Source organism: Eurosta solidaginis, chromosome 1 (assembly GCF_040869045.1).
Source record: "Eurosta solidaginis isolate ZX-2024a chromosome 1, ASM4086904v1, whole genome shotgun sequence".
NCBI lineage: Eukaryota > Metazoa > Arthropoda > Insecta > Diptera > Tephritidae > Eurosta > Eurosta solidaginis.
This window is the reverse complement of record NC_090319.1, coordinates 368,947,738-369,091,916: the sequence shown is the minus strand read 5'-3', so window position 1 is coordinate 369,091,916 and position 144,179 is coordinate 368,947,738. Positions and strand designations below refer to the sequence as shown.

Here is a 144,179-nt window from a genome sequence, read left to right as displayed (position 1 = left end):
TGAAGCGCGGGGCTGTAAAGTGTTGAAGATTATTTGTAGGTCTTACAACCTCAGACTAACAAAGTTGATTCTATCATTAAAAAGAGAGGACTGTAGACTCATGACGGGTATTCTGACTGGACACTGCCTTCTGGCGTCACATGCCTTTAAATTAGGCTTGGTCAGTGATAGCAGATATAGGAAGTACGGGTTGGAGGAGAAAATGATCGAGCACGTTCAGTTCTTGTGCCCTGCACTAGCCAGGCTAAGTCTCCAGCTATTAGGAGTGATACAGCTGTCAGATCTAGAAGCAGCAAGTGGCTTAAGTCCTAGGAAGCTTCTAGTATTTGCCAAGAGGACGGAGTTATTTTGTAACATAGCGCCTGGTTTTTTTTTTTGATAGGGTTTTTCAGTTTGGTCGTTAAAACAAACTTCTGGTAACACTACGGATTCATTCAGTCTATGTGTGGTCCTCATGGACCGGCCAGTTCAACCCAACCTAACCTAACAGGTGGTCGAGAATAGTTAACCGTATTCTATTTAGTAACACCCGTATACCATAGTAGTTACCTTTATTGCCCTTCGATCACAGTTTGTCTCACTACGAAATCTGCGGTTTTTAAATCTTTTAACGAAAAAGGCCTTTATGTTAATGTTTTATTTTTACCTGAAGAAAATGTTTTTGTTTAAAAATTGATTTCAGGTCTGTTTCTTTCTGTCATACAGAACTTTTTCTTCCTCATCCGCTCCTTTCCCTTCCCCTCACTGCTTCTGCGTTTAGATTCACCTACGGTGCGACCACTAGGCTCGTTGACTTTCCGGTATTGTCGCTCCTAAGTCCGATGGTATTTTATAGCGCTTTTGTCTTCTCTTGCATACGACTCTATTCTCCGTCTCTCCTCCTTCTCAATAAAATATTATAATTATTTTATATTAGTCGTACGAAAAGGCAGTGTAAGATGCTGACCACAGCACCCAGCTGTTAAAAAATTTGAATTTTGGTCAATCTTTATTTGTTGCGCTCTATATAATGAAACAAGTTTAAAAATTTTTGACAATAAAATATCTATAGTGATACAATGTCATCAGTTGTTGTTGTTGTTTTACTCGTATTTTATGCTTTTGGTTGGTTAAATTCTAAATATGTGGTATTGCAAAAATGAACTTTTATGCTGGCTAATAAAAGCAATATGGCCAAAGTTGTGACTAATGAAAAGAAGTTTCAAAGTGACTGGATTGAAGTTGAATTAGGAGGGGTCATTTTTTAATGTGTACTTACAGAACAAAGAATAGGAGGGGGAACTTGTTGTTTTTGCAGTAATAAGCAATTGAATGAGAAATGGTTAATAAAAAATATCACTTTGCAAGAATGACAAAACTTGTGTAGTAAATTTGGGTATATCAAGAGGCAAATTATGTATAACGCGTGGGGTGATTTTTTCTCCTGTGGAGAATTTATGGGGCGTTTTCACACTAGCCGACACGACACCGACACGACACTGACAACGACAACAGTGGGAACACGCTTTCATACTTGCCGACACGGCAGCTTTATGCCGTTGTTGGCAACGGCGTGTCGGCGGGAAGCAAGAATTCTATTCGTGTCGTCGTCGACAAGCTGTTTTTATTTGTTACGTTGTTTGTTATTTTATGAGCAGTGTTGTTAATCGTGTCGTGTCGTTTATAATGTGTAAGTACTTTGAAAACGTCGTGTCGGTGTCGGTGTCGTGCCAGTGTTGGGTCGGTATCGGTGTCGGTCAATGTGAAAACGCCCATTCACTTTAGTGAGTGACAGTAAATCTGAGTACCTTTGTGAAATTTTTGGCACTATAAAGTAGGGAATGTGAATGTAGCTGACTGCGACGCAATGAGTCACGGCGCCATAATTAATCTGGCCATAAAGAAGTTGATTAATTTTTTGCACATTAAAGTTGGTTTTGGTAACAGCACATTAGGCAAACATTCAGTTCCAAAAAAGATTTATTTACTAAAAGTTTTGAGAAAACCTCAGCGAAACCACTAAAAAAGTATGATGAGGACGACAAAGAATGTATATCTCTTCCTGTTCACTAGTGTTCGTTTCTTTAAAGTCCTTTTTCATGACGTCATAGATATTTTATTTTAAAAATAATTATGGGATATTTTAGGTTTAAGGGAGTACAATTTCGAGCGAATTGTTCCGATTCTTCTACTTTTGATTTGAGAGTATGTATATCAAAAAAATGCATTCCCCTCTGTATCTCCTTTGAATAAAATTCGCGGTTAACATCAACATTAATATAATATAAGTACCCTGAATTGATTGGTTTAAAATATTGAAGCAATCACAAGCCAATTCTTTATTTTATTAAAAATTAATAAGTAAATAAATACAAGGTGCAATAACCTCCGAAGAGATTTTGGGTCCAGGTTTTATTTAAGTTCTCCTTTAAACTTTTCCCACAAATTGGCGCGACGGAATCTACATGTTTTACGCCGAAACCGAACGGCATATGCAAGGCAGATTATTTTTCACTGAGAACCTTTTCAAGTCAGAAGTACACTCGAAGTGTTTGCCAAATCATTGCGGAGGGCGACCCCGCTTGGAAAGTTTTTGTTCTAGTTGAGAAATCTTTTTTTTTTTAATTTTATTGTGGTTTAGCCGCGACTTGAACTCAAGATCTTCGGTGTGGCAGCCGAAGCATGCTACCACCTCACTACGGCGGCCGATAAACTACTAATTTATTTGTAGTAACACCCTTTCGTTCATGTGTAGAGCACAGAAAGCCCGATTAGAACAAATTTCGCAGTGAAAACTCATCTGCCTTGCAGATGCCTTTCGAATACGGCGTAAAACGTGTAGGTCCTACCCCATCAATTTGTAGGAAAAATTTAAAAGGAGCACGGCACGATTTTTTGAAGAAAAGCTCGGCCTAAAATCTCTTGTTGTTGTTATTGTTGTAGAGATAAGGTTGCTCCCCGAAGGCTTTCGGGAGTCTTATCGATGTAATGGTCCTTTGCCGGATACAGATCCGGCACGCTCCGGTACCACAGCACCATTAAGGTGCTAGCCCGACCATCTCGGGGACGATTTATGTGACCACATTAAACCTTCAGGCCATCCCCATGAGGAGCTTGAGGTCGCCAGAGTCTCGTCTGTTAGTGAAGCAGGATTCGCCACGTATAGGTGAGGTTGACAATTGGGTTTGGAGAAGCTATATATTGCGCTGGCAACCTGAAGGGTTGCGCTACACAGCCCCTTGAATCTGGTATTTTAGTCGCCTTTTACGACAGGCATACCTACCGCGGGTATATTCTGACCCCCTGACCCGATGGGCACCTAAAATCTCTTCGAAGGCGATAGCGTCAAATGTTTTTTTTTTTTATGTTATCATTAATTATGCTAAGATATGTAGTGTTCTGTTATGTCATATTGTGTCATATCTCATTATTATTATTTTCCAAATAAATTAACTAAATTTTTATTTTCTCGCTGTAATTTTTGCAATTATGACAATAAATTTAAAGAAAGAATTAATTACTAATACAACACCGGAGCGCATGTCGCTCCCAAATAACTTAATAAAAAGATATACACATGTAATTGACTTTATTACAACTATAACAAGACAGAATTAATTAATCGCTAATTGAAAACTTTTAATATAACAAGTAAGGAAGGCTAAGTTCGAGTGTAACCGAACATTACATACTCAGTTGAGAGCTGTGGAGACAAAGTAAGGGAAATCACCATGTTGTAAAAGGAACCTAGGGTAACCCTGGAATGTGTTTGCATGACATGTCTATCAAATGAAAGGCAATAAAGAGTATTTTATGAGGGAGTGTGCCATAGATCTATAGATGGACGCCATTTAGGGATATCGCCATAAAAGTAGACCAGGCCTGACTTGAGAATTTGTTTGTACGATATGGGTATCAGATGAAAGGTGTTAATGAGTATTTTAAAAGGGAGTGGGCCTTAGTTCTATAGGTGGATGTCCTTTCGAGATATCGCCATAAAGGTGGGCCAGGGGTGACTCTAGAATTTTTGTGTACGATATGGGTATCAAATGAAAGGTGTTAATGAGTATTTTAAAAGGGAGTGGGTCTTAGTTCTATAGGTGGACGCCTTTTCGAGATATCTCCATAAAGGTAGACCAGGGGTGACTCTAGAATGCATTTGTACAATATGGGTATCAAATGAAAGGTGCTAATGAGTATTTTAAAAGGGTGTGGGCCTTAGTTCTATAGGTGGACGCCTTTTCGAGATATCGCCATAAAGGTGGACCAGGGGTGACTCTAGAATTTGTTTGTACGATATGGGTATCAAATGAAAGGTGTTAATGAGTATTTTAAAAGGGTGTGGGCCTTAGTTCTATAGGTGGACGCCTTTTCGAGATATCTCCATAAAGGTAGACCAGGGGTGACTCTAGAATGCATTTGTACAATATGGGTATCAAATGAAAGGTGCTAATGAGTATTTTAAAAGGGTGTGGGCCTTAGTTCTATTGGTGGACGCCTTTTCGAGATATCGCCATAAAGGTGGACCAGGGGTGACTCTAGAATTTGTTTGTACGATATGGGTATCAAATGAAAGGTGTTAATGAGTATTTTAAAAGGGAGTGGGTCTTAGTTCTATAGGTGGACGCCTTTTCGAGATATCTCCATAAAGGTAGACCAGGGGTGACTCTAGAATGCATTTGTACAATATGGGTATCAAATGAAAGGTGCTAATGAGTATTTTAAAAGGGTGTGGGCCTTAGTTCTATTGGTGGACGCCTTTTCGAGATATCGCCATAAAGGTGGACCAGGGGTGACTCTAGAATTTGTTTGTACGATATGGGTATCAAATGAAAGGTGATAAGGAGTATTTTAAAAGGGCGTGGGCCTTAGTTCTATAGGTGGATGCCTTTTCGAGATAGCGACATAAAGGTAGACCAGGGGTGACTCTAGAATGCATTTGTACAATATGGGTATCAAATGAAAGGTGCTAATGAGTATTTTAAAAGGGTGTGGGCCTTAGTTCTATAGGTGGACGCCTTTTCGAGATATCGCCATAAAGGTGGACCAGGGGTGACTCTAGAATTTGTTTGTACGATATGGGTATCAAATGAAAGGTGTTAATGAGTATTTTAAAAGGGAGTGAGCCTTGGTTCTATAGGTGGATGCCCTTTCGAAATATCGCCATAAAGGTGGGCCAGGGGTGACTCTAGAATTTTTGTGTACGATATGGGTATCAAATGAAAGGTGTTAATGAGTATTTTAAAAGGGAGTGGGTCTTAGTTCTATAGGTGGACGCCTTTTCGAGATATCTCCATAAAGGTAGACCAGGGGTGACTCTAGAATGCATTTGTACAATATGGGTATCAAATGAAAGGTGCTAATGAGTATTTTAAAAGGGTGTGGGCCTTAGTTCTATTGGTGGACGCCTTTTCGAGATATCGCCATAAAGGTGGACCAGGGGTGACTCTAGAATTTGTTTGTACGATATGGGTATCAAATGAAAGGTGATAAGGAGTATTTTAAAAGGGCGTGGGCCTTAGTTCTATAGGTGGATGCCTTTTCGAGATAGCGACATAAAGGTAGACCAGGGGTGACTCTAGAATGCATTTGTACAATATGGGTATCAAATGAAAGGTGCTAATGAGTATTTTAAAAGGGTGTGGGCCTTAGTTCTATAGGTGGACGCCTTTTCGAGATATCGCCATAAAGGTGGACCAGGGGTGACTCTAGAATTTGTTTTTACGATATGGGTATCAAATGAAAGGTGTTAATGAGTATTTTAAAAGGGAGTGAGCCTTAGTTCTATAGGTGGATGCCCTTTCGAAATATCGCCATAAAGGTGGGCCAGGGGTGACTCTAGAATTTTTGTGTACGATATGGGTATCAAATGAAAGGTGTTAATGAGTATTTTAAAAGGGAGTGGGTCTTAGTTCTATAGGTGGACGCCTTTTCGAGATATCTCCATAAAGGTAGACCAGGGGTGACTCTAGAATGCATTTGTACAATATGGGTATCAAATGAAAGGTGCTAATGAGTATTTTAAAAGGGTGTGGGCCTTAGTTCTATAGGTGGACGCCTTTTCGAGATATCGCCATAAAGGTGGACCAGGGGTGACTCTAGAATTTGTTTGTACGATATGGGTATCAAATGAAAGGTGTTAATGAGTATTTTAAAAGGGAGTGAGCCTTAGTTCTATAGGTGGATGCCCTTTCGAGATATCGCCATAAAGGTGGGCCAGGGGTGACTCTAGAATTTTTTTGTACGATATGGATATCAAATGAAAGGTGTTAATGAGTATTTTAAAAAGGCGTGGGCCTCAGTTCTATAGGTGGACGCCTTTTCGAGATATCGACATGAAGGTAGACCAGGGGTGACTCTAGAATTTGTTTTTACGATATGGGTATCAAATGAAAGGTGTTAATGAGTATTTTAAAAAGGAGTGGACCTTAGTTCTATATGTGGACGCCTTTTCGAGATATCGCCATAAACGTGGACCAGGGGTGACTCTAGAATGTGTTTGTAGGATATGGGTATCAAATTAAAGGTATTAATGAGGGTTTTAAAAGGGAGTGGCCCTTAGTTGTATATGTGAAGGCGTTTTCGAGATATCTACCAAAATTTGGACCAGGGTGATCCAGAACATAATCTGTCGGGTACCGCTAATTTATTTATATACGTAATACCACGTACACTATTCCTTCCAAGATTCCAAGGGCTTTTGATTTCGCCCTGCAAAACTTTCTCATTTTCTTCTACTTAATATGGTAGGTGTCACAACCATTTTAACAAGTTTTTTTCTAAAGTTATATTTTGCGTCAATAGACCAATACAATTACCATGTTTCATTCCTTTTTTCGTATTTGGTATATAATTATGGTATTTTTTTTCATTTTTCGTAATTTTCGATAACGAAAAAGTGGGCGTGGTCATAGTCGGATTTCGGCCATTTTTTACACCAATACAAAGTAAGTTCAGATAAGTACGTGAACTGAGTTTAGTAAAGATATATCGATTTTTGCTCAAGTTATCGTGTTAACGGCCGAGCGGAAGGACAGACGGTCGACTGTGTATAAAAACTGGGCGTAGCTTCAACCGATTTCGCCCTTTTTCACAGAAAACAGTTATCATCCTAGGAGCTAAGCCTCTACCAAATTTCACAAGCATTGGTTAGTTTTTGTTCGACTTATGGCATTAAAAGCATCCTAGACAAATTAAATGAAAAAGGGCGGAGCCACACCCATTTTGAAATTTTCTTTTATTTTTGTATTTTGTTGCACCATATCATTACTGGAGTTGAATGTTGGCATAATTTACTTATATGCTGTAAAGATACATATTAACTTTTCTTTTAAAATTTGAATTTTAAAAAAAAATTTTTTAAAAAGTGGGCGTGGTCGTTCTCCGATTTTGCTAATTTTTATTAAGCAGACATAAAGTAATAAGAGTAACGTTCCTGCAAAATTTCATCATGATACCTTCAACGACTGCCAAATTACAGCGTGCAAAACTTCTAAATTACCTTCATTTAAAAGTGGGCGGTGCCACGCCCATTGTCCAAAATTTTACTAGGTTTCTATTCTGCGTCATAAGCTCAACTCACCTACCAAGTTTCATCTCTTAATGAGTATTTGGTAATGAATTATCGCACTTTTTCGATTTTTCGAAATTTTCGATATCGAAAAAGTGGGCGTGGTTATTGTCCGATATCGTTCATTTTAAATAGCGATCTGAAACGACTGCCCAGGAATCTACGTACCAAATTTCATCAAGATACCTCAAAATTTACTCAAGTTATCGTGTTAACGGACAGACGGACGGACGGACGGACATGGCTCAATCGAATTTTTTTTCGATACTGATGATTTTGATATATGGAAGTCTATATCTATCTCAATTCCTTTATACCTGTACAACCAACCGTTATGCAATCAAAGTTAATATACTCTGTGAGCTCTGCTCAACTGAGTATAAAAATTAGAAAGCTGGAGGATACGCCACAACTATGCGCACTTAAATTGCTCATATTGACCATAATTAGCAAGCCACAAACTAGTTGTGCTGAACGGTTAGTAGCAGTTAATTTGTTGAAAATTATTCAAACACACAAACATACACACACAAAGCAATATAAGTCCGTTGTCAGACCTCAAGAACACTCATACGCCATGGCAACCCGATACAACAAATAAAAAAGCAAGCGCTTTTATCACTTCAACTATCTTCTGAGGTTACATTTGCTGGCATTTGCATATATTCTATGTGTATGTGTGTGTTTGTATATGATTATTGCAGGCCTTCGTTGGAATAAAAAAAAATATTGCTGATAAACTAGAGTGAAAACCTTATTTTGTTACCAACGTTAGTTGAAAACGAAATTGAATGTGAAATGCGATGCAATCTTGTCAGATGTGCTGCTGGACAAGTGTCTTTTTACATTGAACCCAGGTGGAAATTTGTTGAATAGTGCAGTAGCTTGAAAAAACTTTGTGTGGAAGGTTTAGAAAATGAATTCATATTTTAATAGAGTTTGTTGGTGCATGGTCTTAGCCGAACTGCACAGGGTTAATAATGCGAATAAGTGGCACAGCTGCTTACACCTTTGCCTTTCCACGGCTTTGAAAGAAGACCAAGAACTGCCGAGCGCTAGAATCAAGTTATTGACTGTACGCATTCGCCAGGAGACTAGTTCGCTGTATTTGAACGGTTAATGCCTGGTAGGCGAAACAATTGATGGAGGTAAAGGGGAGACGGAAGACAATCGCAGGCTATAACCGACAATAGCGTTGAAGACGTAAGTATTCATACAAAAAGTAAGTCTCGTGCAGCTGACAGAACTTTGCTGCCAAAAACTCTTCATACTGCAACTGCATCGAAGAGGATGGCTATATAAAGGAGATCCAATTTCAAGACCGTGAGGAAGGCCAACAACATCGGCAAGAAATCTACCACTCAAGCTAAAACTGAAGGTTCTAATGTCGAGCAACCTAACATCGAAAAACTATAAGGCAGAAAAAGGAGTATAATATTTATAGTACGGAAAGAATAAATCATAGGATGGGATTCACCCAAGTTGGTAAGCCAAAAGGAATATGTTGCCGCTTAATTGGGCGGCTATGATAAAAAGTGAATTTCACTGTTAATGAGGACAAGAGATACAGTAGCCAATAGGTGCTACTTGTAGTGAGTGAATGGAAAAGCAACGTTTCTCGGCGAATTAAAATCACGCTCTATAGGTATTTCATTATACGTGTCCTTATGTAAGTATCGGAATCATGGATGGTGTCTAAGGAGGATGGGTTGCCTCTTAGCGTATTCGTTAGAATTCACTTCACCACAAAGTAATAATTTCGGGCTTTTTTCAAAGAGCTTCTTCGGCCTCTTGGCGGAAGCATCGATGCCAAGAAGTTATTTTTTTACCATTGACTTTTTGTCAATAGCGAATTGAGTTATCGGTTTTAAACTGTCTTGCTATTTCCGAGTCATCGACCTCATTTTGCTTTCTTATCGGCTGGGTATCGAGGGTTTACAGATGTGGAATCGGTTTTATACTAAAGTTTTATCGGCATCTATTTTATAACAAACATACAAGATGGCGATAGCAAATGCATAAAAAGCCGATAAGAAATTGATAGCACTACGAAAAGAATTCGATAGCTTTTTGATAGAAATTGATAAATTTTCGATAACAAATGCAGCACTCAGATAATAAATCGAAATTTTTCGATAACAAATCTATAACTTTTTGAAAATATATCTATAGCTTTTACTTAGCGTTCAATAGTAAATCGATAGTAAGACGATTACTGTTAGATAGCAAATCAATAATTTTTCGATTATAAACCATTAACGTTATTAACACGGCTATTATCACCGCACAAAGCGTTCAAGAAATCCATTGTGGCTCATAAGAGGACTTCTAGAATAGAGCAAGAGGAGTTTAACATTTGTGAAAAGATGGGCAAAAGTGTTTAGTGATCCTTACGTTACAAAAACCCTTTTTACATCATCGGTGAGGCCGATATTAGACTATGTATCTATAATTTGGAATCCGCGTTATCAAGTTCATGTGGATAGATTAGAATCAATTCAAAAACAGTTTTTACTTTTCGCCTTGAGAAATCTACAATGGGACTCTCCGTATAATCTTCCTCCTTACACTAATCTGTTAAAACTAATAAATCTTCCTACCCTTGCAAGTCGTAGAGAAATGCTAGGTGTACTATTTATGGCTAGACTTTTATATGGATCGATTTCAAGCCCATTTCTTTTGAACGAAGTAAACTTGAAACCCTGGCTAGGCCACTCTGACATAATCGGCTTAAGGGCCAGCCCGGGGGAGATCTCATCGGCAGCGTCTGTACACCTCTAGGTGCGGCTGCAAGCGGGCGTCTGTCTTGGAGCAAGCGGCTTGCTATATATACCTGCAAGTAATATTTTCACCCCCGCTGAGCGGGTTGTGCGCTGGACTTGGGACCCGCCACGTAAAACCATACTCCAATGAAATATAACAACAAGCCTCGGATAAATACACCCTCTATTGATGACGACCATGGCAAACGTTTGAAGGACAATGAAATGAGGGCATGCACCTGGAACGTCCGCTCCCTGAATGGGTTTGGTGCAGATGCCCGGCTGGTTGATGTCCTCGTCAAAGCAAAATCTGACATCACCGCCATCCAAGAAATGCGTTGGACGAAGCAAGGAATAAGGAAGATCAAAAATTGTGACATCTATTGGAGTGGCCATACGAATAAGCGCAGTTTCGGCGTCGGGTTCGTGGTAGGAGAGACACTTTGTCGCCAAGTGCTGGCGTTCACGCCTGTGGACGAGCATCTCACCGCTATTCGAATAAAAGCACAATTTTTTAATATATCATTCATCTGCGCCCATGCGCCGACAGAGGAGAAAGACGATGAGGTGAAAGACACTTGTTATGAACAATTAGAACGCACATACGAGCCGCTGCCCCCGTCATGATATAAAAGTCGTGCTTGGCGACTTTAACGCCAGGGTGGGCAAAGAAGGTGTTTTTGGCCCTACAGTCGGAAAGTTCAGCATGCCCCCAGTAGTTCAGATGTGCGCACGATTCGAGGACCTAACAGCGACTCTGACCATTATCTCGTTGCAGCCAAAATACGCACCCGCCTCAACGCGTCTAAAACCAAGGAACAAAAAACACACGGAAAGCTAGGCGTCGAAAAGCTTCAATCACAACTCACGACTCTCACACCTGCTCTCTGAGTGCACAACTCATCCTGAAGGAATACAGGAGCAGTGGGAGCATATCTCCAAAGCACTTCGTACTACCACAGAGGAAAAAATTGGTTACCGGCGGCCACGAAAAACAACTGGTACGATAAAGAATGCCGCGTTGCAACCGAAAGAAAAACGCTGCCTACAGGGCTACGTTAAAAGCGAGCGCGACAAGAGGAGTGTGTGAACGCTATCGTGAGTTGAAAAGGGAAGCGAGACGCCTTTTCAGGAAGAAAAATGCAGAAGCTGAAAGGCGTGAGTGCGATGAGCTTGAGCTGCTAGCCACCAGGAATAACGCCCGAAAATTTTACCAAAAAATACGGCGACAGACGGAAGGTTTTAAGACCGGGGCAAACTCCTGTAGGAACGAAAACGGCAACCTTGTAACTGATGTCCAGAAAGTTCTTAGATTATGGAGGGAATACTTCTCTGCTCTCCTAAATGGAGGCAGCAATTCACCGAGCAGAGATGAAGAACCCGATCCCACAATCGATGATGACGGAATATATGTCCCCCCGCCCGGTTATGACGAAGTTAGAATAGCAATAACCAGATGGAAAAACAACAAAGCCGTGGGCGCTGATGGATTGCCTGCTGAGCTATTCAAGTACGGCGGCGAGGAGTTGGGAAGGCGCATGCAGCAACTTCTTAGCAAAATATGGGCGGACGAGTGCATGCCCGACGGTTGGAATCTAAGTATTCTTTGCCCAGTCCACAAGAAGGGGGATACTGCAAAATGCACCAACTATCGTGGAATCAGCCTTCTTAATATCGCATATAAGGTCCTTTTATGCGGAAGATTCAAGCCCACCATGAACCGGATGATTGGAGATTTTCACAATGCGCCAAACCTTGGAAAAAACCCGTGAAAAGAGAATCGACACACATCACCTCTTCGTCGACTTTAAAGCCGCCTTCGACAGCACGAAAAGGAGCTGCCTATATGCCGCCATGTATGAATTTTGTGTCCCCGCAAAACTTATACGGCTGTGCAAAATGACTTTGAGCAACACCATCAGTTCAGTCAGAATTGGGAAAGACCTCTCCGAGCCGTTCGAAACTAAACGAGGTTTCAGACAGGGTGACCCCCTATCGTGCGACTTGAAGCGGAAAAAGAAGCGGTAAAGATGGGTTTGATGGTGAATGAGGACAAAACGAAGTACCTGCTGTCATCGAGCAAAGAGTCAGCGCATACGCGTCTCGGCAACCACGCTACTGTTGGCAGCCATAATTTCGAAATAGTAAAAGACTTCGTTTATTTGGGAACCAGCATCAACACTAGCAACAACATCAGCACTGAAAACCAGCGACGAATCAATCTTGCCAATAAATGTTACTTTGACTAGGTAGGCAATTGAAAAGTAAAGTCCTCTCTCGGCGAACGAAAATCATACTCTACAAGTCACTTATCGTACCCGTCCCGCTATATGGGGCAGAAGCATGGACCATGAGAACAGCAGATGAAGCGGCTTTGGGAGTGTTCGAGAGAAAAGTTCTTCGAAAGATTTATGGACCTCTACGCGTTGGCCATGGCGAGTACCGAAGAAGATATAATGATGAGCTGTACGAGCTATACGCAGACATCAACATAGTCCAGTGAATTAAAACGCAGCGGCTGCGCTGGCTAGGCCATGTTATGCGAATGAAAGATGATGCTCCGGCCAAGAAAGTGTTTCTATCGGAACCCGCCTATGGAAGCAGAGGTAGAGGGCGGCCCCCATTTCGTTGGAAGGACCAGGTGGAAAACGATTTAAACTCCCTTGGTGCGACCAATTGGCGCCGGTTGGCGGAGCGAAGGAGCGACTGGCGCGCCTTGTTCGACGGCCATAATCGTTTAGATGGTTAAGCTCCAATTAAGTAAGTAAGTAAGTAAACTTTAATATCCAATGCCGAGTTTCAAGGCATTATAAACCTATAATTTTTAAACAATGCAGAAGTAATTTCAAACTAAACGGACCTTTTCTATGTTTGTGTGAAGATTATAACTCCCACTCGAGAATAATTGATGTTTCGGACTCTCTCTTTGCCATAAAAAAGCAGTTCTATCTTCTCTTAATAATTAAAAAATTTTATTTATACTTTTAATTTATTGTATTTTGTGAATCTATGTTTCTCAGCTGATGAGTTTCTCTGTAGCTGAGCGGTTTTAGATCTCGGCGCTTAAGAAGCCACTGCCTCTCAAAGACTCGGTAACAATAAAAATTATAAATTATAAATAAAACATAAATAAGAATTAGGATACAAAAAAACAAAAAAACAACTATGTGTGAATTAAAAAAAAAATAGTAAGAGCTTGGTTTCATCGGGCCACTTGAGGGCAGTGCGCTGCCGCAACGTCCGAGAAAAAAAACAAGTAAGGAAGACTAAGTTCGGGTGTAACCGAACATTACATACTCAGCTGAGAGCTTTGGAGACAAAATAAGGGAAAATAACCATTTAGCAAAATGAACCTAGGGTAACCCTGGAATGTGTTTGTATGGCATTGGTTTCAAATGGAAGGTATTAAAGAGTATCTTAAAAGGGAGTGCGCCGTAGTTCTATAGGTGGACGCAATTTCAGGATATCGCCATAAAGGTGGACCAGGGGTGACTCTAGAATGTGTTTGGACGATATGGGTATAAAATGAAAGGTGTTAATGAGTATTTTAAAAGGGAGTGGGCCTTAATTCTATTGTTGGACGCCTTTTCGAGATATCGCCATAAAGGTGGAACAGGTGTGACTCTAGAATGCGTTTGTACGATATGGTTACCAAATTAAAGGTATTAATAAGGGTTTATAAGGGAGTGGTGGTAGTTGCATATGTGAAGGCTTTTTCGAGATATCGACCAAAATGTGGACCAGGGTGACCCAGAACATCATCTGTCGGGTACCGCTAGTTTATTTATATATGTAATACCGCGAACATTATTCCCGCCAAGATTCCAAGGGCTTTTAATTTCGCCCTGCCGAAATTTTTCATTTTTTTCTACTTAATGTGGTAGGTGTCACACCCATTTTCCAAAGTTTTTTCTAAAGTTATATTTTGCGTCAATAAACCAATCCAATTACCATGTTTCATCTCTTTTTTCATATTTGGTACAGAATTATGGCATTTTTTTCATTTTTCGTAATTTTCGATATCGCAAAAGTGGGCGTGGTCATAGTCGGATTTCGGCATATTTTATAATAAGTACGCGAACGGAGTTTAGTAAAGATATATCGATTTTTGGTCAAGTTGTATATGTGTGTATAAAACTGGGCGTGGCTTCCACCGATTTCGCCCATTTTCACAGAAAACAGTTATCGTCATAGAATCTATGCACACAACAAATTCCACAAGGATTGGTAAATTTTAGCTCGACTTATGGCTTTAAAAGTATTCTAGACCAATCAAATGAAAAAGGGCGGAGCCACGCCCATTTTGAAATTTTGTTTTATTTTTCTATTTGGTTGCACCATATCATTACTGGAGTTGAATGTTGGCATAATTTACTTATATACTGTAAAGATTTTAAGTTTTTTGTTAAAATTTGACTTTAAAAAAAATTTTTTTAAAAGTTGGCGTGTTCGTCATCCGATTTTGCTAATTTGTATTCAGCATACATATAGTAATAGGAGTAACGTTCCTGCCAAATTACAGCTTGCAAAACTTTTTGTCCATTGTCTAAAATTTACTAATTTTCTGTTTTGTGTCATAAGTACAACGCACCTACCAAGTTTCATCGCTTTACCCGTCTTTGGTAATGAATTATCGCACTTTTTCGGTTTTTCGAAATTTTCGATATCGAAAAACTGGGATTGGTTGTAGTCCGATTTCGTTCATTTTAAATGGCGATCTGTGATGAGCGCCCAGGAACATACATACCAAATTTCATCAAGATACCTCAAAATTTACTCAAGTTATCGTGTTTATGGACGGACGAACGGACATGGCTAAATGAATTTCTTTTTTCACCCAGATCATTTTGATATATAGAAGTCTATATCTATCTCGATTAGTTTATGCCGTTACGGATTACCGTAATGCGAATAAAGTTAATATACTCTGTGAGCTCTGCTCAGCTGAGTATAAAAAATAAAGTTGTAAACGAATTAAAAGCTCAAAGTATCCAAAATGACGCATAAAAATATCTCTTAAATCATACAAAAATGTTTCTGCTTAATGTTGGAATTTCCTATTGGAAAACGTCATTGACATTTATTGCTACAAATGCTTATGGCAATAAATAGCTAACTAAGTTTTGAATTCTCTTCGTGCGTAATGTAAATACATAAATTTGATTTAGTTAATTGTTGCAGAAGGTGTGCAACAACAAATTGTAGCACCCAACAAAATATTTCTAACAACAACAGCAATGCATTGATTATAAAACATTCTGGGTTAGCAACTGTTTTCCAATGTACCAATCAAAGCAATTGAACATAAAATTAAAACCTTCTAGCCAAAATAAATAAGTTTATAAAAAAAAAAAAAAACATTTAAGGCGCGATAACCTCCGAAGAGATCTAAGGCCGAGCTTCTCTTCCAATTTGCGTCGTGCTCCTCTTGCTTTTCCCTACAAATTGGCCGGACGGGACCTACATGTTTTATGCCGACTCCGAACGGCATCTGCAAGGCAGATGAGTTTTCACTGAGAGTTTTTCATGGCAGAAATACACCCGGAGTGCTTGCCAAACACTGCCAAGTGGCGACCCCGCTTAGAAAAATTTTATTCTAATTGAAAAACCTTAATTCTAAAATTTTGATGTTGCTTTGCCCTGGGGTTGAACCCAGGGCATACGGTGTGGTAGGCAGAGCACGCTACCATCCAACCACGGTGGCCGTGTTTAGTACACTTTTAATAAAATGAATTTTTAAATGATTTCGATTGCATTATATTTCTTAGATTCGTTATTCATAGCGAGAATGCCAAAGTTAAGTAATTTCATTTTGTTTATGAGGCCATTTTATTCTTTGAATTGACTGCAAATGTTTCGTTTTAACAAATGTATACCGTACATAAACGGAGACAGTATCAGGAGTAAGCGAGAGCGCACAAGCAGCGATTTTATGTCAATTACCATTAGCTCTAAATTAACAGAGCAACCAACTGGCAATATTAAGGCCAATTAATTAATTGAATATTACATTTATTAATAACCGTCATAAAATATTGAGATACAAAAAGGAAGGAAGAAGTAGAAAAATAGAGAAATGAAACTGTCTAACGTAAAAGGAAACTGATCAATATTCGCTCGGATCAATTAGCTCAAACAAGATCTGGTCAAGTTATTATGACAGAACATAGAGACTGCTACTCCCAAATAAAGTCCAACGTGGATGAAAAACTGCTCTCCACAACACAACATGCCTACACCAAAGGCATATCCGCAGTTACTTCACTGCATCGCGTGGTAATAAATATAGGGAAGCCCTTCCCGTCAAACTTGCGGCTTAGTTTAGGTTAGGTTGTGTAGTAGCTTCCCTGATAAGGGAGTGAAGGGAATGAAGGTCTGTTGTGATACCACATATAATAAACTAAATTAACGGTGACGTAGATATAACTACTTAGAGAATCGTTGGGTAGCAACGATAAAGTTCCGAATGATCCCGATATCAACCTTGGATAGCTCCTCGGGAGATCCAAGTGAGTCGCGACCAAAATACTTTCGCCTAGTTCTAGCAAAAGCTGGACAATAAAGCATAAAGTGATTTGGTGATTCCACCTCATCATCCTCCATACAGCTGCAGCAGGATGGAGTTTCCAATATAGTGAAACGTACCGCATGGATACCCATGGGATAGCGCCCTGTCAAAACCCCAATGACCATTGATAGGTGAGCCTTAGTGAACGGAATTATTTCAGCAGACCTCCCGCCATCCACTTTCGGCCAGAAAGATCTTGCTACCCTGCAAGACGTTGTGTCCGCCCAACGTTTACTGAGCTGACTCGAGGCCCAGCTATGGAGGAGCAATCCACATGAGGCTAGCGGAATCCCGATATCCCTACAGCCATCTTCATCCGGTTCAGTTGTACCGGTTCGGGCTAAGAGATCCGCTTCACAGTTACCCGTAATATCACTATGGCCCGGGACCCAGATAATCTTAATTGTAAAATAATTCGATGCAATCGCAAGTGAGGTCAGGCACTCCCAGACCACCCTCGATCGCACTGTAGTTGAGCTCAAGGCCTTTATAGCCGCTTGGCTATCAGAGTAGATGTTAAATTCCCTAACCGTAGTAGCACTGGATAGCATTCCATCCACCGCATCCTTAATCGCAGCAACTTCCGCTTGGAATACACTGCAGTGATCAGCCAACTTAAACTTGCAGCTTACATTTAGCTGTTGACAAAAGACTCCCCCCCCCCCCCCCCCCTCCAACCTTTCCGTCCAACTTCGAACCATCCGTGAACAAGTAACCGGTCCCATGCCCCAGATAATTGCTCTTCCCCACTCCTCCCTCGGGGGAATGACTGGGGTTACGGCTTAGGCAGATGACTTTGCTATAGTAAAAAGTCGCAAGCGCCTTCCAACTTTTAGCTTTTTCATGAATTGGACTTCGGGATATATGTACATACCTAGGCATCTAGTGTCGAGTTGACAGCCAATGCAAAGAAGGCGGATAGGTACAAGGTCCCAAATTGCAACAGGCCTAAGCTAAGAGGGATAACCCTACAGGAAAAATCCTGCACAAATATCTAGAAATCATTTAAAACTGTAATTTTTCGTAGAAGCTCAACGTGGAGGAGAGAGGGAAGGAGGCCTCGACGTCATTTCATGCATATAAAGTAATACTTGGCTGTACGTAGCGTCTATCGCCCTTTCTCTGCCATTGGGTATTTGCAGCGATTGCAAAGCCAATCCTCTACTACGAAGCATTTGCGTGCATCTGTCAAAGTGTATACCTAGTGATAACACAATGCGAGTAATAAGTGAGTAGAATCAATACTTTTCCACAATATACCCATTACCAGTTACTGGGTTTGCATACATTTTAACAAATTTTCGTTTGAAATTTTTTTCATTATATCGCTTCATAGAACGCGAAGTATCCTCCTGAAAGCAACCCCGATGGCTGCACTGCAAGCGCGAAACTTCAAAGTGTCGAAGACAGTGTTTAGGTCTTTCAATCTTGGACTAACAAAGTTATTTATATCATTAAAAAGAGAGGGTTGTAGAATCATGACGGGTATTCTTAGTGGATAGTTCTATCTGGCGTCACATGCCTTTAAATTAAGCTTGATCAATAACAGCAGATGTAGTAAGTGCGGGTTGGAGCCGGAAACGATCGAGCACGTTTTGTGCTCGTGCACTGCGCTCGCTCGGTTAAGCCGGTTGTCTAGAAGCAACAAGTGGCATAGATCCTAGAAAGATTCTAGTATTTGCCAAGAGGGCGGAGTTATTTTATAACAGAGGTCCTGATTTTTGATAGGGTTTTAAGTTTGGTCGTTAAACAAACTTCTGGTAACACTACGGACTCATTCTGTGTATGTGAGGTCCTCACAGTTCGCCAGTTCAAACTAACCTAACCTTACTATCGCTCAGGTTTTACTTTTTTAGGTATGGGCACTTCATGGAAAACGTAATCAGTTTTTAAATCCATATGGAGCAGACACAGACGGCCTTTCGCAAGTATATGTCAAAAGAAAATAAAAACACAATTATGTATTTTCTTCTAGCGCTTAATAGAGTCATTTTATAGATGTGAAATTGGGTTGTGTAATTTTGCAACCTATGCAAACTTAAAAGCTTTCGTTGAAAAGCTTACGTAAAAAAGTTTTCTTTGGTTCGTAGATATACTTTGAGCTTTGCAGGAATTTTAAATTTGTATATAAAATATGGTAACACTCAACAAAAATAACTGAAGGCAATACATTTAATTATGTTTATTATTGCACCGTTTGCAACGTTAAAATGTAGCTGATACTGTCGTGATATGTTATGCAATGGCCAAAATGGTTAAGCCGGCTTGGAGCACCAATTAATCATGAAGACGATGAATATAGCGAGCGGCTACTCTAAGTCAGTCAAATTGGAATTGTAGCCGGAACCAGTGAGCAGCACTGATGACTTCAGGTCCAGTTCAAAGCCTTTCCCAGCATATTTCGTAATCAACACAAGGCTTATTATTATAGTGTCACTCGGTTTCACTTCGTTACAATTACGGAAACACTCCTGTAACATTTGGGGTTGGTGACTTCAATTACCGATTTCTATTTTCGGTGTGTCTTGCGATCAACATCCCTCTTCATTTCTATAAGATGTGGTAAGTCGTCTGCCACCGTCAAAAACTTTTTCCTACAAGACCACGGATTACATTGGCATTGTTGTACATAAACTCTATCAACTACTCACCGTTTCACCATTCAGCGATCGACCATTCACCATTCAAACAGCATACACGTGCTTACCATCACCTGAGCTCACTGGTGATTTTGGGCACCTGGCGACTACCTTGCAGACGAAATGGGACACAATCACGTAACGCGACAGGGCTCTTGGTACAAATGTTGCGAGGTAGTCGTTAAACCTGTACTGCGATGCTTGTGTTTTACGTTACTGTCTCCCATTTTCACTGCAGGAAAGTGTCAGCTGTTAACACTGTGAGGGGACAGAGTAGAAACTAGTAACGTGTCTTTATGTGATAGTTCTGCTCTGGTTCGGTACTAGAGTGATACGTAGCAGGATGCTCACAGATATTATGGTAAATTTTGGTATCCATCCGATGTTGGTATCAGCCAACTGTTTTATCTTTTCTTTCTTTCGTCGCTATAAGCCGGCTTCCTCTTAACCGGATTCACCTATCGCTCGTCTTCCCATCATATTCTCCTGTTAGTTCGAAAGGTGTATGTTTGTGTGTGTGCCTCAAATAATATCAAAACATTTACGGGCCACAGTTGAGCCGGAGGGTGGGTTCCAGGGTGCGGAAATGGCAGAATATACTGTAACGAATTTAGTGAAACTCCGCTTATTTTACACCTTCTACTAACGTTCGTTTCGCTAAACTGTTGAATAAATAACTCTAATATTCAATAATGCAAAATGGCTTTTATTAAAGTACTTCACAATAACACTGATCCTTCACAACCAAAAGCTTGCTTAAATCAAACTGATTGATCATGCCTCAGCTGGGGCTGCTGTTATACTCTTCGGTTTCCTCATTCGCATATTTCTAGGCGTTTCCCCTTCTAGAATTTACTAGTTCGCTGAAGATTGCATACTTTTGTGAGTAACTCTCCGCTGCTGTATGCACATATGTGTAGACATAATGATTCATTTGTTTATGTAGATACAAGTGACTGCTTAGTATCAGCTTTAAGATGATAGTATGCCTTTGTGTTGCTAATATTCGTCACAATACTATGCATCTGCCTACGGATGTTTCCAAATTAATGAACGGGGTTAGGTCTGCTGTTTACTGTATCGATCCAGAAATAAATAGATTCTACAGGCTGCCAGATTCCTCTAGCGCCTTCAGGCAGAAATTAAGCAGTGAAGAATGCAGTAGAAATTCTGTAGGAAGTATGCCTAAGCCGCAGTCGCGTCAATTTATATATTGATAGTCAGGCAGCGATTAAGGCAATAATCTCACAAGTAATTCATCAAGAAGTGTTCCGGAATTCAAAGAAGCATTGGAAAAACTTCGCGCAACCGAATAATAAAGTTGTAATCGCAAGATAGAGATTGCGGTAAAGGTATTAGTAAATAGAGCTAGACCCTATGTCCGACAAAATGCTAGTAAATATATTACCTACTTACTTAATTGGCGCTTAACCGTCTAAACGGTTATGGCCGTCCAACAAGGCGCGCCAGTCGCTCCTTCGCTCCGCCAACCGTCGCCAATTGGTCACACCAAGGGAGTTTAAATCGTTTTCCACCTGGTTCTTCCAACGGAGTAGGGGCCGCCTTCTACCTCTGCTTCCATAGGCGGGTTCCGATAGAAACACTTTCTTGGCCGGATCATCATCATTCATTCGCATAACATGGCCTAGTCAGAGCAGCCGCTGCGTTTTAATTCGCAGGACTATGTTGATGTCTGCGTTTAGCTCGCACAGCTCATCATTAAATCTTCTTCGGTACTCGCCATCGCCAAAGCGTAGAGGTCCATAAATTTTTCGAAGAACTTTTCTCTCGAACACTCCCAAAGCCGCTTCATCTGCTGTTGTCATGGTCCGTGCTTCTGCCCCATATAGCGGGACGGGTACGATAAGTGACTTGTAGAGTATGATTTTCGTTCGCCGAGAGAGGACTTTACTTTTCAATTGCCTACCTAGTCCAAAGTAGCATTTATTGGCAAGATTGATTCTTCGCTGGATTTCAGTGCTGATTTTGTTGCTAGTGTTGATGCTGGTTCCCAAATAAACGAAGCCTTTTACTATTTCAAAATTATGGCTGCCAACAGTAGCGTGGTTGCCAAGGCGCGTATGCGCTGACTCTTTGCTCGATGACAGCAGGTACTTCGTTTTGTCCTCATTCACCATCAAACCCATCTTTACCGCTTCTTTTTCCAGTTTGGAGTAAGCAGAACTAACAGCGTGGGTGTTTAGGCCGATGATATCAATGTCATCAGCATATGCCAGTAATTGCACGCTTTTATAGTATATTGTTCCAGTGCGGTTAAGTTCTGCAGCTAATTTTCTCCAGCATCAAATTAAAGAAATCGCACGATAGGGGGTCACCCTGTCTGAAACCTCGTTTAGTTTCGAACGGCTCGGAGAGATCCTTCCCAATTCTGACTGAACTGATGGTGTTGCTCAACGTCATTTTGCACAGCCGTATAAGTTTTGCGGGGAAACCAAATTCAGACATAGCGACATATAGGCAGCTCCTTTACGTGCTGTCGAAGGCGGCTTTAAAGTCGACGAAGAGGTGATGTGTGTCGATTCTCTTTTCAGGCTTTTTTTTTTTTTCAAGATTTGGCGCATTGTGAAAATCTGGTCGATGGTAGATTTACCAGGTCTGAAGCCGCACTGATAAGGTCCAATCAGCCGGTTCACGGTGGGCTTCAATCTTTCGCACAATACACTTGAAAGGACCTTATATGCGATATTAAGAAGGCTGATTCCACGATAGTTGGTGCATTTTGCAGTATCCCCCTTCTTGTGGACCGGGCAAAGAACGCTTAGATTCCAACGGTCGGGCATGCACTCGTCCGCCCATATTTTGCTAAGAAGTTGCTGCATGCGCCTTACCAACTCCTCGCCGCCGTTCTTTAATAGCTCCGCAGGCAATCCATCAGCGCCCACGGCCTTGTTGTTTTTCAATCTGACTATTGCCATTCTAACTTCGTCATAGTCGGCTGAGGGGACATATATATTTCATCATCATCGATTGCGGGATCGGGTTCTTCATCTCTGCGCGGTGAATTGCTGCCTCCATTTAGGAGAGCAGAGAAGTATTCCCTCCATAATCTAAGCACTCTCTGGACATCAACCTTCCGTCTGTCGCCTCATTTTTTGGTAAAATTTTCGGACGTTATTCCTGGTGGCTAGCAGCTCAAGCTCCTCGCACTCACGCCTTTCTGCTTTTGCTTTTTTCTTCCTGAAAAGGCGTCTCGCTTCCCTTTTCAACTCACGATAGCGTTCACACACTCCTCTTGTCGCGCTCGCTTTTAACGTAGCCCTGTAGACAGCGTCTTTTCTTTCGGTTGCAACGCGGCATTCTCCATCGTACCAGTTGTTTTTTCGTGGCCGCCGGTAACCAATTTTTTCCTCGGCGGCAGTACGAAGTGCTTTGGAGATATGCTCCCACTGCTCCTGTATTCCTTCAGGATGAGTCGTGCTCTCAGAGAGCAGGTGTGAGAGTCGAGTTGCGAAATCATTGGCAGTCTTTTGTGATTGAAGCTTTCCGACGTCTAGCTTTCCTTGTGTTTTTTGTTCCTTGGTTTTAGCCGCGTTGAGGCGGGTGCGTATTTTGGCTGCAACGAGATAATGGTCCGAGTCGATGTTAGGTCATTGTGTAGGCTGAACTTTCCGACTGTAGGGCCAAAAACACCTTCTTTGCCCACCCTGGCGTTGAAGTCGCCAAGCACGACTTTTATATCATGACGGGGGCAGCGCTCGTATGTGCGTTCTAATTGTTCATAAAAAGTGTCTTTCACTTCATCGTCTTTCTCCTCTGTCGGCGCATGGGCGCAGATGAATGATATATTAAAAAATTTTGCTTTTATTCAGATAGCTGCGAGACGCTCGTCCACAGGCGTGAATGCCAGCACTTGGCGACGAAAGTCTCTCTCCCACCACGAACCCGACGCCGAAACTGCGCTTATTCGTATGGCCACTCCAATAGATGTCACAATTTTTGATCTTCTTTCTTTCTTGCTTCGTCCAACGCATTTCTTGGATGGCGGTGATGTCAGATTTTGCTTTGACGAGGACATCAACCAGCCGGGCATCTGCACCAATCCTATTCAGAGAGCGGACGTTCCAGGTGCATGCCCTCAATTCATTGTCCTTCAAACGTTTGCCATGGTCGTCATCAATAGAGAGAGTGTATTTATCCGTGGCTTGTTGTTATATTTCATTGGAGTATGGTTTTACGTGGCGGGTCCCAAGCCCAGCGCACAACCCGCTCAGCGGGGGTGAAAATATTACTTGCACGTTTATATAGCGAACCGCTTGCTCCAAGACAGACGCCCGCTTGCAGCCGCACCTAGAGGTGTACAGACGCTGCCGATGAGATCTCTCCCAGGCTAGCCCTTAAACCGATTATGTCAGAGTGGCCTAGCCACGTTGTCGCCTTCTCACATTAGCTCACATCCGTTTAGCAGCTACCCAGAGGATACTTGGCCGCAAGCGACCGGCAGTAGTGAGCTGCTTGAACCGCATGCAAAAGAATCGCTCTGGCCATTCCCAGGTGAATGGCGGTCAGAAGCTTTCCCCACTTTCGTGGACTTCTACACACGGCTCTACCCTCCATATAAATATATATTATCAATAAAACACACTATTTAGGTAATATTAAAGTTTTTTTATTAACATTATGAATAACTGCGCAAAAAAATTAAATAAGTTTACTTATTGCTGTCTATGTATGTGAATATGTATAAATTTAAATTGATGAACTTGGCAACTCTGTTGTACACAATTTCTAGTCTCACTTCACATAATTCATGCATCTACTTAACGTAAAATCGTTTTTTTTTCTAATATTATAATAAATTACCTATTGTATTTATTTACCGTCACTGCATTATGTTTACAGTTAAGTAACAATTTTCCGCACGTCGAATTCCAATTGCTTTTAAGTCTATCAGCCTGTTTTTATAAGCGAGCATTTCCAAAATAATTCGCTATGCGTTTTCGCTGTATCTAAAATGGGGGTGTTCACACAACATTCAAGTCTTACACAATTGCATTCCGTGTGCTTTTCGCCTTATGTATGTATGTAATGTATGTATGCATGTATGCATATTTATGCGCTAGTGTATATATAAATTATATTTCAAAACATTGTACATTCATGAAACTACGATTTTACATTAAATAACATTAACATCACTAAGTATTGTTTAACAATTGCTTTTGCTTTTAGTTTTTAACGTTTTTTTTTAAGTTTATGTGGTTTTTTTTTTATTTGTTTTTGAAATTATGGGTTTTAATTAACATATTTTTGTAGTTGTATTCAATCTAAAAATCAGTTCTTTTTTGAAATTTGCTACACCCTAAATACATTCATACATATTAGTTATGTGCATATGTCAAAGTATTTATTTATGTACATTTTATATTGCAGTTGTTGTTGGATAATTGATGAGTTTCAAGTTGCGAGTATTCGGTTTTTACCAGCCAGTAATTTTTTGTTTTGTTTTTTTTTTTTTTTTAATTTAATGTAAAAAAAAGCCCACTAACTAAATATTGTTTACAACAATTAAACAGACTTCAAAATATGCATTTTGACGTGAAAGCTTTTTAAAAGCTCATATTGCATGCTTTCATTTTTTACCTATGCAGAAACCAGCTAAGCTTTCATCGAAAAAAGCTCATCGTTAAAATCGTAATTATTATTAATAACAAACATTTATCTATTTTTTTATTTTAAAGAAAAAAATATCAAATACCTTTATGTTTAATGTATGTATGTAAAAATATTCTTAAATTACATTGCTACGTTTAATTCCTTGGTAATTATTGTTTTGAAATACAATCAAGCTTGCTTACCATAAAGTCTGAAGGGTGTAAAGACTCAAATTAATAATGAAACAAAGAAAGCTCATCTGTTAATATATTAAGTAAAAATAAGATATATTCTTTTGAAAATATAAGCGGGTATATTTTTAAAAATTTGAATAAAAACTGCGTTTTTAGGGCCTGTTTAACAGGTAAATTTTGTAGTTTGTTGAAAAAAACGGTCCTGATTTATTCGTCTTTTGTTCGAATGCGTATAAGTGCGGAGATTTTGCGTTTCGAAAAGTAGTATTGAACTTGTCCAGTTCAACTGCTTTCAACCTATGTTCTGAAATATAAAAATTTGCTTAAACTACTTTTAAGAGCTACAAGATTCTTAAGTGATTAATGACACTGCGCGAAGTTCTGCCTTCTCTGGTTTTAATAAAGAGTCGAAAAAAAAAGATCTTGCAGTGAGATTACTTCACACTTGATGTCATCATAGAAAGATAGTATTTAGATATTCGCGTCTTTGCAATCATGCCACTGTGTAATTTTGCTTTCGTTAGCACCACAAATTTACAAACCACTAGCCGCTATACTGCTTCCATCGAATCACAATCCTACCTATGATTACCACTACACACACCTTCACTGTAAAAGCAATCTGCGACACAGATACAATGAGAGCACACAGGCATTTCATACGCATAACAACCAACTGCGTAAGCTTCTTACTTAGTTCATCGTAACTTATGCTTAAGAGCAAATATTTGACCAATCTTTGTATGAACAAATCACTTTCCCTTTGCCACCGAACCCTGCGCTCTGTACAATCACTCATGTTGAGTATCTGTGCTAATAACTATATTTGATGAGGCAGTAGACTGGAAGTGAATTCAATCTCTTGTTCTTATTTCCCTCACCGAACACAGAATGTGTAACATAGTTTCCTTCTGCAGCCCACCCTTCGTACGTCTACTATCACTGACAAGGCCCAATTTAGAAGATCGTGAAATCAGAAGTGCCATTTAAATGCGACTATCATGACCGTTTTTAGTGAGAAAAGCGACTTTGATATCCTAATGTTTGTAAGATTTGCACATAATCTTGGGCGTTTGCATGCTCCGCGTCTGGTTCCAACCCTCTTCTACTTGGTTAATTATGTGCGATCTTGTCTTATCTACCGCCCTTCTTAACTAGCTCATCGGCCCCTTATTTAAAACCTCTTCCCATATGAAGATAGGTGTAAGTTTATACCTCCCCCGATTTTGCCTTATTTAACGCCTTAATGGCCGGCTTGTTGTCGATGTGAAACTTAATGCTTCTACTGCTTTAGTCACGGCTGCCGAGTACCAAATTACCTGTCACTGACATCCAGAGACAAAGGCGCCAGCATTCAATCAGGTATCCCTAGCGGTAAGGCCAACAGCAAGGAATAAGCGGATTGGCCTTCATAACCCCATTCTCCTTATTAAGTATACTGGATAGCTCTCCGTGCAATATAGGTCCGATATAATTAACCGTATCAAGCAATATAACCTCAAGCCAGGTATCTTATAATTAGTGGCGTTTTGGTAAGGTTGGTAGCCAGTCCACATGCCTTTGCACGCCTGATCACCATATCAAGATAACACTAAAAATCATTGCAAAAGTCATTTACGGTCGCAAGCCTAAGTAGAAAGGTCAGAAAAACCCTCTCTTCTTTTTGCGTACCACAACATGCTCTTTTCTGAAATGCCCAATTGCAACTGTGAGTAAATTAGAGCTCTCACGACCCCTAAACCAACTAAGCTTCGTTCAGCAAACATGCACGAGCCATTATAGAACGATGTTTCTGTGCCCAGAAAAGCTACCTGAGCATATTTTTTTGCTGTAGTAAACCATCTTCTTTTTATAATCGAATAAAGAGACGTTTTCATTCGCCTATCATTGCCATAGGTATTCTACTATCTCGGTACAACGAGAAACTGGTCTGAACTCCTTGTGTGACATGAGATCTCTTACACCGTTTTACAATCCCGAGTTTCAGCGGATATCTTGATATTCGAATAAGTTTTCCAGCCTTTATGTTCATTTAGTCTGGGTATCAAAATATAGCCGGCTTTGAGAAAACTCATTCTTACTTAAAAGCATACAACGATTGGTTCACACCGATCCAATTTGTAAATGACTTTCTAGATTTTTTTGAATATTTCTCTCGAAGGAACTGCTACGAAAGGAGAAGTACACCTTTTCTAATTGTCATTTAAAACATTGGTCTTACAAGAGATATCTCCCGAAGCTCCTACCTTAGCTAAAACTCTTTCGTATCAGCCATATAGAAAATTACTGATATTTACACCGAAATGTATGGCAGGTATATATATGTATATAAAAGCTATATTAAATCAAACAAAATGTGCTCCCTCTCAACTGAAAGCATCCGGTCTGCTTAAGAGCCCCTCTCTCATCGGTGTGAGTCAATCACCCACGCATACCTAAATTAGATAAATATTACAGCTATTTATCGTGTTAAAATTAAAACTTATTTCTAATTCGTGTTGTGTATTCTTGGAATTTCTTATCGCTGCCACTCGTTCTCGAAGACGTCGACGATGAGCCGGCATGCGTACTACTGGTACGATTCCGTTTCGAGTAATAGCAAAATATACAGAAACCATTCTGAGGTGTTGTACATCAAATGTTGGTTGGACTACGCGTTGCCGATGAGGTACGATAGCGAGAATTGGATCTGTGAAGGAAAAGTGATAGAAGAAAACATAAAAAGGTGGAAGATGAATCATTCACATAAACAGCGTGTTTTTCAGTGAAGCAGTATACAGATGCAAAGGACTTTATCTTACCTAGAAATGCCTGTTGTATAATCCCTGATAGGTGTGCGCCCTTCATGCTTATAATTACTGGCGCCAGTCGACGACGAGGCAGAAGTAGTAGGTTCGAGTAAAGACATAGTTCTATTATCATAGCTACGTATGGGACGACGACCAACCGTCGCATAACCATCTAAAGTTGAGTTGGTGGCTCCACTTGGCAGTGTACCATTAAGCGTGTATGAGGAACGTCTTTTCGGACTGTAAGTATTGTAGTAATTAGCACCCACACTCGGATTTGTTGCTGCACTCACACCCAAACCGTTTGTAGCCGAAGCACCCTTACTTTCGTAAGGACTAGAACTCGACGAAGACTTATAACGTATCGGCACACCGCTATTAAACGCCAAATAGTCTGTATCAGCTGCATAACCATAACGTTTACTATTTAAAGAAGGTGATGTGGTTGGGCGTATATCGTTGAGGCTCTTTCGTGGTTTTGTGATGTTGGTAGCATAATCCATTGGTGCCTTGTAAATAGGCGGTTTCAATTCCGTGCCAACTGGACTAAGTTTTAAAGGACGAAAGAATTCTTGTGTTATATCCGGCGATTTGGCACGTTCTCCGATGTTCAATTTATTGCCCGAGCGCGCTTTAACCGCCGCTTGCTGTTCACGATAGTAATCACGCACTGCACTCGGCCCAACTATGCTGCTCGTACGCTTGGGTTTCTTATCGTTAAAACGACAATAGAAACTGCGACGCTTAATGCGATCAATTACGCTTTCATTTGGATCCGAGCTCTCGCCACGTGTAGGCGAAGAGAGTTGAGATGCGCGCGACAGACGCGATACAGTGGGCGAAGGTGAGGCGTGCAACATATAATTGTCTTCCGAGCAAACAGACCAATTATCGAACATAAGCTCGGGTTCTTCAGTAGGTGAAAGAAACGTTGAAGTGGAAGCGCAATCATCTTGATAACTACGCGAGTCCGAAGAGTAATTTGCGATATTCTCCATGGAAGGTGTAAGTAAATGATTACGATTTATTTCGTGCGTGGATGAAGTGCGATAACCGGACGTTTGCGAGGTTTGCATCGATGAGTTGTTATTGGTCATATATGAGTTGTTATTATTGTTGGCGGTGTTATCCATTGATTGTTGGCTTGAGCTGTTATTGGAAGAGCTATTCACAGCGCCTGGATATGGCGGAAGATTCGAATAAATGCCATTCCCATTTATATAGGCCGCTTTGAAGTTGTTGCGGTTCGTTGGCGCAATGGTATTATTATCAAGCCTATCTAATTTATTGAGATCCAACATTAGCCCCTTACGTTTATCTTTATTGCCCTGTAGCAGCAACTCCTTACCCGCACCACCAAGTATGTCTTTCTCTTCGCGACTCTTAGACTTTGCAGTACTTGCGCCAGCATCTTGCAAGCATTCGACACATTGCGTCTGCTCAGTATTGACACTCGTGGTTGGTGCGTATTCGCAACTACATTTGGCATTGACCTCGCACTTACGACCGCTGCTATTCTTGGCTAAGAGATTGGTGGATAACGCTGCTGAAATGCTACCTGTACGTTGACATTCTGTCGTGTTTTGATATATGGGCGAAGGAGAGGCTTCACGTATTTGGCGCTCAATATTACTCGTTGATCGTGTACTTTGTACGCGCCTCTCTGCGCCAACACTTCCCTCTTTTTCATTGCGTCTAAAAAGCCCCAGCACGCGATTAACTGCATTCTTGTTGCGCGAGCTTGGCATCTCTTCAACGCTAATAGCACGTTTGATGTAGTTCGTTTCCGCCTCCGGACGCGATCGTGGTACTGAGCGCTCACGAAGCGAACGCAGCATGGCATCAATGCGCGAGCGTTTGTCAGCTTTGACAGGTTTTTCCTGAACTCCGCAATCGTGTAGCTGTGTTCTTGATGTGGCAGGGCTTTCAACGCATTGTGCGCCAAACTTATCAGCCTTTGCCGCCATGCTATCTAATGATTTCTTCTTCTTAAGCAGCATCACACGCTCTTTCTCTTTTGTTTTTTCTGGTGATGTATTTTCGGGAGAGCGTTTCTTCACTACACCACCATTAGCGGACGAAGCTGGGCTAGTGGCTAAATTTTTCTTTTCTTTATTCATTGCCGAATCACGGAGTTTCTCAAATTTTTGACCGATAGCGTAAAGCAACCCCTTGCTAGGCTTTTTCTCAGGTGATTTTTCTTTTATCAAAGGACTTGACTCTTTCGAGTTATCTGCTGGTGTAGTCGTGGCTGAAGTTGTGCTTGGCGTTGTGGTTGTAGGTGTTACTGGAAGTGGTTGCGCCAGCTTTGACTTCTTTGTTACTTTTATAATTTTCTTTATAGTGGTCGGTTTGGTTTCGTTCGAAGACGAGCTTTCCACATGCGTACCAGGCAGCGCGTCTTGCTGCTCGAACTTCTCTTCAACTGCTAGCGTTGGCAATGCTTCGCGTACTCTTCCTTCCGGAATTGTTGTTATTGCGGCACCACTGCGCGTTACTTTACGCATTGATCCCTTTGGTGGCGTAAGTTTTGAAGCTGGATAGCTTTTAGGGCGTACGAGGCGACTTTCACGTGCCGATTGCATAATGACGGGCTCCAACGTAGTATGTGCGCTATCAGCGGTAATTTCCGGTATTTTTGTGGGCTTATTCGAGAATTTAGGTGCCTCTGATTTCATAGCTATTGTAGGCTCTTTGGTTGGGTATGATTTAGGGCGCTTAAGCATGGATTCGCGCTTTGTTTGCTCTTTTTCTAATGTTGTTGCTGGCCCAACAACTTCTACGTCAGCGTTTGCATCGTTTAACGTCGGTTTTGTGCTTTCAGTCTTTTTCACAATCTTTTTCACCTTCTTCACCACCGATGTGGTCGTCAGCGTAGTATCCGCATCTGTGCTCGACTCTGTAGTATTAATTTTCTCTTTGGGTTTAAGCTTTTTCAGTTTTTTAATTGTGGATGATGTTTTATTCTCTTCAATTTCTGCGTGACTGCACGGCCCTTCTATTAGCGATTTCTTTGTTGTCTCCGTCGTGCGTTCCACCGACACCTCTCTTGGCAATGCGGCGCGTTCATGCTCTTTTTGCGTTCTTGCAGCAGATAGCAGCTGTAGCTCTTCTAAAATCTTATCTGCCAATTCGTTTTTGCGAAGCTCTTCAGTTATTTCACGCGGGCGCGAGAGACTGCGACGATTTTGTTTGATTGTCTCCTGTGAAGAACTACTCGCCGGCGGATACTCAGAGTACATTTCAAAACTTTTATTGCGCACGTGCTTTGGCTCTAATTTTTGAGGTATACATGTGCTACTCTCAGGATTTGGTAAGCTTTGTTTACGCGCCATAGTATCCGATACCTCATAGCCACTGTATATAGGGCGTTCTCTACTAGGCTCACGTGAGCGTTCTCTTATCTCACGCAGCACATTTTGTGCCTCACGCTCACGTTGTTTCTTTTCGCGTAGAAATGGATTCTCATCGAGTGGTTCATCATAGAAATCGGGTCGTAGAAAACGCGAGATGCGTTTCTGCGAAGAGCGTCTACGCAAGGAGCTGCTACCGCCATCTGCAGGCACATTAATTGGTGGCGATAAACAACCACTTGGTGGACGCCCAAGCGTAGAACTGCCACTATGACGTTTCTGTGGTGACACTGACCCACTTTCCGTAGATGAATCTTTTGTTGTTGCCGTTTTATTCAGGTAGGGCGAGTAATATTTATAGCGATCGTTAATATCTGTCGTGTATGCAGAACACATAGACTTTCCGTATTCTTCACGACAAACACTACTACTGCGACTCTTCGCTACTACAGCATCGCCGCCTGGAGATGGAATATTTGTCTCATAATCGTAACGCGTACGACTGATGCTACGTCTATAAACGGGATCATAATGGCGACGTTCATTGCTATCAGTGCTACGTTTACTCATTGTACTACTGCTAGGTGTCTCTTCGGCGGCACTCTCTTTCAATTTTTGTTCTGTTGGTGTATGCAGCACACCACGTCCACCGCTTTGACTGCGTTCGTATATTTTGACAGGCGCATTTTGTGTGCTATTTTGCATGCTCAGCGTGCGCGATAGTTTGCGCGCTTGTGTCGGTGGCAATTTGGCGAGTAATTGCTCTTGAAAACATTTTGGTAAACCTGGTGTTATGCTCGATAACGTTTCTAGATCTTTTTTGCTCAAGCGTAGGCGCGAGAGATCTAAATCGGCTAAATCGAGTGGTTCGTCGGCGGGTATGGCTGCTGTCGCTGGACCGTCAGCTATGCCACTAGGTTCGGCAATAGTGGCTGGACGGTTTATTTTGTTTGAAGTTTTCGTGCCTGAAAGTGAGAAAGATTCGTGTGAAGTGGAAACAATGCATGACTAATGAGCGCGCGTTTTTTGAAGTTTGAAATTCAAGTATGTTCTGATTGTTCTAATTATGGAAGTTTTGGAGAACTCTTTGATAAACTTTTAAAATTAATATCTTTTGTCTTTTAAAATGTATTAATTTACTCACCAGTTATTTAACAATCCTTGAAAAATATTGCGAACTAGAGGAGATTGTGCAGTACTAATACTAAAACATTTTGCATATCAACTTACTCTAATATCGTTTCGTAATCTATGTGTATATTATAAATAAACAGACTCTTGAGTTGCTTATCAAAGCAGCTGATAATGCTCTCTTTTCTCTTCTTTGTATGCTCATTTAACACAGCACTGAGAGCGTTCGTACTTAGATAGAATTAACATAAGTCAAAATAAACAAAATTTTTATTCACTGTAAGACTACTGATCTCCGTTTTTTACTTTGTTTCATAAGCTTGAAATCGTTTTCTGAATGAAACTGCGCAGGTTTTAAGATAAAAAAGGGTTTAAAAATATATACAAATTTCTTGAAAATTACTTGAAAATTACTTCAAATGCGGCAGGCAAACCAATTCGGGCAGGAAAACTATCACATTATACAGCAAACATAGATAGATGTCCCAACCAATAATATCTTAATGATCATTCTACTGAAAATGCCATTTAAATATCGGTTCTTTTTTAATCCATCAGATCTCCTTTTTTTGTAAATACCTACAAAATTTTGACGCTTTAACAAGAATCTCTTAACCACACCACTTTGACTGTGATTAACCAAGATATCTTTAGCGGTTTCTTGCATCCGACTCTACTGTTCAAGCCAACTGCCTTAAACCGTGTATATGGTACTCAATTGTAATGGTGAATTAATTGAGAGGTAACTGTAGGGCGGCCACCGTGGTGTGATGGTAGCGTGCTCCGCCTATCACACCGTATGCCCTGGGTTCAACTCCCGGGCAAAGCAACATCAAAATTTTAGAAATAAGATTTTTCAATTAGAAGAAAATTTTTCTAAGCGGGGTCGCCCCTCGGCAGTGTCTGGCAAGCGCTCCGATTGTATTTCTGCCATGAAAAGCTCTCAGTGAAAACTCATCTGCCTTGCAGATGCCGTTCGGAGTCGGCATAAAACATGTAGGTCCCGTCCGGCCAATTTGTAGGGAAAAATCAAGAGAAGCACGACGCAAATTGGAAGAGAAGCTCGGCCTTAGATCTCTTCGGAGGTTATCGCGCCTTACATTTATTTTTTTTTTATTTAACTGTAGGGTTAGAAATGTATTGGTGATTTAATTGAGAGGTAGCTGTGGGGTAAGAAGTATAATTGGGGTTACTTGCCTAACACGAGGCAGTGTTTAGTAATATCTTGTCCGGGACTATCCTGAGAGCCTGGTTAGATAAAAGTATTTCTGCTTATAAACTGCGGGCCAATAGTGTCGAAGCGGATTGGGAATGGGAGCCACAACACGTACAATGATGGAAAGGTGAATCATGGTTGTATCCAACTGATTTGGGTTATGTTTGCAACAAATTTCTTCAGAAGCCCTCATTTGGCTGTAGCTTATTATAAAGCAGAGCAAAATGTAGTTATTTTAGGATTTCTGTCGCAGACATGCAGATTTATCTCGACAAAGGGTGCCGAATCATCCCGTCTTGCCAATAATTCGTCAAAAATTCTTTCTGATTACTAGAAGTTAGAAGATATTTGAATTCAATACAATGCAACCTTGACGGTGGAGCGTGCGTTCCGGCGAAAATCACAAGTTTTCAGCATACACCCTACACTCTGATATTGATGTAAATGCTAAACCCACATCCTGTAGACAACATAAGCAAGCTAACCTCAACTTGGGTGCTATGAGATATGAGGTACACGCTTGCATATTACGCTCACTTGTCGTTCTCACTAGTTTCGATCTTGTTCGTATATAGGCACATCAGCGCTCCTCTCTTTAAAAACCGTAAGGTAAGAAGTGACCAGAAAACTCATCTACGGCAGTGGAGTAGTGGACTTTTTTCCGGATAAACTACAGTTGCGTAGGATGTTTGGCAGCTGCCAGGAATTCATTGTTAGTCGCAAGTTCAGGCTGACTGAAACCTTATATCGAAGAAACACCGTTTCATTATTGGGACTCAAGGGGTCCGGTGGTGCAACCTAACCCTTGGCGAATCCTGTGCATTTAGCAAGCGAGGCTTTGGCGACCCCAAGCTCAAGGGGTTGGATGGCCTGAAGTTTTAACGGGGCCACGATCGGGGTCTATATCCGGCAACCATCAACATCGAAAAAACTTCCCAAAACCTTCTGGGAGTCTCCTTATCGCTACCAGAAGAAGAATACGCTTCATAATTCGCTTACGAAATAAACACTCTTTATTTGAGTCGAAAATCATCACAACTGATATATGCTAGCTTTCCCAACAAAAAGTCCTTGTATTTCAATGAAATTAGAAGTGGTGTAGTTTTCGTTGTAATCAACGAAGTGAATTCCAATACTTATAGGATCACGATGTACATTTTCTACTCGGACAACAGCTGTCAATTTGACAAAGCTCTAAGTGCAGCAAATCCCACGCACTTGGGAGACTTAAATTAGTTCAGGACTAAAATCATGTTTCATAATTATTTCCCGGTTTTTGTTAGTTGACTGGCTACAGTAGTATGGCGTACGAGCCGTACATTGTATTTTTAAGGAAATTAAGAGCGTGGCTGACTTCTGCTCTGGATAGGTGGATTTCTGTAGAGCTAGGCCGGGGTTTGGCGGACACTGAATTTTGCAATGTGTACTTCCATCAAAAGTTGATAACGGGCACTCGGTAGAACTGTATTGATTTACTTTGGCTTACATTTTGCTTCAATAGTGGCTTTAAGAAGAGACCATATCATGGGAATATATGCGGTTCAATTCAACACACAGAATACTTGATTCAGAATCACCTACACGAAATAAGACGAGGTTAAATTCGCCATTTTTTATACATTTCAAAAGATATTTAACTCCATCGAAAACCCTCCAATGGCAGTAATCTCAGTGTCACTCCTAGCGAGGCAACTTACGGACTCACCATGTTGGCTTGAAATTTTCCACATAAAGGTTAAAAATAAAAATGATAAATTTTACTTACCCGCTTTGATGACCACAACACACTGCACAAAATGATAATAATTGAGAACTCCCTTCAATATTATCAGATTATTTAACGCAATACAACCAAAAGAATTGTTCACAGAATTGGTAAGCGAGTAGTTTATACAAAACAATGTGCAAAAATTAAGTAACGACACAAAAACTTTTTTTCCTTCGTACTGCAAGCAAATTAGCTGTTTTGGTCGGCAAAGGGTTAAGGTATTATCAAGTCATGCTTGGAGTGTTAAGGACGAACGTGATACTTATACAGGGTGGCATCCAACATTAAAAAGAAATATTTATAAGAAAAAGTAAATAAAAAAATATAAAATAATAATAAAAATTATTTTTAATTAAGCTGTTGTCGTATTGTTTTTTTTTTTTTCATTCAATAAAATATTAGTTTTACAATTTTATTGTATTTTTTCAAAAAAATTTTAGTTTTTTAATACTAAACTAAAAATATGTAAAAAATAACATATATGAATAATATTTTGTATTATTTATGTTAGATTTATGTTTGCTTTTTTGTTTTTCTAAAAATATTGCTTAGGTTCACTTGGTTCGTCAATTAAATTGTTTAATAGGTAAATAATATGCATAGTATGTTTAATAAGTAAATAATATGTAATAGTATTGTGGGAGTTGTAAATTAACATTAAACTATTTTAGCTGCATTGTTGTTCTTGTATGTGTTGTAGCGCCAAAAGAAAACTGCACGGCGTTGAGTCATTGGGTAGGAGGCAGTAAATACTGACTGATTGATTAGTTTACTGATTGATTGACTGCTTGATTATTACTTAAATTGATTGTGATTAGTTGAGCTGCATTTGTTTGATTGTTAATTTTATTTGTGCTTTTTTTTTCAATAATCGAGTTGCGTTTGAGCTTTGTTGTAAAAAAAACTATCAAAATGGCAATAAAAATATGCATACACACATACGTACATACATACATATAGATATCTTGGTATCTATACATAAATAATTCACAAAGGCCCTAGCCAACATATTTAAAAATTTTATGGGAGAATCAAAAAACATTTTTTTTTCTCACATCTACTTCAAGCAGATATGGCTTTTGAAAAGTCTACTATCAACGTTGTTGTTGTTTCTAACACTTTAAAATGTTAATGACGTTGGTAAGGGCCTTTTAAGCTAAACATATATATTATACATGCAAATTCAAATTTTTTTTTAAATAGCTCTAGTCGCAGGTATATGCAAAAATAATGATTTATAGGTAAGATAAAAATAAAAATGAGCAAAGTTTAGAATATAAAGGTAAAATAAAGGTATTCGTATAAAATATACATTTTCATGCTGATTATATGTTAAATATATATATTTTTTTGTTTTGTTTTTTGGGTATATAACTTCAAATGTTAACTGAAAAAAAGAAAGTAATAAAGGAAATTAGATTAAAATAAATATAATATAAGTTGTTGGATAAAAATAAAATAAGAAAAAACTAATTAACGTAACTACTAAAAAATATACTGATAAACTGTTAAATTTATAATTAGGTATACTAATTAGCAATGGTATGGGCAGCCGGCTGCAATGAGATCTTTGAGCACCGATTACTAGAAATAACCGTGGTTGGCTTTCCGTAAATGGAAACCTAGTAAGAACGTGTATAAAATCCTGTCAAGCGTTCAATAAAAACTGTTCGACACAAAATTAGCTGTCGAATTGCCTGTTCTTAAATTTAAATGTTTTAATGCTTTTCAGATTATTTAAAAAACAAAAGCTGTTCAGAATATAAATACTTTTGGAAATATGAAAAGTAAAATACTCTAATAAAGACATTAGTTTCTAAGTGATCTAGTCGGCCGTTCTATATCGAATTGAAACATCGAACGAGTGTCGACTGTGGAGTTACTAAGCTCTTGAAAGGGCGCCTACAAGTATTCCACACAATTAGGATTGAAACCATATAGAATTAGTATGTAGCTAATGGTTTATAAAGTAAGAGATACAAAAAGGCAATATTTAGAGATCAATTTCAAAGCCAGCAGCGTGACATGCATATGGCTTAGTGGATAAAGGCATCTGCTTTTGCACTAGTATGAAGTATGAATGTGGGATATTTCGAGTTCAATACTCAGCTCCCAAGAAGCTAGCTGATGAAGAAGTGAAATTCAGCTACATGTACTAGTAGATCGCAAGCAAGTAGAGCTGCTGTTGCCATGCAAGCGCGAGAGGAATCGATCCGACGCTGGCAAGATCAGTGGAGCAACAGCATCGTAGGAAAGTGGACTAGGGAACTAATCCCTGAACTGAGTCCATGGTTGAAGCGACCACACGGAGAGGTAGACTTTTACCTGACCCAGTTTCTAACGGGACACGGTTACTTCCGGAAACACCTACACAGAATAGGTAAGTTTAATAACCCGAGCTACCTGTACTGTGGGAAAATATACGATGTACGCCACACCTTCTTCGAATGCAGGCACTTCTCCGATCAGCGAAGGAGGGTAGAAGAGATACTTGGCGACCTATCCCCGGGCAGCGTCATCAATAACATGACCTGTCGAAGAGACAGATGGGATACGGTCAGCAAATATGTGAGGCATATACTTATCAGTAAACGAGAAGACGGATGCCTAGCCCATTAGCGTGAGAGTAGCCATAGAGCTCACGTAGCGCGCACCCGTACCCGAAGTAATGCTAAACACGGTCTCAGGTACGGGGATTAGCGCGGGCCGTGGGGGTTAGGTTTTAGTGGGTAGGCCTTCATGGAAGAAGGAGTCCTACACTCGGAAAGTCTCGCAGTGAGGCTTAAATATCCCGTCAGTGCATAAAGCATTTCCTCCTTCCACGAAACACAAAAAAAAAAAAAAACTAGTAACCATCGCCGTTTGTAAACTTTGTAATTTTTTCGCTAATATCAATGACGAAAAGAAATTATCTCCCTTTTGAGGAAAGTTGACTCACGTTGTTAGTGCTAGTCTTTGGATATAACGACGAAATATCTATGGCACGAGTAACAAAAACGTGTTTAGGTGATGCGGGTATAAAATCAATAGTGTCATCGGGGGCCGTGTTGCCAACAAATGTTTACAAAAATCGCAAGAGCAGCTCGAAAAATGCTTTATTTCCTCTACTCGAAAAAAATGTTTCCCTACAGGTTTCCCCACTTATATTTATATTAAATAGAAATAAAAAGCCAATTTACAAGGCCTCCTATTTGCCTTATGTGGTATGCTTTAATCAAATTTTATATGGAAAACCATGGTAACAATTCAAGTCTTAAATTTTACATGCATACGACACTCTTGTGAATTGCACAAAAGTTTTTTTTAAACAAACACTCTCCGAAAGCTCATAATTTAGGACTCCGATATGAGTACGAAATATGTGAAAAATATGAGCCTGAAACATATGTCACATAGGATTCTTTTATGACCCTAATTTGATCAAATTATCAGCAAAATAAATTCTAAAATTGTAGGTTCGGATATTTAATTTTAAACGAAAATTCAATTAAAATATTGTATATTCAATCATTGTGTACAAAACAACATGATAAAATGTCAACATGATGTTCAAGATGGTACATTTGCAGCATTTTGACAGAATGTTAAATATGACGACGCATACGGCCGACTATCTTCAGCAGGTGATAGAAAAGACGTAGAACAAGACTTCAATAGTAACTTCAAAAGTCAGGTGAGCATGGTTGTTTGCTAATTTGACGCCTATGTTTTAGACATGTTTGTCTTATTCACATTGTATTCAATTCATTTCTAACGCCTTCTAAATTCATTTTTCCTTTTATTATAACCTGCCTTGCTATTTCATGTCAATTGTATAAGGCTTTACATAATCATATATAGCTGTGAATAGCCGTTCTTAAATAATATCTCAGACTAGGATGAGTGTAGAAAAAGGTCTGTTTATGAGGCCAATAGGCCCTTTCAGACTCATGGGATATACGAACTTAGGCTCATATCAGGCTAGGATCGCAAGAAGGGAAACATATTCATTTCCGCATCCTAAATGTGACCAAAAGAAGCCTTAACGCGCCGATTAAAAACTGATTTTAGTCCCATTTACGAGCCCGAATGTTTATTGAAGTAATTTCTTGTTTTGTGCAGCAGTTAAGAGAGCTCAAAAATACATTTTATTGTTGTAGTTTTTTTAAATTTTTCGACAGAAGGGCGATAGTAAATATCTAAATAATTTGGCTAAGATAAATTCAATGACTTTAACCGCTTTGCAATCTTAGTGCGAGATTTCATATTTGAAATTATTGACCATGGAGGTTTTTATAATTCAGTGACTGCAAAGAAATAAACTTGTTGATTATCTGCTGTTAAAGAAATATGAATTTTACTACATTGTCATCAGTGATCGGGGGCTTAGCATGATAGATGAACATGTCATATATTAAAAATAATACAAATATCATTTAAAAAAACTAAAAAAACACGCAAATATGGTGCCGTTTTAGTATCTACAATCCACTTAGATGTGTGATGTTGATAGCACCGTAGCACAGAGGTCCGTGTCTCCGCTATTAAGCACAACTCCTTTTGTAGCAAGTTATTTAACTACTGCTGCGAGTATTCAATAACTGCCGCTTGATGGGTCTAACTCTCCTTTGCGCGCCTAGCGTAGAGAATTACAAATAAGCATACATACAAGTGAGGCTAATATAAGCTTGTGAATATGTCAACTTCTTACTTATTCTAAATACTTTTTTAGTAACACGTGTTTACTACTGTAGATAAAAATAGTAATTGAATACGTAAACTATTTTTCTTATGGCGTTTTCTTTTCTGGAATAAATGTGATCTTCATGGGTGCAAATTCTAACTTTTCAACTAGGTCACCTGGAGCGATGCAAAATGGATACATTTCTAGGTAATTGAACCCATTTTCTTATTCAGTGGAAAATATTTTGTGATAGGAACTTACAAACTCACGAGAGAGTTGAGATGAACCAACAGGGCGACATTATTTTCAAAAAAGAAACGCCATTGAATGCTATGCAGAATTGAATCAGCAAAAAACGCTGGCGGAAATCAGCGCTTCATAAACAGAGACACACCATAATGTAAATACATTTAGTTCCATAACCGAATAGCGATATTAAGGTAAATATACTTAAATATAAATATGTGTGACCTAAATTATTGCATGTAGTATGTATGTATGAATATTTATATGCTTTGTTTTTAGGTGATATACTTTGTTACAGCCAATAATGTATTATTATTGAATTCAGCACGAATGATACGTATGAAAAAGCATTAAAATTTTAAAATTTAAAACTATTTAAAGCCAAATGGATTAATGCTATTATGATTATACTTATGTTATGCATATATACTATGTTGAGCCGCTTTAATAGTTTTTGTTATTTTTGTTTTTCTTTTTTTTTTTTTTTGTTATTTGTATGTATTATATTAATATATTGTGACTACACTTTTGCATTTGATGGCTTTGTCAATTGTGCTGTGGCGCTCGCTGTTATTGTTGTTTTAGACATTTTTGTCTTTTCTATTAATGGTTTAATAAATCTGATATTGTTGATGTTGCGTGAAGGATTATTGCTGCCAATACCAGGATCACTACTAGTTTTTGTTTGAGTTATTGTTTTTGTATGTTGTATATGTTTTGGGTTTTGTGGTATTGTGGTTGTACTTATTGTAGTTGTTGTACAAATATTGGTTTTAGTTTTTGGCATTATCGTAGTAGTTGTGGTAGTTGTTGTTGAAGCTGTTGCTGTAGTAGGAAAACTGCATAAACTGTTAAGAAGCGCATGCGCTTTGGGAATACGTATATCCACTGCAAACAATAGCATAATATTAAAACAAAATTAAAATTTATAACAAATAAATAAATGAAAGGAGTCATAAAAAAATCAATAAATGGAAAAAGCAAGTTCATTAATAATAAAACAATATTTAATACTTAAAACGTAATAAAAAATGTAAAAAGATTACATGTGACCTGGAATCATGATAGGGGCCTATTGTGCGAAAATACCGTTGTTCACTTTTTCAGTGATTCTTATAGGAAATTTAACGCTCTTTCCAATGGAACAAACCTCATTTTTTTTTTATCTTTTTTGGGTTCTTCACTAATCGCATTTAAAGCCAAATCGGACCATAAATACGATTTTTTTAATATTTCGATCCATGCGCCACCTATAGGAGTTTTTTTTTTCTTATTATTGCATTGTCATCGGGTTCTGAACTATATTCCAAGTTTCAAGCTTGTAGCTTATCGGGAAGTTACTTAAATTGTAATTACAAAATTCGTTCACAACGGCCGGTCGCTACACAGAGTGAAGCTAAACAAAAACTTTAAACGCGTTTTTCTCGAAAACTTGTTTTCGCACAATAGGTCTCTTTCATGATTCCAGGTCACACATGGTTTAAAAAAGGTTGAAGATATATGTGTGAATGTATGTGCAGCTGTGAACACGAAAATAGCAGCAAAAATGTAGTAACCCCTTTCAGCAGATGGTTTCTAATTTTTTTAAATTTTTTTTTAACAACTTCAAAAACGTTTTCGAAAAAGTTACGAAATTTCGTGATGAACAATGCAAACAAATTTCAAAACAGTTGTTTCCTCGTCCGTCCTCATGTCACGTTGCTTAAACTTTTTCCAGATTATTAAATAACGAAAAAAAAAAAAAACAAATCAAAAGCATTTTCGAAAAAATTCTAAAATTCGAGAGCGGTTTGAAAATCTTCATACAAATTTCGAACTTTTTAAGGGTATCACGAAAACAATGCAAACGAATTTCTAAAACATTTAAGAAAAATTCAAAAATTCAAGAAGTGTTTTTAAACAGTGTTTAAAAAAATGATATACACGAAGTTCGAACTCGTTTTCGAAAAAATTGGAATTTAAAAATAAATAATTTCTTAAACTCTAAAAATGTTTAAGCTCAACAAAATTTTCGAAATTTCAATAACATTTCTATTAAATTCTAAAAATGTAGAAATGTTTAAAAATGTGTATGAAAACTTTGAAATTTCTAAGAATGTCGCCAACAATTTCGAAAAAATTTAAACGCGATAAGTGGTTAAAGATCTTCATGGAATTTTCGAAATATTTAGGTGCGCCTCGAAAACGACGCAAGCCAGTTCGAAAACATTATCGAAAATTGTAGAAATACGAAATGTATTCAAAAATCTTGATGAAAATTTCGAAAATTTTGAAGGCATCACAAAAACAACGCAATAAAATTACAAACATGTTTTCGAACAAACTCGAAAACTAGAGAAGTGTTAAAAATTGTCAACGAAAAAATGTAAGTTTTTTTTTATTCAAAAACATTTCAAATAAATGCGAACACTAGCGAAGTGTCTTAAAATTTTCGAAAGTTTTGGGGACATCACGAAAACGACACAAACCAAGCGTTTCAAGAAGCGTTTACAAATCTACAAAAGACTTCGAAATTTTTGGGGGCATCACAATAAGCTTCGTGAAAACTGTAAAACAAAAATTCGAGCATTTTCAGAAATCTTTTGTTAATACTGATTTGTAGCCCAAACAATTTTAGATTAACAAAGTACAATGTGAACACCCTCAAAATTTGCCTCAATTATTGAACATTTCTTTCCAGATTTCTATATTAGATTTTTTTCACATAATAAGTGTATAATTTCAATCAGGAGAGATTTTAAAAGACCTCAATCTTGTACTTTGTATAATAAAATTTATAAAAATGGCCGCTCGTCCGGAAACAAAATATTTTTCTTATCATACAGAAGGAAATACAATGCAAAAAACAGCAAAACATGTATAAATAAGAAAACAAAAAATTTGGACGTTTTTGTACTAAATTTTTCGGACGATAGTGACCGCCAAAATGGACTACAAAACTGCATGTTCAAAATTATTGGCAAATTTCCAGTAAAAATATCGACATATTCGAATTTTTACGAAGAATGTTTCAATTTGAATTTGATTTCTAAGTTTGCAAAATTTTTGTTAGAGAAAACACTAGAGTTTTTTTTCTAAAATTAATGAAAATAAATAAAAGAGAAAGTTTTTTTTTTTTAAATTTCGCTGCTATTTATATGCTCGCAACTGTATATGCCCGCTACTATCAGCTGCAACTCAAACATAGCGCAATTTAGTAGATAATAGTAATCAATTTTTGGTTGCTTAGTAACACTTAATACGTACTGTTATTCGAAAAAATTAGTATTAAAACAACAACTTTTTTTAAATACTAAGAAAAAAGTTTTAGCAAATAATAAGTAAACGATATATAGCATGAAATGTATGAGCTATGCACACAACGTAATTAGTATTGAACATTATTAATATTATTTATTTTAACATTGCAAGAATTAAAAAAAATATTCGTATTCAAAGTTTTGGACAATTTTTTAAGTAAGATTTTGTGGAAATATCACATGTGATATAATTACACGCCTTTATATGACAACTCAATACATTTTGTATGTATCCATTAGTTTGTTTTATTTTTCACCTTAACCCTTTTGCTTAGTGAAAAAAACTAAATTTAATTACAGCAATTACGCTTTGTTTGGCAAACAATGGCAGATTGACAAATTGAAAATAAATGATGTATGATTTTTTTGTTACAAAAAATTTTGCTTTGTAAATTCGCACCATTTATATTTTTTTTTTTTTTTTATATATGTAGAAGCTTTCACTTTTAACATGTTGTGTACATATGTATGTATGTATTTATATACTTTATTTAAACAAATGTATATAAACGTACATATACTACGTATAAAATATTAAATTGATTTTTAAATTTCAAAAAAGCCCAGAACTCAGAAATTTGTTTTGTTATGTTTTTTGTAGTCATGTGTTGCTGTTGTTTGTGTTGTTGTGATTTAAAGTTTTGCATGATATGAATTTGCGAAAGATTATGATAGTTTAATAAAATACGTTTTTAAATTAACAGCAAATTTGTACAAAAAATAATTTAAAGTTTAACAAATAACTTGTTTTTTAATTTTGTTAGTATTTTGCTGCTTATTTTGTATGTACATAGCATATATCTCTTTCTTACTCTCAATCGCAATCCTTTCCCTCTCTATTTTTCTCTCTTTATCCCTCTTTCTCTCTAACTCAAACTATTGTTCTACCTTTCTTTTTTGCGCTCCCCACATCTGCTTATGCGGGTACCTCTACCCCAGCATCTAACTCCTCTTCTACGTCGTTTTTTCCTCTTCCGCTAGCACACTTTACATCAGGCATGCTTAACGAACGAAACGATATCATTTCGTTACGATAATCAACGTTAATAAACGAAACGAAGTCACTTCGTTTCGTTTATTAACGTTAAGATCGTCAAATTAACGTTAATTTGGCGTTCTTAACGTTAATAAACGAAACGAAATGACTTCGTTTCGTTTATTAACGTTGATTATCGTAACGAAATGATATCGTTTCGTTCGTTAAGCATGCCTGCTTTACATGTACAGAGTACTGGACTCTGTGAAAAAACAGCATATGTGACCCGGCCTATGAAAAGGTGGCTTATGACTTAAAAAAGAAATTGCGAGAAACAGCTGTTAAAGATAAACAATGCATTTCTTCAGTTTCTTAGTAGTTTTTCTTTTGCATTATGAACAGTCATGCCCAAAAGGCAAAGCACAAACCAGTTTCTAACCGATATTTTGGCTCCATTGCCATCGAAAAAAATGCTATCAAAAAAATCTGAGGATACTTCACCAGCCACCAAAGTGGCATCGAAGGAACCAAAGGCTTCATCGTCTTTCATTTGTGCTCTTCTTTCTCTACATACACTTCTAAGCAAGTTATGACTTTCTAGTTTTCACCACGTGAAAGAGCGTCTCAAAAACTATCGAAACCAGAAAAAAAGTGGAACAATTTTTTTTTGAGTCATAAGCCACCTTTTCATAGACCGGGTCACATATAGTGGAAAAACTCTTAGGGTATTATAAAGTTCATTAAAAATCTTGCGAGCGGCGCTTGAATGGATGTGTAAAAAAATTTGTCAAAAAGTGGGATTGTTATCAATGGATCCATAAAAAATCTAAATACAAATTTTTATTTAGAGTTGGAGATTTAGTTAGCTGTTTGAGTAGGCGATTTTGTCCCATGCCACTTTCACTTTTTTTTTTTTAATTTACAGGCTTGTAAATTTCGAAATTATTTTTGATTTTAAAACTAAATTTTACACCATTCGGAAAAAATTGTTAGAACAAATGGAAATTTCAAAAGACTTCAAAACTGCGTACTCGGAGAGCGTTGTAAATAAAAGTTTTGGTATTTTTGGGAAGCTTTTCACAACCTTCTCGAAATTCTTATTCGGCAAAGTTTTCGAAATTAATTCCTGGCTGCAACTTTTCTTTTTTGTTCAACTGTTGGACGCCGTGGTGTGATGGTAGCGTGCTGCGCCTACCACACCGAAGATCCTGGATTCACAATCCGGGAAAGCAACATCAAAATTTTAGAAACAAGTTTTTTCATTTAGAAGAAAATTTTTGTAAGCGATGTTGCCCCTCGGCAGTCTTTTGCAAGCACTCCGAGTGTATTTCTGACATGAAAAGTTCTCAGTAAAAACTAATCTGCCATTCGGAGTCGGCATAAAACAAGTAGGTCCCATCCCGCCAATTCTCTTCGTCGGTTATCGCGCCTTACATTTATTATTTTGAACTTTTTAACTGCCGGTGTATTTATGAAAAGATTTTCCGAAAAATATTCCAAAAACAAAATACAATTTTTCAATTATAGAAAAATTAAAAAAAAAAAAAAACAATAATTATCATTAGAAAAAAATTATTGTTCGGGCCTTGAGCTCGAATCGAACCTTGAATCATTTATCAATAGGCCGATAAAACAAAAACAATTGAAAATTATTCAATAAATTGCATTTGCTTCCAAATATGTAGCAAGTAAGTGAAATTAGATGACTCTGTTTTAAAAGTCATGTTAAATACTTGAGAAATTTATACATAACCGAGACCCGTACGTTGATTTCACTATCGGAATGTTCTGCACCTCACTTTCACTCGAATTTTTTGTGCCCGCTAAATTTATAGCCTCCACACGCAATTTCACTCTGAAGTGAATTGGAGAAAATGCCTGTATGCTACATAGATGGAGCCCGGAAAAAAAATAGTGTGTAGGTACCACATGGAGCGTTCCGGAAATATTTTCCATTATAGCTGACTGACTATATAGCAAGTTTGGTACAAACTGTCATTCTGTGCACAATAATTTGGCACCCGCTCTCAATATAGTAAAAGGGTTTTTATTTTAGGACTCCACTACATCGCCTGCATTTGTCTCTTGTCAAAATTTTAGAGCCAAAATTCATCGGGACTGTGTTTAAGGATACATTTGTTTCTGCTTTAGTCAGGCGGTCTTAAAAACTTGTGTACCGTATAGTAATTTGCAATGATATGGGGTGTTTAAGTTGTGTACTTATAAACTAGACCTTTCTGACTTGACAATTCCAATAGCTTGAGCTGTAAATGACCTTACTATGCTTTCCTTAATATTATTAAAATATTAAAATGAATGAAAAAGGAATAAACGAGGAAAATGTAGCCAGGTTCTTGGCAAATTCGAATTGTTTAAAAATATAAGCCTATTGGGACATCTGTTTCCTGTACGCAGTTCTTAAGGATGTGCTCTTTAAGCATTGAAATGAGAAAACATCGACTGATACGTCATTAAAAAAATTAATTTCACATCTGATTTTGCATTTAGACCAGATTACCCCAATACCCATAATTATTTTTTTTTATCTCACAAGTAATCTTGATCTAAGGAATTGATACATATGTATACGTTCTTTTTTAGTACTGGAAGAAACAATAAATTGGATAGAATTAAAATAGTGCATGTAACTAAGAATATATTATTATTATTTCAATATCTTTTTTCTAAGTTGCTGCTATAAATCAACAGTAACACAAAACTATTTAACAGCAGAAAAATAGGAATAAAAATAAAAATTGTTTAAGGGATAGGTTTTCCAATCATTTAGCAGCTGTTAGTGTGTATAAAAAAATAACGTTATTTAACTGGTTAATGCAATAAATAAGACAATAAAAATAATTTTAATAAAAAAAAACAAATTTAAGGTAGCGGGGCCATTGCAAATTTACAAGTTGTACCACAAATAGGCAAAATATTTTTTTAAGATATTCTTTTTTTTTACTATTTACATAATTCTTTTGGTTGCGCGCGCATTAAAGGTTTGCGCTGCTGTGCTGACGCACAATATGTGTTGTTTTTGTTGTTTGGTTTTGTTAACTGGTTGTAGTCAAAAACAAAAAATATAAATACTTTTTCCAAAATAACAAAAACATTTTTTTTTTACTTTTTTTAATTTTTATTTTGTTGTAATATTGTGCATCAAATCGTTTTATTTCCATCAAGTTTTACTTGGTTTTGTTTGTCATTATATTGTATGTATATATATGTATATGTTTATGCTACAAATAAATTTATTTATGTACTTATATTTTGCTGCATTTTTTTTATACTACACTGCAGATACATATTTATATTTTTTATAATTTTTGTCCAACATTATATTAGATATATATTTGCTTGTATATATGTATAATAAGGATTAGTTTAGTGGTTCTCTACACCTCGCTACTGCGATAAAGTAAATAACGCGTATATGAATCTGAGTTGACTAGGCTTTCAAGGAAGGACGTGAAGGAACATAAAATAAACAAACAATTTGGTTTTAAAGACGTAATTTATGACAATAAGGCCCACTTTAAAACTAGGGTTCCCGGGCATTCGAGCAACAAGTACTCACAAGCTCGCTCAATGCGCATTAGTCGAAATTTTTCGAGCTTGAGTTCTAGCATATCGAGCTTTTTCGAGTAGCTCGGGTAATGATTCTTTTGATTTTATTTTACTTTAACTTTAACTTTGCGTTAAATGATTCGAAATTATCTAAAGACAGTGCCAAAATAGGTGGCGAAATGTTATTAGTGGTCGACTATTTCACTTAAATATAGGATGAGAAAATACATTGCTTATCTAGACTTAGGGGAGTGGATGCATATGAAGTTAAATTTAGTTTAGTATAGAGATTGGCGTCATAAGGAGACGCCTAAGGTTACCAACAAAGCAGGCATGGCTAGCATAACGTCATTATGGATTTGTAGTCCTATAATCTGGTTCATTGTTTTCCATGAATTTCGTATGGAATCGAGGAGAGGCAATTTAAGATGGGCTGGTATTTAAAAAAAATATATACTTGGCGGCATTTACCTCCGAAGAGATTTGGGCCGAGCTTTTCTTCCGATTTGTTACGTGGCCTTTTTCTAATTTTTCCCTACAAATTGTCTGGACATGCTTTATGCCTATTCCGAATGGCATCTGCAAAGCATATGAGTTTTTACTGAGAAGCTTTCATGGGCAAAAATACACTCGAAGTGTTTGCCAAATCACTGCCGAGGCACGGCCTCGCTTAGAAAAATTTTTTCTAAAGCTACTACGAAAATTATTTCTTATGGAAAATTGTAAAAGACGTCAGAGTGCCAGAACCGTTCGAAGCTTGTAAAAAATATGAAAATAAAAAATGCTTCTCGTCTAGCATAGCTTATAGCGAGCACTCTGTCGCCAGTCTTCTTGAAAGAAGTTTTTTTTTAAATATTTTAAATTGCTTTGCGCATGACATGACCCAGGACCTTCGGTGTGGTGTGTTTCGAACTGGCGCCTTTCGGCCTTATCGACCATATTCGAGTGCTCTACCCACTGAGCTAACTTGCACATATATTATTGTGAGAACTTAAGAAAATACTCTTCACTTGACTTGAATATTAAAGAGTGAAACATAAACACAAACCTGTGTACTAAACAAATCATATACATATGTATAACCAGAGTTGGGCATTTTCGAATTAATGTTTGTTAAGATAATTATTCCAATCAGAATTTATCTTGAGAGAATTATTCAAAGTAATTTTAGTAAAGAATAAATTTTTTATAGATACTATTTATTTGAATAATATAAAAAAAGTTCTTCTGTTATCCTATTGTAATGTACTTTGTTATGGGCTAAGTTGTTTAATTATCTTGAAATTATTACGTTACAGTGGAATATAATTTTTATTTAAGTAAATTTTTTGCATTGCATTTTATTGTTCTTGTTTGTGTTCTATGTTGTGTTGCAATATTTTGTTAATTTCATTGCACTGTATTTTCTTGTATTGTTATGTATAATATCATAAGCATAAAAAAAAAATAATAATATAAAGATAAGAAGCATTAGTTTGTATCCGTATATAAGTTTCATCAGATTAATTGCCTACCCAAAAAAAGCCCAGTCAACCCCAAGATTTGCCACACGCCCAAAAAACCTTTTTTTTTCCTATAAATTCTTCTCACTTTCTGTACAAAACTTTGAATACGAAGTTTGATACCTTACAAACTAAAAACAAGTTTCTGCAGGTATTAAGAAACAGGCAAAGATTAAAAATGTTATTGATTCAACGAAAATTGTAGTTGTTTTATATAAAAGTAAGATCAAAATAACAAAAAATTATAAGCACTAAAGAAACAATTATAATTTGAAAAGGTTATGACAAAAATATTTCCAAAATTAACACTTTGTTTTTGCTTAAAAAATTACATAAATGTTTTACATTTCAAATGCTAAGTGGATACCTGCAATTCAAAAAAAAAACCGCGCTAAATCACACAAGAGATAACAGCTGTTGAAATTCTAAGTGATTTGGTCCTTTTTAATATAAATATATAAATTTTGTCTGATTAAACGAGAGATAAGAAATATAATATCAAAAAAAATTTAAATAAGCTCAAAAGTACTATCAAAATATTAAGGCAATTCAAAAATAGGAAAGGCATTGCAAAACGTATATTTAAATGAGTATTATGACGCACTATTGTGCGCACTTAAGTATTCGAAGCATTTCGCAAAGATTTATGATTATTTGGTAGGCTAATATATGGACAGCTGCTTGGAATATTCCTCTGTGTCGCATCGAAAACGGCCTATGTCAAAATACTTTTCAAAAAGGCAGAATTCGGCTAAAGAACGCCCCATCTCAGTTTTTAATAGCTTTTTAATTTAATTAAGTTAAGAGTAAAAGTTCTACCTCACGTCAAATTGCATTAAACTGAGGTATGTATGAAGTAAGTTTTCTAAGATAGAGCGTTTTCGAGACGGCAGCTGAGAAAGCGCAATATTTCACTTAGCAATCGATATCAAGTAGCTTAAAAAATCACACTGAATTGACGATATTATTCTAAGTTCATTATCAGGCATGTTCGGAAACCACGATTTGATATTGAATTCGAAATTTGCGCGATTTCGTTTTCAGCGTTCTGTAAACCGTTTTAGTTTAAAATATTTCGCGATCGTTACGAGATTGGTTTCGGAATATAAACGGGACTATTTCAGGATCATGTTGCGACTGTTTTTCAGACGTTTCGGATCTTTTTTAGAACTGCTTTCTGGAGTTTTCGAGATCAAATCGGGCCTTTTTAAGAATATTTCTATACCCTTCTCAGGAGCGATTCGGGGCTATTGCACATCATTTCGTGCTCATTTCTGGATCATTTCGAAATTGCTCTAGGTTTTTTTTTTCATTCAACTCAAATTCGATGTTAATTTAAGCATTTCGAGATTCAGTCGCACACAATGTTTCAGGAGCATTTCGAGATTGACTTCGGAATCAATATGGGAGTATTTTAAGATCATTGGATTGTTTTCGGAACCGTTGCGGCACTATTTCGGAATCGGCTTCTATAGTTATGGGGATCAATTCGGGTATATTTTAAGAGTATATAGAGTGTATAATTTTTTTTTTTTTTTTTTTTTTATAGAGTGTATATTCTTTTCAGGATCAATTTGAAACTATCTTAGGGGTAATTTAGGTACTTGTTTGGATTTATTTCAGACCACTTCGAAATCGTGACCTTTTCGGGACTTTTTCGAATCTCGGTATTTTGAGGATAGTTTCAAAATTGTTTTCGGGACCATTTTGGGAGTATTTTTAGAAAGTTTCCAGAGTATTTCGGATTCCTTATGGTATCATTTCGGTACTATCCCCGCAAGTTTTTCGGCGTCACTTCCGGTTCATTAAAGGATAGTTTTGGCACTTTTTAAGAATAATTTAAGGACTATTTCGTAATAGTTTTCAGGACTATTCTTGGATCGGAATCACTTTCTGTGTATTTTGGGATATTTTCGAGATTTTTTTTTAAATCGCAATTTAAAAGCTGTGTTAGCAAAGAGTGAGACCGTTGAAGCTGTAGTCGAGGTGAGAAAGTTTCCAGTCGAATCTACCGGCATAATTTTGTTTTAATTTTTTTAATGTTTTTGAAATTTTTTTTATTTGTTTAATTGAAAACTTAAATTTTTCTCAAAAGGGGTATTTCCTTTGTCTAGAAACCATTGTGAATTCATACCTAGAAACTATAGAAAACGTTAAAAGTTTTATATTTTACTGTGAAAAGTTTTCGACATGCAACAATAAAATATATTGTGAAAAATTGTCTACGAGTTCTGCATTTTCTATACCCAAACCCATGTATTACTGAATGGAAAATTTATTAATGTGACAAGAATGATGAAACTGAATTTTCAATTAAAAAAACATCACATTTTTGAAAGCGGCAATTTTATAAACTTTTTGAATGCATAAAATATACATTTTGTGTTTTACATATGGCGCTTAGAGCATGATTTTATCGAAAGAATATAAGATGGGTATGTGGAGCGTTCTCTGAGTCTTGTATATTTGGTCTAGAGAACGTAGAAATTTTTCTACGTTTACTGCGCTTCCCTTAGACTGAGAGAATTGCACTAATGTTTCAAAACTCCGATTTGCAGACATTCGAGAACACAGAAACTATCCCATTTACAGATATGTAAAACGATTTCAAAAGGCAACTTTCGAAAATATCAAGCGGAAGCGATTGAACGACATGCCTGTTTCTAAGAAAAAATTCAATTCATAAATTTATATTGCAAAATTTAATATCAAAATCAAATAATAACAAATACAGCTACTATGCGTGTGCAATTAATAAATTTAACTTTTTTCAAAGCCCTTACCACTTTACACTTTCTAAAAATGTGTGTTTCTAAAACAAATATTACTCTTGAGCATTACTAAACAAATAAATAAAAATTTTTTTTCAAGTTTTTTAGCTTTGCTTCTTCTTCACTACTGCTGTGTTTCGTTTAAAACCAAGCAAACATTATTAATTATTGAGCTGTTAAACATTTAACTGTTAACACAGCTACATACGCACATTTTATTGCCTTATACGATTGCTGTGCTGTGATTTTAGTGCACTTCTTCCTTTTTTCTAGTTTTCATTCTCATAAATTTTTAAGCTTTTCACCTGACTACATATTTTGCATTGTTGGCCATAACACACACATTATCGTTTGGCTTCTAAGTTTGTTCTTTCTTTCTATTTTGTTTGTAATTTTTTTGTGATTTTTTACTTATCTAAAAATTTACTTTTTAATCTGTGATATTCACCTCTTGGCAGTGTAGCGCCAGTGCGTGAAAATATCGAATCCATATCATTGCTCAAATCACGTGAGATGCTATGACGCCATGGTGCACCAACATTATTGCCAGAAGCGGTATTGAGGCGGCTGTAAAATTAATATAAAAAGAAACACATAAATTGGATATTGTGAGGTAGTTATAAGAAATGCGAATAAATGTACAATAGACAGCATCAAGAAATTAAAGTTTGCTGTAAACCTTCCAAGAATGAACAGAAAAATTATGTTGTCCGAAGCAGTCGTTTCAAAACTCTTCTTTTTGGAGGATGTATAGCGAACTTTTGGTTTTCGATACGTTCTTATGTACGCAGACTTTTCGTAAATGGAGGAGTTTTAATTTAAAAAAATTACAAACGTGCTGATAGTTAAAAGATTAGAATTGAAAGACATATGTAGATGGAATATAAAATGTATGTTTGTGATCAAGCGGCGGCCTGTGACAATGGTTTTAGTTTTAGAGTTAAATTAGTACAAATTAATTAGTAATAAAGAACATTTCTGAAATAAGATAGCTTTTTATTACTCTCAAAGTATTTCAAAATTTTTGTAGTGGTAGGTGTAAGCTCGGCTCGCAATTTGAAACCATTTACCTTTTAGTTGGGGGTTACACTGTTAATACAAAAACAACATTTACCTTTTAGAAACCGGTTGCTTTTTGGAACTTGTTATCAATTCAGAACCGGCTACTACCGGAGCCATTACTTTAACAGCCCTCCCTTAGCTATAAGCGCTTATCTTTCTGTAACAAGCTACTTTAAAGAACTATAATCCCGGTTGAGGAGGAGGTAACCTTCATACTTTTTTTAAATTGGGTGTTTATTTGGAACCAAAAAACTTTTTTTACATCGGGTCTTGTTTTTGAACCAATCCCTTCTTTAAGTTGAGTCCTTTTTTGTAACCAATCCGTTTTTAAATCGGGTATTTTTTGGAACCAATCCATTTTTAGTAACCAAGTCCTTTCTGGCCAGATATCTTTCTGAACCAGATAGTTTTTTCGACATTGTGAAAAATTTTAAAAAAAGTTAAAAGTTTAATCGGGCATTTTTTTTTTTTGGAACCGGTTACTTTTTTTGAATTGCTCGCTTCTTTGGAAACAATTACTTTTGAAACCTCTTTTTGTTACTCTTCTTTGAATTGCTTACTTTTTTGGAACCCCTTTTTCTTACTCTTTTTTAACCGATAACATTTTTTCAACCGGTTACTTCTTTTAACTGAAATAATCTAAAATTGGTACCGCAATAATCACCTTAACAACCCAGGAGTTCACCCGAGTTAAGCACAAAATGGTTCCGACACTGACCTGAAAACATGTCAAACCCGTCCCATTGTTATATCGAAAATACTCACAAATTATCTTGAAAAGGCCTCGGAAAGTTCGCAAATATCTCTTTATCTCTCTCTCATTTCCCCTACTTATTCGTCTCCCTCTCCTTCGCTCTTTCCCGCATCTTTCTCTGTTTCTCTATTTTTCCTGTATCTTTTTAGACGTCTCTTTTGGTATTGTTATTGTAGCGATAAAGACACTCTCCGAAGGTTTTGAGGGGTGTTAACGATATTTATGATCCGTCGTCGAGTACAGATCCGGTACGTTCCGGTAACATACTTTCAAATGAATAAGAATATTGACAGTTGTCAAACAAAACAAAAAAATCAAACAAGAACCATTGAGTTACAAGTCCGACCATCTCGGGTGATTTAATATGACTACATTGAACCTTCAAGACCTTACCGCTTCCTCCGTTTCTCTTACTTATACTTCCCCTCCCTCCCTCGCTATCTATTCTCACTCTTTATCACTTCTCTCTATCTGTCTCTTCTCTCCCTATATATTTTCTCTCTCTCTTCTTTTTCTCTGTCTCTTTACATATCCCCCCTCTCTCCCTTGCTATCTCCTGCTCTATCTTTCCCCTTATTCTTTCAGCCTCTTTCCGTCTCTTGCTTTCCTTCCCTATCTTACGCTCTTACCATTTTTCAATCCATACTTCTCTCTTTCCCTATATATCACTCCCTCTGGCTTCTTTCTCTCCCTTTATGCCCTCTTCCCCACTCTATCCCTCTTTCTATACCTCCTTCCACAGCTCCTTTGTTCCCCCTCCCGATATGCACTTTTGACATTCAAATAATGCAATTAGTAATGAGTTTACAGAGGAGTCATGCTAACTGCCACGTACGATCTAATCTAGCAATAAAAATACTTCACGCATATTGAAAAAGGTAAATATTCTAAACTAGAATTAGACTTACAAGCATAAGCAACTACACCTCAAATTGCTTATAAATCTACTTAGACGACAAAGTTTGGCAAGACTCCTCCTAACTCGCTGCTTTACAGTTAAAGATCTAGAGAAGCTTAGAGGACGATAGATAGAAAAGAAAAACAGTCAATGCGCATAAGTTACCAAGTTAAACTAAATAGTGTGATATATGAGGAAAACATGCTAAGAATTAAGGCACAACAAAGTATGAACAAATATAATGGTAGATACGAAGAGGGAGACTAAAGAATAAGAGCAAACTACGAATACATTGATTAAAAGTAACAATGCTTTCATGTAGAAAGAATCACAAGATACAAGAGAATAGTGTTCTGAATCAATCTTTATTAAGAAGGAGAGAGAAGATAAGGAAGAGCGTTTCATACGAAGCAGTGCTGGTACAGGAAACTTTACATAAGCACCTCACTTTTTCTCTTTGTACTTACACTTGCTTTTTCTCGACTGTTTCACTGTAAGTATAACTCACTTGCGATCTTAAGTAAAAAAAATGTATGATGTTATTTTGTAAGTTTAATAGAGGTTTTTTTCGAACATTGTTAATCAAATATGTAGAACGTCATTCCAAAACGTAAGTTTTAATAAAATGTTATTGTTATATGAATAAACCCATTTATATCCGTTGTATTTTAGTAATTTTATTTGTGAGTATTCAAGCGAAAAGCACACGCAGCATGAAAACAGAAATGATAAGGAAAAGTCATTAATTTGCTGTACTTATGTTTGAACAATACCTAATGTTATAGGGCTGGGAGTTCAATTAGAATTTTTATCTGGGTTTTTTTGAGACTGATATGTGCGAATATCAGCAAAAAAAAGAATACTGGGCGCGATTTACATCCGAAGAGATCTAGGCCAATATTCTCTTCATATTTGCGTTCTTTTACTTTTTCCTATAAATTGGCTGGCACCATATTTTAGACCGCCTTCGAACGGCAGCTGCAATGCAGATGTTCAAATAATTGGTTTGAGGATTGGCCTACCAAGAATCCTTCCAGAATAGATAGGGTGGTCTAGATTCGAATTCAGAGACAGGACGTTCTTCAAGCGAATTCGAAATAACAACCAAGAAAAACATTCTTCCCCAAGGCGCCCAACGTAGGGCACACTGCTGATACAGTATCTTGAAACTAATATATCTTAGTGTACAGTGTCTTTACTATGTAGGCCCAAAACTTGCATACAATAAATTGAAATATAAGTTCGCCCTAAATGTCCTCGGAAATATTTTTATTATTCTATAGATACCGCATCTTTACACTGCTTAGATCGGACTGTGGTAGAAATGTGGTGCTATAGGCTGCATTACCTGGTATCTGTCTATGGTATCTGGCCTCTAATATATGATATCTAGCGTCTGAACCTTTTTCATGTATAGAGTTTAATCTTTTGCATAGAGTGACTGGTCTTGACTCTCTAGTAGTTTCTGGTCTTTATTGCCGAGTTTCTGGTACCTCTGCCTCTGCTTCTCGTCCATCGTGCACAATATTTATGATATCTCATCTCATTATTGATCGCTGGTATCAAATGTTCGGTTTCTGGTTTCTAGTTCCTGTCTTTGGAGTCTGGTAGTTGTTGTATCAGCATTCTCTAAAGAATTACGGGAGTGTATCCGATATGTTAAGTCCTTTGCCACATAAGACTCCGGTACACTACAGGTCTAGACCCCTCTGAAGTTATGGCGACTATAATGTGTGATCCCTGGGTTGTATTGTATATTCCCTAGCATGTTTGAAAGTCCCTTCGAGTATTTTAAAGGACTAATATAGATAAATGGAGTATGGAATATAGGAAGAAATTTATCTATTCGAATTGAAAAATACTCCCAGCCTTTACAAAATGTAAATACTAACAACACTACTATTTGCCATGCACTCACCTGCCAAAGGGTTCTTTATTCCAGAAGGGGCTGCGCATATTGCTTAGCAAGCGGCTTGAGTTTGGAAATCCTGCAGTTAAATCCTTATCGACATTCATGCGATGTGTCAATGCGTGCACCTTAATAAAAAAAAATCTATAAAATAAAATTCTTAAAAAACTAATTTAAAACTGATAAATACTCGTTGTAGTAAAGTAGAGAAGAGATTCTCAGCGGTCAATATTTCAAAACCATCATCGTCATCTTCTTCACCGGAACTTTGTGAATCGTTTTCTTGGCTTAGTTTCTTCACTGGTCTTGAACTTCTGCACATAAGAGACAAAATAATTGTTAAAGCAACATCAAAACAACAATCAAAAAACGCCACCTACCTTAGTCTATGCAACGTAAAACGTGATTCTTCATCGCCCTCTCTATTACCAGAAGATGTGCGGAACTTCTGGAAAGGCGAATTGTCATCAATGCCAGAATCGTTAAGTAGTGAGCTTCTGTATAGAGAGAAAAAGACAAAGTGTGGCGATTAGTGCTTGAGCTACACCAAAGAAAGCGAAAAATTAAAACACACCCAATGCGACGAGTTGGACGTAAACGATTGAAAGTTGAACGACTCGAAGCTGTATGACTAGATTCTGATGGCTCAATGCTGCCTTCACGCGGCGTTATAAAACCACCACCTTCCATTGCAATTGGTATAATAAACTCACGTGGACTTTTCTTAATTGGTTGCGATGAGCCCGTTACAGTTGATTGTGACATATTTGCGTTTGTTGTGGTATCGGATTCCGAATCATTAGTAGATTGACGCGATAGCGTACCAGATCTTTGAGGGTAAAAAGAAATTAAATTGAACAAAATTACAATTTAATAAAATTTTAATAAATTTAATTTTTTCATTTACCTTGTTGTTGTATTTGAAGTGGAGCGCGTGTATGGTGCCTGTGGTTTTTGTATCGGTATAATATGCTCCTTTGGTTCCAAACTGGTAGCGCGTGCATTCAGCACCGTCTTAATAGGACTATATTGCGCTGAACCATCACGCGCAGGCGCACTACGCAAATCGGCGACAGGATGCTGCATTTCCGTTGTGAAACGCATATTCGGTTGTTCGACAATGCGCGGTTTGATTTCTAATTGAATTTCCGTTTTGGCTGTTGGTTTGCGACGCGGCAATGTGGCTGATTTCAATGTTATCGTAGCGGTGGAAGTCTTAACGGTGTTATTCGGATCACCACCTGGGGATGCTGCATGAAAAAAGGTGAAAAAAGAAAAGAGAAAATTAAATGTGTTTACTAAATTAGAAATGAGAAAAAAATAAAAGATATGCTATGTACTGAACATGGCGCGTTGACAACGTGCAATAATGTAGCAAACATGATTATGTATGAAAATTTTGAAAAAAGCGGCATGAAAAGGTAAATGATTGAAATGGGCGTATGCGGTATAGAAAAGGTTTGCTAGCTTGGATATGGACTTAGATGTTATTTACCTTTTTAAGTGGGTACTACCGTTAGTCCGGTACTTACGACCTCGAAGAAATTATATTAAGCGTTATATTTCTATTACAAATTAACGCAATACAAACATTTTGGAACACATCAAAAAATATTGAAACTCGCTCCCAAAAGTAACACAAAATATAAGTAAATTTTGGAAGGGCAGAACAAAAGTTATTAAACACTTACATACACCGAACGACAAAGGCTGAGAGTTATAAAAAGGGTTTATTATTTTTAGGGATTAAATATATTGGTTTGATGAGCTTGAGGCCGTACAGTAAATAAAACACGTTTATTTTCCTTTTTCAAAAATATTTAATTGGTCGATATTTCGACTTCAACCTGAAGTCATCATCAGGACTAACATAAACGAGAAAAGAAAAACCAAAGATATAAGAATGTTTACAATTTAAAACATGTACAAATATATATATATGCGGACAAATAGAACTTACACGTAATAATGTGCTTGATCCACTGATCAGGTGGTTAAAAGGACTGGTACAAGAAACCAACTGCATCCGGAAGTCTTATCAATTACAACTCAAAACATGAACGAAAAACCATCTTGAATACCGCGAAGAATTTCATTAGAAGGGTTCTTACGATAAGCGATAAAGTGTTTCACAAGAAGAACATATCTATTATTAAGAAAACGTTAGCACAAAATGAATTTCCCGACGAACTGATAAATAAACTGGTACGAAATTTTCACAAAAGAACCCACAACGCCAGTTCAAGTGACACAAATGCCAAAATATATAAATCAGTAACATATGTCCCTGGAATAGCAGAGAGAATCAAGAGTTCAAACTTATATGATCAGGAAAAATACAGAATGGCGTTTTCATATAATAACACTCTCAGACAGGTATACAGCAACGTGAAAAACAGGATTCCTAAGATGGAGAAATCCGACTTAATTTATCAAATTCCATGCACTGGTGACGGGTCCAACATATGCAACAAGGTATATGTAGGGACTACTAAGCAAAAACTGAAGACGAGGATTTCCGGACACAAGTCGAATATAAAGTTAAGGAACAATTCGTCGGAAAATAAGACAGCCTTGTCTGCCCATTGCAATAATACTGGGCATCACCCCGATTTTGAAAACGTTAGAATTTGGGATACCGAGAAACACTATAACAAAAAATATATTTTGGAAATGCTTCATATTTTGAACACCCCTAATAGTAGGAGAATGAATTTTAAATCAGACACTGAGCAATGTGCAAGGGTTTACCGAAACTTAGTGCTGAAACAACAAAAGCACACAATGCAGGCTGGGCATGGCTCATCGTAATATATACATTCCAACAAACATCCCACTATCAATAACCCGGATTACAACAACAAGAATTAAGATGATACATATGCTTTTGTCTTATCATTCTATGCTCTTTCTATATAGGTATTGCTGGTATTAAATTTTTGTTTAAATATACGGTACCTTAAAATTGTTTATACTTACGGTATTCAAATTTGTTTATATTTTTTTATTTGATTCCTTTTGAACAAACCTTTCAACCACCTGATCAGTCGATCAAGCACATCATTGCGTGTAAGTTCTATTTGTCCGTTGTACAGTTTTTAAATTGTAAACATTCTTATATCTTTGGTTTTTGTTTTCTCGTTTATGTTAGTCCTTATGATGACTTCAGGTTATAGTCGAAATATCGACCAATTAAATATTTTTGAAAAAGGAAAATAAACGTGTTTTATTTACTGTACGGCCTCCAGCTCATCAAACCAATATATTTAATCATATCAAATAAGGCCAACAAAATATAGAAATATTTTTAGGGATGTACGGTTAATTCATCAATTCATCGCACAAGCTGATTAATCAGAAATTTATACTACTGACTCCCACCACTAGTAAACAAGAACGAAAACGCGGTTAACAAGATACATATACAGAGAAAGACACAGTGAGGAATATAATGCATAGGTTCGGATTAAATAGACAGAGCAAATAGCGCGAACCTGGGCGCAAAGACAACAGTAGGCTCTTAAAAAAAATGAAAAATATGGAACGCCACCCTGAAGTATTGCGAAAGTAGTACCGGGGTGGGGGACGGTTCCAAACCTGGGGTTGGTTTTTAGTCTATCTACACACGGTTGCTACGACGGCAGCAATTATGGTGCATTAGGCATTTTTCAGCCCTCCCGAAAAAAAAGGTTCGGACTCTTGTAGAGGAAATTCAAGCGATATATAGGCGCCGTTGAACCAACGCAGGAGGATAACTTTGATTTGACATTGTTGTACGCAAACTGATACCAAATATTCTGAGGTAGGATACTATTAAAACTATTTGCGTGTGCACGGAATTTGTATTTTATTTGAAGCGAACAGGTAACAATAAGTCGAGTAATCATTACACTCGTCGCAATACTTGGGTAGACGTTATCGATCGTAAGCGAATTGCAGTGAATTCACGCTTCAGTGTAACAATAACAATAGATAATATTTATCATACTTTTGTTGCTTCTTAATAAACGAACCCTTAGTCAGGAATCGATGACTCATCAGACGGAGGAGACGGACGATATGGAGAACATTCCTCTACAATAAATTAAGAAAAAATTTTAAATATAATATATAAGAGGTTGTGGTCCACAATGGAAAACGGTTGAATGACTTTTCAACGCCCGTAAATATGGCCAGCAGCAGTAACAGATTACGGCATAAAAGCGTCCAACAAACTAAAAACTGCGAAAAGTGACACAAGAAAAGTCGATGCTAAGAGAGTTCATAATTTCTACACGCACCCCTCGCACCTGCCCGCGCGGATAGGATGGTGAGATGCCAAGTTAGAACAAACGAAAATATAGCATAAAGCCTTGAATGCTAGGAACTTAAGATGCAGGCTGGTATCACTAACAATAACCAACAACGCCGCCTAAGTAGGCAAAGTACTTTCGATATAGAGAACAAGTCTCCAAGTGAGGGAGATACTGAGTCCGATGTACTAATCCCTAATGTTGGAAGATTTATTCCACCACCCCAATATGACGAAATAGAGTTCAAGGAATTTTCAAACGCCATACATACCTTCATAGTCTCGCTAATCCTATTTTTAAGCACACCTGAACGAGAAATAGCCTGTTAATATTATAAATGAGCTTTAGCACCCTTTACGAAAATAAAAGATGGGACGGCCTATCGGGTCTGAAGCAGTAACATCAAATCGTTGCGAAGTTAGTTAGGCCAGCTTAGAAACTAAATGTTTAGGATAGGACTAAGAGCGCCTCGGTTGCATAGTACTGCGCTAAGGAGACCACCGCCAAAAGATGGGTGTATACTGGCTAATGGCAGTCAAGTGCTCTATTCACTGGAAACCACGAGCCTTACAAAAATGTGGCTATGTCTACATCTTCCGACGTTGTTTGGAAGCGGCAGCGCTTTATATCAATTTGTGCAAGGCAACTGCAAACCGGGTGATATCAGCGTACTTGATTTGGGCTACGGACTCTCTGGCTTTGGTCACTCCTACATTCTTATCAACTTCGACTATGTTCCCAGCAGGACGGGCTTTTGTGTGGCGTCATCTGCCCCTGTGTGGGTTTCAATACTTCCCCGAGAGAGGCATGCGATGGGGGCCCAACTGTTTCAGTGGAGTAGTTTAATGGTTCACGGGTGGGACGAAGTTGGAAGGCAGGTTGTTGGCGGGGCTTTCTGTCAAGCGATAAACCTAAAAATAAAACTACTATTATAGAATTTTGCATCTACGCACATATCCCAAGGCCAGTTACGGCTCTGAAATCGATTGTGGTGCGATCGGGGGTGCCCCGGGTGTACCCCATCTCTCATGGGCTTGCCTTGAGTTATTTTAAGCTTAGGGTGATCTAGCTTCCGGGGCACAGTAACATATGAAGCAACTGTAGGCCGGATAACTTAGCACGATTTGGCAAAGTTGAAGCAGGCCCGGATGGCTGAGGGAAATTTGGAGTACAGCTGGCCACCTATAGACCGCTTTTGTACTACCGTAAAAGCCGTACTGCTGCAGATAGATGGGGGAAGATGAAGTGGACACTATCATGACAGCCGGAATTATAAACAGAAGTAACTTTGGTTTTCCAGTCCAATGACTATTATTTCAATATAAACACCTCAAATTTGTTACGTTCCATTTCCATGATTGGATGTATCGACTAAGCAGGGCGAAGTACCATTCCTATAACAACAACATGATAAAGTGAAGGTGAAGGCATCAAGTTACTGCATGCTTGACTTCTTCTTCTTGTAGAGATAAGGAGACGCCCCGAAGATTTTATAGGGTTTTATAGATGTCGACGGTCCTTTGTCGGATATTTATCCCGAATTTTCCGAACAATTCCAGCATCAAGGTACTCGGGAATGATTTTATATGATCAAATTTAACCTTTTCAGTCACCTAACCCCCTCTATACGTGAGGAACTTGGGTCCCCAGCTCGCCTGCAAAATAAACAGAACTTACCACGGATAAGTGAAGTTGAGAATTGAGTTAGAGAAAGTATGAACTGCTCTGGAAATCCTTTGAGGGGGTTGAGCTACACAAACCTATAAGTCCCTGAAACCTGAATGCTTGGCTCCCCAGCTTTTGTCAGACCTAGGAGAAAACATTACAAACTCGGTTTGTTCTGATTAGCGAAGAATTTAGCCAAGGTCGGGATCATTCATATTCGATTTTCCAAATTATTGTAGCTTAAGTTACAGTTAGTTTATTTAAAATCACAACGGAGCTTCTTCTTCTTCCACGGAGGTAGCTACCAATCAACCTAACCTCAACCCAGTGCAGCCAGTACCTACTAGAATAAACACGCATCTAAAAGCATTAATATTTTTTCGAAAAAAAATCTGAGCCAAACCGTTCTTCAAAAAAAATTTGATACAAGGTGTATTAAAAATTTTTCATTAAAATTAAATTTAGCGAAATAAATTTTCAAAAGCTTTTCCAATAAATTTTTCAAAAAATTGAAGCGATACTGTATCAACAACATTCTTCTCTTATCGTCTACAGCGTTCTGTACGTTTTTGTGCTTCGAAAAACTGTTCATTCAGTCTATTTATATTTATAAGAGAAATGTACATGGATACATAACTTAAAACCAACAAAAATTAGCAACAATTTAACTGAAAAAAAAAACAATAGTAAATAATTATACAATTTTTGAAAACATAAATTGCAACATTTTAAATAAAACAAAGAAGGAAGAATAGAACGAGCGAACCAGCTAACAAACTAATAAGAAATTTACGAGCAAAACGAACCAATAAAACGAGCAAAACAAACGAACGAACGACCGAACGAACGAATGACAGCTAAACTTACATTTGTAGAATATCGAAGGAGGTGGCGCATTATAAAATGGTTTTGGCACACTATTCATGGTGGCGGCTATAGGCGAGGTGGCATTGGAGGAAGTGGGTGTGGGTATAGCGGTATTTTTGACGTAAACGGCAGTGGCAGTGGTGGTAGATGTAGGAGCGGCAAGTGTATTTGGCATTGACATGCTGTGAGCATGTTTGGATTGATATTGTTGATGCATAAATGGTTGTGTGAATGTTTGTTTTTCATTTTTATATTGTTGGTGTTGTTTTTGTTCAAATTCTTTTTGTTGCTCTATTAACGACTGATGATGTCTTTGTCTTTGTTGTTGTAATTGCTGTAGTCTTTGTTGGAATTGCAATAATTGTTTTTGTGTGGTTGTTTGTTGCGAAGCAGTATTTGCGTGTTGTTGTTGATATGAATGTTGTTGTTTTTGCACTTGTTGTTGTTGTGAATATTGGTTGTGTTGTTGATAGTGCATATTGTTGTTGAATTTGCTATTACTATTACTGTTGTTTTTCTGATTATACTGATTAAACAATGGAGTGGGGTAATTGGAGGTGGGTGATTGTATGAAATTATTTGACGTTGTCGATAGATCAGTTTGGAATTCATTTGGACCATCATCACCTGAAGCAGCAGCTGCCAAACGTCCCATTATATGTTGCCGTGCAGCGGCGAGGGCAACGTTTGGTTGATTTGTTTTTGTATTTGATTTGTATGTTTTCTCACTAACATTCGCTTTCGCATTTGCATTTGGTGGTGCTGTTGGTGTCAACAGAGAAGGCGGTATTTGTGGTGTAACATTCGTATTGTACGCCGCCCATGTTTGGGGCATTGGTTGATAGTTGCTGCCGCTACTTTTGCCAACACCAAATTTCATGTTGACGCTGCCAATGCCTCCGCCACCCTTGCCACCACTCATGCTGCCGCTGCCATTGTTGCCAAAACCAATAAAACCGCTACTGGCCGCACGCATTTGACCGTAGCCCCCGCCGCCGACGCCGCCGAAGCCGATACCAATGGATGGTTGTGATGGCCTGCGTATAACTAAAATAGATGAATCAATGATGAGATGATGAAAATGAATGTACGTACATGATTGTGTTGTAGTGGTTTTTTTTGTATGATTATCTACTTGTGTGTACAATTTACCCGGTGAGAAATATTTTAATAATAAAAAAAATCATAAAAAACTGCATGAAAAGTTCAACTCTAAGTAAACGCCCAATAAATATTTTTGTACAACCTCAATTAGAGAACGATTTGAGAAGCAAGCACATTCTCACACTTCAAAGGTTAGTTTTCAAAGTCATCTTAAAGAAACTTCGATAGAATCTTAACCTAAAAGGCATATTTTTAAAATGCAATTTTCGCTTCAGTTTATATTGGGAAATTGAACATTCTCAAGCTTATTTCAAACACGAAAGGGTTCGAAATGAAATTGATAAACCCTTCTAAAATGTTTCTTAGCTTGTACTCACTATGAATTTAACCCCTGATAGCGTTTTCAAATCACATTTTTAATATAGGATTTTCGCAACTTCTCAAGCTGAAAAATAAATCTAAATTAATTTTCTCAAACCCATTTCAAACGAGAAAGGAAAATTGCTATGTTTCTTGCGCTAGGGTGTTTTTGAGACGGCAGCTGAGATGATGATGGCGATATTCTACTCAGCAGTCGAAACAGTAAGCAAGTAGAAAATTATTGTTTGAGAAGAGTTTGAAAAAATGTTAAGTCTCAAAAGATATACAACGCCCAAGAATTTGAGAATTTTTGATCGGTTCTTGGGTTGATTTGAACTTTTCTTGCCATCATTTTCATGCATCTTTCCTAATAGGAAGCAGGTAACACATTCCTTTTTCCCACTGGATATATATGTATGTACAGCAGCGAATATGGAAATAGCAGTGCCACTTTTTTATAAATTTAATTTTTTTTTTTCAATCAAATTCTTTTTTTTTATATTCGATAATTTAAGAAGTAACTTTTATAAATCATTAAACTGAAACTATGCGAACCAATCTTTAAAAAATTTTCAAAAGTGAGCGCGAATTTTAAGGGACTTATAACTGGTTCTTTCTGGGACTAAAATTGATTGGGCTACAAAACTCTTTACTCAAAAAAATTAAGAAAACTCTATGTAAAAATTTCGTAAAATTTTCTCGTACTTCCGAATGTTTTCGTAAACGTTTTTAGGAGTGCTTTGCAAAGTTTAAGTTACAAAATTCATAGAAGTTTTTGCCTGATTATCAAAATAAAAAAACAATTGTTTTTGTTTTTATCGGCCTATTGATAAATCATTCAAGGTTCGAATCGAGCTCAAGGCCAGAACAATAATTTTTTTCTAATGATAATTATTGTTATTTTTTTAAATTTTTCTAAATTTGAAAAATTGTATTTTGTTTTTGGAATAGTAAGTAGAAAATTTGTCAGACAACCTGCCATAGCTGCGCAGATAGATCCATTTCGAAGGGTGCTAAGCCTTCATCATCAGTACGCTTTAGGCATGCTGCGCTAACCATTTAGCTATACAGCGGTGGTTTGTTTGACTGGCAAATTTGCTACTTCTATTCCTTTTTACCAACTATATTTATACAGTGTTGCGCCATCTGGTGCAAATCACTGATAATGCTGGATTTTTGTTTATTGTCAATTACTTTGTTTGACATTCCCAAGTGCTCATGGTTTATTAACAATTGTTTTTGTTTTTATCGGCCTATTGATAAATCATTCAAGGTTCGAATCGAGCTCAAGGCCAGAACAATAATTTTTTTCTAATGATAATTATTGTTATTTTTTTAAATTTTTCTAAATTTGAAAAATTGTATTTTGTTTTTGGAATAGTAAGTAGAAAATTTGTCAGACAACCTGCCATAGCTGCGCAGATAGATCCATTTCGAAGGGTGCTAAGCCTTCATCATCAGTACGCTTTAGGCATGCTGCGCTAACCATTTAGCTATACAGCGGTGGTTTGTTTGACTGGCAAATTTGCTACTTCTATTCCTTTTTACCAACTATATTTATACAGTGTTGCGCCATCTGGTGCAAATCACTGATAATGCTGGATTTTTGTTTATTGTCAATTACTTTGTTTGACATTCCCAAGTGCTCATGGTTTATTAACAATTGTTTTTGTTTTTATCGGCCTATTGATAAATCATTCAAGGTTCGAATCGAGCTCAAGGCCAGAACAATAATTTTTTTCTAATGATAATTATTGTTATTTTTTTAAATTTTTCTAAATTTGAAAAATTGTATTTTGTTTTTGGAATAGTAAGTAGAAAATTTGTCAGACAACCTGCCATAGCTGCGCAGATAGATCCATTTCGAAGGGTGCTAAGCCTTCATCATCAGTACGCTTTAGGCATGCTGCGCTAACCATTTAGCTATACAGCGGTGGTTTGTTTGACTGGCAAATTTGCTACTTCTATTCCTTTTTACCAACTATATTTATACAGTGTTGCGCAATAATTATCATTAGAAAAAAATTATTGTTCTGGCCTTGAGCTCGATTCGAACCTTGAATGATTTATCAATAGGCCGATAAAAACAAAAACAATTGTTAATAAACCATGAGCACTTGGGAATGTCAAACAAAGTAATTGACAATAAACAAAAATCCAGCATTATCAGTGATTTGCACCAGATGGCGCAACACTGTATAAATATAGTTGGTAAAAAGGAATAGAAGTAGCAAATTTGCCAGTCAAACAAACCACCGCTGTATAGCTAAATGGTTAGCGCAGCATGCCTAAAGCGTACTGATGATGAAGGCTTAGCACCCTTCGAAATGGATCTATCTGCGCAGCTATGGCAGGTTGTCTGACAAATTTTCTACTTACTATTCCAAAAACAAAATACAATTTTTCAAATTTAGAAAAATTTAAAAAAATAACAATAATTATCATTAGAAAAAAATTATTGTTCTGGCCTTGAGCTCGATTCGAACCTTGAATGATTTATCAATAGGCCGATAAAAACAAAAACAATTGTTAATAAACCATGAGCACTTGGGAATGTCAAACAAAGTAATTGACAATAAACAAAAATCCAGCATTATCAGTGATTTGCACCAGATGGCGCAACACTGTATAAATATAGTTGGTAAAAAGGAATAGAAGTAGCAAATTTGCCAGTCAAACAAACCACCGCTGTATAGCTAAATGGTTAGCGCAGCATGCCTAAAGCGTACTGATGATGAAGGCTTAGCACCCTTCGAAATGGATCTATCTGCGCAGCTATGGCAGGTTGTCTGACAAATTTTCTACTTACTATTCCAAAAACAAAATACAATTTTTCAAATTTAGAAAAATTTAAAAAAATAACAATAATTATCATTAGAAAAAAATTATTGTTCTGGCCTTGAGCTCGATTCGAACCTTGAATGATTTATCAATAGGCCGATAAAAACAAAAACAATTGTTAATAAACCATGAGCACTTGGGAATGTCAAACAAAGTAATTGACAATAAACAAAAATCCAGCATTATCAGTGATTTGCACCAGATGGCGCAACACTGTATAAATATAGTTGGTAAAAAGGAATAGAAGTAGCAAATTTGCCAGTCAAACAAACCACCGCTGTATAGCTAAATGGTTAGCGCAGCATGCCTAAAGCGTACTGATGATGAAGGCTTAGCACCCTTCGAAATGGATCTATCTGCGCAGCTATGGCAGGTTGTCTGACAAATTTTCTACTTACTATTCCAAAAACAAAATACAATTTTTCAAATTTAGAAAAATTAAAAAAAATAACAATAATTATCATTAGAAAAAAAATTATTGTTCTGGCCTTGAGCTCGATTCGAACCTTGAATGATTTATCAATAGGCCGATAAAAACAAAAACAATTGTTAATAAACCATGAGCACTTGGGAATGTCAAACAAAGTAATTGACAATAAACAAAAATCCAGCATTATCAGTGATTTGCACCAGATGGCGCAACACTGTATAAATATAGTTGGTAAAAAGGAATAGAAGTAGCAAATTTGCCAGTCAAACAAACCACCGCTGTATAGCTAAATGGTTAGCGCAGCATGCCTAAAGCGTACTGATGATGAAGGCTTAGCACCCTTCGAAATGGATCTATCTGCGCAGCTATGGCAGGTTGTCTGACAAATTTTCTACTTACTATTCCAAAAACAAAATACAATTTTTCAAATTTAGAAAAATTTAAAAAAATAACAATAATTATCATTAGAAAAAAATTATTGTTCTGGCCTTGAGCTCGATTCGAACCTTGAATAAAATAAAAAAACAAAAAAAAAAAAACAATTACATTTTCGCTGCTTAAGTATGACAGTGTAAGAATGTATGAATATGAGCGGTATAAAATGAAAAAGTACGTAGAAAAAAGGACCAAATGAATGCAGAATGAAGCCATTAAAAATACTTCGATGATATGAAAGTGATTTGTTCTAATTGATTGATGAAATTATCGACCAAAAATTTTTGTTTGAGAAAATTTTGTTCGTATTGTGAGAGTATACATGGTTTAAGGGAATTTGTTTTCCAAAAATTTTGGGTTTGAAAGCCTTCAAATATGGTGCAAATAAATATAATTCTTGAGTTCTAATAAAAATTTGCTTCCCTAAAGGGTATACACTAAGAATCATACTTAAGTTTATTGATTTATATTAAAATAAAACAAAAAAGTTAAAGACTTATATAGCACAGAAAATGCGAAAACAATTTGCATTAATTGAGGTTATGTTAACTACTTATGTTAGAGTATGTATGAATGTATATAAGTGTAAATGAATTAAAGGTATTTAAGGTTAGGTACGTCTATATTAGATTATGGATACATTGAAAGAGGTTAAGGTAGATTAAAAGGAGTCCATTGCACCGACGCACAAAGCCAGCAAAGCTTTGAATACGAACACATCATTTTATATATTAGTGGGTGTATAAAAAGAATGTTGACAAAAAGTTTAGCATAGAAAACACATATATGAAAACCGATTAAATTTACGGCGTTCTACAACTTTTGAGGGCATCTCTGCTTTTGTCACATGCTCGGTAAAATGTGGCTAATTGCCGTGTGTTTACCGAAACAACATCTAAATCAGCCACAGAAACCAAATGATATGCGTAAATTAAAAAAAATAATAAAAAATGTCCTGGGAGAAATGGACGATCTCGGTTAAGAATAACGTCCACTTTTATTTTTGAAAGAAAAAGGTCGTTATGAGTATATTATGCAATATATTTTTGAAAGATAGCTTTATATTACTATTTTACTTTTTAGTAAAATAAAATTATAACAAGATAAATCAGAAACAATTGGAAATGGTTGTGGAACGCCCCTTTGTTAGCCATACCTCGATGAGAAGTTTCGGTGTAGCCTAATAATATATACCCATCTGTGACGTTTTATGGCAATTCAATAGTTCTTCGGTTTTTATGGTTTGCTGAAAATTGGACCCATCACTTGTCACCTCGAGCGTGGTCGCCGGAAATACCATGGCAGGAGATTAGAGTCTCAATTAGAGATACCAATAGAATGGAGTAAGGTGGTCAAGTACGTATATCGACTTCCATGCACCAAGGATGACGGTAGTCATAACATAGACAATCAGCCCAATTCTAAATATTCCCTCGGAATTTTGTTCTTGCGGATTTTGTTATTCCCGCGAAAAAATTCCACCAATTCTTTTCTCGTAGGGAGAACAATAACGAATTTTCGAAGTCAGCTGTTTTGTCAATTGAAATTTCGTTGCGCATTTCTTATTTTGTTTAAAAAATTTAAAAGTGTAATTATTGTTCCGAATTTGTTTGAAATTAGGAAAATAAAATATAAACAATGCACAGTATTTCATTTCATGTGGTATTCACTGAAATGACTAATGAACTGGAGCCACAGCAACATCAACAGAGGAGCATAAGAAGAAGACGGCGGAATAACACAAATCCGCCGGAGTTGCCTGTTTCCATTCAGCAAAGCAATTTTATGGCGGCCAAGTCGAGTTGAATTCGTCTTTCGTCGTATGCCAAAATCTATTTAAGCCTTCTTAAAAAATCCTTGCGCAATTCCTGGATGGCCGCATCAGGTATAACACGAGCTCTGCCGTTGCTTATAATATACTTTTCGACTTAAGATAAAGAATATTGTGATAGAATGTCCATATTTTAGCCCAAATTTGTACAGATAAGTGTTCTTTCTTAAAAGAACCAATTTACTTTAACTATTTTGATGCATTCCCTTTAATTTAACATGCGAAAAAACTCCTAAGAACTGGCAGAGAAATCTCCCTCTCACTCACATTCATAATACCTACTTTTCTCCCATAACCGGTTTCCGCTGTTTCGAACATTGTTCAGAATAGGAGGAAAGGAAGAAGTGAAAAAACTCACAAGGATTTTTTATTTAGAATACGATGAATGGGAGAAGGGAAAAAACTTGCACGGAATATTTGTTTGGAATTGGGCTGTATATATTTCCATCCTAAATTGAGCTAAAATTAGTTGGGAAGACGATACGACTTGTAATATAACTCGGGCAAATTTTTGTTAGAACTCTTAGTTATTTAAAGCGCATGGCGGAAAGCATTCAATATATGTGATTTATTTGATTATTTCGGCACGGTTATATTGTTATTATGGCTTGCACCCAAATAAGTATATGTACATAAGTGCATCTAAGCCCATTTTTCATTTCACTTACCTGGCTGTATGGCATTTCCAATTATGGCGCGCGCATTCTTCAACTTTCTTTCGCGCTCAGCTGCCACCATAGGGTTACTCGTTTCGCTAACTTCAATATTTTCGGTTTGTGCGCACAATTGATCGACTTCTTTCGATGATTCGCTTTGTGCTTGACGTAACAGCGCAATAGAGTTTTCCATTGAACGACGCGCATCATCCAATGACAGCGAAGCTACCGAATTTTTTGAGTCACTAGTTTCAACTGAACCTGCATCCGATGGTGGAGGTTGTGGTGCGTTAGTTGCCTTTTGTTCATTGGCATCTAATTCTTGCGCTGCAGCTGCCGCAGCGGCCATTTCTTCCATTGCACGCAATTCACCTGGTGTGGGACCTTGCGGTTGTGGCGGATTGGTTGCTTTGCGCTCAAATTCCTTTTTGAAGCTTCCAACGCTCACGCCAGGTATATTTAATTTTTTCGGCTTCTCGCCACCATTGCCGGCATTCATTTGTTGTAACTTCTCGGTGGTTTCTAGAACGCGCGACTTACGGCGATCAGCATTGAATTTGCTTAACGAACTTTCATCTTGCAGGCTACACTTGCGTACGAAGGGAGGTGCGGGTGTAACATTGTTGTTGGCATTGATAGTGGGTTTAATTGTGAGGGTTTTGGCATTACTGGTTGGTGTTGTTGCAGCAGCTGCAGTCTGCTCATTGGCTGTTTTCTCGTTTGCGGGTGTCATTTGACCGATCGCATTTACTAAATCTGCAGTTTTATGTTTATTAACAAATTTCTTGATAACTTTTGTAGCATCCTTTTCTTCAGGCGCCTCCTCAAGTGATTCCAGTTTGCTTAAAGTTTTTTGACGCGTTACACCAGTTTGACTGGTCGGTGTCACTGGTGTGCTGCTTTCAGTCAGTTCAGCCTTTGGCGTTGTAGACAATGTAGGTTTCGTATCTTCTTGGATTAGTTGCTCGCACAGATCGCCCACACGTTCCATATCTTTGCGCGAGAAACTCGCTGATGACTTTGCATTTTTTTGTGGTGCTGGTGTAATTGGCTCCTCAACAACCACATTTTCAGCTGCTTCATCTTCCTCCGTCTCCATGGGTATATCATCGGTTAGTGGCACTGTATTCTCTTGGAGTATCATTGAGCTGCTACCAGGTTTTTCTTTTTTCTTCAGCACAGCACCATGTGCGTTATCTGTAGAGACGGTAGTCTCGAGTTTACGTTTACTTTGCACTGGACTATGTGTGGGTGTCATCGTGCGTGTTGGAGACGGCATGAGCGCTGCTTCACCGCCAGCTGATGACGACAGAATTTATGTGGCGAAAAAAATAGAGAGAAGAGGTGGTGTAAAAAATGAATTATGGGTTATATGATGGAAACACAAATTAAGTTTAGTCTTCAATGTGTGTACGAATAAGGGTAGTTTGTATGGGATGGTAGGGAAAATATTGGTAAAAGTATAGAGTATTTGCAGAGTTGTGGTTAGAGGAATCGTAGAAGACGTGATTAATAAATAGTGGAACGAATGAGACGTTTGAAAGACAGTCATCAGCTATTTACAGATATTGGGATACTACAACTACTAAATATAATTTTGAGGTAGACAATTTAAAATATGTACACATACAATAGTACAAATAAAGTGACTTATGAGCGCTGAGCTTTAGGTATTTCTAGCTTACATTCCGCATTAATTTATAAATCAGTAAAACATATTAAAACATATTTTTGAAATATTTTATATTTTAGTTGCAACTCTTTGCTTAAACTTAGTCAATAAATCAAACTCAATTCCGTATAATCAGTAGTGCAATCCGTTAAAATAAGCAGAAATCTATTTATTAGGAATTCTAAGGAATTTTTTGCACATAAATCTAGTCTTCTATTAAATACATTTAAAATTGAGTTGAATATATTTTTTAATAATCAAGCAACCATAAGGCATATTCATTTATTTCACATACTTTTCAATTTAATGCTGCAATCAGAAAGTTAGATTAGTCTAGAAAGTAGCTGGTAACGTGATATATAATGAATTTCAAAGCTGATTTACAATAAACTTTTAATTAAATAGAATCGTCTATTTAAACTCATTAATTGATTGCATTTTTCTAATTCGTTTAGTAAGATTAGTTTGCGATTTAGGGGAACGCAAATAGTTAAGTTCAATCAATCGACTGATTTGTCATTTAGATTAAAGCCTTATAGATAAATTTAAATAACAAAAACTAAAATCTAGTCTACAATTATTAATAGTTATCACACAATTTTTTTGTACTTGCGATTAATCAACTTATTCAGCATAGGAATTTTAGTCATAATTTATTAATCAAGTTCGCCACTGATTCACAACTAACATAGAATCGTTTATTAGTTGAAACGTAAAAAGATCATACAAGTTAAATTCCTCATATTTAACAAGATATCGAATTTACCTATTTTATTTCTTTTTTTTGCCCTTTGAATCCAATTATTTGAGAAAATAAAACAAATAAATAAACGATTATTTATAAAGCATCTAGTTAAAAAGTGAACCAAGGAAGTGAATTATGTTTGATTAACTAAAGTTGTAACAATTCTTTATCTTGTTTTCTGTTTACTGTTTTGATCCTTATGCATTGAAATATAAATACTAATCCGCCGTGTTATCAGTTTCTAATAATGATTAAGAATTTTATTAAATATTTTATTTTTTTAATGTAAACCAAATTAAGCTACAAAAGTAACAACTAATGCTTTATTAACAAATAATCTGATTAATCAAACTGAATGCATGTGAGTTCAGTCGTAATTAATTGATAGTTATTAGTTATTTTTCTAATTTTTAAAACCTCTACACATGTCAAATTAGTTGCTGTAGGCATGTAAAATTACTCTTCTTATTATACAAATCTCTACGCATTGATTGATTAATATTAATTTTGTGGACTTACTTATTGTTTTACCTTATTGAACGCAATGCACTTTTATATCGAATCAGTTGAGGACATAAATGTAAGAGCTAATTTGTTTAGCACAAATCAACCAATTTATGAATCCTCTAATCAAGGTTAAATAATTCATCCTAAATTCTTTAGTGAATTAATCAAATAGTGTTAATTAACTTATTAATAAAATTTGAACATTTTTTTAACCGCAAACCAGCGTATCCCTCCACTTGAGAAAAAATCAAATTATAATTACTCGCTTATATAATTACTCTCTTAATCACAAACTCAGCGCTCAATAACTTTCGCAAACTTCTCTACAGTACAAACATAGTACAACTACGCATCATAATCAACCTACCAGCAACCATATCCAATATTCTACGCTCCGCCTCCGTATTACCACCCATATCACGTATCGATCCCACCGAATGACTTCTTGGCACACGTTCACCTTTTCCCGCATCAGCGGATGGTACAACCAATTGATCGGCCGTAATAGCAGCCGGTGTTAATGATAATAAAACATCTAAACGTACTGGCGTTTGTGTTGCCAGCTCTTCAGCCAAATCCAAACATGAGACATTATCATTTTCATTCACCCACCAATGAGCACAAATTTGTTCAATAGTGGCACGTTTACGCGGACTCACTGTCAACATTTCACGTATGAGCGTTGAGGCACGTGACGGTTTCTTTGGCTCATAATAATCTCCTTGACTGATTTGTTTAACAAGTCTTTTAAAATTGGAACCATCAAATGGCATTGATCCATAGACTAGAGTATAAAGGAGTACGCCAAGGGACCAGCAGTCGACTTCTGGACCTTGGTAGGGTGTACCTTCAACAATTTCCGGTGAGGCATAAAGCGGTGAGCCACAAAATGTAGAAAGTAAGTTTGCTTCATCGAAAACATTCGACAAACCAAAATCGGCAATCTGAAATGATATTGATGGGAAGCTGTTAAACAGAGAAGAGATATTTAACTATTATTAAAATCTGAGATATATACCTTCGCATTGCCATGCTCATCGAGCAATATATTTTCCAATTTTAAATCACGATGACAAATTTTGTGCTTGTGACAATAGTAAACTGCTGTGGCAACTTGTCGAAATATGCGACGCGCCTCCTCTTCAGTGAGCACCTTACGTTCCGAAAGATAATCATACAGTTCACCGCCTGCGGCAAATTCCATGACTAGCACCATCTTTTCACGATTCTCGAATACTGTAATGGAGAAACAGAGAGAGTGAGATAAGAGATGGAAGAATTAGAATAAGGTTTAGTAAAAAAACAGGAAAGTTATAACCGCTCACACTGGCGTAACATCTAGTTCGGATCGGATTGAAATTGGAGTTTTTCTTGGAAATAAAATGATAAGCTGTACTAGTTTTACGCCCGTGTGAACATAGGACAAAGAAGAAAAACCCAAAGCTTCAATTGTTAGGTGCCAATGGATAAATATGCACCGGCCGAGAAAATATACATCAAGACACGCGAATTCGGCTATACAGGGAAGAAGAAATCTTACGAGACCAATGTGGAAAAAATTGATGGTGACCGACACCTTCAAACTCTGCACAAGTCAGCATTTTTTAGCCTAAATTTTCCGTTTCTTGAATTTTTTGACCTCCTTCTTGAATAGCTAAAAGGCGCGGTATTCAGCTTGGTGTTGCTCTTATTGGAGTATATGCTAGGCGCTTCTGAGACTGTGCCTCATCGCCTACCTTGACATTGCTTATTTCGCAGTTTTCGAAAATGCAGGAAAGGGTTCCTGCTCGGGCGCCATTCATAGAAATACAACGTAAATCCTTTATTACTTGCAATTTTTGATCTTCTTTCAACTATTCAGGAATCGGTATTCGGCTTGATGTTACTAGCTTAAGAGTATGTGCGTGTGCTGACTAATGTCGTATTCGAATGCGAAAAACGGTGCTTGCTCGGACGCCATTCATTACATGGGATTTGTTATTGGATAATCGCAAAGAGTGTTAGTTATGAAAAAAGTAATGGTTACCAGAACTTTCACACTCTGCACGGGTCGGCAGCGTTTTAAACTTCAACGTAAACCCGTTGTTACTTGAATTTCTGAATCTCGTTCTGAAGAAGCCGAAGTAATCGCTTTTCAAGGAGGTGTGACTCTTATTAGAGTCTAATGAATAGAAATGTTCTCAGTTCACCCTCTCTTTCTTCGGCAAATTTAAGAAATTGGTAGTAATTGAGATGCTACCTTCATTTGAAATTGTGCTAGATCTTTCTGGGAGTTGACATTGGAACGAGTGGCCAAGGATCGTAATAGTTCTCAAACAGACTTTGAATATGTAACTAAGCAGTGTGGATTTAAACTTACCTTCATAAATATGTATAATATTAGGATGCTGCACCGAACTCATAATTTGCACCTCACGTCTAATACGTACTAAATCAGCTTCGGCTTCTATTTTACACTTTTTTATAGTTTTTATAGCCACCTCCTGGCCGGTTTCCTTATTTATACCTAATTGCACTTTACCATATGTGCCCTGACCTAACTTTTTAATAATATCGAATCTAAAAAATGAATAAGAAATACATGACAAAGGTGTTATTGGTCGGTTATCTTTCGCACAAAGTTAATTTACCTTTGACGCAGCTTTTTTCGGTGGTTATTCATTTTAACATCGCCCGTATTCGCTATACCACTCATTATATTATCTATTCTATCACGTGGAATACCCGATGGATGTGCCATATTACCAGCATCGCCACCAGCGTTATTTGTGGTGGCGGTCACCGCATCTGGATTGCTTATCACCATTTTTGAGCTTTAATTGTGTAGTTCACTGCAAAGAAAAAAGGAACAAAAATTTATAAATTTATATGCGATTTATGATAATATTAAGGAGGCACGGGATACAAATCATTGTCTATATAAATCAAAAATATAAAAGCAAGTACAATAATTCACGCACTAAAGACTGGGTTTAAAGCGCAAAGTACCCTTAAGACAATTTGCTGCCAGCGGAAGAGAGGGAGCAAGTGAAACAGGAAGTGCTGAACAATTTTATCTGCATTCAAAAAAGATATCAGTCGCAATGTTTTTCTACTTTTAAATGTACACCGTTATATACTCATATGAGCATCCTTTTATGTAGTAAGTTATTGAGCTCATTATGACAGCTTTATTGCCCCAAAAGCACTGAAGTATGTACTGCATTTGAAAAGCATTCAGCGTAACGTTTGTCAGCGCTTGCCAAGTGTGCCAGGAAGCTTAAGTTATTTTTTCTAATTCATAACTGCAAAGTGTGGTGCAGGTTATAAATTGAAAAGCAAAATTGTTTATTGCATATGTTGTAACCGTTTATGTGAATATGTACGGATAAATGTGGTACAAAAGTACATTAGGTATGATACTTCGTCAGTGATGCACAGCGCCGGCAGAGCTTGGAACGTATGTAGTAAAATATCGCCGTGATAAACTAAATATGACGGCATCTGTAATGGTTCGCAATCAAGCTTATCAAAATTGGTAATCACAGCAACTGAAAGGTCACAGTATCCCAATGACAGTTTCTAAAAAAATCGCCATGCCTTACTGACTGTGATGGCATTTTGTATAGTTGGCATTCACTCTTACTTATAATAGTAATCAGAGACCCAGTCGCAACTCTTTGCAAAAGCAAAACTGGCTGCCAAAATGTGAATCAAGGAAAGCCCCGACACATAAGCACTTTTTCATATAGATGAGTTTAAAACAAGCTTATGCATTATGAGTAGATTGCACGCATTTTTATGGAGAACAGTAGAATGAGCGACACTGGCGCCATCTGATATTGAAAAGTAGCCATCTCCCAAATTTTGTTACAAGCAAAGCATACGAAGAAGAATGTGACATTTGTTTTGGTTAAGGGTGTTGACACACTTTACAAGTGAAATTATTTTTCCCACTGGTTGGTAAATTTTCGCATTTTCGCAGGTAAAAACTGTAATATAACAAATGAATACGACACAAAATATGTTAGCAAGTATCTTTGTTGTAAGGGGATAATGTTTATATCAGTGCTTCGCGAAATTTTGTATGTGAATGGGCAAGACGTAATAAACTTCAATTGTCACGTCTGAAGTTCCTTCATATGAACAAACGCAACATCTTGGTTGATTGTGGCGATGTTATTGGAAAGCATATGCTTGTGTTAAACGCATCTATATGAAAAATGTCATTGTGGCACCGCCTGGAGTCATTGATTTTTAATTCCACTATGGTGCAATAGATGTCGCAGTAAGCTGTGACTACGGCAAGTATTATGAGAATTCAATGATAAATGTTGCCGCAGCTTATTGTTTGTCTGTGAGAGAAGCGGTGATTCAGTCTGTGATTGCGTTTGTTGGTAATCGTGACTGTTAACTGTGAATTAGATCATATTGCTCTTTCTTCACTGTTCAGTCAGTTATCGATCACTTTGTTCATATCGCTGGGATGTGACAAATCTAGGGACGTGAAATACTTCATTTTAGTCTATCAGTCATCTAGTCGTATCTCGATACCATATATATTAGCCAGAGCGCCACTAGGCGGCAAAGATAAAGCTCCCGTGCAGCAACGAGGAGTGTTTTTCGAGCGTGTGATTTTCTACGCCGATGTTCGTCAATATATATACAAAGCCGATAAGGGGTCTAAATAAATAGTCGTACATGCATAGCAACGATTTCGATCGCTGAAGAAGGCACAACGTCGAAACCAATATATATCAACCACCTTCCTTATCCTATTTTGTCATTGGTGTTTCCAATATAGTAATAGTTCGAATTATTTTTGAGTATTTTTCCATCATCCTTCATGGATTTTGGTTACGAAACAATACACTTTCGGCATTGTGCCATCTTCAGTGCATCGAAAAAGGATGACCGAAAATCGTTCCAAAATAATTCATAACAGCACTAATTCTGGCAAGGTAAGTGCATAACCAATGTCAGTCATATAAGTTCGCGCTTGCCTACAAAGGAAAGGGTCTGTAAAAAGACAAGCCACATAATCTGCATAGGCTTGATCTTGACCAACTAGATTGTGCAAAAAGCCAACCCAATGTATTTTCACACCTAGCTAAGGGCATTTAAGTCCAAAATTCGAATGCAAAACACAATTAATCTCTTTAAAAAAAAATTGCATCAAGCACAAAGCGGCCGGCCTTCAGCTTTGGGGACTCTCATTATACTTAGGCTTTACGCTCTTTAGAAATAAAGACAATACATCAATGAGATAGAGATATAAGTAATAGCAAGTGGCGCTATGCAAATATTTCCTGCAGCCCTTGCTTGAGTAAAATAGATAACATAAAATCCCGCGTGTATGATTTGAAGGTGTTAAAAGTTGCAACTGTGTATCTAATGACATCTTCAGTCACCACGGTTCTGGCAGCAAAAAACGTGTTCCCTGGTGTTGTGACTCTTACTATTTGGCCCTTATTAACGGCAGAGAAGAGTTTGCAATTAACACCTAATTGCCCCGAAGAGACTCTATAAAGGAAATAACGGTGAACACTTCTCGTTTCCCTCCTAAAAGAGAGGGTTTGTTTATTTTTAATCACTTTTCTTGAAGGCGAATCCATACCAGGTGGTGGCAAAGCGAATTCAACCAATTCGCCGTACAGAAGAATGTCAAGTCAAAAGAAAATTTTCATTGATTTCGATTAACTGACATTTTGCAGTACAAGGCGTTGTATGGAAAATTTTCAAGAAGAAGCAATCAGCTGTTGGGATAACACCACCTCTACTGAATTCGCCTTGCTTTTCTTCAGTGTCACGGATAAAAATCACAGCAACTAAGGACTCACGAACACTGATTGGACAGTTTTTGAAAAATCGCTAATTCAAATATCATCAGAAGCGCACAGAAAAATAGCAGTGCCAATTTTTTTTTTTCTTTTACATTTCCTAAATTCTTGTTTTATTTTCAGTATTTAAAAAAAAACTGCTTTGACCTTTTTAACTGAAACCATGCAAACCCAACTCAAAAACGTTTTTGAGGAATTTGAAACTTAAAGAATATTTTATGAAAATGTTTAATTTCTCATTTGGAGTGCTGTAAATTTTTTTTGTGTATTCTCCGACCAAAATAAGAGATCTTGCGAACTCCGTATGTAAGAGCAAAAATTGTTTTAATAGTTCGTAAGACAATAAATTCTTAGTGGGTCAATTTCATTTAGACACCCTTATAGTTAAAGGTATCCTGTAAGCTTATTTTCTTGTATAGGTAAAAATAATAAAATATGTAATGTAATGCCTTTGGATATGCTGAATGTAATAAAAATACACTTACGGCCAAAAAAAGCCGACGAAAATTTGTTCCCTCTCACAGCATTTTTACAGTCACTACAGCCACGCAACGAACGTTTTTAGTTCTTCTGGTGATCATTAGGTGATATGTTAGGATGAGAAAGTTAGAAAGCACCTATCAGTTTTTGTAAAATCAACGGTATTTAATAAAAGTAATAGTGTTATCCTTAAGAAAAAAGTTAACATAATTGTCTACACATTGCAAATAATCCGAAATATGAACAGCGAAAGCGATGATCTTTGCAATGAATCATCCTTTTGGAGATTTTGGATGAAAAATATGTTGTCGGTGACTTTATCCCCTCGTTCTGGGAACGGATGAGCACGAAAGACCACTGAACGCGATGAAAGGGATATTATCAAGATAGCTCTTCTGAACACATTGAAAACTGCTGCAGAAATTGCCACGAAGGTTAAAGATAGATAAACATGACATGTATCTTGACGAAAAATAATTTGATGGCCCGTGGCTAGAAAAAAAAAACCCGCTTCTCACCACAAAAAAGCGATCTCTCACGCTAAGCTGGTATTACAAAAACATAAATTGGACAGCGAACGAATGGCTACGATTCATATTCTCTTATGATGGCGAAAAAATGGTATTCAGTAAAGGTTCGCGATGCGTAGTAAGTCCCAAAAATAAACAACTACGTTAAGATAACTGTGAAGGATTCTCCGTATGTAATGACGTAGTACGCGATAAAAACCGCCTACATTGGCTGCATTCAAGACCTCGTTTCACTAAGTATTGGGGGGCTAATAGAGCACAGTAATCTTAACGTTTTAAATCCATATTTTTGTATTTTTTTTTTTTTTTATATTTTGAATATATTTCTTTTGCGCTAATCATAGAATATGACTCGTACAAAGTCGTTCCGGGACCAGTTTCTTTTTTTGCAGTAACAGCTTAGCGGGTGGACGGTTGAAATAAATAAAATTTTAAAAAATATATAGTTGTATTATCAACTATAGACGGTTTTTTGTGGTAAGAAGCTGGTTTTATATTAGCCAGGGACCTTATTAATTGTTTTACCTCAAGTGACGGTGAACCAATGTGATAATAGTTTTCATGTTTATACTGTCGTTCATTTCCGCGAAAGTTTTTTGGAGCAGTTTTAAATTTATTCAGAAGAGCCATCGTTACGATATTCCTATCAACGTTTTCAATGGCCTTTCGTGGTCGTCTAATTCGATTAGGCTGGGATTAAGTCACATATTCAATATATTCCGTCCTATTCAATATATTCCTTCCAGATTCTCCTTGGGGACAACTCATTGTAATGTACTTCGCCTACGATTTCTATACGAGGGTTGCATTTTATATTTTGCGCCTTGACAACACTACATGTGATTAGCTGTAATTAGGTATTTTTATCGTAAAGTTTGATATTTTTTGGCATAAACTTGCATATAACGTTTTCGCTTACGAGTTGTATTTGTGTTTATTTATAGGTCATATATGTTGCACATAATTTGTTTGCCATTTTTAGTACGCGTGTGTTAAAATTGGTGTTCAAAACTAAGGAATGCTATTACTTGACTAAATATTATTATTTTGATAGTAGAATCTACAATTTTATTACTAAATAAAAGTATTTACGTCAGTCGTTTGTATCTCACTTTCCATCACGTACGTGCCGTCAGTGGAAAATCGGATTGTATCTGGTGAGCTCTCATTAGTTCAGAAATCCTGCGCGCAAGTCATTTGAAGATTCGTGGAATTAGAGTTTTGCATTTACCTACGCTGTACAGAAAGCGTATTTCTTTTTTCCTCCTTCAAACAGATATAAGCATATACAAACATATTTAATCACCAATTATATAACAACTAAATGCCATACAAATATTTTTGTTATAACTTTTTAAAAAAAGGTAGCCAAACGAAAATTTTTGCTGAACAAACGAATGGCAATTGGTTGTTTTAATTACTCGCAAATAGAGGTGCCAACTTCACACACGATCTTGTTGTTTTTTTTTTTTTTTTTGTTTTTTTTTTTTAACTTTTAACAAACGGTAGACAAACGGAAATGTTTCCCTGACAAACGTGGACAAACGGTGGACAAACGAATGAGATATGGTTTTTTAATTTACTCGCCCAAGTAGGTGCCAACTTCATAGAGCTGGACGGACGGACATGGCTAAATTAATTTCTTTTTTCGCCCAGATAATTTTGATATATAGAAGTCTATATCTATCTCGATTACTTTATGCCGTAACAGGGTATCGTTATGCGAGCAAAATTAATATACTCTGTGAGCTCTGCGCAGCTGAGTATAAAAATATTAAGCTGTAAAACATAACAATAATAAACTGGATATTGTTGGGCTACGAATTTCATTGAGTACGTATGTGTATGTAAAAAAGTTAACACTCAAATGCACTTAATAGTAAAAAATTTGAAATAATTGCACTTTGAGTAAATCTTCTTGTTAACAAATATCAGTATATTACGTTTTCTTTATTTCTTGTACGAGTGTTTTCATACAGCAAACACAATAAATGCATTTATTCACCTACACATACATACAATGCACATATACAATGCACACACACGCACACATGCATGAAAAACTAAACACATAAGCAAGTGCATGATTATTATAAAGCATTTTGTTATTTCAATTTGCTAATTTGCATCCATAAACAAACATATTTGTATTTTGAGAAAATGTGTGTGCGAATGCGTATGTGTTTGTGCGTGTGTGTGTGTGTGTGTGTGTGTGCAGAATAAAACGACTTTTTACAGGCATTCAAATGAAAATCACTTAAAAGACACTATGGCACGCACTTGAGATTATTATTATTGCTTACTGCAAACAAGGAAGCGGCTAACGGTAAGTGTAGTGAAAGAAAGTGAACATGTGTTTAGGGCAGAAACGAGCAGAAGAGTAAAAGATATTCGAAAATATACTACACATGCATTGTACAGTGGTGTGCAATGATATAGGGCTACATCAAGCTAGAATGCATCGACAAGCGAGAAAAAAATTTTTTTTGTAACCACGTGGTCGTTAAAACGATCACTAAACATGAACATCTCTCATCAAGTCAAAACTTGTTTAAAGTCAAGGCTAGTTAAAGTGGCTCTTAACTCATTCGCCATTTCGCACCAGAAGATCAAAATATGCTAGCTTCACCTATTTTTTTACACCTAATACCACAATTAACAGATTTTTTTTTTCATACTTTTTGTGTGTTTATTTTGAATTTCCTATAGAATTTAGAAAAATAACTAAAAGAACTAACATCTAACAGACTGCTGAGTGGAATATCACCCTATCTCAGCTGGCGTTTCGAAATCGCCTTATCTCAGAAAACGTTTGAATAACGCCCTATTTCAGAATTCGTTTCAAAATTCGGTTGATTGTAATGATAGAGAGAGTGCTATTAGTGAGCTTTGGGCATTACTGGTCGTAGTGCTTTTGTTTAGCTATATTTTATTAATATAATTTGTTAAAAATAAACGATTGTGAGCACACAAAGAAATCTATTTGTACTAGTGGTTTACGCCGATCACTTTATAGGCGGCGGCGGTGTAGGCTCTATTATATACCGGCTGCGGCGGCGTGGTCGGCGCGCGGGCATACGCCGGTGCTCTTACTTTAAAAGGCTAATTTTTCTATTTAGAAAAATAATAACTATTTAGGAAAGGTTTTGTTTGTATGTATTTAAGGAAATCAACGTGTTGGCCATTTCGGAAAGATCCGGGGATTTTGCCTCAAGATCTCGCAGACCGTTCACAAATATTCAGGAGTAGCTCCTTGCGGAGGGATTGTCCCTCGTTCACTTACTCCAGAGAGGCTTCGAACCTAACCCCGGTCATTGGAATGGTACTGCTGCGTCTGCTGAAAAGAAATAGAGATACATAAAATAGCCACACTTTTGTCTACATATCTAGCACAAAGCGTAGTTTCACCTAGGGTTAACTCCTAATAATCGTCTTGAACACAACTTCTTTAAATCATTTGTGGCTCCTTGGCGGTCACGCACAAAGGCGACTTAAGGTTGCTATTAATGGTCTATTAATACCCATGAATCTCGTGGCACAGGGCGCCTCCAGTTTTTTCGGCTGTTTTTAAAAGCTACAATTCCCGCTGTGCGAACAGTAGCAATCCCGACCACCAGTCGCTACCACGCCTCCTGACCCTCACACCATATGCCAGCTCAGAAGCTATAGGACTGCGACTTCGAACTCATACCTTCGTCGACGTCACTTTCCTAGAAGCTCTAGGTGTAGCTCCGAAGACTTTCCAACGGATGCTTTTGTCGCGCTATGCTGCCGAGCTACACCAAAGAAACACGAAAAAAACACCTTGAAACGTTAGGGAGTGACTAATCGGCCAAGGATGCCGCCTTCGAAATCATAAGCAATCTAAGTGGAAGTCATTGCGTTTTGGGTGAAAATCGTATAATCCTCGGCGCATCTACATAATTAAAATTTTACAAAGACCCTGGATAAAATTTTTAAAATGTAGACCAAAGTTTGCAGACTTTGTGTTCACACCATTGATTTCAATAGTCTTCCCCCAGCGAGTTAGGGGGTCAGAATATACCCGCGGTAGGTATGCCTGTCGTAAGAGGCGACTAAAATACCCTTCAGGTTGCCAGCACAATATACAGCTTCTCCAAACCCAATTGTCAACCTCACCTATCCGCGGCGAATCCTGTTTCACTAACAGACGAGGTTCTGGCGACCCCAAGCTCCTCATGAAGGGAGGGATGGGCTGGAGGTTTAATGTGGCCATATAAATCGTTCCCGAGATGGTCGGGCTAGCACCTTAATGGTGCTGTGTTACCGGAGCGTACCGGATCTGTATCCGGCAAAAGACCACACAAGATCACATCGATGACACTCCCCAAAACCTTCGGGGAGCAACCTTATCGCTACAACAACAACAACAACATTTCAATAGTCTTCGTTAAATCAAAACGATATTTTAGAAAGAAAGTTGATCGATTTGAAGTCATTCATCATTTCAAAGGTGTATTTATTCCCCTAGAACCTACTAAAGGATTTTGCATCGCTGATTTCGCTTATTCTGTCAGCCAATCGCAATATAATTTTTTTTTAAAAATCGGCACCTTTTTTGCTTTTTGTAACAACTTGAGGACAATTTGAAACGTCTTGGGTCATTTTATTTGAATTCATTGTTCATTATTAATTTTTTGAAAAAAAAAAAAAACAAAGTAAGCATATAAATTTATTGTATAACTTTTCTTTTAGTGTTTTGTTTTAATAACTTGGTGAATTGGGTGATGCAAAGTCCGTGTTAAGCTGACATCGAAAACGGCTGTTTTTTTAAATAACTTTTGAACAGTTAGAAAGAGTTAAATTTCGCTCTTAGGTTCTTATAACTGGCAGTGATGCGCATTCGTTGATACCACTTTCGACCATATCCGACCAATTTTCGACATGAACAATAAACAGTCTTAAGTGAGTAGAAAATATAGTAACGCGACGGACGCCGCCGCCACCGCGCCGATATTTTTGACATTCGGCGGCGGCGTGCGTAAAACGAACCCAATCGGCGGCGGCGGCGGCATTTATCGGCGGCGTATATCTCTAATTTGTACTATGGCACTATTGTGAATGTTTGATTAGAACTAACACTGCATTACCGGCAGTTTCTGACATTCACCAGATGGCAGGGCAAGCGCATATAAGTTTATAGATGTTTGATTTATAGAACAGCTGATTTCTGTTGATATTTGATATGAGACTTTTGTATGTTGTTGCGTTATTTAATTAGTGTATAAGCGCCAGTGAAACCTCTTCGCAATGAAACAATGGAACGCTGAGCTACACAAGACTATCCTAAAGAACAGTAACAGAAATGGTGGTTTTACCGTATGTGACATCACTGTAGATATGTACATGTATCAAGATGCGTGCACAAATCTCTACTGTGTGCATAGATAATATTCAAAGGGAAAATCATGCAGTGAGGCATAATTACGACTTGCACTTGCACTTGATGGACAAATTCGTAACAATAAACAGAGCTGAGAATGGATGAGCGTATTATACAATACTCACATCCAATGTACATATATTTATATGTGTGTACTTTCGTGTAAAGACAAGTCACACAAGAAATAGAAGCAACAGAATACCTGGCAAACCACAAACATTTGTAGATTTGTCTGCTTAGCAATTTAAGTGCGCACACTTAACAGGCACTGCAATTTGTTTATTTCAGCCGGCTGAGAGTGGGCGGAAGCAGGCGTTGCGGCAGACAAATGTCGATATGCAATGGAATGAGAATGCTTTTTGGTATGTATGTACATTCTCTAATAGAGGGCACACATGTGGCAAAAAAGCGTACATATCTATATGTAAGCACATATCCACAGAATGTCAGTATGTAGCAACTAGTAATCCCTAGAATGCACCGAGAAGCGTGCAAACAGCTCAAGAAATCGAAAGAAAACAAGAACAGCGAATGATAAACAAAACGCGCCAGATGTAAAGTAGAATCAACGTCAGCAGCGACAACACAACAAACGATAGACGACAATGGCACGGCAAGCAATGATTGCACGCATTGTATGTAACATAGCCGCTGTGAGATGGAGACACGAGTCAAGCAAGCAGCAGGACAGTGTTGCCACAGAAACGTTTTTTCAAGTTCAAGTTTTAAAAATTGGGCATAATTTTGTCCTCCTCAGAAATTCTAGAATTCAAGTTCAAGATTTCATGAAAAGGCCGCAATCAGACAAAATTTTAAATTTTTTTCTTAAGTTTTAAAATTTTTTTAAAAAGTTTGACACAATTTTCTGAACAATTTTTGAAATTCTTTTTTTTTTTAAATATTATGATTTTGAAAAAGTATGAAATTTTGGCGTAAATTTGCAGGACTTTTTCTCTGAATCTGAAACCATTGAAAGCAAATCAGAACACCCTTTTTAACTTTTTTGAAATTCTAAGATTTGTGGCCTTGTTGGAGAAAGCCGCCTTTTTTCACCCTTTTCAGGAACTCGGATCTTAATGGAAAGCTAGCCAAAAGAACTTTTTTATTTTTTCTAAAATTGTAAAATTTTAGAATTTCCCGAAAAGTTTGGAGTTTTTTCGTTAACTCTTTTAGCCCTATTCAGGAATTATTAACTGAATAGCAACTCAAAACAACTTTTTTCATATATGTGATACCCCTATATTAAAAAAAAATAAATCTAAAGCGCGATAACCTCCGAAGAGATCTAAGGCCGAGCTTCTCTTCCAATTTGCATCGTGCTCCCCTTGATTTTCCCTACAAATTGGCCGGACGGGACCTACATGTTTTATGCCGACTCCGAACGGCATCTGCAAGGCAGATGAGTTTTCACTGGGAGCTTTTCATGGCAGAAATACACCCGGTGCGCTTGCCAAACACTGCCGAGGGGCGACCCCGCTTAGAAAAATTTTCTTCTAATTGAAAAACCTTATTTCTAAAATTTTGATGTTGCTTTGCCCGGGGTGTGAACCTGGGGCATACGGTGTGGTAGGCGGAGCACGCTACCATCACACCACGGTGGCCGCCTACCCCCGGTGGTGGATACCCCTATATTGCTAATAGAAAATGCACGAAATGTGTTTTGAATTCGAAATCAAAACAAGACAGCCTATAAAATGTTTGTGATTGTAGCATCATAAGTGTGACAAGAAAAAATTTAAAATTACGGTACACTCGATTATTGAATACAAAAACAAAAACATTTAAACTGCAATATATCGGCACTCTGATGTTTGGGAATGTACCTAGCCTTTAGTACAATATAGGAGTATTACATATATGACTTTTTTCATAAATTTTTAGAAAAATTTCGAATCTCTCCGTAATTTTGTAGAATTTTTTAATACTTTTCAGTTGCTCCAGAACTATTAAAGAGAACAATTTAATAGCTTTTTTTAACTTTTTCAAAAATTTGACGTAATTTGTCAAAAAATTTCCATCTTCTTTTAAGGGAACTCTAGAACTTTTGTAAAGCTACTCAGAAATTCTGAAAAAGTATAAAATTTGGGCGTAATTTTTGTTTTTTTACTATTAAAAGGCTTCTCAGAAGATTTTTATACATTTTTTTTTTTTTTTTTTTCAAACCTTTTCGACGTTTGCGAAAGCTACTCAGTACAATTTGTTTTTTTAAATGTTTCTTATAATGACTGATTTATTTCCTTGAGATATTAGCGAATAATAAGTAGAATTCTTTCTCTGTAATAACAAAGTATTTTATTATTTTATACAAAAAATACAATATAGTGACTTAAACTAATTATTAATCCTACCTGTAATAATAAAGAAACAACATTCAATGTTATTATCCACACTTATGTTTGTTAAATTATTTTATAAATTAGTTATACAGTTCTAAATAAATTTTCCAAATAACATTCAATGTTTCTTAATAAATTTTACTTGTGTACTTCGTGGCTTACGTCGTCATTCTAACGATGTGTGAATTCATTCGATCCTCTTGATACAATCGGAGGTCTGACTTATCGCTTTAATAATACTAAGGATACTACGTTACATACTTTTTAAAATTTCTCAAATTTTTGGGAGAATATAAGAATTTTGACTGAATCAACGCCCTGAGCAACTACTTAAAAATTTGTTTAATTTCAAAACTCTTAGAATTTTCGGAAAAGTCCAAAATTTTGGTGCAATTTTGCAGATTTTTTTTCTTTTCTAGAAATCTTGAACAATTGCAATGCTACTAAGAAAACTGATTTTTTCATTTTGCCTTGAATTTTAATTTGCGTATTGGAAAAGTATAAAATTTGTATGTAATTTATTTCTAATTTTAAAAAAATCTTAAATTATTGTAAAGTTACTTAGAAAATTATGTTTTTATTATTTCCAAGTTTTTTTAATTTAGCTAACCTACCAACCTGATAAAGAGAAAAAGCTTTGATAGAGAAAGCACAATGGCAACACTAAGCAGGAGGAAGAACATAATAAACAAACACAACAACAACAGCAAATGTAACAACATTGAGACACATGAAAAAACCAATAACATTTGTTCTTATTCACAAGGCAGAAACATGAAAATGAACCGAATGCACACGCATAATACAGGGTGCCAATATAATCGTAATCTATAGTTTTCTAACGCACGATGAACCCGTTCAAGTAAACAGTTAGTTGATAGATTGAAGAGCACAAAAGCAATATGAGTGTAACAACGTAATCGTAAATCCGACACTCGAAAGGCAAAGTGAAGTAAATTGAGACAAAGTAAAGCACATTTCAATGATGAAAGCCATTAAACAACAAATACTAATTCAGTATAATTAGCAAGAAATGGAAATTGTGATGGTTAGCAAAGTAACTAGTAGGCGCTATAGAAGGGGAAGGAATGAGAATGCAATAAACACATTTTGACATTTGAGTGCTTAATGCATCACCAGCATGTCGATGGTGTTATAAGCACAGTTTGGGGTAGGTATTTGTATAGGCGTGTGGCTGTGTACGTGGCATTAAAGCTCATGGTAGAGGAGACGTTTAATGCAAAATTGAATTATCGCAGGCCTAGAGATCAGATGACAATTTGTGTTTACTTTTTTATGTGGCTCATAGCTGTTTGGAGCAAAATCGGACTACATAAACGAATTTCGAAAGATTTCGGACAATGTGCCACCTTGCGGAATTTTCTATCATTTAATTATCAAGTTCTAAACCAGCGGGAAGCTATTTCAAATCCGATAGCACGATTTTCAAATTTTCCACGGATTTTCTTAACATTTCGAATTTACATTCTACTTGCAGGCCGAGCAAATTTTTTTCTGCTCGTCCTGTGTTTTTCATATTTTAATATTAGTCCTCACCCTGCTTTCTTTTCACCCCTTATTCCTGCCGTTCTTATTCCACTACCCTCTAGTGTTCCCCGTCATTCTTGCACTCGCCTTGCCCCATCAAACAACCCTTTTTAGTCCTCTTTTCTCTTTATCATTACAGCTTTTGGTGAGAACTTGGGACTACTGAAGCTATCAATTTGATTCCATAGAGTGCCATCTATTGGTACATTCGGGATATGCGCTCTATGTCATCCTGTTACGATTTTGAACTCATTGCACTGCGTTATGGTTTAAGTTTCGAATATCCATTTATACGTGAACTTATGTTAAACCTATTCTAAAACATCCCCTTCTACCTCTTCTGCTTCTATCGTATTATGATTGTTAGGGCTTTTCTTCCTGAGAATCAAATAAATTAATTAATGCCCGGTACAATATATACTCCGCCTCCTCCTTTATTCGATATCCGGTAGGAACAAATATACGAAGTACCTTCCAATCCCGTGGCGGTATATATGGGTTCCTTCAACTACGTCACACATAAAATGTCTCTGTATTGGCATTTGAGGTCTCGAATAAATCCATTTTTGGCATTAGAACGTCGCTGAATTGTTGTATCTTGTCAATTTCACACCCGCTGAATCGAAGGATGGTAGCGATGTATTTTGTTCTTCCCTCATCACCCTGATAATGACACTAAGCAAATCCGTTTCTAAGTATATCCACATTCCGGCATATGTATTTCCAGCTGAACTGTTGCAATCCATTAGCATTCAAGACGGTTTCGTGACTTTGTTTATCTTCTGTGGTACAACTGGATTCACAACGTCGCCTCACTTTAGCTAATCAACCATCTCATCTCTTCCTAGCCTACTACCACTACTTCCCAATTGTTCTGCTTTGCTGCTTTTGAAGTACGTGGTTCCTACATAGTGAGCGTTCGTTCTTACCTCGGCCTAGAAGGTTATGAGATATTAGTATTTTCATCGTAGCTAGCTTGCCTGACGGTCCTAGAAATGGGACGTTACCGCCCCCCCTCTCCACCACTTAGAACCAGTCTTGCCACCCTCAACCGTTCGCTACCTCTTTTTCCTTCCCAGTTCTTCTTCCTCCTCAATCCGGGTTCAGAAACAAGGATTACTAGCAACAAAGTTCTTGTCATCGAATCGTATTCATTCTACTTCCTCTATCTCTCAAGTGCTCGCTTTCGCTGCCAGTAGAGTACGTGGAGTGGAGAACCGCCCCATATTGTAAGAGGTCTTACTTCCCTTTTCAACTCCATTTCATTGCCCGATCGCACATACTCTTTTCAGGTACGAATCACCGCTCATATCACTTTCTCCTTTCTCGACTTGCTAAACTTCTGCTCGTCCTTATAGCCATATAAATTGTGTAAGAAGGATCTCCTCCATAATGGTGCGACCTTAGTGGTCTATTATTAAATATAGAGAGAAATAACCGCCGCCATAATTGTTGTTGTTGCAGCAGGAAACCCCCTCCTCTAAGGTAGAAGCTCCCTTTCCGAGTTGGCTGAAACATGGAGGGGTCCGTTCAAATGCATCAGAATATACCCCTGGCTGCGCGTCATTCAATAGGTGCGGTCAGCATAATACTCTGGTTTAAGAGAGTTGGCAATGGTTGGTCTACGACAAACCGCGGTTGTCTTTTGAGGCGGAATGGCATAGAAGCAGCCGATTAGTCATCAGTTATCGGCGAAGGATACCTGCCCTAGTGATCAGCCCCGTAGTCGGGCGCTATAAAGTTCGATAAAGCCCAAACACCGATGAATGGTGCATATCCTAGTGATAAAGTACAAGGTAAAAATTTAAAGTAGAAACTTTCCAAAAGTTCAAACTCAAGGGCAACAAGTAAAAACTAATATCTTCTAGTTTAACTTTCTTTAATTGTTTGGAAGACATGGCGGAGCATATGAACCGGCTGCCGCTTGATAAACGCATAGGGTTTGCCGGACAGCGCATATACACATTACACTTAAAATCAAAGGATTGGAGACTAGAGCTTCCGAACATTCGACATTGTTTAGTTGTAAAAGGCGTCATCTCAGAACGACTGCTGCTGTGCTGATCTTAGTCACGTCTGACCGAAAATGGCAACAGAACAATTATATATTATGTTTTTATTTTTATAGCAGCTGTGATAAGGAGGATTGGAAACATATTCTTTCCAATCTCCCAAAAAGAGTATCTCATATGGATTATATAAACTAACATGAGATAATCAGAATGAAACTTTGAATCTTTATTTAATATTTTATGTATAACCAAATCAACTTTAATTAAACACTATACCACAGCTATCAGCACAACCAGCCGACAGACAAAGTTCAATTCGTTAACTAAACGATTATTTTAACGCCAAGCAGAACAGGCGGACAGCCGTCTGGTAGCGAATCACTTAAAGAACATACGCATACAGTTAAATACGTAATTAAATTGGAAGACACTTGAGGGCGATATAGAAGGAGTAAATTAAAACATACGTTGAGGCAGAAGCACAAAAGTAAGAACTCAAGAAGCATTCAAATAAGAAAAAGTGGCATACAAATAGCAAGATATAGCTGGCAACTTGGCAGACAAGCGGCAGGCAGCCAGGCGAGCCGGCAAAATATGCACCTAAGCATTTTAAGAAACACGCACTGGAATGAAATCAAAAACCACATTATATTTTATTCTACGCACGCACACCATCAGCCACAAAAATGTACTTATCCTATATAGGTGAACTTTAAATAAAAATTTTAAAACAATTCAGAGCAACCACAATAGTAACAACTTTTAAATATACTCAAGATACAATCAAAATGTAAGGCAGCGAAATGAAATGAATTATTTTAAAGTACGCTGAACTCATTTCACACAGCTCAACCCCACCCCACTATGGCGGAGCAATACAGTTTCGTTGGCATTGTATTGGTTGTGTTGTTGTATACAAATGTGCTCTCAATCGTTTGAGTTATAAACACAAATACCTAAAGGCACAAACAGATATTGCTGCATATAAATTCAAATAAAAAATTAGATGTATGTTTTTTAGAGCGAGTCAATTTTTTTCCATCAGAAGTATAGCAAAAACGTAATCTACAAATGATTCTAAGAAATTTTGCTGAAGACATCATAGCTCTAAGTCCGATTTCGAGTCTCCACTTTTGCAAAATAGATATTTTGCCATATGAATTTAGGGTTTGGCCAAAAAATCTTCATAGGTTCTGATAGAATTATAGAAAAATATTATATTGGGCTTATTTTAAAGGTATTTTACGTACTTCTCAGAATCTGTATTAATATCTATAGTGTTTTTGAATTTTAGTAGAGATATCAGGATTAAATTATGAGAAATTAGCCTAAAATGAACTTTTAACTACTATATAATCATTTTAACAAATTACTTATAGAAATTTTTTTTTGTTTGCAGCTAAAATAAGTTCAGAACATTTCCAACAACTTTCATTCAGACAGTTTTTCTTTTTTCGAATTCGTTTTAATCATATATGTAATACTCCTATATTGCTACAAAAGAGTACGTACATTCCCAAACATCAGAGTTAAGATATATTGCTGTTTAAATGTTATTGTTTTTTTTTTTTATTCATAATCGAATGTACCTAAATTTAAATTTTTCCTTGTTACACTTGCTGCTACAATTACAAAAATTTTATAGTCTGTCTTGTTTTGATTTCGAATTTAAAACACATCGCGAGCATTTTTTATTAGCATCATAGGAGTATTACATATATGGTTTTAGTAGAAAAAAATGTTCAAAAGTAATAAGCAAAAAAACACAATTTTTATAATTTTAATGTAATTTATTAAAAAAAATTATTTTTCTAAATAAATGTAATGTTATGTTATTATTTTTTAAAATATTTTTTGCTCTCCATTCGTGGTTGTTTTTCACGACTTTCTGTTGTAACAGCCATAACCCTTCACGTTTTTTTTTTCTATAACACGTTTGGAAACAGATGTTAACAACTGTACATATCTTTCTGTTCCTGCATTGGAATATTAGGATCATCTAGTGTTGGCTCATCATAAGCTAAGAATTGTACCAAGTGATCGTATGGAATATTTCTTGTGAATGCCGGTTCGGATAGTAAATTATCGTAATTCAGATCAATCGTATCAGTGTAATCTGAAGCATTAAAATTGATATTATATTTTTTGTAAACTCTAGAGTTTAGTTGGATCAAGTATTTTTTCTCGATAGTATACAATTTTTTTGATAGCTCTATCACCAAATAACATTCTATCATCAAATAACATTGTTAATAAAATGTTTTCTGGATGAGCATAATATGAATTACTTTGGATTACACCATCTACAATATTAAGTAAATTATGTGGTAGGTATCGTGTCCAACGAATAAACTTTGGCAAAAGTACACTGCCGTATACAACAGAATTATAGTATTTTACATTGAAATACATTGGCACATAAATTCTAATAATATAAACTGCTAGAGTTTTAAAATTTTTCCGATGTTGTATTAGTTGGTGTATATAGACGTAATACCCTGCATGCTTTGGTTAGCCATCGAGAATGTACAAACTGGTCCTGGTTTTATGTTAGCTAAATCAACTAAAATAACACCATTTGAAATTGCTTTGGCCATTTGATATAAATATTTAACATCTGTAGATAATTCCTGTTCTTGCTCATCACAGCTTTTCACAAAAGGCATATTTTTCAATACTATTGGTTCAAAATCACTTACAACCTGAAAACAAAATTTTTAGATCAATTAAAATTAGTATAATTTCATATTTTAATTTGATTGAAAAATATTATAAAATAATGTTAACCTGAAATTTTTCACAGTCTTGAATGGCTTTGTATATTTTTCCACTTGCTGCTCTTGGTCCACTCTCGTGACTGTTTTATCTAATGCTATGAATAAATGACCAAATGGTAGTTGATTGCAATGAAGCAAACATAAACCAGTGCAGTGGTCTATTTAAATGCTTTTTTACAAGTCTTATAACACCATTTTTTACTCCAAAATTAGCTGGTTCTCCATCGCTGAATATGCCAATTAATTGATCTATTGACAGTTTTTTGATATTGAAGAATTCATTTAATTTTTTTAATTTGTGTTTTGCATTTTCTTCTTCACCCAAATTCACATATCCAAGTAATTCAGCATTAGGCTCTTTTAGAATAATAACATAATATTATTTTTATTTTGAGAAATACGTTAAAATTTCCAAATCTAAGTAAAACAAGTAAGGACGGGACTGTCTTCGGCTGTGCCGAAGACTTCATACCTTTCATGGGGCTGTACAATAACCTTATCCCGTTCGTAATCTCCAAATAATCTGTTGTGTAAAATAAGAAATATATAGTGAAAAGATGTACATACCTAAACGATTTTTAAGATAAATATAAAATAAAAAATGGCAGAAAACCCCCTTATGTGAACGATCGGTTGTATGGGATATATATTATATATAGCTCTGATCGAAATGATTTTTACGGGAAATCTTCTATGATATATTAGAATATATATCACCAAGTTTCACGTTTTTATATTGGAAACTAAGGGAGAAATGGCCAAAAATCTTTCTATCTGAACGATCGGTTGTAAGGGCTATATACTATATATAGCTCCGATCAAAGTGATTTTTTCAGAAAATCTTCTATGATATATTAAAATATATATCACTTAGTTTCACGTTTTTATATTGGAAACTAAGGGAGAAATGGCCAAAAATCTTTCTATCTGAACGATCGGTTGTAAGGGCTATATACTATATATAGCTCCGATCAAAGTGATTTTTCAGAAAATCTTCTATGATATATTAGAATATATATCACCGAGTTTCACGTTTGTACTTTATAATTGCGACAGGAATGATCAAAATCGTCTTATCTGAACGATCGGTTGTATGGGAGATATATGTTATAGTGGTCCGACTCTACCGGATCGGACAAATGTCTAATATAATACAAAAATACATCCTTGTCCAAATTTCATTGATATCTCAAAATTTGAGGGACTAGTTTGCGTTCAAACAGACAGACGGACGGACAGACGGACATGGCTATATCAACTCAGTTCGTCGCCCTGATCAATTCGGTATACTTAATGGTGAGTCTATCTTCTATATTTCTCAACGTTACAAACATCGGACCAAAGTTAATATACCATTTCATGTTCATGAAAAGTATGAAAATAATTTTTTTTTTAAATTACATTAAAATTATAAAAATTGCGTTTTTTTTTTTTTGCTTATTACTTACAAATAGAGGTTTTTTTTTTTGAAAATTTTTTTCTACTAAAACGAATTCAACAAAAAAAAAACTGTCTGAATGAAAATTGTTGGAAATGTTCTGAACTTATTTTAGCTGTAAAAAAAAAATGGTCCATTAGAAGTTTGTTAAAAATTATTATATAGTAGTTAAAAGTTCATTTTAGGCTAATTTCTCATAATTTGAGCCTGATATCTCTACTAAGATTCAAAAATACTATAGGTATTAATACAGATTCTGAAAAGTACGTAGAATACCTTTAAAGTAAGCTCAATATTATATTTTCCCTATAGTTCTATCAGAACCTATGAAGATTTTTTAGCCAAACCCTACATTCATATGGCAAAATATCTATTTGGCAAAAGTGGGGGACTCGAAATCGGACTTAGAGCTATGGTGTCTTCAGCGATTTTTCTTAGAATCATCTGTAGATTGCGTTTTTGCTATACTCCTGATGAAAAAAAATCCATCCATACAATTAGACACGCTCTAATGTATGTATATGTGCTGCTCTCTAAACTCAAGTATTTATTTGTTGTATTGTTACGATCGCAGCCGATCGGCTGGTGCGTTCTTATCTGTTTAAGATATCGCTGTTTTGGCGGGTGTGGAAAACTTAATAAGGCATACTGTATACTGAAACAAAACAACTCAGGCGTCACTGATGTACTTGAGGGCTAAGACAGGCTAAACTTTGCCTTTGCCCTGGACAGGCTAAACTCCCCCAGCGGGTTAGGGAGGCTTAGAATATACCCGCGGCAGGTATGCCTTTCGTAAGAGGCGACTAAAATACCAAATTGATTCAAGGGGTTGTGTAGCGCAACCCTTTCAAGGTGTTGCCGGCGCAAAATATAGCTTCCCCAACCCAATTATCAACCTCACCTACCCGTGGCGTATCCTGTTACTTTAACAGCCGATGGCTCTGGCAACCCCAAGTTCCTCATGGATCTAAGGGGTGGAAGGGCGGGATGGCCTTGAAGGTTTCATGCGGTCATACTAAATCGTTCCCGAGAAGGTCGGGCTGGTGTTTTAATGGTGATTGTTACCGGAACATAATGGATCTGCATCCGGCAAAGTACCGTCAACATCGATAACACTCCCCAAGGCCTTCGGGTAGTGTCCTTATCATTACAAAATCAACAATAACAACAGGCTACACTGTTTATACTTCCGGCAACGAAAGTATCAGCCAAACTCATTCATCTAAGCAGGGAGGACCTACGAACCTCACTGGGTACTATACGGGACTCTGCGATCTACGATATCACTTAAGTAAGTTAAATCTATTCGATACTCAAATTTGTCGTTTCTGTGAGCTGGAGGATGAAACGGCGGTTCATATTATCTGCGAATGCGTCGCTCTGGCAATGCAGAGGCTCTCCCATCTAGGTGGTGTGACTCATAATCCCTATGCGATATGGAAGAAACAGCCTGAAGAGGTACTTAGATACATTAAAAGCCTCCACATACAAAATTAGGCTGCAAGGTCATGCAAAGGTCGCAGTATTTCGAGTTCTCAAATTTTTTTTTTTTTAGTATACAGTATAATAGGGCATTTAGTTCAACCAAGTACGAGTTGAAAGTCTCTTAAAATTCGCATTAATTTTTGACGATTTTTTTTTCGAAGGCTGTATCAGATTTTCTATACGAAGGGGGTATAGAAGAATTTTGTTGACGCAAATTGATTAAAACTTGCCTCTGATACTTTCGTGATGATTCTGAATTGATGAAGCTAACTTCTATTACGTTTATGATGCGCTATACGCGAACTTTATGTGATCGTTATGTCCTTCAAAGCGGAAAAGTGTCCTATGAGTCGTTTTAGTTTTCTTTAACAAATATCTATATAGAAATTCAAGTCGTAAGAGATACAGCAAAAGCCTGCATTAAACGTGTCATGGTTGCAAATGTAATAAAGTAATTTCTGTTGTCACAGCGAACGGCACAAACTCGCAAATATATGTGAACGCAATAAACACACCCACGCATAAAATGTATAACTACAAACGCTGATTGGCATATGTTAATACAAATATGTATAACCAATTTCAAGTCATGCTGCAATATTACTTTGCTAACAACAACAAAATACTAAAGTAAATAAAATAAAATAAAGTTGGACAAAAATAACTCAATTTCAATTTGAATGCCAATTCATGCACGATTATTATTCATATGCGAGCATGGTGGAATAACCAGGTGAAGTAAGCCGTCAATTGTCTCGCTCTAAATTCTTCTTTGTTCTGTCATTCGGCTATCTGAAAATTGTTCACCAATATCGTCCCCGAAAAAGTGTTGTTTTATGCATTTTTCACGAGTAAAATATGCCACTTTTAGTACTTTTTTCACATAAACTATTAGGGTAATATCGATGGACCTTTACTGGATTTAATTACAGAAAGTCAACATTTAGGGTATCTTTGGTGTTGGCTTCCATAAATAAGGCCGTGCCAATCGAATACTTCCATATTTTTGATATTATCATTATATACATACATATGTTTGATTTGTTCCAACAAAATTTAAGCAGGTCTTTGTTAACAAACTATTTGCATTCGCGTCATGACGCGTTATATTCAAGCAAAGATCTTCCCCTGTACAGTGCTCCTGAAGACTTTCGAAAAATGTTTTTCTCATTCCTACAAGAACCCCAAAATTGTCGTATTATACCTAATCTTGAAAAAACTTCGCCTAAACAGTGGTGTTCTAAATATACAAAAAATTGTAACTCACTGTTACTGTTTGGCACTAAAAATCAGAACACTAAGATGAGAGGAATGTTCCACTTAAGGACTGTAATTTAGAATATATGAATCCAGCTCGCTTCGGATCAGCATCTTATTGTTCTAGGGACGAATTCCGCTGGGCTAGTCTATCCCCTGATATATTTTGGTAAATAATAACTTGGTAACATTAGTAATACATCATGAATTCAACGGTCAAGAATTTTTGGGAGATCTTCTGATTAAGTTTGCTATTATATATTAGAAGAACATATGTTTTAATCCCGACTCTCAGCGACAAATCAATAAAACAGATGAACATGTCAATGAATTTTAAGGGACGGAAACACATTTAAGGTTATCACGATGACTTCCAGGTGTGACTTCAAAACTTTTCATCGGACCCGAAACCCATTTAAGTTCCGCCAAAGGCAGAAAAGTTTAACTAAATAACTGACGTACATATATACTTTATATGAATAACACATGTTTCTTTTATGTCCGGGTTTTCAATGAAAGTTTCAACTGCAGTTGAAATTGAGAACAGTTAGAGTGGCCAAATTGAATTTTTATTTTTAAGTAATGTTAACTCGCACTGGTCCTTTGTATTAAATTTTGCATTGGCGTTAGGTGGCACTGATATGCTGAAAAAAGCAATTTCTGTAATGGCTTTCGTAGCAAGGTATTTATTTTTCTACTCGTATTTTTTCAAAGCGGGTAAAAATTTTACCCTCTTCTGACCCTCGCAAATACATCACTACCGTTTCAGATAGCGTACATCTTCTGTCTTTTTCTATTTACTTCACCTGGTGATTCCACCATGATATGCGAGTGAGAAATTTTCTTTTACACTTTTCTTCTATACGCACACAATTTATGATATTTGTTGCATTCAAAACGTAAATAAATTTTCTGGGTCATGACAACTACTTCTAGTGCCAAACTGTGGGACATTAGAAATTGTGAGATTGTGAAGCTCAACAAATATAATGTGGGTGCATATGTGCATGTATGTGTGAGTATATGGCCGGCTGCTGATATGAAAACTTCTTGTTTATTTGACTTGAACAACAAATAAACAAATTGTGGCGCGTTGATGCCTGCCTATGTGTGTGTGCGTGAGTCTCTTCCTGTGCGGCAAAGACGGCAGAAAAATTATTTGCATATAAATATGTGTTGATTACTAACAATAATACAAATATACATATTTGCCACTGAGCGCAAAAATGTTAAGTCAGTTTTGTTTAGCTCGATGTCGGAGAAGACAGGGTAGGGCAAGAAATGATTACAACGTCTAACAGCGCACAGTGGTCGGTCTTATATGGACTTGGTGGCCAAAAATACTTCCGGTATAGATATCAACGTGAAACTTTGGTTACGGCTTTACAAATGTGTGAGAATTATTTATTCGTAAAATTGTTGCGTGTGATACCTTCATACCGACCCACAACCACCCACTTCCACCGCATGCATAAATAAAAATAAATGTAAGGCGCGATAACCTCCGAAGAGATCTAAGGCCGAGCTTCTATTCCATTTTGCGCCGTGCTTCTCTTGATTTTCCCTACAAATTGGCCGGACGGGACCTACGTGTTTTATGCCGGCTCCGACCGGCATCTGCAAGGCAGATGAGTTTTCACTGAGAGCTTTTCATGGCAGAAATACACTCGGAGCGCTGGATGTATTGCCAAACACTGCCGAGGGGCGACCCCGCTTAGAAAAATTGTCTTATAATTGAAAAGCCTTATTTATAAAATTTTGATGTTGGTTTGCCCGGGGTGTGAACCCAGGGCATTCGGTGTGGTAGGTGGAGCACGCTTCCATCACACCACGGTGTCCGCCGGTCACCGCATGCATACAAAAAGTAAATAGATGTGTGGGGAAAAGTGGTAAGATGTGTCTAACACAAATACAATGTTTAATAGAATTAAATAAATAAATTAAAGTTATTAAAAGATCTTGCATACATAACAATAACAAAACAACAATCACACACAAAAGTTTACATTTGCATATCGTCGACTGGATAAAATAATGCCGTAGTTACTTCTGAGTACATATGACATACGACAATAATTTATAATGTTGACGCTATCAGAAAACTGTCGCAAAACATAGTTAGTGGCAGAAAGTGGCAGCTGATATTAACACTTTAGAATCTTAAAACTTTGACTAATAATAAGATATAAGTCCCAACGTGAGGATCGGCGAGGAACCCAACTAAAACTTTAGCTGAAATTGAAATATTTGTGCAAATAAACAACTAATACCATAACCTCACTTTTGAAGATATTCTTAGAGAGTACAGCTCGAATACAACAAAAACAAATATACCTTTTAAAAGGCTGTTCTAATAAGAGTTACTAACGACACATTTGGTGACAAAATTTTCACTTCGATTTGTTTATGTTTGGCCTATGGAACCGACCACTGTGCAGCGGCCATAAAACTGAAACGGAAAAGGCAATAAGACGTGAAAAACATAATTCAGCAAAGTCTTCTCACTAGTCTTTTGTGCATGATAATATACTATCTACTTATTTCTAAATATCTAAACACATTATAATGTAAATATTTATGTGCGTGTGCAAGCGTACAACGTTTGTGTGTGCTTTTCGCGACAGACAGTAACAAGCACCTAATATAATTTAATTTGTTTACAGTAACTTATAGGCGAAATGGGACGGTTAACATTTTTGATGTCAACTTTTTAGGCGACGATTAACAACGTATTTATTAGGAAAATAAACTCAAATTATTCTAAGGTACATAGCAGAAATACTGACCGTTATTAGTTGAATTTAGACTTTTATAAACAAATGCTTAGAAACAGAAGTCATTATAATTCGAGCGGAAAAAGGAAATTGTAACATATATACACTGATGCTAATATGCATACAATTAACGACGAAAGTTAAGTGTGATACGCATTTCAGACAACACATTAAAGCGCTTCTACGCTAATATGTTGTTGCGCTGCACGCCCTACGCTTTCACGAATGTACGCTGATACGCTTTCACGATCACACGATTATACGTTTACGCCTACTCTAACACTTGGTTATGGTATTACGCTTGTACGTTTATTTGGTTAACATTAGGCAATCTATTTTTATTTATTTTTTACGCTATAGGTCAAACACTATTATGCTTCAACCTAACACGTCTACGCTATTACTCTTACTACTACACCTGTAACTGTGACTACGACTATGGCTTGCGTTTAAAGCTGATTTTACCTATTTTTAGAATGATTTCAAAATGCTTAAAGTTATTTATTTTTGTTTTAATTAATTTGAAACATAAACTGGAATGAATTTTATAACGAATCATATCGTTAGCTTAATGTGAAAATGTGCTAAGTCAACTTTTACGAATTTTACAGGAGACGAAAAAAATGAATAACTTTTGAAATAACCTTCTTTTTTCAAAACTGTGAATGAGGATACCTTAATTTCAATGCTTTTGAGTGTAGAAGCTTTGAAAAAGATAAATAAAAATCATGTATGCTAACCCAGCAGCTATTTTATGACTTAGCACAATTTCCGCACTCATAACAAATTTTTTCTCCTGACTTAGCACTTTTTACTCAATATGTTTTCCCATCACTCCTCACCTTTAATGATTGAAATAAAACACTAAAACTATATATTTCACAAAAAATACTATTTATTTGTCAAACTATTTCTAACGGTTCTGATCTGGACTCTTTAGCCGGATGGTGCGCAGACAATAACTTATTTTTAAATTCAAACAAATGCTGTGTTGTGTCTTATTCCATAAAGACAACTGCCACATACTTTATCTACAAACTAAATGCTAAATCTCTTAATCGTTGTCAAGAGAGTAACGACCTGGGTGTAATTTTTGACTCCAAACTCTCTTTTTCTAGTCACATTGACTTTGTTGTTTCAAAATTTGTTGCAATGGTTGGGTTCAGTAGACGTAACACCAATGACTTTATGACGTTAAACGCACTTTATATATCCTTGGTCAGAATTCGTCTTGAATATTGCTCAATAATATCGAATCCTTTCTATGAATCTGGCGGCCACAGTGGTGTGATGGTAGCGTGCTCCGCCTATCACGCCGTATGCCCTGGGTTCAACTCCCGGGCAAAGCAACATCAAAATTTTAGAAATAAGGTTTTTCAATTAGAAGAAAAATTTTCTAAGCGGGGTCGCCCCTCGGCAGTGTATGGCAAGCGCTCCGGGTGTATTTCTGCCATGAAAAGCTCTCAGTGAAAACTCATCTGCCTTGCAGATGCCGTTCGGAGTCGGCATAAAACATGTAGGTCCCGTCCGGCCAATTTGTAGGGAAAATCAAGAGGAGCACGACGCAAATTGGAAGAGAAGCTCGGCCTTAGATCTCTTCGGAGGTTATCGCGCCTTACATTTATTTATTTATTTATTTTATTCTATGAATCTGACTCCTATAAAACTAAGAGAGTTCAAAAAGTTTTTACAAAAATTACTTTGCGTATGTTTCACTGGCCAGACGGCCTCTCATCATATACCAGCAGGTGCAAATTGCTTGGTCTTCAGACTTTGCATGACAGAACAACTTGAATCTCACTCATGCTTGCCTATAATGTAATAAACGTTAGCACGAATTGCTCTGATTTATCTAATTTGTTCATTCCATATATTCCACTGCGCGTGATCTTCGGCATAATAGATTATTTATCGAAATAACTCATAAAACGAATTATGCTATGAATAATAGAACATAACTAGGACTATACATCTGGCAAATCGATTCAGTAGTGTTCTTAATTTTAATAACAGCTTATATAAGTTTAAGCTTGAATTGTTTTCTATTTTTAACTAGTCTGTAACAAAGCATATAGTTATCGATATGTAAGAATTGAAGTAGATTATGGTCAGCGCAAAGCATTTATCAAACACCAAAGGTATGTCTCAATTGGGTGAATCCAATATCAAGGGGTTGTGTAGGCAACCCTCTCAAGGGGTTCCCAGCGCAATATATAGTCTCTCCAACCCAATTGCCAACCTCACCTACCCGTGGCGAATTCTGTTTCATTGACAGCCGAAGCTCTGGCGACCCCAAGTTCCTCATGGAACTAGGGGGTGGGGAGGACGGGATGGCCTAGAAGGTTTAATGTGGTCATATAAATCGTTCCCGAGATGGTCGGACTAGTACCTTAATAGTGCTTTGTTACCGGAACGTACCGGATCTATATGCGGCAAAGGACCAACAACATCGGCCCAAAGCCTTCGGGGAGTGTTTTTATCGTTAATACAACAAAAACAACAAAGCATATACTCTTAGACTGAATGAATTAAATAAGTAAATAAAATGCGCGCACAAAGAAATGACTAGTAATTCAGATTGATATTATTAACTGGTTGACTTAGCACATTTTTTTTTTTTTTTTTTTTGAACATTTGACGACTTAGCACATTTACACATCATTGCAAACACCACGTAAAAATTAAAAATTAAAATATTTTTTTCTTGTGATCGATGTATTTTGAATTCAGTTTTAAAACTGCATTAAAATACAATTTTTCAAAAAAAGTGTATATGTAAAATAATTTCGAAAACGGTTTCGAAAAATTTCGAAAATTCGAGAAGATATTTCGAATATATATTTTGAGTTTTAGGAAATTTTTTAGAAAAAAGTTATTCAGTCTAATTTCGGCTGCCACCACTTTATTGTAAAACTCGAACCACGACCCGCAAAATTAAATTCTGCAACTCGTTTTGTTGGTTTTTTTATACTCAGTTGAGCAGAGCTCACAGAGTATATTAAGTTTGATTGGATAACGGTTGGTTGTACATATATAAAGGAATCGAGATAGATATAGACTTCCATATATCAAAATAATCAGGATCGAAAAAAAATTTGATTGAGCCATGTCCGTCCGTTAACACGATAACTTGAGTAAATTTTGAGGTATCTTGATGAAATTTGGTATGTAGGTTCCTGAGCACTCATCTCAGATCGCTATTTAAAATGAACGATATCGGACTATAACCACGCCCACTTTTTCGATATCGAAAATTTCGAAAAACCGAAAAAGTGCGATAACTCATTACAAAAGACAGATAAAGCGACGAAACTTGGTAGATGGGTTGACGTTATGACGCAGAATAGAAAATTAGTAAGATTTTGGACAATGGGCGTGGCCCCGCCCACTTTTACAAGAAGGTAATTTAAAAGTTTTGCAAGCTGTAATTTGGCAGTCGTTGAAGATATCATGATGAAATTTGGCAGGAACGTTACTACTATTACTCTATATGTGCTAAATAAAAATTAGCAAAATTGGATTAAGAACACGCCCACTTTTTAAAAAAAAATTTTTTTAAATTCAAATTTTAACAAAAAATTTAATATCTTTACTGTATATAAGTAAATTAAGTCAAAATTCAACTCCAGTAATGATATGATGCAACAAAATACAAAAATAAAAGAAAATTTCAAAATGGGCGTGGCTCCGCCCATTTTCATTTAGTTTGTCTAGAATACTTTTATTGCCATAAGTCGAACAAAAATTTACCAATCCTTCTCAAATTTGGTAGGAGCATAGATTCTATGACGGTAACTGTTCTCTGTGAAAATGGGCGAAATCTGTGGAAGCCACGCCCAGTTTTTATACACAGTCCACCGTCTGTCCTTCCGCTCGGCCATTAACACAATAACTTGAGCAAAATCCGATATATCTTTACTAAACTTAGCCCACGTACTTACCTGAGCTCACTTTTTCTTGGTATAAAAAATGGGCGAAATCTGACCATAACCACGCCCACTTTATCGATATCGAAAATTACGAAAAATGAAAAAAATGCCATAATTCTATACCAAATACGAAAAAAGGGATGAAACATGGTAACTGGATTGGTTTGTTGACGCAAAATATAACTTTGGAAAAATGTTTGTAAAATGGGTGTGACACCTACCATATTAAGTAGAAGAAAATGAAAAAGTTCTGCAAGGCGAAATCAACAGCCCTTGGAATCTTGGCAGGAATACTGTTAGTGGTATTGCATATATAAATAAATTAGCAGTACCCGACAGATGATTTTCTGGATCACCTGGTCCACATTTTGGTGGATATCACGAGAACGCCTTCACATATACATCTAAGGGCCACTCGCTTTTAAAACCCTCATTAATACCTTTAATTTGATATCCATATCGTACAAAAACATACCAGAGTCACCCCTGTCCCACCCTAATGGCGATATCTCGAAAAGGCGTCCACCTATAGAACTAATGCCCCCTCTCTCTTAAAATGCTCAGTAACACCTTTCGTTTGATACCCATATCGTACAAACATTCTAGAGTAACCCCTGGCCCACCCTAATGGCGATATCTCGAAAAGGCGTCCACCTATAGACCTAGTGTCCACTCCCTCTTAAAATGCTCAGTAACACCTTTCGTTTGATACCCATATCGTACAAACATTCTAGAGTCACCCCTGGCCCACCCTAATGGCAATATCTCGAAAAGGCGTCCACCTATAGACCTAATGCACACTCCCTCTTAAAATGCTCAGTAACAGCTTTCGTTTGATACCCATATCGTACAAACATTCTAGAGTCACACCTGGCCCACCCTAATGGCGATATTTCGAAAAGGCGTCCACCTATAGAACTAAGGATTACTCCCTTTTAAAATACTCATTACCACCTTTCATTTGATACCCATATCGTACAAACACATTCTAGAGTCACCCTGGCCCACCCTAATGGCGATATCTCGAAAAGGCGTCCACCTATAGACCTAATGTCCACTCCCTCTTAAAATGCTCAGTAACACCTTTCGTTTGATACCCATATCGTACAAACATTCTAGAGTCACCCCTGGCTCACCCTAATGGCGATATCTCTAAAAGGCGTCCACCTATAGACCTAATGTACACTCCCTCTTAAAATGCTCAGTAACATCTTTCGTTTGATACCCATATCATACAAACATTCTAGAGTCACCCCTGTCCCACCCTAATGGCGATATCTCGAAAAGGCGTCCACCTATAGACCTAATGCCCACTCCCTCTTAAAATGCTCAGTAACACCTTTCGTTTGATACCCATATCGTACAAACATTCTAGAGTCACACCTGGCCCACCCTAATGGCGATATCTCGAAAAGGCGTCCACCTATAGAACTAAGGATTACTCCCTTTTAAAATACTCATTACCACCTTTCATTTGATACCCATATCGTACAAACACATTCTAGAGTCACCCTGGCCCACCCTAATGGCGATATCTCGAAAAGGCGTCCACCTATAGACCTAATGCCCACTCCCTCTTAAAATGCTCAGTAACACCTTTCGTTTGATACCCATACCGTACAAACATTCTAGAGTCACCCTTGGTCCAGCTTTATGGCGATATCTCGAAAAGGCGTCCACCTATAGAACTAAGGATTACTCCCTTTTAAAATACTCATTACCACCTTTCATTTGATACCCATATCGTACAAACACATTCTAGAGTCACCCTGGCCCACCCTAATGGCGATATCTCGAAAAGGCGTCCACCTATAGACCTAATGCCCACTCCCTCTTAAAATGCTCAATAACACCTTTCGTTTGATACCCATATCGTACAAACATTCTAGAGTCACCCTTGGTCCACCTTTATGGCGATATCTCGAAAAGGCGTCCACCTATAGAACTAAGGATTACTCCCTTTTAAAATACTCCTTACCACCTTTCATTTGATACCCATATCGTACAAACACATTCTAGAGTCACCCCTGGCCCACCCTAATGGCGATATCTCGAAAAGGCGTCCACCTATAGACCTAATGCCCACTCCCTCTTAAAATGCTCAGTAACACCTTTCGTTTGATACCCATATCGTACAAACATTCTAGAGTCACCCCTGGCCCACCCTAATGGCGATATCTCGAAAGGGCGTCCACCTATAGACCTAATGCCCACTCCCTCTTAAAATGCTCAGTAACACCTTTCGTTTGATGCACATATCGTACAAACACATTCTAGAGTCACCCCTGGCCCACCCTTATGACGATATCTCGAAAAGGCGTCCACCTATAGACCTCATGCCCACTCCCTCTTAAAATGCTCAGTAACACCTTTCGTTTGATACCCATACCGTACAAACATTCTAGAGTCACCCCTGGCCCACCCTAATGGCGATATCTCGAAAAGGCGTCCACCTATAGACCTAATGCCCACTCCCTCTTAAAATGCTCAGTAACACCTTTCATTTTATTCCCATATCGTACAAACACATTCTAGAGACACCCCTGGTCCACCTTTATGGCGATATCTCGAAACGGCGTCCACCTATGGAACTAAGGATCACTCCTTTTCAAAATACTCATTAACAGCTTTCATTTGATACCCATATCGTACAAACACATTATAGAATCACCCCTGGTCCACCTTAATGGGGACATCTCGAAAAGGCGTCCACCGATAGACCTAAGGCCCACTCCCTCTTAAAATGCTCAGTAACACCTTTCATTTGATACCCATATCGTACAAACAAATTCTAGAGTCAGCCCTGGTCTACCTTTATGGCGATATCCCTAAATGGCGTTCATCCATAGAACTATGGCCTATTCTCTCTTAAAATACTCTTTAATACCTTTCATTTGATACACATGTTATACAACCACATTCCAGGGTTACCCCAGATTGATTTTCCTTATTTTGTCTCCATAGCTCTCAACTGAGTATGTTATGTTCGGTTACACCCGAACTTAGCCTTCCTTACTTGTTTTTTTGTATTTTTGAAGTTTTTATGATGCACATACAAAAAAAAACATGTTAAAACAAGTAAGGAAGGCTAAGTTCAGATGTAACCGAACATAACATACTCAGCTGCCAAATTACAAAACTTTTAAATTACCTTCTTTTAAAAGTGGGGTGTGCCACGCCCACTGTCCAAAATTTTACTAATTGTCTATTATGCGACATAAGGTCAACCCGCCTACCAAGTTTTATTGCTTTATCCATCTTTGGTAATGAATTATTGCACTTTTTCGGTTTTTCGAAATTTTCGATATCGAAAAAGTGGGTGTGGTTATAGTCCAATTTCGTTCATTTTAAACAGCGATCTGAGATAAGTGCCCAGGAACTTACATACCAAATTTCATTAAGGTACCTCAAAATTTACTCAAGTTATCGTGTTTACGGACAGACGGACGGACGGGCATGGCTAAATGAATTTCTTTTTTCGCCCGTTGCGGAATACCGTTATGCGAACAAAATTAATATACTCTGTGAGCTCTGCTCAGAAGTTTTGGAAATTTCTACAAAGATTTTTAAAAATTATCTGATTTTTCGAACATGTTTTCGAAAGTGGTTTGCATAGTTTTTTTATACCTTTCATGAACATGAAATGGTATATTAACTTTGGTCCGATGTTTGTAACGTTGAGAAATATAGAAGATAGAGATATCTCAATGAAATTTGGCACAAGGATGTATTTTTGTATTATATTAGACATTTGTCGGATCCGGTAGGATCGGACCACTATAACATTTATCTCCCATACAACCGATCGTTCAGATAAGACGATTTTGTTCATTCCACCCGCAATTTAGGAAGTATAAGCGTGAAACTCGGTGATATATATTTTAATATATCATAGAACATTTTCTGAAAAAATCACTTTGATTGGAGCTATATATAATATATATCCCATACAATGGATCGTTCAGATAGGAAGATTTTTGGCCATTTCTCCCTTAATTTAGAAAGTATAAACGTGAAATTCGGTGATACATATTTTAATATATCATAGAAGATTTTCTGAAAAAATCACTTTGATCGGAGTTATATATAGTATATATCCCATACAACCGATCGTTCAGATAGAAAGATTTTTGGCCATTTCTCCCTTAGTTTCCAATATCAAAACGTGAAACTTATTGATATATATTCTAATATATCATAGAAGATTTCCTGTAAAAATCATTTCGATCGGAGCTATATATAATATATATCCCATACCGATCGTTCAGATAAGGGAGTTTTTTGCCATTTTTTATTTTATATTTATCTTAAAAATCGTTTAGGTATGTAGATTTTTCACTATATATTTCTTATCTTATACATCCGATTATTCGGAGATTACGAACGGGATAAGATTATTGTTCAGCCCCATTCATGAAAAGTATGAAGTCTTCTCCCTCCTTACTTGTTTTTTTTTTTTTTTTGAGTTTGCATTGTTTTTTTTTTTTTTGACATGGAAATTCTATAGAGAAAAAAGTATTCCATAAAGTTTACAACTAATTTTGGCTGTTATTTCTCCGCGTGCAGGTGTTTGTGTATATACGTTAATATGTAACACTATTTGACAGTTGCAGCCACACGCCCACAATAGGCCACTAGCAATAACAATCATTTATCAAAAATAATTAGAATAAATTAAAATTGAAAGCGTTGCCAACGAAAGCCTGACAATCAGACATTCCACGATAAAAACATCAATAGCAACAAAGCCAATGACAGCACATTAACATATCGCACATTTTATCAGTTGCAGATAAACTAACACTAAATTAAATTGTTTTAGACAAACACAAGGAAAGTTTTATCATATCAAACAATGAAAATTATACAAAAAAATTTTATAAAGATTTTGCAGTCTCATACATAATTATCATGCCAATAACCGCTGCGTAGATCATCTGAATGCAATTTCAAGGATGTCGTCACTCACGCTGTTTGGCTCACCTTAATTTGCTCAAAACATTAACTTCCGAATTTATTCGTTTCAATTTAAAATCCACATCAAGCACACGCCAATGGCAATAAAAGCGGGTAAAGCCAACAAAGAAAGGCTGGCTGACTTGCTAAAGAAATGAAGTACATATATAAATTGGCAAATAAATATATTCTTCTTGGAAACGCAGAACCATAAAGCTTATAAGTTATCCACACAAAAAATAAGAACTTAATCAATCTTGATTACTTATTACTCCTTTTTTCTTGCGTAGAAATTTTAATTGTTTGCCTTTTTGTTACAGCTGCGCACACGAAAATATCAGTGGTAATTTTTATACTCAGTTGAGCAGAGCTCACAGAGTATATTAAGTTTGATTGGATAACGGTTGGTTGTACATATATAAAGGAATCGAGATAGATATAGACTTCCATATATCAAAATAATCAGGATCGAAAAAAAATTTGATTGAGCCATGTCCGTCCGTCCGTCCGTCCGTCCATCCGTTAACACAATAACTTGAGTAAATTTTGAGGTATCTTGATGAAATTTGGTATGTAGGTTCCTGAGCACTCATCTCAGATCGCTATTTAAAATGAACGATATCGGACTATAACCACGCCCACTTTTTCGATATCGAAAATTTCGAAAAACCGAAAAAGTGCGATAATTCATTACAAAAGACCGATAAAGCGACGAAACTTGGTAGATGAGTTGAACTTATGACGCAAAATAGAAAATTAGTAAAATTTTGGACAATGGGCGTGGCACCGCCCACTTTTAAAAGAAGGTAATTTAAAACTTTTGCAAGCTGTAATTTGGCAGTCGTTGAAGATATCATGATGAAATTTGGCAGGAACGTTACTCTTATTACTATACGTACGCTTAATAAAAATTAGCAAAATCGGAGAAGGACCACGCCCACTTTTAAAAAAATTTTTTTTTTAAGTAAAATTTTAACAAAAAATTTAATATCTTTACAGTATATAAGTAAATTATGTCAAGATTCAACTCCAGTAATGATATGGTGCAACAAAATACAAAAATAAAAGAAAATTTAAAAATGGGCGTGGCTCCGCCCTTTTTCATATAATTTGTCTAGGATACTTTTAACGCCATAAGTCGAACAAACATTAACCAATCCTTTTGAAATTTGTTAGGGGCATAGATTTTATGGCGTTAACTGTTTTCTGTGAAAATGGGCGAAATCGGTTGATGCCACGCCCAGTTTTTATACACAGACGTCCGTCTGTCCTTCCGTATGGCCGTTAACACGATAACTTGAGCAAAAATCGATATATCTTTACTAAACTCAGTTCACGTACTTATCTGAACTCACTTTATCTTGGTATGAAAAATGAACGAAATCCGACTATGACCACGCCCACTTTTTCCATATCGAAAATTACGAAAAATGAAAAAAATGCCATAATTCTATACCAAATACGAAAAAAGGGATGAAATATGGTAAGGTAATTGGATTGTTTTATTGACGCGAAATATAACTTTAGAAAAAAGTTTATAAAATGATTGTGACACCTACCATATTAAGTAGAAGAAAATGAAAAATTTCTGCAGGGCGAAATAAAAAACCTTAAAATCTTGGGAGGTATTACATATATAAATAAATTATCGGTATCCAACAGATGACGTTCTGGGTCACCCTGGTCCACATTTTGGTCGATATCTGGAAAACGCCTTCACATATACAACTACCACCACTCCCTTTTAAAACTCTCATTAATACCTTTAATTTGATACTCATATCGTACAAACTCATTCTAGAGTCACCCCTGGTCCACCTTTATGGCGATATTTCGAAAAGGCGAACACCTATAGAACGAAGGCCCACTCCCTTTTAAAAATACTTATTAACACCTTTCATTTGATACCCATATCGTACAAACAAAGTCTAGAGTCACCCCTGGTCCAGAAAGGCCCACTCCCTCTTAAAATACTCATTAACTCCTTTCGTTTGATACCCATATTGCACAAACGAATTCTAGGGTCACCCCTGGTCCACCTTTATGGCGATATCTCGAAACGGCGTCCACCTATGGAACTAAGGATTACTCCCTTTTAAAATACTCATTAACACCTTTCATTTGATACCCATATTGTACAAATGAATTCTAGATTCACGCCTGTTCCACCTTAATGGCGATATCTCGAAACGGCGTCCATCTATGGAACTAAGGATTACTCCCTTTTAAAATACTCATTAACACCTTTCATTTGATACCCATATTGTACAAATGAATTCTAGATTCACGCCTGTTCCACCTTAATGGCGATATCTCGAAACGGCGTCCACCTATAGAACTAAGGCCCACTCCCTTTTAAAATACTCATTAACACCTTTCGTTTGATGCCCATATTGTGCAAACAAATTCTAGGGTCACCCCTGGTCCACCTTTATGGCGATATCTCGAAACGGCGTCCACCTATGGAACTAAGGATTACTCCCTTTTAAAATACTCATTAACACCTTTCATTTGATACCCATATTGTACAAATGAATTCTAGATTCACGCCTGTTCCACCTTAATGGCGATATCTCGAAACGGCGTCCATCTATGGAACTAAGGATTACTCCCTTTTAAAATGCTCATTAACACCTTTCATTTGATACCCATATCGTACAAACGAATTCTAGAGTCACCCCTGGCCCACCTTTATGGCGATATCTCGAAACGGCGTCCACCTATAGAACGAAGGCCCACTCCCTTTTAAAAATACTCATTAACACCTTTCATTTGATACCCATATCGTACAAACAAAGTCTAGAGTCACCCCTGGTCCACCTTTATTGCGATACCTCGAAAATGCGTCCACCTATAGAAATAAGGCCCACTCCCTCTTAAAATACTCATTAACTCCTTTCGTTTGATACCCATATTGCACAAACGAATTCTAGAGTCACCCCTGGCCCACCTTAATGGCGATATCTCGAAACGGCGTCCACCTATAGAACTAAGGCCCACTCCCTTTTAAAATACTCATTAACACCTTTCGTTTGATGCCCATATTGTGCAAACAAATTCTAGGGTCACCCCTGATCCACCTTTATGGCGATATCTCGAAACGGCGTCCACCTATGGAACTAAGGATTACTCCCTTTTAAAATGCTCATTAACACCTTTCATTTGATGCCCATATCGTACAAACGCATTTTAGAGTTACCCCTGGTCCATCTTTACGGCGATATCTCGAAAAGGCGTCCATCTATAGTACTTAGGTCCACGCCCTTTTAAAATACTCATTAATACCTTTCATTTGATACCCATATCGTACAAACGCATTCTAGAGTCAACCCTGATCCACCTTTATGGCTATATCCCTAAATGGCGTCCACCTATAGAACTATGGCCCACTCCCTCATAAAATACTCTTTAATACCTTTCATTTGATACACATGTCATACAAACATATTCCAGGCTTTCCCTCGGTTCATTTTCCTACATCGTTATTTTCCCTTATGTTGTCACCATAGCTCTCAACTGAGTATGTAATGTTCGGTTACACCCGAACTTAACCTTCCTTATTATACTCAGTTGAGCAGAGCTCACAGAGTATATTAAGTTTGATTGGATAACGGTTGGTTGTACATATATAAAGGAATCGAGATAGATATAGACTTCCATATATCAAAATAATCAGGATCGAAAAAAAATTTGATTGAGCCATGTCCGTCCGTCCGTCCGTCCGTCCGTCCGTTAACACGATAACTTGAGTAACTTTTGAGGTATCTTGATGAAATTTGGTATGTAGGTTCCTGAGCACTCATCTCAGATCGATATTTAAAATGAACGATATCGGACTATAACCACGCCCACTTTTTCGATATCGAAAATTTCGAAAAACCGAAAAAGTGCGATAATTCATTACAAAAGACCGATAAAGCGACGAAACTTGGTAGATGAGTTGAACTTATGACGCAAAATAGAAAATTAGTAAAATTTTGGACAATGGGCGTGGCACCGCCCACTTTTAAAAGAAGGTAATTTAAAACTTTTGCAAGCTGTAATTTGGCAGTCGTTGAAGATATCATGATGAAATTTGGCAGGAACGTTACTCTTATTACTATACGTACGCTTAATAAAAATTAACAAAATCGGAGAAGGACCACGCCCACTTTTAAAAAAAATTTTTTTTAAAGTAAAATTTTAACAAAAAATTTAATATCTTTACAGTATATAAGTAAATTATGTCAAGATTCAACTCCAGTAATGATATGGTGCAACAAAATACAAAAATAAAAGAAAATTTAAAAATGGGCATGGCTCCGCCCTTTTTCATTTAATTTGTCTAGGATACTTTTAACGCCATAAGTCGAACAAACATTAACCAATCCTTTTGAAATTTGTTAGGGGCATAGATTTTATGGCGTGTGGCGTCTGTGAAAATGGGCGAAATCGGTTGATGCCACGCCCAGTTTTTATACACAGACGTCCGTCTGTCCTTCCGTATGGCCGTTAACACGATAACTTGAGCAAAAATCGATATATCTTTACTAAACTCAGTTCACGTACTTATCTGAACTCACTCTATCTTGATATGAAAAATGAACGAAATCCGACTATGACCACGCCCACTTTTTCCATATCGAAAATTACGAAAAATGAAAAAAATGCCATAACTCTATACCAAATATGAAAAAAGGGATGAAATATGGTAAGGTAATTGGATTGTTTTATTGACGCGAAATATAACTTTAGAAAAAAGTTTATAAAATGATTGTGACACCTACCATATTAAGTAGAAGAAAATGAAAAAGTTCTGCAGGGCGAAATAAAAAACCTTAAAATCTTGGCAGGTATTACATATATAAATAAATTAGCGGTATCCAACAGATGACGTTCTGGGTCACCCTGGTCCACATTTTGGTCGATATCTGGAAAACGCCTTCACATATACAACTACCACCACTCCCTTTTAAAACTCTCATTAATACCTTTAATTTGATACCCATATCGTACAAACTCATTCTAGGGTCACCCCTGGTCCACCTTTATGGCGATATTTCGAAAAGGCGAACACCTATAGAACGAAGGCCCACTCCCTTTTAAAAATACTCATTAACACCTTTCATTTGATACCCATATCGTACAAACAAAGTCTAGAGTCACCCCTGGTCCAGAAAGGCCCACTCCCTCTTAAAATACCCATTAACTCCTTTCGTTTGATACCCATATTGCACAAACGAATTCTAGGGTCACCCCTGGTCCACCTTTATGGCGATATGTCGAAACGGCGTCCACCTATGGAACTAAGGATTACTCCCTTTTAAAATACTCATTAACACCTTTCATTTGATACCCATATCGTACAAACGCATTCTAGAGTCACACCTGATCCATCTTTATGGCGATATCTCGAAAAGGCGTCCACCTATAGAACTAAGGCCCACTCCCTCTTAAAATACTCATTAACTCCTTTCGTTTGATACCCATATTGCACAAACGAATTCTAGATTCACGCCTGTTCCACCTTTATGGCGATATCTCGAAAAGGGGTCCACCTATAGAACTAAGCCCCACGCCCTTTTAAAATAATCATTAACACCTTTCATTTGATACCCATATCGTACAAACAAAGTCTAGAGTCACCCCTGGTCCACCTTTATTGCGATACCTCGAAAATGCGTCCACCTATAGAACTAAGGCCCACTCCCTCTTAAAATACTCATTAACTCCTTTCGTTTGATACCCATATTGCACAAACGAATTCTAGAGTCACCCCTGGCCCACCTTTATGGCGATATCTCGAAACGGCGTCCACCTATAGAACTAAGGCCCACTCCCTTTTAAAATACTCATTAACACCTTTCGTTTGATGCCCATATTGTGCAAACAAATTCTAGGGTCACCCCTGGTCCACCTTTATGGCGATATCTCGAAACGGCGTCCACCTATGGAGCTAAGGATTACTCCCTTTTAAAATGCTCATTAACACCTTTCATTTGATGCCCATATCGTACAAACGCATTCTAGAGTTACCCCTGGTCCATCTTTACGGCGATATCTCGAAAAGGCGTCCATCTATAGTACTTAGGTCCACGCCCTTTTAAAATACTCATTAATACCTTTCATTTGATACCCATATCGTACAAACGCATTCTAGAGTCAACCCTGATTCACCTTTATGGCTATATCCCTAAATGGCGTCCACCTATAGAACTATGGCCCACTCCCTCATAAAATACTCTTTAATACCTTTCATTTGATACACATGTCATACAAACACATTCCAGGCTTTCCCTCGGTTCATTTTCCTACATGGTTATTTTCCCTTATGTTGTCACCATAGCTCTCAACTGAGTATGTAATGTTCGGTTACACCCGAACTTAACCTTCCTTACTTGTTATTTAATATCTTCAAACAAATTCTTCCGTCCTATGCCAATACTCCGATTCGCAGCGGCCTTAATACGCTGTACAATAGGGCGGGTCGATTTGTGGGGAGGCAAAAAAACGCGCATTGTTCTGTAAAAATCATATTCTAGGGATCAAAATAAGAAACTTTGCCAAAGGAACCATACCTCCAAAACGAATTTTCATGTCCCCCCCCCCAGGTAGGGGTAAATTTTGAAAAATCCCACTTTGTTATACAAACATTTATGGTGAACCCTCCGGGGGTTCCAGGGGGTGTGCTACTGGCATCGGTGGGTCGGGCCTCCAAAATTAGTGGGGGTCGGTCATACATTTGGACTCGATTGGAGCACTCTAAATGGGTCAAAGTGGGATTTTTCAAAATTTACCCCTACCTGGGGGGGGCATCAGAATTCGTTTAGAGGTATGGTTCCTTCGGCAAAGTTTCTTATTTTGATCCCTAGAATACGATTTTCACAGAACAATGAGCGATTTTTAAATCGACCCGCCCTACTGTACAACCAACAGCCAAAAATATGGAAAAAGTATTCAAGGTTCGATTCCAGCTCAAGGCCAGCACAATAATTTTTATGATAATTATTGCTTTGGCGGCCACCGTGGTGTGATGGTAGCGTGCTCCGCCCTCCACACCGTATGCCCTGGGTTCAACTCCCGGGCAAAGCAACATCAAAATTTTAGAAATAAGATTTTTCAATTAGAAGAAAATTTTTCTAAGCGGGGTCGCCCCTCGGCAGTGTCTGGCAAGCGCTCCGATTGTATTTCTGCCATGAAAAGCTCTCAGTGAAAACTCATCTGTCTTGCAGATGCCGTTCGGAGTCGGCATAAAACATGTAGGTCCCGTCCGGCCAATTTGTAGGGAAGAATCAAGAGGAGCACGACGCAAATTGGAAGAGAAGCTCGGCCTTAGATCTCTTCGGAGGTTATCGCGCCTTACATTTATTTTTTTTTTTATTGCTTTTTTTATTTTTTTATAATTGAAATATTATTTTTTAATTTATAGAAAAGAATATAGAAGAGGAATATAAGTAGCAAATGGTTAGCACAGCGTGCCTAGAATAAACGGCATATTCGGCAGGTACGCGTATCGTAAGAGACGACTAAAATACCAAATCGACTTAATTGCTACACAACATAGCGCACCCTTTTCAAGGTGTTGCTTGCGCAAAATATAGCTTCTCCAACCCAATTGTCAACCTCACCTAGCCGTGGCGAATCCTGTTACTTTAACAACCGAGGCTCTGGTGACCCCAAGTTCCTCATGGATCTGGGGGTGGGATGGCGGTATGGCCTTGAAGGTTTCATGTGGTCATACTAAATCGTTTCGGAGATGGTTTGGCTAGTGCCTTAATGGTGCTTGTTACCGGAACGTACCGGATCTGCATCCGGCAAAGGACCATCAGCATCTATAGCACTCCCCAAGGCCTTCGGGGAGTGTCTTTATCGATACAACAACAACAACTTAGCAGCCTTCGAAATGGATTTATCTGCGCAGCTATGGCAGGTTGTCTGAAAAACGGTCTAACTTCTATTCTAAAAAAAACAAAAAACAAATTAAATTTCAATTATTCAAAGTTCGATTCGAGCTCAAGGCCAGAACAATATTTTTGTTATTAATGATAATTATTGTTTTTTTTTAATTTTTCTATAATTGAAAATTTGTATTTTGTTTTTGGAATGGTAAATAGAAAAATTTTCAGACAAACTGCCATAGCTGCGCAGATAGATCCATTTTGACTAAAACCTTGCCGAAATCGAAAACTTTTCGATACCATAAAGGCTACTTTTTGGTATCAATCTATAAGTTTTCGAAAACAAACTGACAACTCGTCGCTAAAAAAATTAGTTAATAATAAATAACCTTTGTAGCACTTCGATATCAAGTTAATAACACGTCTTTTTCGATAACACATCTAACACATCAAATGATAACTCTTCGAAAGCAAACAGTTAACACTTCGATAACAAATTGATAACACGTTGCAAACATACAATTCATGGACAGAAAAGCACAAGCTCCCCGATTGGAACTTAAATGTATAGATGCTTGCAAATCAGTTTTTGACAGAGCGAACAGAAGTTCGGCTGTTGTGGTAAGGATTCGTCTATTGTGGACCAGAAGAATGAAAACATTGCAAAAATTGTTCCGAAGTAATACCGAAATTAATACCTAGCATTTTTGAAATAAATCTTCCAAAGTGGTACGAGAATAGATTCAATAACCCCAAATCACGATATCTTTTGGTTTAATTCCCTTTTTTGATGTTTTCTGCCGAGATCAGTGCAAAAAACCCCTGTGATATGAAAGTAATTCCAAATGGATCCAAAGCTAACCCCGAAACTGTACCAATTTTGAAGCAAATATCTCCAACTAATCTCTTAATACACGCGGAATTATTCTGATTCTTTGAGAATCCCCAAGAAGACCCATAAATAATGTCAAGTTTTCTCGAAAATAGTGAAGTATACACAAACACATAAAGTACAGTGTTAACACTTTTCGTAGCTATATCAAAACTAATTTTGGAGTCAATGCTGTTGCTCATTATATTGAGCAATGGCAGATGTGATCAACAATCCGATATGGTGTGGTTGTAGCGTGATCCGCCTTCCACGCCGAACGTCCTGGGTACAAGTACCGGCCGAAGCAACATCCCATATTTTTTATTATAATAGCATAGTATTTTCTTCAGCACTTCCTGGGGATGAAATTCGCACTATTTTGGTTTTTATATAATAGAAAAACACTACAAATTTTTTGTCTGTGTAGTAGTCGCTTCATTTTTCAGAAATTGCTTCGCGAGTAATCTTAGAATTATAAAGCAGCGTATACAAAAATAACAGTGGTAGTTTTTATCAGAATTCGCGAACTAGAGTAAATATTACGAAAGCATCGAACTTGTTATTTAGTTTCCTGAGTTTTTATGAAGTTGCAGTTTGGAAGCTCAGTCAATATTATTAGATCAAAGCTAAGGTCTTTCCAAATTCTTATTGGATTTTTACAATTTATTTTCGAAGAGTGTTTTATATTTTCTTCCACATAGAGAGCGCATAACTTGATTTGTTATATGGAAAAAAATCTGAAACACCCTGTTTGTCAAAATTCAATGCGAATTTTGAGAGACTTATAACTTGTACTCTGTCAGACTTTAGTTGATTGGGCTACAAAAAAGACAAAAACAGATCACTCGAAACAAAAAGTTCGAAATTTTCGAATATATGCGAAACTATTTTTGAGATTGATTTGCATAGTTTCGGTTACAAAATTCATAGAAATGTACACTCAGAGAAAAACGCCGTTCTAAAATCCAGTACCACCGAACTCAATTCAAGCTTTTCATGTTTTTACTTTTTTGTTCTTGAAAAACGAATGACCTTTTCTAAAAACAACAACCTTGTTCTTGAACTGACAACCATTTTCTTGAAAAGATAACGGTCGGTCTTAAAATATGAACAAATGTTCTATTAATGAGAACGATGTTCTTAAATTAAGAACAATGTTCTTAAATTAAGTTCAAGAAAAAAGAAACGGTATAATTCGTGTGTACTACAATGATAAATACAACATTTGGCGCAAGCTATCGATCAGTTGTAGTGGCCCAGCGGCTATGATGTTGCGGTTGCAATCGTGTGGCGCGAGTTCGAATCACCGTCAGACTGAAGTTTTTTAAAACAATTTTTTTATATTCTATTTTTTTTAAACTTATTTTTCGTTCAGTTCCATTCACATATGCACAGGTAGTTCTAAAACTTGTTATGAAATGTTTTAAATATATATTCAGATTGCATCATCAAATAAGAAAAATCTCTCGATAAGAGAAATACATGAAAAAATGCATAATATGCGTTTTTTTCAAACCTTTTGGCTTTTAATAATATTTTTTCTGTTATTAATATATTTTATTAATAACAAAAAAATTATTTATTAATAAAAAATAGTAAATAAATAAATGGGTAATAATTAAAAAATTACCTTCCTCGTTCTTGAATTGAGACCGAAAACTGTTAAATCGACCACAAAACGTTCTCGAAGCGTGAAAACGAAAAATCTTAAATCAAGCCCAAGTAGTGCTTGAAATGAGCACAGAAGGTTCACACATCAATACCAAACTGGTCATAAAATACGAACGGTGTACTTGGAAAAACTGTTCTTAAAACAAGCCCATCGGTCACGAGTTAAGAAAAAACGTACTTAACAGACTTTTGTCAATGAATGTTCTTAATTTTGAACTTGTTTCGTTCGTTTTAGAACGACTTTTTCTCTGAGTGTATTTTATTTTGTTACAGTTTACAATGAAATATTTCTATTGTCGTTTTGCATACTCTGTTCGATGATAAGCATAACACAAAACTAAACAGTTTTGAACTAGTTTCCTGAAATATTGTGAGTGTTTTTGAATGTGTTAATGTGATTTCTTTCTAAGTGCTTTTTGCATTACAAATTACCGACAACTGTCAGTGGGCGTATGCTCGCTACAAATTGACACATACCAAACAAAGTCAAGGTAGAAAAAAACAAAAAAAAAATATGTGAATTCAAGGGTGTGAGACATCTTACGCGTGCAGTTTTCAATTTTCGTTATTTATAACAACGAAAATATGTGCAAAAATTAGCATCAAAAATTTTAGTTAAATAAGTTTAAATAAAAATAGCATACCAATCAATCAAAAAAGAAATGTTTACGATGGTTAATTTGGTTTGACAGTGAGAATGTTTGACGTCTTGCGCGGAAAGGAATTATAATATATATTAAAAAATTTTTATCTAAATGAGTTGATGCTCATTCACGCGCTTTCTCTTTCAGCCTCCTCTTAAGAGATATAAAACGCATTTCACACTACCATTCTCAATAATTTTCACGTCCCATTTCTCACTAATTAAAATAAAGAATCAATTAGAAAATTCATTGCCAAAAAATTTTACGGTTCACTTTGGCTCTTCATTTTAATTATGCATGAGGCTGTGTGCCAACTGAGAAACGCTAAAGAGATTAATGATGAGTAGCTATGTGTGGCTCGTAGCTCAATATGACGTGAAAGCGAATTCTAGTTTTATTTCTAATCTTATTTCTACTTAATTTATAATAAATACTGTGCGCCACTATTTAAGTGCTATATTTTAAATATTTTGTTTAACGTTTCCTGTTCTCACTGTGTCCATTTGTTAAGATCCTATTATGTTTGTACAATATTTTCACATTCATGTGTACTTCATTTAGCTTACTTCATTGTTATAAGCATATTTCAGTGGCTGAGATAGCTTGGGAAGGTCCACTCCGAATCGGTCGAAACCAACAAAGTTTCAGGCAACGCTACTACCTACACAGATTTCTTTGACTTTTTGCAGAAGCGCATAATAGCGGAAACGTTTTCATTCCACCTGCGTTGCCCTTACAGACTAGTTGACGCAGTTTGCTTTATTTAATGATTGCTGTTCTTTGCATTGTTTTGGACCTTCAAACCAAGGAAAAGTCGATGTTAGTTGCCCTCACAGCAGTACTAAATGAACAGTTTGCCATTTTGCGAGATATACTTTCTTGCTTTGTTAAAGCCACGTGAGGTTTTCAGGATAATATTGGGCTTTCATTGAAAAACTCTTTTAGGTGTCACACATCAATGGTTCTGACATCGATAGCTATTAACAATGTAATTTCTGTTCACGTCACAGGGAATTGCAGAATCTAAGCGTAAAGTAAGCTCAAGCGTAAGGTAAGTTCAAGAGTAAGCGGAGTGTTTCGAAGAGGTGTGCTGTATGGGGAGATATTGAATGTAAGTGTATGCGTAATGTATGGCGGAATATACAATGAAAGCGTAAGTGAAGTCACTATACTGTGGCTTAATATGGAAACAGTGTACATGGACGAGTTGATATGAGCGAAATCAGACAGCAAATTTAGGCAGGGCAGGCGCATTTTCAATTTCTTATCGACGAGTTAACGGTTTGTTATAGGTGCGTTACCGACGAGTTATAGACTAGTTTCGATTTGTGATCGAGGTGGTATATATTCTCTTTCCAAGACAAGTTTCATTAAAGAGGTATCGGTTTGTTATCCAAAAATTATCGATTTATTTGGGAAAATTTATCGGAAATAAAAATAATTTATCAATTTTTGTTGCTAAGTCGGCCTACTGATGTGTAAGATCGCGGGTTCGAGTCGAGCTCAAGGGCTAGGTTAGGTTGAACTGGGCGGTCCATGAGGACCTCACATAGACTGAACAATTCTGTAGTGTTACCAGAAGTATGTTTTAACGACCAAACTGAAAAACCCTATAAAAAACCAGGACCTATTTTATAAAATAACTCCGTCCTCTTGGCAAATACTAGAAGCTTCCTAGGATTTAAGCCACTTGGTGCTCCTAGATCTGATAGCTGTATCACTCCTAATAGCTGGAGTCTTAGCCTGGCAAGCGCAGGGCACGAGCACAGAACGCGCTCGATCGTTTCCTCCTCCAGCCCGCACTTCCTACATCTGCTATCACTGACTAAGCCTAATTTAAAGGCATGCGATGCCAGAAGGCAGTGTCCAGTCAGAATACCCGTCATGAGTCTACAGTCCTCTCTTTTTAATGATAGAAGCAACTTTGTTAGTCTAAGGTTGTAATACCTGCACATAATCTTCGACACTTTACAGACCCGCGCTTGAACCCACGCCTTTCCTATTTGGTCGATCATGTGTACCTCTCGCCTTCGCTTAATTTCGCCCAGTCTAATTAGGACGTCTACGGAGCAAGCTTCAAGGGATGTGCCCTTTTTAGCTAGTTCGTCCGCTTTTTCATTCCCAATTCCCATATGCCCTGGGACCCAATATAGATGTATGCTTCTCCCTGTCCCGATTCTCTCCAAAGACTGCTTACACTCTAACACGCATTTAGATGATGTGCTATGCGAGATTATTGCCTTAATTGCTGCTTGACTGCCAATATAAAAGTTAACGCGGTTGCAGCTTAAGCTATTCTCTTCCAGGGTTTCCACTGCTTTGGTTACGGCTACTATTTCCGCTTGGAAAACGCTACAGTAATCCGGCAGCCTGTAGGATCTGTTTATTTCCGGATCAGCACAGTATACCGCAGACCCTACTTATTCCAGTACTTTGGAACCATCTGTGTACACATTTATTGCCTCGTCCGCCCTTTGAGCACCCTTGCTCCAACCGCCCACCTCTATTGTGGCCTTAAGATCACCCTCGAAGCGCAGATAGGGAATCAGGTAGTCTGTTCGTCTTGTGATTGATGACGCTATACTACTATGGCCGTATGGTCGGCACTCAAGCTGCCCCGAGGCACCGAGCCTGGTTGCAGTTGTTAACGCTATGTTCTTTGCTATCAGGTCTACAGGTGGAATGTGCAGAATGGCATACAGTGCAGCTGTCGGGGTTGTTTCCAGGGCTCCCGTAATGCTAAGCAAAGAGTCTACATACCCCCTCTAATTTGTTGAGGTATGTTGTTTTTTGTGTGGCTTTCCACCAAACAAGAACTCCATAGTATAGGATAGGGCTTACAATCGCTGTAAAAACCCAATGAGAAAGAGAGAGCGATAAACCCCACGTACACCCCAGCATTCTTTTACATGCATAAAGTGCCGTTGAAGCCTTCTTCACCCTCTCCTCCACGTTGAGCTTCCATGACAGCTTACTGTCTAGGATGATTTCTAGATACTTTGTGCAAGGTTTCTCCTGTAGGGTCACCCCTCCTAACTTAGGCCTAATCCAATTTGGAACCTCGTACCTCTTTGTAAACAAGACCATATCCGTCTTATCCGCGTTGACTATCAACCCAACATTTGATGCCCAGGTATGAATATCCCGAAGCGCCCGATCCATCAAAGAGCTAATCGTTGGAAGGCACTTTCCACTTATGACAATTGCAACGTCATCCGCGTAAGCCGTAAGTTTTACGGGTCCCTCATCAAATCGCCTGAGCAGTTGGTTGATGACCAGCGGCCACAACAGAGGTGATAGCACCCCTCCCTGCGGCGTTACACTGTCCACTGATTTCGTGGCCTCGTACAATCCCCATTACTTTGAATTTTTTTGTATAGCTGTGTTAACAGAAAAGTATATCAGTTTTTAAAACTTTTGTTGCGCCAAAAAAATTAATGTGCTAAATATCGGAGAATAAAATGGATGCGAGCAAAACAGTTATCTTAGTTGAAAGAGCATATTGTGAGTATAATTTATTCATATATTTTTACATTAAAAACTATTACTTTTAATTTTAAGGGCGCAAATAAACTTTGAAACCCGATTTCCCAACATTTTCATTTTTGCACATTCATGCTTCTGGCAAGCGGGCGACGATATATTACTATCAAAAAGGTTTCGATTATTTTTCGGGTAGCTATTGGTATGTTATCATAAAGTTATCGTTTTGTTAAAAAAATATCGAAAAGTTATCGATTTCCTAATCGGGTGTCACCAGTTTGTAATCGGTGTATTATAGATTTGCTATCGATGACTCATCGGTTGGCTTTGAAGCAGATACCTATAACACTTCTTTATAAAATCGATGACACATCTGTAACCCGTACTTTTACTAGCGGATAAGAAACCAATAAGATAAGCCGATAAAAACCCAATACCTCGATGATAATAACTCGCCAATAACTTGTCGGTAATCTTTATCATGGACAGATTTATACCGGGGTTGGTAACCTTATGAAATAAAAAAGTTGAAAAGGCTCACTCCTGAATCAAATACATTGGAATTTGTTTTTTTGTTTTATTTTTTGTAACTTGGTTATTCGACATCCCATTTTTTTAATTTATATGTCATTATATTTGCCTTGAGAAGCGCTATATAACCCCTTTAGATGTCCTTTAGAGCGCTACAGTTGTTTTCATATACTCGGTTTTCTTAGTTTTGTCATAAGAAAATCATACTTTAAGGAGCTGCAACTGGTTTAGCTGACAAAACTCTACGATAGTAGAACGAATAATAGAGATTCTCAAGACAAAAATTTCGACAAACCAAATTTACAAACTACATAGATGTTAAGTAGCCAAAGAACAACAAAAAACCAATTTCGGCTTAATTTGGAAGGATTAAAAAAAAATAATAATTAACAAATTTTCCAAGACACTATAAACATAAACTTTTGCAATTTTTCCGACCCAGTCTAGGCAGCACTCAGCGACTAGTTAATCATTGGGTTTAAGTTAAAGCTTGTTTAATAGACTATTGTGGGTATTCGAAACACTTGAGATGTAAATAATAGAGCAAGCAGAGAGATATAGACTCCAAAGGCCATCCGTAAGGCAATTGATTTCTATACATAAGAAGCCTCCTCAGATTGACTATTGGTCTTAAGGGTGGGTCTTGCCGTGATAGGGGACAAGACGTAGCAATTGCTGTCACCAAAAAAAGGAATCGGCGCTCTTGCGTCTGTCTGTACAACCTAAGACTCGTTCCTTTTCTATGCTGGCGTTAAAGCCGCCAGATGTGCTTTCAATGTCACAGTGGGCTGTCAGAGGAGTTCTTATACACGCGGCTCGCCTCCTCGTCGCCACGTAAAAGAAAATCATCGACCATTCAACCTGCCCCCGCAAGTAAACGCAATATTTTCATTATTATTATTAGCATACAAATAAATAATTGTGGCCATCCATGGTTTTTAATTTCAGTTGCCACTGTTTCTTTATGCAAATTTCATTCGTTTGCTGTATTTCCGTCTATTTTAAATGTCTGTCATTCATTTGATTACAAGAAGTACATAAAACAACAAGGCCAAAAATTCTTTACAATCATTTACAATTGTTGTTGCGTTTGCTGCATTCGTTGTTGCCGTTGTTTGTGCCATACAAATATTTTCGTCTTCTCAAAAGCATTTTCATTGCCTTATTTTATCTGTCAATTCGATTTCGTTTGATTACTTGGCTTCTGCTGTACGAAGTCGTTATTCGATGCTTCTTTTTTCCTTCTTGTGCACTCATTCTTGCATTGCGCATTGACATTTCGACAGTGAAAATGTATATAAATTTACATATGTTTATACATACATACATAACTATACATCTGTGTGTATGCATATATAATAAATTCCTTTAAATGCCGTACGGCAGTTTCCTGCCGCCACTATTTTTCAAAATGTCAAAATTGTTTTTCCCGATGAGGTGTTGATAGGCGGCAGGCGCACTTACTGAGTTCATTACACCGATTGTTGCATATATCGTGCTATATAGCGCATATGCACATGTGCATGTGTGTATGTAAATGCACTTATTTGTTGGTTTGCGATGCTCTCCGCTGCGTGTACTTTAAATGAAATTAGGAAATGTAAATAAAGACATTTCTTTATTTTGACTGATTTATTTGCAAAAATTGTATTTTATCATTTGAGCAACTACATACTTACATAAATTAATTTAATGCATCTATTTACATGTTAAGTGTATGTTGTCAAGAGCTGAATGTAAGCCGCAAGTTTAAGTTGGCTGATCACTGCAGTGTCTTCCAAGCGTAAGTTAGGGATGCGGTGGATGCAATGCCAACCACTGCCACTACTGTTAGCTCCTGCATAGATGAGCCTCGAGTCAGCTCAGCAAACTTTGGGCGGACACCACCTCTTGCAGGGTAGCAAGATCTTTCTGGCCGGAATGGGATGACAGGTCTGCCACAAAATAATTTGGTTCACTAAGGCTCACCTATCAATGGTCATTGGGGTTTTGACAGGGCACTTCCCCATGGGAATCCATGCGGTACGTCTCAATACACCGAAAACTCCATCGAGCTGTAGCTGTATGGAGGATGATGAGGTGGAATCATCGAATCACTTTAGGTTTGATTGTCCAGCTTTTTCCAGAACAAGGCGAAAGTACTTCGGTCGCGACTCACTTGGATCTCCGGAGGATTTATCCTCACTCTGATTCTCTAATTAGCTATAGCTAAGTCACCGTTATTTTATTGTATGTGGTATCACAACGGACCTTCATGTTGTCCAAGTGAGCTTCCCCTATCAGGGCCGCTACCACCTAACATAACTTTACCTAACCTAGTGGCTTATTTTCTTTAGTATATACATATATCATACCATTTTGAGTGCGTTTGTACGTAGTAAAAGTAGCTGCATCCGAAAAAGGACCCAGGTGGGTCCGAAAAAAATATTCCAAGATCAAGAAAAATCCGGTTCCAAAAAATTGGCGGGTTATAAAAAGGTACGCGGGCACGCAAAAGTATTCGACTCTAAAAACAAAAAAAAAAAAACCTGATCAAAAAAAACCCGCCTCTGAAAAGGAGTCGGTTCTAAAAAAAACCCAGTTCTCAAGACAACAAGACCTGAAAAAGTGCTCCGCTCTTAAAAATTACCCGGTTTTTAAAAAAGTAGCAGGTTCTAAGAGAGTACCCGGATCCAAATAAGAGCCCGGACCCGAAAAGTATCCGATTTTCAAAAAGGACTCGGTTCTTAGTGCTCGGTTCTTATATACATAAGAATTCGCTCACTTTGCTCAATAGTATCATACCTGAAAAAATACGATTTTTAAGTTAACAAAGATATACAGGTTAAATGCATATATGATTTAAAAAAATTTAACACTTCCTTTATATAAATTCATCGAAATGAAGCGTGAAATTTGTCTTTAAACATTGATATAATATTAATAAATTAATTTTTTTTTAAATTTTAACAATAGCTTTTGTAAACGGCTATATAAAGCAACTATAAAGGTAGAACTCAACTAACGAACTTAGGTGAGCAGTTACTTAAAGTCCAATTTGATCGCAAGGTTCACCACCTCAATCCGTGCGTCCACAAGCAGAGTTTGTTGTAAAGGGTATTTTTCTCGCTTTGAAATTTAAAATACATTTAAAATGTCAAGCCTCTAGCTTTTCTGGACCTTACATAAACATCTATCGAAATATATCAAGTCTCATATAATTTTTTTTACGATCCATGCTTCACCTAATGAAATCCTTTTCATTGTCATCGGCTTCTGAGGTGTTATTGTTGGACTCACTGAACCCAAATCAACAGTTTTTTGAAATTCTTCGAATGTGTTTATTGCTTCCAAAGAAAATGTGATATATCTCAAACCGTTTAATAGATAGGAGCGAAAATGTGAACCATGTGTACTGCTGAATGAATTTTCAAGATGTGTATATATGATATATATGTATTAAATAAAACTTGCTGTTATTATAACGAAAAATATAAGTAAGGTCACTGTATTAGTATCACGGAAGCGGTTTGGGTATTACTTGGCATTTGAATTCTTTAAAGACAATGGTTATATTTTAAACCTGAAAGCGTAAGAGAATATTTAGAAAACCCTAATCGTACCACACTATGTCCAGACAACGACGCTAGCTTTTCTACACAATAGCGTAATCTCTTACTGCAACATATTGCCTGCTGAGTGGCATATCACTCTATTTTTGCTGTCGTTTCGAAAATGCCTTATATCAAAAAAAAAAAAACTTTTGAGTAACGCCCTATTACAATATTTCCTTCAAAAACGCCCTATCTCAGAATTCGGCAGAAGAACGCTTTATTTCCAATTTGTTTAAAAAACGACCTATACCTTCTGGCATTAGCTGGAGCGTTTATGAAAAAAAAATCTTGAAGTGTATTGTGGGGAAGAATTTGCGAAAGTTGTGCTGAAGATTGGTCAAGTCAGGGTTCACGTGGTTAGTAGCTCTATCAGACAATCTATCTTCGGTGCTTCAACTAAATTCTTCCTATTTTTAAAACATACATATCATGGTAAAGCATAAGAACAATTCTTTTCACCTTGCGAAACCTGACATTATCACCGACGAAATCATCAGCGACCTTATTTACAACATGGACGTCCCAAATGTGGAACATTTTGAACATCCACGTCAATGGCACTACGCTACCGACTGTCTTACACCCCAAAATCTTGGGTGCGACGTTCGATCAGGATCTACATTTTGGTGAGCATGCAGCCGTAATTGTACCGAAAATCCAGAGCCGTAATAAAATCCTCAAATCTCTTGATGGCAGTACTTGGGGAAAAGATAAAGAAACGCTCATTACCACTTACAAGGCAATTGGCCAGCCGATTGCATGCTACTCGTCCCCGATATGGTTGCCAAGCCTAAAGACTACTCACTGGAAGATGCTACAGGCCTGCCAAAATTCTGCCCTTAGAGCCGCCACTGGTTGTCTTATTATGTCCCAGAACATCATCTACATAATGAGGCGAGAATACTCCCCATCAGGGAGAGAAATAAAATGCTAACCAAACAGTTCCTGTTGAATACCCAGACACCTGGGCATCCCAACAGACATCTGATTGATGAGCCAATACAGCCGAGGAGCTTAATGAGTCATCTCCGTAAGCATTATGAGGAAATACGGCACCTGAGAATGAAGCCAAAATACACAAGCTGAACTCCACAAACAGGCGTCAGACCTCTATGTCAGGAACTCAAAGAACAAAACTTGCAGAACGCACTCTCCCTAGGGAAACGCGAGTCACTCTATCTCAACTTCGATTTGGATACTGTAACATGTTAAAATCTTACCTATCCAGAATCAACCCCGACATACAAACTGTATGCTCTGCTTGCAATGTGTCCCCACATGACACCAACCATCTCTTCAATTGTAATGTGGAACCAACGCCTCTAAAACCCCTCTCATTATGGTCCACCCCTGTTGAAACAGCAAGTTTCCTTGGACTCCCGTTAGAGGATATTGACGACAATTTGTGATCGGTCACACCTATTGGATGCGGCGAAGCACATATATCTATCTATATAAGGGGTATCAAGGGATGCACATCACTGCCAGTTATAAAAAACCAACTGCGAAATTTTACACTTTCTAACCGTTCAAAAGTTATTTGAGAAAACAGGCGCTTTCAATGCCAGCTTAAGACGGATTTTGCATCACCGGATTCACCGGTTTATTAAAACGAAACACTAAAAGAAAAGTTATATAATAAATTTATATGCCCACTTCGCATAATTTTTTGAAAAAATTAATAAGGAACAATGAATTTAAATAAAATTGTTCCCAAGTTGTTAAAAAGGCAAGTTACCCGAAAAAGGTGCCGATTTTTTCAAAGATTCTATATCCCGACGGGCTGAAAGAATAAGCAAAATCAGTGATGCAAAATTTTTTATTAGGCTCCAGGGGTTTAAATACTCTTTTCAATTGATCCTCAGCTCATGCTTAAGTTGAAGATATATGCACGTATGAGAACTGTTTGAAAAATCACTTTATTTCCTTAACTATAAAATAGTGTCTGAAATGAATTTTGATTTTCACACTTCATCATTCAACACCCAAGTCTCCCCATTTGACATTTCCTAAAGGTGGCAGCCTTATCGCCAGCTAGTCCCTTGGAGTGAATCACGTTGAATACAGCCTGTCAACCGTGTTTAAATATTACCTACGGCTCCTGTTACAAATGTGAATACGTAGGCACAGATTTTAACCAGGTTAGGCTTTGTCCATCGCAGGAGCGCTCAAAGTGGTGAAGCAAAAGCTTTACCAAGACAGTCGAACAAATGACCGGGTGTTCGACTACCTAACGTTTCAAGATGTTTCTTTGGTGTATCTCGGCAGCCTACCGCGACAAAAACATCCGTCAGAAAGTTTTCAGAGCTACACCTAGAACGTGTAGGAAAATGACGTCAACGAAGGTATGAGTTCGAAGTCGCAGTCCTATAGCTTCTGTGCTGGCATATGGATGCCTGGTAGCGACTGGTGGTCGGGATTGCTACTGTTCGCACGCCGGATATTGTAGCTCCTAGAAACAGCCGAAAAAACTGAAGGCGCCCTTTTGCGCGATCAACAACAAGCCAGCATTGATGTTAGTCGTTAAAACTGTGCCGCAAGGGTCATGACTATTAGTAGATAATTGATCTCCCCCAGCGGGTTAGGGGGTTAGAATATACCCGCAGAGGGTATGCCTGTCGTAAGAGGTGACTAAAGTACCAGATTCAAGGGGTTGTGTAGCGCAACATTTTCATGTTGCCAGCGCAATATATAGCTTCTCCAAACCCAATTGTCAACATCACCTTAGAGCGGCGAATCCCGTTTCAATAACAGACGAGGCTCTGGCGACCCCAAGCTCATCATGGAACTTGGGGGGTGGGGAGGGAGGGACGGCCTGAAGGTTTAATGTGGCCATATAAATCGTTCTCGAGATGGTCGGGCTAGCACCTTAATGGCGCTGTGTTACCGGAGCGTACCGGATCTGTATCCGGCAAAGGACCATCACATCGATAACACTCCCCTTCCCCGAAGGGAATAACCTTATCGCTACAACAACAACAACAACAGTAGATAATTGATAAAAACCGTATGTCGCCTTTGTGCGTGACCAGCATGTAGCCACAAATGATTTAAAGAAATCGTGCCGACGACGAGTATTAGAGTTAGCCCAGAACATCTCCTTCGGTGAAACTACGCTACAAAGCTATGACCATTTTAAGTATTTCTCCCTCCCTCCGCAAGAAGTTACTCCTGAAATTTTTGGCACAAGTCGCGAGATTTTGAGGCAAAACCCCCGGATCTTTCCGAAATAGCGAAACATCGATTTCCCTGAGTACATATAAACAAAACCTTTCCAAATATATATTTTTTTTAATTTTCATTATACAAGCCTCCCAGATACTCATTCACAATTTTATGATATTGTTCCAAATCGTCAAACATACCATTGACATTAGCAGTATGTTTCCATGTTCATTAGTTTTGGGCAATGTGATACTCTGAAACACAGACATTCAGTTAAGAGATTCACGCCGCCGCCGCAGCCTCCGATAAAGTCATCGTAAACCCCTAATGCAAAGTAACGTGTTCAAGATTGTACGCAACATAACAATGAGATATAATATTTTTTAAATAACTAATAAGGTACATATGGTTCTATATATTATTAAACAAATATATACCTTATCACAAAACAGTCGACTTAAAAAAATTATCTTAAAGATACACTAAATGTTTAGAAAAGAAAATAAAATCATGACATCACGCAACAAAAATTTGATAAATCACACAAAATCGTGACTTTGAAAGTATTCGCCAACTTAATTTTACTATAAATATATATGTATGTATAAATTGTTTAAATGTTATCAGAGCATTTGCACAAACAGTTTACCGCATTCGGTACACACAATGACGCAAAACTCTCGCGAACTACAAACTAAGCAAACATGAAATGAGTGCGAATATTTTATATAGGTAAAACAATCGAGGCGAAACGGGGGTGTGCTCAGCAGCCAAAATATTTATTAGTGATTCATTGAATAAAAATGGGATAAATAACGTTTAATATGTATATAATTACCGTTTATAAGTAGATGGGCGTTACGTAGCGAAAATAATCAAGCAGATTTGATAGTAGAAGAGTTGTGGATCGTTTTTCTTTGTTTTGTTTCGCAAAACCATACAAAAATATTAATAAAAGGTGTGAGCTGCATACGAAAGTTGTTGGCATGCTCTGCAGGTGATTATTGAAGTTTTTTTTTTTTTTTTTTTGTTGTTAACAATTGTTGTATGCAGTAGTTTTGTTGTTTCGAAAAAAAATTCTTTTGTTTTTTTCTTATAAAGCAGACGACGGCAACTGAAACTCAGCTTTTCAAATATTTTTAGAACGAACTTTGGAGTTTTAGCAACAACTTAATCAGCACCGTAACACAATAAACCGTTATCTTTGCGCTTTTAATACATTTTTTTTTTAATTTCTTTATAAATTGAGTCGGTTATTGGACTCTATGATTATTTTTACTTCAATACACTTTAATTGCCATATTCTGTGCTTCCATCAACTATGTAGAAACTTTTCTCAATACATATTAGGAACATTTGTATTCTAACGCACTTACACGCACACACACATATATACAAATGCGCCGTATATAATGCATACATTATGCGCTTACAAGTATTTTTTTGGTCGCGCATTAAATTCGAATAAAACATAAACATATACACTCGTTTATATTTACTAAGTTTTTTAAAAATAACTTTTAGCTAACACGCAAGAAGAATTTTCATTTGAAAATCTCAACGCGCTTACGATGGCGGACTATATAGAGAGTTGTAGATGCGGTGATGAGACAAGCAACCAGGAACGAGAGCGTAAAGCTGTTGAGCCAACCAGCCAAATGCCGCTGATCTGTATGGTGGACTTGTGCCCGAAATCACACACAAAATTTAATTTCAAATCCAAAAGGCACTAGTTGAAACTGAGCAATGAGCAATGAATAAAATGAATTTATATCATAGATGAGCACTTAGCACTTTTCTAGTGGCAATAATTCACTTTTAACGTTCGAATGGTTTTGAAATTATCACTGCACTACCAATAAAAATGTATCACCTAGCTGAAGTGAATTTCAAGAATTTTGTTTGAATTCGCAAACTAGAGAAAAATTTGCCAAATATTCCATCTTTTTATTCGAAGTTCTCTGAATTTTGCTGAACGATTACTTATTTCGGAATCATTTTAAGTCACGAAATTGTCTATAAACATTTTCGGAAATAGTGATCCTGTAGAAGTCCTAAAACGATCGCGAAATAGTCTCGAAATGATTCCGCAGTTATCCCGAAATGGTTACTAAAATAATTCCGAGTGATGCTTAAACTTTTTTCAAATCGGCCCCAAAATTGTCTCGAAATGATTCTGGAAATAGGCTTGAAGTGATTCCGTAACGGTCCTAAAACGGCTTGGAAATAGTGTCGGAATGATTGAGAAGTTATCCGGAAATGATACCTAAAATAATCCGAAGTGACCCCGAAATCGTTCCAAAAAAGTTCCGTCATCGTCTCGAAATAATTCCGTAAATATTTTAAAGTGATCTTGCAACTCTCTTGAAATGGTTTAAAATTTTCTCGAAATGAATCCGTTTTGAGTATGCAAAAAACATATGGGTCCCGTTGCGCCAATTTGTACGAAAACTTCAAAGGACCACGGCGCAAATTGGAAGAAAAGCTCGGCTAAATCTCCTCGGAGGTAAATCGCGACAAGTATTTTCGCTTTTTTTTCTATTTTTACCGCCGACTTTTAATGTTCATAGCTCAACGGGACGCCACCCAATTCGAATAGGAGAGTTTTCAGTTTTGCTGAAAATTAGCTTAATATAAGGGTAAAATTTATAATGGAACCTGAAAAAGACGGCTAAGAACTTGGGAAAGTCTCTTCTAAATTCGTATATCAAAATATGAGAATAGGCTAGTCTCACGCATTCTTCCCCCTCTCTAGCTGTCCTTATTCATCTCCCTCTCTCTCTCTCTTCAGCGCTGACAACACTTGTTCCCACTCACATGCTTAAGTTATGATATATCAAATATCTGTGTTAACACAGAGAAAAAGTCGGTAAGAATGAAAGCTAGCTGACGTAAATATTTGCGAGTTTTAGTCAATCCACCTTCCACGTTTAAAGGTTATATGTTTTGAGGTTTTTCGTTGCTGAAAAAAGTCACAAATTTATATTGATTTATATAAAATATTTAATCAGAATGCATTGGACATTAGAATTGAGTTGGTATTCGAAAAATCAATCTTTCGTACGAATACATCACAAAATGTAAGCAAACAGCTAAATCTCTGTTCGGTATGAAGTACAATGAGCGTCGCCGGGAACCTCTCTTGAATTGCGCGGTAAAACGCGTACGTGATTTAGGCAAATTTTCAGAGATTTTTATTTCTTTATTATCGGCGTATAAATTATGTCAACTAATTTGTTATTATTTTATTTTCGATAATTCAATAAAAGACTTCTAGGAATTTTGTAACTGAAATTATGCAAAACAGTCTCAAAAAAGTTTTCGAAAACATACGAGGAAGTTCCAGGATGTTATCGAACTTTTATTGAGAGTTTTTTGAATTTTTTAGTATACAGTTTTCTAGCCCAATCAATTTAAGTGTAACAAGTTACAAAATACGCATTGATTTTTTAAAATTTTACTTTAGAGCAGCACTGGCAACATTTTCGATCAGCAATAATTCTTTTATATCGAATTTGTTTCAGCAAGCAAGCGAACTTTTACCGACAGGGTGAACTTTATTTTAATAATATCAGTAAAATTTATATGATTGCAGCTGATCTTAACGCATGAATTTTACACTGCATTATGCCCATGTATGTTTCACACACACATGCATTTGCTTGTATGTATGCATGCCTATTGCACCACATCACCACCAAATTTTGTTCGACACGAATTTTATTATAGATACACACTTGGGATTTGAGGCACTCGTTCTGCTTCTTTTGCTTTTTTTTTTTTTTGTTGCTCGTCAATTTTCTTATAGCATAAAATTTACTTGTGAAAACATTTTCGTGAAAAATTGCACGTTTCACTTGAAAATAAATATATTTTCAAAATATTATGGCAGGAAATTTTTTCCCAAATTACAAAATAATTACATTTTTAGTGTACCCAGCACGAAGATGTAAGTATATCCATAAAATTAAATTTAAAAATACTTTATATTTCACTTCTTTGTTGTTGGTTTTTCTACACATTTATTAAAGCACACATTCACTATATAAATGTATATATACATACATACATATATAGTATTTTTTCCGATTTTCCGTTTACAATCTGCTGGGACAATCCACGGCGAATAACTTTCAGCGACGATGTGCTCGCGCCGTCTAATTACATACTCAATATTTGATCTAAAGAGCCAGCACAGTTTTCTACAACTTGGCTAACGTCTGCTATGAGGAAAACTTTCGTATATCCTAAAAATAAATTCGTTTAAGGAAAATTTGTTTTATTTACACTTACGAATATCATCGCCTATTTGTTATGTACGAATGTGTGTATTATGTGTCTTATGAAAAGCGCACGAATTTCTTATGCGCTATGTAAGAAATATTGAGAAATTAAAAAAATTTGCGTGCAACGGAGAGCGTTAGGCGGCCTTATGAGAGGCACGCGCCACACACGATTCTTGGCCGAAACTTAACGGGGCATTGGAGTGAGAATTAGCTGCCGAATCAACTCACCATTCGATTGATCAGTATATGTAACCCGGCCTATGAAAAGGTGGCTTCTGACTCAAAAAAAAAACTGAAACTGAACAGAAACTGAAGAAATGCATTGTTTATCTTTAGCAGCTGTTTCTCGCAATTTCTTTTTTGAGTCATAAGCCAGTTTTTCATAGGCCCGGTCACACATGTGTATGTCATTATGTATTCTTAACAATGTATTCTTGGCAAACTTTAAAATTAATTGCAAAATATTAAATGCTGACTTTGAATAAGAGGAAATTAATTTTCGCGATAATTGATACAACTAAGAAATATCATAGAGATCAACAGAAGTAAAAAAAAAACGAATTTTTTAGGCGACTGAGCAATATACAAGTCTAAACTAGACTGTAGTGAACCATCTGTAGTAAATTGCCTTCAAAAATGACCTTTATGCCCCTATTACGGTTTACAACTCAACTTAGTTGGGTTGTAATTAAAACAACTCAACTTTAAGACAATTCAACTGCTGTTTGGTATTACGAGTTACAACTTATTATTTTAGTTGAAGTTGAATTGATGTTGCCAACCTAAAAAAGTGATGGTTTGACAGATAAATGAACAGCTGATCAAATTGTTTCGGAATTCAAGTGATTTTTTTATTACTAGCAAAATGGATATCAATTAAATAATATTAGATTTATTTTATAACGAAGAAAATATTTGTGCGAAGTGGATTAAAACCCATATGACTCCAGAACAAAGCGCTACAAAAACCGTATTTTACTCTAAAACAGGATACCCAGGAGTAGTGGGAAGTATCGATGAGACTCACGTTCACATAACTTCACCTATTTTGGCTACATCCGAACTCCGCCCTGCCTCGTCCAACTTCGGGATGCCGCTCCAGAAGGTCAAAAAGTTGCTCAATGTAATCCTTGTTTGGAAACTTGTTTATACTCAGCGTGCTTTGCACACAGAGTATATTAACTTTGATTGGATAACGGTTGGTTGTACAGGTATAAAGGAATAGAGATAGATATAGACTTCGTTATATCAAAATCATCAGTATCGAAAAAAAAATTGGATTGAGCCCTGTCCGTCCGTCCTTCCGTCCGTCCGTTAGCACGATAACTTGAGTAAATATTGCGTTATCTACACCAAATTTGATACACTAGCTTTCCTGGACCCAGAATATATTCGTATTGAAAATGGCGCAATCGGATGATAACCACGCCCACTTTTTATATATATAACATTTTGGAAAATACAAAAAACCTGATTATTTAGTAAATAATACACCTAGAATGTTCAAATTTGCGTGTGGACTGATATTGAGACTCTTGATAAAAATTTGTAAAAAATTTTTATAATGGGTGTGGCACCGGCCACTTGTGATAAAGTCAATTTTACAAATATTATTAATCATATATCAAAAATCGTTAAACCCATCGTAACGAAATTCGGCAGAGAGGTTGCCTTTACTAAAAGGAATGCTTTGAAGAAAAATTAACAAAATCGGTTAAGGACCACGCCCACTTTTATATAAAAGATTTTTAAAAGGGTCATGGACGAACAAAATATGGTATATCTTTGCAAAAAAGAGCTTTATATCAATGTTATTTCCCAAGTGGATTTATAACAATAAATAGAAAAAACTTTAAAAAAAATGGGCGTGGCACCGTCCCTGACTAAGCAATTTTCTATGTTTCGGGAGCCATAACTCGAAGAAAAATTAATGGATCGTAATAAAATTTGGTACACATATTTTCCCTATAGCAGGAAATATTTCTAGTAAAAATGTATAAGATTGGTTTAGGACCACGCCCACTTTTATATAAATGACTTTAAAAAGGGTCGTAGGCAAAAGCAATTAGTTAAATCTTAGCGAAAAATAGTTTTTTACCAGTCGTATTTTGTGCCATTATAACAAGAAATAGGAAAAAATTCAAATATTGAAAAATGGGCGTGGCACTACCCCTTTCTTACAATGCATTTCCCAAAGTTTCTGGAGTCATAACTCGACGAAAAATTTGGTGCACATGTATGCCTTTTAACAGGAAATATTTTCAGTAAAAATGGACTAAATCGCCTTTCTTTTATATAAAATATTTTGTAAAAGTGCAGATGCAGGTAATAAGCTCTTTGTAGTAAAAGTTGGAAAATTTCGTTAATAACCCTGCCCTTTTTTTGTAATAACGCTTTTTAGTACAATGGAACTTGTGCGTTTATGTTCTATCTTTATTTTAAAATAAAAAGTAGGGAAATCCCAATATCGAAGGAAAACTGCATTATTACCCGCTCAAGGTAATTGGTGTTAGCCTCTGTATCCTTTTTTCTTCTTTTAAACGAAAATTAGTTCAGAATAGAACCATATACTTATATCTGTATTATTGCGCAGCCTTGTAACACTATTAAGCAAGCAAAATAAACAAGAGCATTTCAGGTGTACAGCTGGGTATGTAATATGCGGTTTCACCCGAACTTAGACTTCCTTACTTGTTTTTTTTTTTTTTTTTTTTTTTTGTTATATCTATTTTCTTAAGATATGGGATTTTCTTTATGGCGTAAAGTCCAGCTAATTTACGATTCCTAATCAAAAAGCCGTGGTATGGTGGCAGCGTACTCCGCCTACCACACCGGAGATCCCGATTTCGATTCCCAGACAAAGCAACATCAATGTTTAAAAACAAGTTTTTTCTTGTTCTTTTTTTTTTAATTAGATAAAAGCCTTTCTGAGCGGGGTCGACCGCCGCACAGTGGCGCCTTTTGAGTTTTTTCTTTGCAAAAATCATAACATTTGAACCAATGAAGATATTTTAAAAATTTAAAATGCAAATGAAAGCTAATTATTTGAAGTTTTATTGTGTGAAAGCTAAGAATGTCACAGATACAGGGTGCTTCAAAAAAATTCGTCAAATTCGACAATTTTTAGAAAAATGCAAAAACAAAATGTTTCTAGTAAAAAATAAAAAAAATAAAATGAGATTTGTCTTATAATGGCATATTTAAGCATTAAATAAGATAAACTAATGATTTTGATAAGATAGCGTGGCACTGCCCACTTATGATAAAAAGTTGTATCTAAGTAGTCACGTAATCAATAACTACCAAAATCGATAGACGTATTGTTTCTTTTAAATGGCAATACTCTTATAAAACTCAAATGTCCGTTTTTGGTGCCACAATAACAAGGTGCCAAATATGTATTTTATTAATAATTAAAAGTTATTGAAAGTGGTTCAATGAAATTTTATTTGAGCTAAAGATTAAACAGCCAACGAATTTTGGAATAGGGGAGTGGCACTGCCCAGTTATGCTAAAAAGTTTGATCTTAGTAACCGCTTTACCAATTTGTACCAAACTCGATAGATGTATTGATTTCTATAAAAATTTAATACTCGCCTAAGCTTTAATATAAATTTGATAAATTTTAGAGAAATGCAATAACGAAAAGTATATATTTATAAATTACTAAATTAATTCTTTTTTTTTTTTTTTTTTGAAATAAAAAATTAACTTGTATATAGATATCTTATTTTTCAGTAAAGTAACAAAATTGATTATTAAATATCTTTTTCATTGTTGTGATAAGAAGTGAGAAACTTATTTTATCTTAACATAGTCATCGTCACTGGAACCATTTCTGAGCTAGGAGGAGTCGTGTAGACGTATGATCCATTAGCTTTTGTAGCTCAATTTCAGCTGATAATTCGGTTATTTTGGGACTTAGAGGAACAGCTTCTTTCTTGGCTTGAGTAATTTTTTTGTATCCAGGTAAAATATCGGCATTACGTTGCAATAATGACTTACGCAATATAATATATTTTTTCTTCGTTAAACCGATATCTATAAACAGCGCCAAAGCTTCTTCGGGAGTGTATTTCCTAGGTAGCGCATTTGGTGGTGTGGGAAAGCTGTTTTTGATCCTCGTCAGTCGCACTGGACTTGCTACCGCAACTGCTTCTGTTATATGAGACTTCACGTTTTCTTCGTCTTTTTTATATTTAATAGCCAGTGCTTCTGAAAGATGAGTCGTGGCCATAGCTTTTGTGGTATCAGACAGCTTCCTTTTCCTTGTGTAGGTAGAACACTCTTCTATGGGTTTTGTTGGTCTCCCTCTAGTTGGATTGGTTGACGTGCTAGGCGTTTCTTCGTCCAAAAAAGTTTTGTCAGCTAGCCACTTTTCATGCTTACTTAGAAATTTTGAATTGTTACGATAGACGTCCTTCCATTTTCTTTCTATCGTAATGTATTGTAAACCAATTTTTTCTTCCAGGCCTTCCTTTTCTTTAATGCTTGTTTCACTCGCTAATTCTCTCATAATAGCCTCAACGAAGCCCCGTCTTGACTTTGTAGATTTAAACACCGCAAATAGTTCCGAGTTTTCTAGATACATATTAGAATTGGCTTCGAGTGTATCTGAATAAATGTTAAACTGTGAACTATATTTAAAAATACTATTCACTTTATTTAAGTAAACAGAATACTTAGTTCCTTAATCTCCAAAAGACGAATGATAATTTGCATTGTATGATGGATAGCTTTATATACCTACTCAAATTATTAAAATGAATTTCAGGTATACAATTCGTAACTAAAAAAATGTATGGTGTTAACAAGTTCCAATACCAAAAACGACCATACGGCCGTACTGAATTATATATACCTGCTCAGGCGCGTATTTATGCCCAAGGTTATTTAACTTTATTTGATGTAAAAAGTGAAGTTGCAGCTGGACGCAGGTAGACTTTATGAATTTAGATAACTGAATATTTCACAAATAACTACTGTTAATTTGACGGAGCACATATTTTAAATTTTTTTTTTTTTCATAAAAGTTTTAAAAAGGGCCTAAAAATAGGCATTTCGAAAAACAGGTATATCCGCCAACTTTTACCAAAAAAAACAATTTTTTTTTGTTTCAATCCAAAATTAAATTATCTTTAATTGCTATACAAGAAAACGACAACCGGCCGCCTTATTTACTCACAAAACCATTTTAAATACAAAAATTGGTCAACTTTGAGCGGCTCTACCTGATAAACTATAATGAAAAAACAGTTGTATATTCTTGATCCCTGGAAAATTCTCTATTAGAAACACGTATTAGATTTAGCGAACGCTTTCATGATTTTTTTGATGTTTGCCATGCTTTAACGGCAGAGGCGCCACTGTGCGTCGGTAGTGATTTGGCAAGCACTGCGAGAGTATTTGTGCCATGAAAAGCTTCGCAGTTAAAACTCATCTGCCTTGCAGATGCCGTTCGGAGTCGGCGTGAAACATGTAGGTTCCGTTCCGCCAATTTCTAAGACAAATTAAAAACAAGCACGGTGCAAATTCGAAGAGAAGCTCGACCTAAGATCACTTGGGACGTTATCGCGCCTTGTTTTACTTTTTTAAATCAATAAGCTGTGCAATCGATCGATGAACTTTGTAGCTTCTTCAAAATTCTTTACCTATGCAAATAACACAAACCCGCCATAAATTATTTAACCGGATTAAAATTTTCTTAATGAAGCCTATAGGTCTTTTAACTCCCCAACCCAACTCAAAATGTTTTCGTTTCGGTCATTACAAACAAATATTGTGAACGAGTTTTTGTAAGAATAAGCAAAAACAAAAAATACTTAAAGAAGACACTCAACCGAGTACTTTTATAAATTTGCAAACTTGATTGGCTCGTTGAGAATCTGAATAAGTGAATGCTATATATGAAAAAGCACATTTAAGCTGGTTGACTCTGCTGAAGAGCACTTGAACGGATTGTTTACTCCAGCAATTAGGCGAAGGTGAACAGAATTTTGAACTGTACATACATTTGTATATGTGTCTATTCACATGTATAAATTTTATTGCTGCTTGTGTGCAGAATACTCAAAAATAAAGTATCTCAACAAACACTGAATACAAAAATCTCAAATGTTTGAGAAAAACATTGATTCTCAGTTTGATATTCAACACTATTTATCCTTTGAAACAAAATATTATCTTGACTTTTTCTCAAACGTCGACTTCAGCTTGAGAATAATATGAGGCATACTTGAAATTTTTTTTCTCTCAAATGTTTGAGAAAACATTAATTTTCAGTTTGATATTCAGCATTATTAATCATTTGAAGCTAAATATTCTCTCAACTTTTTCTCAAACGTTCTTCCACAACTTGAGAATGGTTTGAGATATACTTGCATTTCGTTCCATTCTGGTTGAAAACCATCGATATCATAGAATATTTTCGTAACAATAATGTGAATACTTTTTGCGCCAATGTGTCTAAATTTTAAATTACGTAATAAGTGTTCATGAAATCCAAAAATAAAATAAAACATAGTACAACATGCTTATTTTACATCAATGCTATCGATAGTGTCGCCGACAGTGCCGTTGATAATTCGTCGATCTCTAATTTGCATACTTTAGCTGGAGATGTAAACAAGCGATTTTATTGGGTGAAGTTGGACATAAAATGAAAAAATAAGGAAGTATT

General features: G+C 36.9%; 1 protein-coding gene across 5 annotated transcripts; it reads right to left on the bottom strand.

The window, feature by feature from the left end:
* Nucleotides 1-24,123: 24,123 nt before the first annotated feature.
* Nuak (Nuak family kinase 1) lies at nt 24,124-137,516 on the bottom strand. 5 transcript variants are annotated; one of them, XM_067762955.1, is made up of 16 exons: nt 137,138-137,516; nt 134,053-134,544; nt 77,265-77,465; nt 76,994-77,193; nt 75,653-75,870; nt 75,002-75,578; nt 71,723-73,009; nt 58,137-58,479; nt 57,804-58,058; nt 57,610-57,726; nt 57,420-57,543; nt 57,239-57,357; nt 55,788-55,835; nt 53,055-53,173; nt 28,127-32,432; nt 24,124-28,014 (listed from the first exon to the last, which is right to left on the bottom strand). In XM_067762955.1, exons 3-16 carry the CDS (start codon nt 77,438-77,440, stop codon nt 27,960-27,962), a joined length of 7,944 nt encoding a protein of 2,647 aa, XP_067619056.1. In that variant the 5' UTR covers nt 77,441-77,465; nt 134,053-134,544; nt 137,138-137,516; the 3' UTR covers nt 24,124-27,959. The 5 variants fall into 5 exon arrangements, with proteins under 5 accessions (XP_067619056.1, XP_067619059.1, XP_067619060.1 ...); XM_067762958.1 differs by lacking the exons at nt 24,124-28,014; nt 28,127-32,432 and adding an exon at nt 35,929-36,969 and having other exon boundaries at nt 137,138-137,386; XM_067762956.1 differs by lacking the exons at nt 24,124-28,014; nt 28,127-32,432 and adding an exon at nt 41,006-41,379 and having other exon boundaries at nt 137,138-137,388.
* Between the last annotated feature and the right edge of the window lie 6,663 nt (nt 137,517-144,179).

Excerpts from the sequence above, each read along its gene's own strand:
- Nuak (XM_067762955.1), bottom strand. The coding sequence starts at position 77,440 with ATGGTGATAAGCAATCCAGATGCGGTGACCGCCACCACAAATAACGCT. Across the intron at positions 53,174-55,787 it reads ACAGTCGAGAAAAAGCAAGT|CCGCCTCAATACCGCTTCTG; the intron begins GTAAGTACAAAG and ends TTAATTTTACAG. Across the intron at positions 28,015-28,126 it reads TATACAACAGGCATTTCTAG|ATCCAATTCTCGCTATCGTA; the intron begins GTAAGATAAAGT and ends TTTCCTTCACAG.